Source organism: Pinus tabuliformis, chromosome 3_1, assembly GCF_031772625.1.
Source record: "Pinus tabuliformis cultivar Carrire ecotype Pingquan chromosome 3_1, CPIR1, whole genome shotgun sequence".
NCBI lineage: Eukaryota > Viridiplantae > Streptophyta > Pinopsida > Pinales > Pinaceae > Pinus > Pinus tabuliformis.
The window spans coordinates 1,994,226-2,138,404 of record NC_142301.1 but is presented as its reverse complement, the minus strand read 5'-3'; the positions used below and the strand labels follow the sequence as shown (position 1 = coordinate 2,138,404).

At 37.8% G+C, this 144,179-nt stretch overlaps 2 protein-coding genes across 2 annotated transcripts; both read right to left on the bottom strand.

Moving 5' to 3' along the window:
* Positions 1-41,814: 41,814 nt before the first annotated feature.
* On the bottom strand, positions 41,815-42,936 carry LOC149185483 (early nodulin-like protein 19). Its single transcript, XM_089410697.1, has 2 exons — positions 42,626-42,936; positions 41,815-42,470 (listed from the first exon to the last, which is right to left on the bottom strand). The coding sequence occupies exons 1-2, from the start codon at positions 42,795-42,797 to the stop codon at positions 42,127-42,129; spliced, it is 516 nt and encodes a 171-aa protein (XP_089266823.1). The 5' UTR covers positions 42,798-42,936; the 3' UTR covers positions 41,815-42,126.
* Positions 42,937-46,191: 3,255 nt separating this feature from the next.
* Positions 46,192-113,457, bottom strand: LOC149185482 (uncharacterized). Its single transcript, XM_089412412.1, has 2 exons — positions 113,381-113,457; positions 46,192-46,630 (listed from the first exon to the last, which is right to left on the bottom strand). The coding sequence occupies exons 1-2, from the start codon at positions 113,455-113,457 to the stop codon at positions 46,192-46,194; spliced, it is 516 nt and encodes a 171-aa protein (XP_089268538.1).
* Between the last annotated feature and the right edge of the window lie 30,722 nt (positions 113,458-144,179).

The window sequence follows — 144,179 nt, the reverse complement described above, 5'->3', positions numbered from 1 at the left end:
CCAAGGCTTTGAATGATTTTAACTTTTCAAAGGCTTCATCTTTGTGCTTCATAAGTCCTATCCAACACATCCTGGAAAAGTCATTAATGAATAATATGAAATATTCTTCTCCTCGAGGTGACCTTTTCCTAGATGGGCCACATACATCAGTATGGACAAGTTCAAGTGGCCTGCTAGCTGATCCTTCCTTCTCAGGGAAGTTAGTTCTGGTTTGCTTACCAAACTGACATGATTTGCATATTGTGTTGTCTGGAATTCTGATGTCTAGAAGACCACGAACTGCCTGGTACTTGCATGCTTTCCTTATCTGTGAAAAGCTTAGATGCCCCAACCTCCAGTGCCATAACCAGTGTTCATCATTTTTGCTCAAATAGCATTGTTGTTGTCCTTCTTCAAATATGTATAAATTATTTGGAGTTCTTATGCCTTTGATCATTGTTTTTCCTGTATCAAGATCACGAACACTACATCCATTTGATCGAAATATTACCTCAGTTCCTTGATCGCACATCTGACTGACACTCAGTAGATTATGCTTCAAGCCATCAACATACAACACATTTCCAGCTTTGACTTTTTCTTTCAACTGAACAGTGCCTTTTCCTTTTAAGACTGCAGGGGTATCATTTCCAAAAGAAACTTTCTTTCCCTTTTCTAAAGCACTATATGGTTGAAGTTTTTATTTATCACCTGTCATATGCTTTGAACATCCACTATCGATGTACCATTGATTTTCCTGTCCTTCTGCATATAAAGCTATCCCACATATTTCTGGTTGTGGTTCCTTCATTCTCCATGTTCTGGCATTTGAGGTTTGTTCCTCCTGAGTTGTCTTCCGAAACCTGCTCCTGCATTCAAAATCTTCATGACTGAAGTTATTACAAATAGAACATTCAATTTCACTTTCAAGGGCGGAAAAGTTGTTATAGGTCCTTTTCGTGATTCCAGTCATACTTCTTTGTTTTTGAGCTTCTCTAGTCATGATTGTCTTATAGGAAACACATTTCGCTACTTTGTGACCAAAGTTATGGCAAGAGAAACATTGGCCATTGAAGAAACTCCTGTGATTATCAAATCTATCAACCAACCGATTGTAGTTTCTACTGACATCCATTCTTGAGGCAAATTGGGAAGCTTTTACCTGTGGCTGGTTGTGGCTTCTGTTTGTCCTTAAGGTAGATTGCCCCCGATTTCCTTGATAGTCTTTGTTCATTCTTGAGGTAAACTATCCCTGATGATTTCTATTAAGCCTTTGCTCACTCCTTCTTGCTGCATCAAGATAGCTTTTGGAGGTGGATGCTTGAGATGCTTCTCCATTATATCGCAGACCTGCCTTGATTAGTGGAGAATGCTGCACATTGATAATCTCATCCAGAGTTTCAGATCCTTCAACAAATTTAAGATTAAGAGCTTTTGTTTTCTCAATCTCTTTTCTAAGACCAACAATTTCACATTCCAATTTTTCATGATGTTTTTCCCTTTCAGCCAGTTGACATTGCAGAGAATCAATAATCACATTTTTCTCTTCTAAATAAATTTTGAGTTTAGAAATCTCTTCATAAAGACCTTCTTCATCTATAGCATCCATGTAATCATCATCTTTAAAAGCCATTAAAATTTTATAATTATTACCTCGTTCATCTTCGTCACTATTTGAAAGTCCATCACTATCTTCATGAGTGTAATAGCTTTTCTTATTTGCATTCTGTTTCTTGTTCCATCTAACAGGTTCCTTCCCCTTGTCAATCTTATCCTTATGAGGACATTTGGCAGCATAGTGACCGACTCTTCCACAAGCAAAGCATTTGAAAGGTAACTTACCTCAGAATCGTCCAGCACCCCGTTGAAGGTTTTTGACAAAATTTGATTCTTCTTCTTCTTCTGACACGTATCCTGACTCATAGTAATCTTCTTTGCCTGTAGCCTTGAAGGCAGCTTCTCTCCTATCTTATGGTCCTCCTTTCCTCATTTCATAAGCAGTCAGAATTTCGTGCAGCTGTGACATGGTAAGGTTTCGTAGATTCTCTTTCTCTTCTATTGCAGAAACTTTAGATTCAAACCTAGGGGACAAAGATCTTAGAACCTTTCAAACACAACAGCCTCTTTTATTTCTTCACCCAAATTTTTCATACAATTAACAATCTCATCTACACGAACGAAATAGTTAACCACACTTTCATCATTGTCCATTCTGAGATTTTCATACTAAATTCTGAGGGTTTGAAGTTTTTCTCATTTTACCTGTTCATCTCCTTCATAGCTCAGAACAATCTTGTCCCATATTTCTTTTGCGGATTTATATTGCATAACCTTCATGAATTCTGATTGAGATAGACATCCTAATAGAGTATTGACAGCCTTTGCATTTGTTTCATATTTCTTCTTCTCAGCTGGATCTATAGGAGTTGTTGATGGAAAAGTGTACCCTGTATCTATGATGTCCCAGACTTCTATACCAAGAGATTGAAGATAGGCAGTAACTCTTACCTTCCAATATACGAAGTTTGTCCCGTCAAAAATTGGTGGCCTGGTAGATGCTTCTCTCTCGTAGTTGCTCATGATGATGGATCTTTCTTCAAGCGATCAAGCTTCTTCAGAAGGACCTGCTCTGATACCAATTGTTGGAAATAATACTGAGAGCAGGGGGGGTGAATCAATATTATCAAATTCTTTTCAATATATCTTCCAGACTTATGCTTTAATTTATTCTTCAGATATTGATCATTAATTTGTATGTCAGTATCATATAATAATGAGCAAGAACAAGAAAAACAGAGAGTCACACCAAAGAACACCAGATATAAGGTGGAAACCCAATGTGGGTGAAAACCACCTGCTGCAATATGTCTCTATCTTCTTTCAATTAGAAACTTCTTTTACAATGATTTTGTACTGGTGCAGTCCTTTACCAGTACGCAGGCTACAACCTGCTGAGAGCTACAACCCTCTCTCGTTTTCCAGTCTCTCCTGGAAGGGAGCTACAACCCCCTTAGCTCTTGTACTAGCTGATCTACTAGTACGTAGGTGCTGACCTACTTCTTTTCTTCCAAGGACCACATTTCATAAATTTTCAAACTGGATCCATGAACATCAAATAATCATCAAGTACATGTGAATCAACCAATCTCCTTTTACAATCACACAATGAGTCAACCAATAACTTATCATAATGCAGTAACCAGAAAGGCAATACCAGTGATCTAAACCCAGAACTCTGTAGCAATAGATAAAAGGCAGCCAACAAATATCTTAAGAAAAGTCCGCAACTTCACCAATAGAAACTTGCGAATATCCGCAGTTCTTTTGTGTCTGGACTGCGCAGCTCCGCACCTGCGCCTTCTACTGCACTGCGGACCCCCGCACCTGCGCCTTCTGCTGCGTTGTGTACCCTCGCACCTGTGCCTTTTGTTGCACTGCGTACTCCCGCACCTACGCTGTGGATCGCCCGTGGACCTCCGAATAGAGCCAAATTAACAGTCCTCCAATGTGCCACAGATAGTCAGATCCACAGATCTAATCATGCACCAGAGAGATCACAACCTATCAATAGATCTGCCTTACAATTTATAGATTTTACCTTGATTTAGATCTAGCTTTTCAAACCGATCACCCAACATTTCAGATCTTAAGATATTCAAATTTCACAAGTGACTAGCCAAATGATCTCCTTTCCTTTTTATAGGCAAGCCCTTACTCAAACCATGGATCAAAACCATAGAAAACCAATACAAGACCCAAAACGGGGGTTCAATAATTTAGATGCTATACCACGGACCAAAACCATATGATCATATATGTCAGACTAAATACCATGGACCACCATAAGATTTCCCACGTGCGTGCACTTTTCTCTGCATGAAAGTGCGTGTACTGGGGGTTAGCACCTTCTGTTCGGATAACCTGCAGACATGACTGCACTTTGTGAATGGCGTGCCTGCGGGCCCGCACCTTTTGAACGGTGTACCTATGAACCCCTTATCTTCTATCATTTTGAGTGCCTGAATAGAGATTTGCCACTTGAGTGAGTTGCCATCAAGTACAACACTTGTGCCATAGCGCCAAACCTGAATCATAATGCCAACAGAGGAGAAGGATCTCCATATGCATATTGAATTGGGGATGACAGGGGGTACAATGCTACTGGAATTGGTATTGTAACCTTCAAGAGGGATTTTGGCTCCCATCTTCGCCTCAAATATGTTATGTTTGTACCTGGGCTAATCAACAACTTGATCTTTGTAGTAGTATTGGAGGATAAAGGTTATGGTGTTATTTTCAGCAAGGGGAAAGCCCTTTTGAAACATGTAGCTATTGGGCAAGTGAAGCAAATTGGAGTTAGTGTGAGAAACCTCTATAAGCTAGAGGTATATTTTTCCATGCATGTAGCTATACCTCTAGGAGTGAGGTGGGGCAATTTAGATCCTTAGTCCCAAGGTTGCAGAAATTTGGGGGGGTTCCATTGAGGTGTTTGTTATGAAACTGACTCAAGAAAAAGATAGAAAAGATAGATCAACACCTTAGAATTCAGCCTCTTCGAGGGGGCAACCTCCTTTACATTACATAAATGAACAATTCTTGGATGATACAAATGAAAAGACCTCCTTTCTATATATAGGAGTCTAAGGGGTCATAACATAATCAGAGCCGACATAACATTAATAATGAAAGGGCACAATAATAACAATAGTGGGCTTATATGGGGCACAATAATAACAATAGTGGGCTTATATGGGGCACAATAATAACAATAGTGGGCTTCTATGGGGCACAATAGTAACAATATGGGCACTACATGGGTACATCAATATAATAAGTGGGTTGTACTAATAACAATAAGGGGTTACACTAGTAGTATAGGGGCCTAACATGCCCCTCTCCTTCAAAAAGCATTGTCCACAACGCTTGAGTAGTTCTTGATGCCTCTATATAAAATTCTTGTCTTCCCATGTGGAATCTTCAACGGGTAAGTTCTTTCACTTGATGAGATACTCTGAAATTGATTGATTTCGTAGCTGTCGGGTTCTTGTTTTTGTGACTTCTCCAAGTTCCAATATGATTTTTCCTTCCTCTTCAATTTCTGGCAATATTGTTTGAATTGGGATCTTTTGCAACTTTTGAAAAAGTGGCCATAGTTCTTCTTCCTTCTTCCATTCATCCCTTTCTTCGTTTATCCAATCTGGTTGGATAATAGAAATAGCACAAAACATTGCTTCCACATCCTCATCTTTGAAGAGTCTTCCCATTCGGTAAGGTCGCCATTTTTTAAGTGCATGTAGTATTGCCAACATTTCCTTCTCATAAATAGCTTGCTTGAGATGTAGCAGTAAAAATACCCAATCACCTACATCAAAACATTTTTCACTACGATGTTGATCTACCTGTTGTTTCGTTTGATTTTGCACCGAAGTGGCGTTATCCTTTAAAAGTTGGAGAACTTGTTGTTGATGCTCGATGTGATCTTTCACTGCTTGAACCTTTTTCTTCTTGATATGTCCTTCTATCTCTAGAGTTTTAGTGGTAATTTCTTATAATCCTTTACAAGATATGGTTGGATTCATTTCTTGATGCTCGATGTGATCTTTCACTTCTTGAACATTTTTCTTCTTGATATGCCCTTCTATCTTGATAGTTTGAGGAGTGGTAATTTCGACCAATGAATTACAAGATATGGTTGGATTCATTTCTTCTTTCTCGATGTGATCTTTCACTTCTTTCACCTTTTTCTTCTTGATATGTCCTTCTATATTGAGAGTTTGAGGAGTGGTAATTGTTGCCAATGCTTTACAAGATATGGTTTGATTCATTTCTTCTTTCTCTGGGGTGGGGTCCTGGCGTATATCTTCTTCTTTTGATGTTTCTTGATCCTTTTCTTCCTCCTATTCATATTCTATGTAAAATAATTTCTTCTCAGCACACTTATGACCTTTAGTGCATTTGCTATCACAATTGTAACAAAGCCCTTTTTCTATTTTTTCTTCCAATTGTTGTGGCGTAACCCTTGTAGGTTGTGGAAGGCTAGGAGAAACAACACTTCCATATTTATAGTTGTGAGGGGTATGCTTCCTGGTTTCCATAATTTTTCTTTCTACTATGTCACAAATCCCTTTTACTCTTTCCAATTGTTGTGGTGTTGCTCTAAAGAAGGTGTTTCTCTTTGTATCCTCATAATGTGCTATCATTTCCTCCGTGAAAATTGACCACGTAACAAGTTGTTTACAAGAACAAAGCCCTTCATACCATAAAAATTGATCCAGTTCTAAAAATGAAGATGCAATACATACCTTTTGTAACAGTGGTACACCATGTATATCAAAATATTGCTCGATCTGAAGTATCCAATTTACCGGATCCTTGCCATCAAACTTCCTCATCTTGTTTTTTCTTGATTTTAGGAGCTCGATCTTGAAATGGTTGTAACTCTATACTTTTGGATCTTTAAGTTCTGCAATTGTGACCTGTAGTAGCCCTCTATGTCCTCTTTCCAATGCCACTAGTCTAATCCAAATTGGATTCTCCAAGAAAGATTTATGCACAATCTCCCAAGATGACCTGATTATAGACCTTTCCAAAAGAGCGAACTTGTATGAAGTGCCACGTGTCACTTTTTCGACCTTTAGCATTGAAAAATATATACAAGAAACTACAGTCCCTCCTCTTTCTGTAACTTCTTACAAAATTTCAATCCGATGCTCAGCGAAAAAGTTATGACGATTTTCCCCAGGTCACCTGTTTGGAATGTAATTCAGGAGTCTGCAAAAAGACCAACTTCCTTAGATCATATCTCCGCAAATATAGCACGAAAAGTTCTGAAATTCGGACCTGAGATTTAGCACAATTTCTTCTCAAATGGGTTTTGTTTTTAGCTTTTGAAACGTCGCAGAAAAAACTTTATAGCGAAAATGCCACGATGACCTATTTGGAGCAGCGAAACCCTAGAATCCAAAGCTCTGATACCCAATTTTATGAAACCAGCTCAAGAAAAAGATAGAAAAGATAGATCAACGCCTTAGAATTCAGCCTCTTCGAGGGGGCAACCTCCTTTACATTACATAAATGAACAATTCTTGGATGATACAAATGAAAAGACCTCATTTCTATATATAGGAGTCTAAGGGGTCATAACATAATCAGAGTCGACATAACATTAATAATGTAAGGGCACAATAATAATAATAGTGGTCTTCTATGGGGCACAATAATAATAATAGTGGGCTTCTATGGGGCACAATAGTAACAATATGGGCACTACATGGGTACATCAATATAATAAGTGGGTTGTACTAATAACAATAAGGGGTTACACTAGTACTATAGGGGTCTAACAGTGTTCTCCTCATGGATCATTACCTTGCTACAGGGGCCCAAAATATTCAATACCAGGAGGATCAGTGTCAGTCAGATATTGAGGAGTGTAGAGTAGTCTTGACAGCAGAGTAGGAGGCTCAATACCAAGAGTCCGCAGTAACACATTTTTCCTAGTAGACAGTTGCAGACACATTTGATTCAATGTTTCTTTTTATGCTTCTAAATCATAGTTGTTGCAGTAGCAACAAAAACAGTGAGAGGTAGTGACACAGTACATTCCAGAGGTGTTGGATAGGGGTGGTGTAAAATCCCTTTCTTGCTAAGAGGGAGTGTTGAAAAATGTAGCAAGAAAGGCTCAATTTGACTTTAGCCTTAGTCAAATTGAGTAAATCAAATTTCCGCATCAACGAGACAACTTGGAGGCATTTAACTAGTGTTACATGGCTTGTGTCACTTAGTTTGCTCAGTAAATCCGAGTTAGAGGACTTAGAGTTTAGTTAAGCATGTGTGATTGCTAAATTATAGTAATCTAGTTCAATGATTTTCAGTTGTATTCAGTTAACTAACCTCTAACTATTGTTAGAGTTAGTTGAAGATCAGTTGTGTAGTGGGACAACATTCTAACTCAGAGATTTGTTAGTTAACTGATCAATCAACCTAAAATAGCTAGTGCATGTAGAGAATTCGAGTTCCTCAGCTAAAGTAGAGATGAAGATGTTGTGTAACAAGCAGTTGTAAACCAGATTGAGTGCACATGTGTTGCATGTAGTCAGATGATCAATCCTTGGGAATTGCGCAATCAATTGGAGGAAAATTCCTAAAAAATAGGGACTAATTTCCTTAGGATCTGCGCAAGGATATAGGAGGTTGATAGAGGCATAAAGTGGCTAAGTTTTGGCCAGAGGTCCTCAGTCAATAATGAGAACAATTATTCTTTTGCGGGTTGTGCTCAGAGTTGGAGCAAACAATTGTAATGATTTTTCAATTCAATTGATTAATGTAAAGAGGCTTGGGGAGGTTTTCCCAAATGAGTTTCCCTAGAAATCACTGTATATTTGTGGTTTTTCTTATTGCATATCTATGCCTGTTGTTCTAAATTATGATTTCCATTTTGCATATTAGTAGAGTAGAATTGTGTCACTTGTTTTTCAGTTTGAAATATTGAGCAGTTGTAATTTCTATCAAATTTCTACAATTAGTCTTTGTCCAGGCAAGACTCTAGCAATCGATTTTCCTATTGACCACTAATAGTTTAGCATTGACCATGGCAAGTTATAATGTTTAACTTTATAAATAATTAAAGTATTTTTTATTTTAATTTTAAAAAAAATTATCTGTTAGCATTTGATTGGTTAAAAATTTGTATGTCTTATTTCAGGGTTCTTGACATTTGTCCCATGTCACCCATGAAATTTGCTCACCTTGAGAACTAGCCAGTTTTCACGGAGATCATGCTTGGGATCTTGTAACCTAATTAAATAAATTGATAGAAATTAATACATATATGAGGTTTTTTTGATCTAAAATCATCGCCAGTATATGATTAACCTGACAATTAGAGTCTTGCAAAGTTTTGAACCAAATCTTCACACTCTTCAATGCAACAACATTCATAATTACCAAATCTAATTTTTATTTCTATGTAAGGAAAATTCTTGCAGTATTATGTTTTCTTTTTGAATGCTTCTCCAGGTAGTTGCAACAGTATTGTTAGTTGGTAGTCTCAACTATTTCCATTTACAAACCATTTCAACATTCGATTCTTCTAGCAACAATTCTGCTAATAGTGGAAAATTTTGTAGGTAGCCATAATCTAAAGGATATTATCACCCATAAGAGAACGACTGTAATTTAATGGATATTACAACAATGGACCAATTTCATGTGAACGACTGAACCAATGGATGTTCAGATTGAATAAGCATTTATAATATTTGTATACTATAAACCAGTTTTTATGTGAACAATAGAACAATGAACCTTCAGGTGAGACTCAAAGGTTTTCTAATATTTGTATATATTTTCTTATAACTATCTCTCCAAGAAATATAATCCATCCCCGAAGATATACATTTATTTGAGTTACTATTTCCAATTTTTATCTAATAGAAACATTTTAATTTTTTTGGAGTAATGGAGTTGTTGCAGATCCCACAGTTGCACCGCTCTTACAGAAATAATCTCAACCATTGTCGTCAAAGTTTTGTGATCTAGTTATCAAATCATGGAAGAGAAGCATAAGAAGATAATTGAAATCTTCATGTTTGTCCACTGTGGCTTGAAATCATTATATGATTTTTTCAAAATGTCAATTGATTATTTATTGTAAATGTTGTGGAAACAAAAGGAAATGTCGTGTCTTTGAAGGCATTTGTGCGTTGCCAATTGAAACACTATTTTAAAGAGGCAGACAATGTTATATGTATCCATGCCCTTTGTACATGGATATGGTCGTGGTCAGACATTTTCACTATATTTTATTTTACGGCTTACTCGTTGTCCATTGTACTAACTATGGTTTTTTAGCTTGAAAAAACGATATTATTATTATAATCATTTTTTTATTTAAATTAATCATTTTTTCTCAATATAAGAATTGAGAGTGATAATGTAGCATGTAAGTGAATAAAAGAAAAACATACTTATGATCAAGTAAAATATTACAAAGGGTTAATCAACCTAAATCTTGAAAATAAAAGATGTTTCTTTATCTTGAATAATGTAAAGAGGAAAATATCCCCGATGGGGGTGGATGAATTGGCGGTATAGGAAGGCAGAGGGAATTATAAATATAATTAATATGCAACATTCCTTAAGCTTTAGCGGCAGCCAAGCCAAGTGGAGCGGGTTGATGAGGAACATCGAGAAGGTCTTAGTGGGTTATATAATTGTGATCACTGGTGCTCTCAATGTTGTTTAGTGTATTGGTATGGGAGGGAGGGTAAGTGAAGGAACTTCGACTGAGTGTGAACAAACTCGTTTCCTGTGCATGCCCCCTGGTCTAAATGGTTTGTGTCTGCTCTAGTTTGATTGTGGGAGGTATGAGTTTAGTGAGCTTGTTGTTGGGGTGACCTACTTGATGGTGTGGGATCCAGGAGAAAGGAGCAGGGGTTGTTTGCCAACCAAGCTCGCAATGAAGAGTGCAGAGCCTGTATCGCTGACCTTGTTGTAGCATTTTTTGGTTTTTATAAGTTAGAATAAATTAGACAAAAAATGAAAATATATTTACAAAATGTTAAGATAGGATGTGGACAAAAAGAATATTGAATAAAAAATGTTAGGAAAATATTTTAATAAATATGTCCATATCAAAGAAAATGTTAGGGTAGATGCCCTAAAAAAATGAAGGCAAAATAAAATGTTAGGTTAGACAGAAAAGAAAAAGAAGTCAAATTTGAAAGTGTTGCAAATCTAAATGCCACTACTTTCTTCTAAATTCAGCTTGAAAAATAATAGGTTGTGTGCAATTTCTTTAGATGCCACACTAGGTTATTTTATCCAATTATACAGTTGCATCATAATTGGATTTGTTTTAAATTAATTCTCATAGGTAGAAAATAAATTGGCTCAACCATTTAATTTGAGCCAATGGAGGGAATAAGGTATAGAGATAGATTGTTCATAAAAAGAAAATTTTGGGTTGCTAGTTCAAATGCACTCTAAAAGGATAAGTAAAAATGTTAGGAATAGAAGGGTAGGTAGAAATGTGAAATTTTGAGATGTTGAAATGGTTATTTCCAAAAAATAAAAACATTAGGAAACATATTTATGACGGGAGTTCGAATAACCAAAGTTTTTTACTTTATGTTATTTCATTCATATGCTATCACTCCATTCATTAAATCATCTGGACCCACAGCCACCTCGTCCACCTATCATATTGCAACCCCACCGTTCATTCCCCACTCACACGTAAAACTCCCTCCACCTCATCTCTCATCCCGCACACTCCTCCGTAATCATATGGCCCACACTCCCTTTCGGCCCTCATTTTCCATCCGAATTTTATCGGCAGGGTGGGGGGGGGGTGGTCTCGAATTGGGCAGTCTTTAATACTGCCCATATAAACCACAAAAAGTGCCTTTTAGTCTTTCAGGACTAGAAATCCTAAAACCACAAACCCCTATGTCTTACCCCCAAACGTGATATCCTTCATAGTCGTTTACCGCTGCCCCATGTCACCTCCACGTCACATTTCACTTCATATCTCCCGTCCAATAATTTGTCACCTATACATTGCCCATTCATTTTTTATCCTACGCATTTATAACCAAATGTCCATTAATTAACCCTTTGGATAATTAATGAACTTTCAAATGTTCGGCGCCACCCTCCCACTCCATTTTTCTCTTTATAAACACTGTGTCATACATTTCAAAGGTTACACAGTTAACTTTTGCGACCAAGATTATTCTTCAAGCCCGCCTGCTCAACAGCTCAGCCACTGTTTGACATTCTAGTAGCCACTTGTCCTGTTCGCAAGCACATCTTCCAAGTCCACTTGTCAGTTACCTGTCTCCACTTTGGTAACTCTTTTTACCATTTTGTCATTTACAGTCCGTAGTCTCATTTGAAAAAATTCCTCCCAAGGGAAAAACAATCACAGAGGTTTCAAATCCTCTAATTCACCCACAGATTGATTTCCACCATACTCCATTAGTTTACAAGGATTGCAAAATCATTAAGACTTCTTCTCAATTTGATTTATTTGAAATTTATTGCTGGTGGGAAGAGAAAATAATTGACCAGAGTGATGAAATTGGGCTCTGGGAATCCCAATTACCCCACTATATTTTTCAACAAATACACAAAGCTCCAGAGTTTGTGAAAAAATTCCATGAATCCTATGATCCTATCCAGAGAGCCATTATCTCACCTACTGGAGAAATCCTCTGTCACATTAACGCTGATTCAATTGAGAAAATGTTGCAGGCCCCTGCCAAAACACCATGTCATCATTTTTCTCATGAAAACTTGATAGAAGCTTATAACAAATTGGACTTTACCAAGAGATCCCAGACCCTAGAATAGTTTTTAGCAATTGGTAGTCCTCTACCAAAGAGAAATCCCCCTTATGATTCATCTATGTTTCCTGATAGAACTAGGCGTATTACTACTATCATGTCCTATTTGCTTGGTTATCACTCTGATCAGTCTGTCATTGAAGCCCTCCTTGGTTTCTTATCCATGTTTTCCTCTGATTCTAAGCCTACTGTAATTTATGATTTCAGTCATTTCATAGCAGAGACCATACCTGAGCATTTTGTCAAATTTAACACTGAAGAAGTATTCAAGTATGCTTCAGTACTTGTGTATCTTTTTATATATTTTTAGGGAGACAAATTCCCATTTCCTTTTCAGAAACTTGATGAAGAAGGACAACAACAGTCAGTGATTTTCTGGACCTCAATAGGGATGAAGGAGAAAGAAGAATTCACATACAAGCAGTTCATAGAACTATTTATTCATCCAGACCTCAACCTTATGAGCAGCACTCAATTACCAAGGATCAATGAGGAGATTGTCAAAGAACTTCAGTTCATAGATCAAGTTGCAATAAGAGATTGGTATTGCTATCAAAACTACACAAAAATCAGGGTTTTTGGTTGTGATCTTCCACCCTACAAACTGCCAAAGTACCTCCCTATTAGAATCTTTGCACTAGAGTACTTGAGGCAAAGATTGAATGCAAATGAAATACATTTTGTAGCTGCCAAAAAGAAATCGCAATTCAAGTTCAAAGCTCAAGTTGGTCCCTTCATTTGTAATACTAGGGCAACAGGGGAGGAAGCAAATAAGTTGTTAAAAGAAATGAAATCTTCTCTCAGTTTCTCTTGGTCATATGACCCATTGGGAGTCATCTCCAAATCCAAGGTGGAAAATAAGTTCACACCATATCATCATACAGCTAGGCCTGAGATATAACAGTTCAAGAATCAGTTGGAATGGATAGAGAATACCCTCCAGGAGGCTGAGTATCAAGAAATATCTGCATCAAATATGAAAACTCCAATTGCACAGGGAAAGACAGCCAAGAGAGGGAGGGAAGAAAAATATTCACCAGCAATAGAGGCAACAAGCCAAGGCTTCATAGTCTTTCACAGGAAAAAGAAACAAAGGGTCCCTATGAATATTGATTCACAGTCTGGTGAACTGTCTATACAATCTCCAACTCAGTCTACCACTTCTCATGAACAATAGATAGTCCAAATTGTTGGAGGCATTCCAGAGAATAAAGAGGAAGACATCTTCCATGTCTTTAGTGAAATCAAAAAGAAACAATGAAGAATTGAAGTTAAATGCTTACACCCAGTTCTGGAATCATTCTTCCAACTCTCAAGCCAGGCTTCTTTCAGTCTTTAACTCTGAGAAGGGGAAGGTGCAAGTGGCTTTCTTGCAGGCCCAAGTTCCTCAGCACAGGACTGCAACACAATACCAGAAACACACTTCTTTTGAGTTCAATGTCCAGGATGTGCATCCAATTGATCAAATTGAATTGCACAAACAAAGTGGACAGATGATTGCGTCAACCTTGACAAACACTGCTACAAGTTTTTCAAAAATGCAGGTTACATTGGCTAGCATTCAGTCACAACTAAAGTTGGAGAAGGTCTCCTCGTTAGCAAAGGATACCAAGATTCAATCTTTGGAAAATCTAGTGCTAAGGATGGGATATGATCCCTCAAACATAAATGTTGCAAAGGAGCTCATTAAGAAAAAGAACACTGAAGTTGCAGCACTAAAGAAACAACTAAAACTACCAGCATCTGAGGATCCAATGGCCAAAGAAATCGAGGAGACAAAGACTCAAAAGTCAGATATGATGAAGTTGATCATAGAACAGAATTTGCAAATAAAATAAATGGAGGAGAAGATGGAGAAATTGGTTAAGGAGAATGAGGAAGCTATGAAGAACATTCAAACTTCAACGGATTTAGTCTCTCTTGCAACAGTTCCCATCACCAGAGTTTCTACTACAGCCACTACATCAGCAACATGTACAGTAGAAGGAGCTGAACAGCTTACTAAAGCTGTTCAGAACCTGTCTATCCAGACAGGAGAAATCAATAAACTAAAGGATGAACTCAAAGAATTACGACTTATGAAGTCTATATCAGATAGTTCACACAAAACTGAAACAAACAGACTTAAAGGACAAGTGGAAGTGTTGAAGAAAGAACTCACAAATTCCTTCATAGGAAACAAGTTGGGTTTAGCAAAAGAAATCCTGTGGGAAGAAATCACAGAGGCAATCAAGGAGATTTGGCCCTCCATTAAGATAATATTCAATCAGAAAGATCTCTTGGAGAAAGCTCAGGAAGTAATGGAATCCATAACTAGGCAGCTGGAGGATATGCTAGAGACTGCCTCTAATATAATCAAATTTCTGAATTCCAAGGATGACTATGAGCTTTAAGAGTTAAGGATAAGTGGCAGAACTACAACAATATTAGAGGTAAAGAAGATTATCACTAAGAAAAATCTCATCCTTCAGCTACAAGAGAAGTGCAGCAATGTTAACAGCATAGTTCAGAGATTTTTCGACAAGATTGAACCTTTGGTCAGCAAAGGTTTACCTTCTATGATGGTTATTAATGATAAATTGATGCCAATTGAGTATTATGTCAAGAAGTTAATAGAGGTAGGTGTTATACTCCTATACCAATAGGTGTCATATTTCATGATTGACTTATTGAGCTCTATAATATGTTCATTCTTTTCCTTGTTGCAAAGGTTTTCCATATTATCAAAAAATCAAAAAATGTAAAGAGGGTATGCCCTAAAAGAAAAATCAAAGGGTAAAAAAAAGAATAAAATGGTCAAAAAAAAAAGTGAAAGAAATGAACCCCAAACAAAAATAGACCAGGAAAGTGTGCAAGTCCAAAATTCCACTACTTTTTCATTTTCTGTAATAAGAATTGTGTGCAACTTGTTAATTTATGCCACAATTGATGAAGAGCCAAACAGCTTAATCTTGGCTAGTTCGTATTTGAATTTCCTGTTTTAGAGATAGAGAATAAAATCTAACCAAACTGTTTAATCTTGGCAGATAAGTAGATAGGTAGAGTAAATAAAAAGGGGCTCAATAGTTTAATCTGAGCCCTTGGATGTAATAAGTGCAGACTTAGGTAGGCTTACCATGAAAATAAAAGGAAAGTTGATAAGGGTTTGCCAATCTAAGTGCACCCAAATAAAGAAGAAAAAATGCTAGGCCAAAGTAGGCAGGGTAGGTAGATGGTGTTGCAGAATGATACTTGTGATAGATTATGTCTCTAAATGTGTTAATCTTTATCTCTATCACAAGTGCAAGGCAGATATTATACTTGATGCAGCTCAAGCGAGGCAAGGTTACATAACTAACTCCCCTTCATACTTTTCCCTAATCATTCACTAACTCCCCCTAAAGTATTAAGATCTGTGCTTAATATCACTCATAAACCACTCATTCCATTTCATAAAGATTGCCTAAGTAAAACCCTATTTTACTTAGGAAAATGGCCACCTTTCTCATATAAACCCCCTTTTTCCCCTTCAAAGCCTAAGTTTAAATATATATGCAAAAGGTTTTAACTTAGCGTTCAATTCATTTTCATATTAATTTTTAACATTTATTATATATAAATCCCTTACAATATACCCTTCCCCGTATTATGTATAAAACCCCGATATTTAATATATTCCCGCCCTCGGCCTATTACGACCATAATCATACATTTAAACGGGATTAATAGATTTTTCTGAAGTCTATTAATAATCGTCCCCCGCTGCACGATAACGTGATTAATTAACCATCTAGGTTAATTAACAAACAACCCTGACCATCAGAATTCACCCCGATACGATTAAATCAGTTATATCGTGCCGGGCACGCAGAGTTAAACCCCTACCATGTTCCCTACCCATCCACCGTTCCATCAAACTGTTCTCATCCGACGGTGGAAAACGATATCGCGACCCCCCTTTTGACCGCGCATTAACTCGCGATCGCCGACGGTTTTCCGCCCATACCAAATCCACGTGTCACGCAGCCGATGTGCTCGCTCGCCCTCCGTCCAAAACTTCTCGACTCCAAAAGCGGTGCGAGCAAAACCGCTTACTGCCCTCCGCGTCACGACAAACTATCCATCCTCCGCTAACATCATCCGCATTCCGCCGACGTCATCCACCCGATAAATGCCAAAAACTCCCTCCAACCATTGTTTTACTGAATAAAACACCATTTTTGTTGTTTTTCGTTGCGTCCAGTATTTCTAGGCAGAAACAATGACTGAGGTCAGCAGTCCAGTTTCAAACTGGTGCCCAACTAGAAGAGCTACACCACGAGCTCCGAGTTTCCATTTCAACCTGTCAGTGTATTGTTTCCTTCTTCAATGCAGAAGGCCCAAATTCCGGTTTGAAAATACAAAGAAACTAAAGAAAACCCCTTGTAACCCTGAAAGGTTGCACCCCTCAACGTTCCTCATGGAAAATATGTTGGAAATATTGTTAAAATTTCACCCCTGGGTAAAAGTTAAATGTTGAGCTATTTATCAGACAGAGTTATCTACCAGACAGAGATGAACAGGGTAAACAGTCGAAGAGTATCAGAGAAGTTAAAGAGTATCAGTAAGAACAGGGCAGCCAGCACAGAGTTACCGAAGAAGACAGCTGCCAACCGAATTATAGAGCCTGCCTCTAGCACATTCAACAAAAACAAGACCATCATAACATCATTTTATCTTTTCCCTATTTTCAAGGCTAGCTGTTTCTATTTTCTTGTGAGCTATTTTTAGTCATCCTAGATATTATCTCACTCTGTTACGAGATATTTGTTTTACAATTTTGAGCATAAATACCCCCTCCATTGGAATATTGAGGGTGGATTCCTAGACTTTGCTGTAATATTGACTTTTTGGAATAAAGAGTTGTAGGAATCAACTGTTGCATGGCTTAATGGATGGAGAATTGAAGCAGAGGACTTGTCACCGACTTCTTGAATCAACCAATAGATCAATAAGTCCTCTATATCTTGTGTTTTAAAGTTTTCTTTAGTTTATTATATCATCTGTGTTTCACAATCTAAATGATAAAGGAAAGATTTAATTTCAGAATATGCTTTATTGCACTCTGTTTTCAGTCATTATTGTTCTCTGTGTTTTCTTCAAAATTAGGATAAGTAGTGAAATCTTAATTGCTCATGTTTCCTAATTCTTTCATGTTGATTATTTGCTAAAGAATACTTAACTGCTCCTTATCAGTAATCATCCAATTTCCCTCTTTAAATAGGCTGAAGGATTCTCAACTGCCCTTCACCCCATTTGAGCCCATTCCATCTGTTTCCAGTCTTTATTTGCTCCCTGTTTGACCACCTTGCTCTGTGAAACCATCCTCTATTAAGAAACCCAATCCAGAAAGCCATCTTCTTTGACTCCATTAGCCCAATGGACTGAACTACTCTATTTTACCTCTCTGCTCTATTGAATCTCACCACCCAAACTCAAACAAAACTCCAAAACTTCATAACTAGCCTAATACCTTTAAAAACAAAGCTAAATCATAAAGAGAGAGCCCTCTCTGGATACATATTGGCTAGATTCTGTATCTAAAAGATTGGTTAGTGGTTACCTCGGCCTCCTTCCCCCTTCTTACAACTTTTGGGAAAACCTGAGTGATAACAGTAGGCACCCATGCAACTTCAGTAGCCAATATCAAAGGATCAACAACACCAGCTCTCATAGAAAAAACACTCAGGGATTCTTTCTTCATCCTGGATGAAATCAAGCATATATTTTTGGTAAAACCCACTTTTACTAAATACACTGAGATGGAGGAAATCTACAAGAGGGTAACAAAGACTTCTATCCTACATAAGAAAAGTTGGGAAGAATTAACAGATTTACTTGATTAAGGATTATTGAACAGCATTCAGTTTTTGAGGGAACAGTCAGCCAGCTTCAACCACTTTCCAACTTTTTCAGTAATAATCATCAAACAACGCAGCACCAAAGTAGTGCCAGATCATTAGACATTTTCATTTTTTATTGTGTAAATAATCTATTTTTGTAAAAGCAGTTTAGGATATTTTTCGTCCTATTGTTGTCCAAATAACTCTCTTCACAAGTTATTCAGGGTTGCGCCCTTGAAGAAGCATTTATAGACATTTGATATAATTAACCTTTCTGGATCATTAATACAAAGCAAAGGATTCTGAATTATGTTTTACACAGTTTGTGTTTCCTATAAGTTTTTCTAGTGTCATTCATTATGTTTTTTCTTCATATACTTGTGTCTTGCAGAGATAACTAGGTAGGAATAATTGTATTTCAATCTATTCCTATAAGCTTTATGAAGTGATAATCTATAAAGAGAATGAATTAATGGACTGTTTGTTTAATTAATTCCCTAAAAATTAATAAATCATCAGCATCTTTTGTAAGCTCATGTGTATTTTCTCAAACCTTTAAACATAGTTTAAAGGTTTTCATACTTATGATTATTTAGCTTTCAATTTGAAAACTGTGGCAATCATATTACTTTTTGTTTCTGCTCATCATCATAAAAGATTTTTCATTGTGTAAATATTTATAGCAGCCCTATGCTGAGATATTGATATTATTCAAGAGGTTAGGCACATCAGTTCTATATCTGTTTCATCCATTGGTCTCCCAAATTAAAACAAAACCCCAAAAACAATTATCTTAGATTCTCTGGCATAATAGCTGACCATTATTATCTCAGAGATACAACATCAAATTGGCGTTGTTGTCGGGGACTTGAATTTCATTAAGTTTTCCTGGGGCAACGATATGTACTCTATTCCTTTAAGGTGATTAAAGGTCTAGAAAGGTTAAAATCCTTCACCTGGCGACTCCACTCTCCCAAACTGGCACCTTTTAAGCACACCAGATCTCGTTCAGAGGTTGACTTAGTTGATCCTCTGTCAGATCCTGAAAAAATTCTGAGAAAATCTAGTTCTAAAAGGGGACATCAACCCTCTTCTTATTCCTCTTCAATCTTGCAGTTTGAAGATTTAGCATCATTTGATCCTTATAGTAACATTCCACCTAATCCAGATTATTCCCACCTATCACCTAGGGTTGTTGAACTCTTAGATAGGGGAGTTGATTTTAAATCAGCATTCCTCATTCATTCATTTGAATCTCATCTAGAACCCTCACTACCACCAGGATCACCTAAAACTGAGTCTGATTTGGGTGTTAATTTACCAGAATACAAACCAATAGATTTCATATCCCCTACCACTTATTCATTTCCTCCCACTTTCGAACAACCTGAAGCTTCTACTTTTGAACAACTTGAAGAGACCCTTTCTGTGTATTCAAATCCACTCTTTGAAACAAAGGAGGGTATTCATCCATAGGTCCAGAAGATAGTTCTTAAGACTCCTTTGAAATCATTCAGGAGATCCCCTCCTTCTTCACCCTCCCCAATTACCTTTTTCAACCCCTTCTTCATCTTCTTCAACTTCTTCATCCACACAAACACCTCATACACCACCTCTCACTATGGCTTTCCAACCTATTGTATAGGCTAGATATGCAGCTTTAGTCTTACCTCCTAATCTCGATGCACTCCCAGCTGGATACTTGAAATACCTTCCTAGGTATAATGGAGAAATCGGTCCCTCTACTAAAGACCATCTTCAAGCCTTTTTAGACTTTGCAGATAACATGAATATTGAATAAGAAAATGTTTACATGAGGTTGTTTATACAATCACTTGAAGGAAATGTAAGAATTTGGTTTAGGCAGTTACCTACAAATTCCATTAGAAATTGGGAAGAACTTACAAACATATTTAAAAACCAGTGGGGTGTGAAAAAAGATCCTCTTTACTTTCTCACTGAGTTTGATGAACTTAAAAGAAATTTTGGTGAACCTATATCAGAATTTATCAAAATATTCAATAAGATTTATCATAAAATGCTCCCTAATTGTAAACCCCCTGTAGCAGTAGCAAAGTCTAGATTTTCTAAAGCCTTTGATGATGATTTTGTTCTTATGATGAGAGAGAGAACTTCAGGAACTCTTAAAGATATGCAGACAAATGCTATTGAGGTAGAAGAAAATAGGGCTTCTTCAACTTCTTTTAAAGCTAAGGAGGAAAAGGCCCAAAGAAAACTCAAATCGATACCAGAGGCTTCTAGTTCCTCTAAGACTAAAACTGAAGATTCTAAAATAGATGAAATAACTTCTCTTCTTAGAAATCTATCTAATAGAATTTCCGAGATTGAGACTCAACCTAGGACAATTCAACAAATGGTTACCAGACCCCAAAATCAAAATTAAGGTCAGTATAAAAGAAATCCACAATTGCATATTCTTCAGAGACCTAGTAATGATCAGCAGATTCCCACTCCTTTGTTGATAGATTATAAACAACCTGTTGATAATACTATGACCATCACTGAAGATATAAATAATATGGATACTTCCTTTGATCAAACAATTATTATTCCTCTTGCACAACAAAATCAGGTTCAAGAAGATCAAGAATCTTCACAGATTTCTAAATGTATTGTGCCTTCTCTGAATTTTTAATTGTAGAGTTGAACAAAAGATATGACCTTAGGCCTAGGCCTGGCCCTGGAAGACCTCCTAAAGGAACTCCAGTAATTTAACCTCGTGCCAAAACTGCTCAAACTCAAACGACTTTTATTCGACCATTAGAACAATTAATTGATACTCCTCAAAATGTCAAAATTAGTTTGACTAGATTTAATGTTGAAAAAGAGTTAGAAAGATTTAAAATCCCAATTCCTCTTTCAGAACTTTCTAAAAACCGTGGGTATAAAAATCAGGTCTCCAAATGGATACAAACTACTTCAGTTGATGTTGAAGGTAATATCATCAATCTGCAAGATGAAAAACTAGCAATTGTTTTTGGCCCTAGCTCAGATATGATAGATGAAATAGTGCCTCCCTTCTATGTAACTCTTAAGCCAAATGATTCCATGTTGTATAATTGTATGCTTGATTCTGGAGCATCACATAACCTCATGCCAAAAACTATCATGGACCATTTGAAACTTGACATAGCTAGATCTTATCATGACTTGTACACCTTTTATTCTAAAAGGGTGCCTTGCTTAGGATTGATTAAGGATTTAGTAGTCACCCTTGCCCAAATCCCAGTGAAAAGTGTAGTACTTGATATAGTTGTCACAGATATCCCTCCCAAATTTTCATTGCTCCTTTCTAGGTCTTGTTGTGCCAAATTAGGGGGAACTCTTCAAATGGATATGCCTTATGCTACTATTCCAATTTATGGGGGAGAACAACTAAGATTATATAGACAGGTGAGATTTGTGCACACTGTTTTCAAAACATACCAGCCAAGGAACCGTCCCATTTATGCAATTGACCAAGATTTTGGTTGCTTTCAACTCTCTTCAAATCAGGTGCATGAAACTCAAGTTAAAATTGAATATGTAATTGAAAGTCCAGCACCAAATCAAACTGATACGTGGACACTATTCTTTGATGGCTCCTGTACAAAAGATGGAGCAGGAGCTGGAGTAGTTTTAATATCACCAGAAAAAGAAAACATTACCCAATCATGTAAGCTCGACTTCGAAGTTACAAATAATGTGGCTGAATATGAAGCTTTCCTTTTGGGATTGCAATTAGCCAAAAGCTTAAAGGTTCAAAACTTAAGTGTTTTTACTGATTCATAACTTATTGTCAAGTAAGTGAGAAATATTTTCCAGAATAAACACCCTAGACTTAGGTCTTACTGAAATGACGTATGGAATTCAGTTAAAAACTTCTTTGATGCTTTTAAATTGAATTAAATTCCAAGAGATCAGAATATTAATGTAGATGCCTTAGCTATTTCTGCTAGTTCATTTAAAATTCATGATCAGACTAATTTACTCTACCAAATACAAGTCAAGTATAGACCATCTATCCAAAACAATCTAAAACACTGGCAGATATTTGAAGATGATGAACATTTGAAATCTTTTCTGCAGCTTGTAGATCAATTTTCTATTCTACAAATTGATGAAGATAGATCCGAACTAAATCAAAATACAAGTGGGAATGATACTTCAGATTTCAGTTCAAAAATTGTTGATCATGATATTATTCAATTGTCTAACAATTTTATTCCCAAAGGATTGATACCTTTAGAAAAATTGTTTGATCAAAATGATGTCCTTCAAAATCCTCAATCCATTTCTTCAGAAGAGGACATAGAAGAAATTAACATTGGAACAAATGATGATGTCAAAAGCATCAAAATATGTGCATCTTTAGACCCTGAGATTAAAACTCAATATCTTAAGTTACTTCAAAATTATAAGGATGTTTTTGCTTGGAACTATATTGATCTAAAAACCTATGATACTTCATTAATACAATATAAGATCCCTTTGAAGCCAGAATAAATACCTTATCAACAAAACCTTAGGAGTATTAATCCAATCCTTCTACCAACTGTAGAAAAGGAAATTAAGAAAATGTTAGATGCCTAGATCATTCTCCCTCTTAGGTATTCTAATTGGGTTGTAAATTTAGTCCATGTTAGGAAGAAAAATGGAGAAATCATACTGCGTGTGAACTTTAAAAATTTGAACAAAACGTCATTAAAGGATAATTACCCTTTGCCCAAAATGGACCAGTTACTTCAAATGGTTTCAGGAGCACAAAGACTTTCTATGCTTGATGTTTTTTCAGGTTTGTTATTGGGAAAACTAGTGTCCATTCAGAGCTTCTAGTCCCACTAAGACGGGTAGCTATCTTAGAAACAAACAAACTAAAGTCACTTGTGTTTTCCTTTATGAGAGATAGATGAGAGAGAAGCAGAGAGTACCAACCTCAGTCTTTTGCTAGTCTCCTTGCTCATTTCCTCTCTCCCTTGATAGAGCTTTCACCACTTCTTTCTCACTTGCGCCGCTTCAAAGAACACCTATAGAGTCAAAGTAGTGAAATACCATCAAAGCATAGAGATCTATAACCATAAATAATGTAGGATCAGATGTACATTAACCCTATAAATGCATATACAAATACAAGATTCAAAGATATACAAGCATAAGGAGGAAAACTCAAATAGCTTTATTGATAGAAGTAGTAGAAGAGAGGATTACAACCACGCTGTCTGATCCAACATCATCCTCCCAACATGAAATCCCTCTTCACCTCATACAAAGCAAGATCACCCAACAATGTCTTCAAAGAGAAACCAACAACACTTCCTTGCAAATTACAAAATTCCAGCCTTTGGATCTCTGGCATGAGGGATCCATATATAGATGTTTACAGGAGAGTGAGTCAGCTTCTGGGATTTTGATTAGTGTCATTTCGCTGATAGTTCTTGGTTCCACTTGGATATTTCAGATCTCTTACTCATCCCTAGGCGAATTCAGAGAGGCAAGTATCATATGAGCAGTTTCTAGAAGATTCTCTGGGTTTCCACCTGGCAAATTGTTTCTACCATTTGTCTGCTCTCACTCATCACACCCTACAGAAGGGATTTCTAGTATGCATCGCACCCCCCGTTTGTAATAGGTGAGATGCATCGCACCCTATGCATGGAGCAGTTTGTATGGTCCAATTTTGACCAGTTTTGAGTAGTTTTCCATGGAGAACTTCTGGGAGATGATGTAATCAGCTGACCTTGTTCCTTTAAGGTATGAAATAACACTTTTAGGGGTTTAGAAGCCCTTGGTTTATGGACATATGTGATTGGGATTGTAGTGCCCAAATATTTCTATAACAGTTGCCCCCTAAAGCATGAGGTCGTAAATCTTTTGATGTCGGGTGAAACGCTTTATAATGAGGATCTGAGGTTTTTCAAACTAGAAGGTGACCTATAATAAGATACAATAAAATACATTATCTTCATCATATTTTCATGATCTAGCTGAGGTGGGCATTCCCATGCTCAGCTTTATAAATTCATATTCATTTACATAAGACAGACAATCGTCTGTGTGGAGACTGATGATTCTGGTAGAGCCATCATCCTTTAGTTTGGATGATTATCTGTGCAGCTGTGATGTACATTCAATGTCTTTATTTTCCTGAATATATCGTAACCCGGATGGATGAAACTAGATCTGGGGTCTTCAAACTCATTCAATCTTCGCCCGAAGTACAAGTTGATCCATGTGAAAAGATGTTGTGATGTCGAACATGGAAAGACATCGCCTGATTACCAGCCAATGATGTAAGCTATTAACAGGCGCGAGAGGAATCACCGATAATGATGATGACCCTCAAGGTACTACAGTACAATTCACGTGGTGTGAATACATGAGTTGATGTCGAAAACCACATAAAATCTTTCGGTTGAAGGCCATTGATGTAAACCTGTTGCTGGAAGTGAGAAACTTTCCATTGAGGCATGCAAGCTTCAAAGTACTGAAAGGGTTGTTCCTAAGTCAACTTCTTGGATAATCAGTTGATGTTGACAAGAAGTGACCCGTCGTAGGAGGGCCTTAATGAATCCCACATCTACGACACAGAACGAAGCAAATGATTTTGTGGAGGTGAAAACAATCTGATGATATAAGGTTCAGGGTGGCGGTCATGAAAAATGGAGAGTGAAGGTATTGCAGCGGATGAGGCGTTAGCTAGGTTGGTGAATTATGTAAGTGACTTCTCTTGAACATATCGGCAACACTGAAATGGATTGGTAGCATTAACCCCAAGGTGGATGGTATGGCGGACCAATGGTGATATGACCAGTGAACGGAATAACCCAACCCGACTCAATCATGGTGATGGAGTGAAAGTGTCATGTTCAAGAGTGACCTGCTACCAATGAAGCTATTCAAGTTTTCTTCCCTTTTTCCCTAGTCATTGCTGACTAGTACCTCTTTATTTTTGTCAAGCTTGAGGAGGATAACATATGCTTGTTCTATAATTTTCCCTTCGGGCAAACCTGTCGCTATGTTTTAACGAGCCTAGTGACAGTGAAACTCGCTCTTGTCTGCATGGACAAGTTTGTTGCTATTGTTTTAACGAGTTTAACGACAAAGATAACTCGGTCCTTTTCAATTTTAGAGAGTCTGAAAAGGGACAGAAAGGAAACTCCAGTAGTCCTTTTTTGTAATGTAATCCCTTAAGTCCGAAAAAGTATAAAATAATACGAAAGGGATGACTTTTCGATAGTTTTAACGAGCCAAACAAGACAAGCGCTCGATCTTTTTGTGTAATGATCCCTCAGGTCCAAAAAGATTAAAATCTAGAGGAGGGATGGCACTTTTGGTTGCTTTAACGAGCTAGAGAGGCCAATTGCTCAGCAATCTTTTCATATTTTACGATTCAGATGAAAAGAGCTTAAAGGAGACTCGTTTTTTGAGGAATGAGTGATGTTTTTGGATAGCAACTAGTTCCAGGTAAGGTTTGGAACTTTTCAATCACGGCAGTGTAAAGAGGGTGGCTAATAGAATCACTTGTCGCAGTTGTTCCTCAAAAGGGTAAACAATCAAATGGAGGTGTATGATCGGCTAAAAAAGAGTGGAGGTGATGGTAAGAACACGACCAAGGTTCAAAAGCTGATAATTATGCGATCGCAAAGATTATTTACTAAAGGTGGGTTCATTTTTTAATGAGCTTAAACTTTGGGGGAACATTTTCTCATTGCTAGGTTTATTTTTTAACAAGCTTGAACTTCACGTAAAACTACTCGTGGCTAGGTTTATTTTTTAACGAGCTTGAACTTTGCGTAAAACTGCTCATGCCAGTCGTATAATAAGGATGTCTCATCGATAGGTTCATTTTTTAGGGAGCTTGCCCCATTCGAAACTTTTGCTCCTGAGCCTTTCGTTATGCAAGCTAGGAATGACCAACCTACGAGTTTAAAGGGTTAAGAGCCTACAAAATAAGAAAATAAATGGTCGCTTTTCACTTGTATGCAAAAAGGTTTGCATGCCCCCAGGTATAAAGTAGAGTTTACAGGTCACCATATGGAAGTTCTCACATTAGCAAGATTGTTCCATCTGCGTCACAGACAAAACACTTCCTTGTCGATGCCCATCGAAATGGGCAAAGGTGACTGTTGTCAATGCCAATCACATAACCTTCGACGGGGGGATCCTTTTCCAGTCTGATCCATTTTCCTAAACAGATAGGATTGTCAAACTAGTCATATTCCTACGCGAAAAATTACCTTATATCCAGGAATTTCCTATCGAAGCAGACCAGGGCGCATGCCTCCTGGGTTTCAGTCACAATCACCGAATCACTTGCAATCATCAGGTGGACGGACTGGAGATTGATGAGACATACCTTGTGCAAAAAGACCAATTAGGGATGGCATTTGACTAATAGTTGTCTTTGAACCAGGGAATGAAAGCTGATCAACTAGGTGGACTACTATGCCTTCATGTGGAAAACACATCACTTGGAAGAGTGAGGAAATGATAGCTCCCATGCTATAAATATAGTCACACCCAAGGAATAGATTGTAATCTAGAGGTCCTTGGACTTTTCGTAGCTTGGTCTTTCCTTTGCCTTCGTTTTCCTTAGTTGATGGTATGCTTTCAACATGATCGTCAGAGGTTGAAGACACCGGATTGTGCAAGCGGGGAGACCAGTCCCTCAGGATCCGTGGGATACAGGGACAATCTCGATGATAGTGGTCTCCCTTGCAAATGACACATGGAGATTTAGGTTTGGATTGTGCAGTGTGTGGCTTTTCGCCAGATGATGCACAGTTGCCCCCTTTTGCCATTGGATTCTTCTTCTTCTTCTCCTTCCCTTTATTTTTCTTCTCAGTTACTTGGTTTTTAGCGTTGCTAGCTTCACCAAGCGAAGAGGAAGAAAGAGAGGGAGAAACAAACGAAGTAGAAGGTGGGGGAGAAACTTTAGTATCATCTGGTTGCTGATTTGATTGTTGAGGAATTGCAGTGTTTTGAACGACAAAGGTCGAGAAAATCCATACCGACAGGGAAATTGTGAGTCCTAGAAGGGACAATGTGGCCATGTGTGGATCACCAACATCCCCCCAAGAGGAGAAGGGACTAGGATTCCCCCAAGGGGAAATCCTTGATTGGTAGACTCCATTTTCTCAACGTAAGACCAACGAGGGAATAGTGACATTATTCTGATTAAAATAAATTTTATGACGCTTTGACACAACTTGCTTTTTCAATTTTTAAGAGTCGAGAAAAAGCTAAAGATGACTCTAGTTGCCTTCGATTTTTAATGAGCCTGAAGTGACAAGTGCTCAGATGGACCTTTTCTTTTAAGGAGTCTAAAAAGGAATGAAAGTGACTTCTCCTAAAATATAGACAGAGGGATTACCAAACCAATCGCAAAACTGCAAAATACTTTTTATGGTATAGTAGTCAATCCCCCCGAATGTTGTGTTCAGTGCATTGCGATCGATAGGGCGGCAGACACGGCTTCCTAAGGATAAAGGATGTAGCTTGTTGTGGTCTCCCAATATATACTCGACCGTATGTGGAAGCACAAGTCCACACTAACACTTGTCGTCTCAAAGAGGATGAATCACCCAACCTACGATGAAAGCGATAGTTACCAGGATTTACGACGCCGGAATACGTCTCTAGCCTAGACTTCTAAATGTTATGCGTTAGGTTCCAAAGCATTTTTATGTTCATTAAAGTTTATTTTACAGTTGATCTTTCTTAAGAATTTTTCCTTTAAGGTTCACCGCGTGATGTAAATATACAATTCCTAAATATGCAATCTAAGATGATAAACAGTTGTTTACTTTCTTTTTGAAATGAAAATCCTAGCTACTAAGGAAAGAGAAATGAAATTCTTTCAACATAGAGCAGAGAGCACACACTAGATGCACTTTTCCTAAATCAACTTCAGCATGCGATCTTAATGCAAATGCAATGCATGTATTGTTTTTCAGTTCCATTAATGTGAGAATGACAAAAAGAAAACTAAGTATAGACCTAAACTATCTTCTTTCAAAGCGACAGTACTAACAATTTTCTTTTCAAAAAAACGAAAGTAAGGTCAAGTCGACACTTTGAGATTTGAATTTAAAATTGCTTTCGACACTTTAAATACTAATGATTCAAATCAAATACAATGGCAAAAGTGTAATCAACTATCTAAAAGATGAATGCTTTGTGACACTCTTTTTCTTGACTGAAAACGACCCGTGCGACACTTTCAAATCAAAGGACGATAGTTCGATTAAGCTACTATTTGTAAAGGAGAACTATAAATGATGAAAAATATATAAAAAAACATTCACAATTCATTCTGATGGAGGCTGAATAATGCAAAGGAATATGGTTTCAACAAAGATATACTGATCATAGATAGCAAAACCACTGAATAAAGTTGAAGACAATGAAGAAAAAACCAAAATCTGGAGGCAGAAACAGTCTCATTCAATCATCGCACCTATAACACAGGGAAATAGGGATGCATATCACCTGCAACACACAGGAGGTGCGATGCATCCAGGTTGCCAAGAAGAGACAATGCGATGGTCCAGGGACGAGACTGTGCTTGGTTTTCACTCATATTTTGTAGCTAAGTTCAGAGATTTAGGCTGAGCTAATGATTGTCAGTAAACACAAAGTATAGGGGCTGATCTAATGAGGTTATTTGAGTTACCACCATGGCACTTAGGATGTTTTCAAGCTATATGTTCAGTTCATAAACCAACCCAGAGATTGACTGAAGCAGCGTTGATCTACTTTGCAGTTGCATAGCAAAAGTAGTTCGAAGGCTAGTTGGCTTGACTTCAGGCTCTGTCTGTGGTTTATAAGGCAAAAAACAGTAACAAAACAAACAAACTATTCGGTCCTTAGTGGAGTTGCCATTTTGTTATTGGGAAAAGTAGTTTCCATTTAGAGCTGCTAGTCCCACTAAGACAGGTAGCTATCTTGAAAACAAACAAACTAAAGTCACTTGTGTTTTCCTTTATGAGAGATAGATGAGAGAGAAGCAGAGAGTACCAACCTCAGTCTTTCGCTAGTCTCCTTGCTCGTTTCCTCTCTCCCTTGATAGAGCTTTCACCACTCCTTTATCACTTGCCCCACTTCAAAGAACCCCTGTAGAGTCAAAGCAGCGAAATACCATCAAAGCATAGAGATCTATAACCATAAACAATGTAGGATCAGATGTACATTAACCATATAAATGCATATACAAATACAAGATTCAGAGATCTACAAGCATATGGAGGAAAACTCAAATAGATTTATTGACAGAAGTAGTAGAGGAGAGGATTACAACCAGGCTGTCTGATCCAGCATCATCCTCCCAGCATGAAAGCCCTCTTCACCTCATACAAAGCAAGATCACCCAACAATGTCTTCAAAGAGAAACCAACAAAACTTCCTTGCAAATTACAAAATTCCACCCTTTAGATCTCTAGGATGAGGGATCCATATATAGATGTTTATAGGAGAGTGAGTCAGCTTCTGGGATTTTGATTAGTGTCATTTCAGTGATAGTTCTTGGTTCCACTTGGAGATTTCAGATCTCTTACTCATCCCTCGGCGAATTCAGAGAGGAAAGTGTCATATGAGTAGTTTCTAGAAGATTCTCTGGGTTTCCACCTAGCAAACTACTTCTGCCATTTGTCTGCTCTCGCTCATCACACCCTACAGAAGGGCTTTCCAGTATGCATTGCACCCCCTGTGTGTAATAGGTGAGATGCATCGCACCCTATGCATGGAGCAGTCTGTATGGTGCATTTTTGACCAGTTCTGAGTAGTTTTTCATGGAGAACTTCTAGGAGACGATGTAATCAGCTGACCTTGTTCCTTTAGGGTATGAAACAACACTTTTAGGGGTTTAAAAGCCCTTGGTTTATGGACATATGTGATTGGGGTTGCAGTGCCTAGATATGTCTATAAAAAGGTTATAATCAAGTAAATGTTGATCCAGAAGACAGGGAAAAGATATCCTTCACTACACCCTGGGGTACATTTATGTACGCTAGAATGCCATTTGGTTTATCAAATGTTGGAGCAACATTTTAGAGAGCTATGGATGTAGCTTTTATGGGTTAGGTAAACAAATTTGTGGTTATTTATCTTGATGACATTACTGTTTTTTCTAAATCTGATTAGAAACATCTAAAGCACTTGATCAAGGTTTTTGACAGGTGTAGGAAATTTGGGATATCATTGAACCCTAAAAAGTCTTTGTTTGCTATCAAAGAAGGAAAACTGTTGGGCCATATAATCTCAAAGGAAGGAGTGGTAATTGATCCCAAGCGTGTGTCTACCATTGAAACATTGACCTTACCTAGAAACAAGAAAGAAATTCAAGCTTTTCTGGGCAAAATTAATTTTTTAAGGAGATTCATCCAAAATTATGCAGAGATTGTAAAAGATAGAACTGACATGATCGGAAAGGATCATGAAGTTGAATGGACTGTCTCTTCCAAGCATGCATTTGATCAAATCAAGAAAGTTATGTCTGAAGCTCCCACGTTAGCCAGCCCTGATTATACTAAACCATTCAGTATCTTTTCGTTTGCCTCAAAAACAACCCTTGTTGTTGTTTTATTACAAAAGAATGAAGATTCCCATGACCAACCCATAGCCTTTTTCAGTAAGGTTATGAGAGATGTCAATCTTAAGTATGACATAATCGAGAAGCAAGCCTATGCCCTCATTCAAGCCCTGAAAACTTTCGGGATGTATGTCCTACATTCACCTATTGCTGCTTATGTTCCTAATGGTGCTGTAAAAATCGTTTTAACTCAACTTGACACTGATGGGAAAAGAGGTAGGTGGATCACTCAAATATTTGAGTTTGATCTAACTATCAAAACTACAAAGCTAGTAAAAGGCCAAGGATTAGCCAAGCTTCTAGCCGAATCCAATTGCAAAGTGCTTGGAATCAATTCTATTTTCAAAGTACAAAGGAAGAATCCACAAAAACCTTCTATCCTTGCACAAGGGAAAAATCCACAAGAACCTTTCCTAATGTTACAAGGGAAGAATCCAAAAGAACCTTATGTCCTTGTAGAAAGGGAGAATCCACAAGAACCTTCTCTTCAACCTAAAGAAAATAATCCACAAGAACCTTTACCTTCAGGTCTGATCAGCCCTTTATATATTGATGAAAAATTTCTATTGTTAGATTGGTATCAAGACATTGTAAATTTTCTGCTCCATTTTGAATGCCCAACATCATTCTCCAAAGCCCAATGTAAAACTCTTAAATCGAAAGCTGTCAAGTACTGCATCATAAATGCAAATTTGTACTAGAAAGATCCACTGAATATTTTTTTATTATGTTTAACAGAATCAGAAACTGAAGGAATCATTGATCAGTTTCATACAGGATTTTGTGGAGGACATTATGCTTGGAGAGCAACATCATACAAGATTCTAAGGGGGGGATTTTATTGGCCAACACTGTTCTTGCAAATAGGGGCAAAAGTCAGAGGTTGCGTTCCTTGTCAGATGTTTGCTAGTAAGCAGAAACTAGCAGCTCTTCCACTAGTACCATCAGTAATCTCAACACCTTTCCTTCAATGGGGATTATATTTTGTTGGAGAGATCCATCCCACTTCAAGTAATCAGCACAGATGGATCCTCACAGCAACAGACTACTTCACTAAATGGGTGGAAGCAATTCCAGTAAGAAATGCTACCGATTCAGTAGTAATTAAATTCATTAAAGAAAATATCTTATCTAGGTTTGGTTGCCCAACTCAAATTGTCACAGATAATGCAACACATTCTCTAGCATTAAAATGATTGAGTTTTGCCAGAAATATCAGATTTTGTTACATCATTCAACTCCATAGTACCCTCAAGTTAATGGCCTCGCAGAGTCCTCAAATAAAAGTCTGGTGAAGGTAATAAAAAAGAACCTAGCAGATCACAAAAAGAGTTGGGACTCTCATTTAATTTATGTAGTATGGGCAAATAGAATAAATCCAAAAAAATCTATTGGGAAATCTCCTTTTCAGTTAGTCTATGGGAAAGATGTTATTTTTCCCACCAATTTGGCTTTCCCAATTTTAAAATTCTTGCAGGACTCAACAGATGAACCTGATGATTTTTCAAGAAAGATAAATTAGATTATTGAACTAAATGAAAATAGAGGTGAAGTTCAATACAAATTGAAGAAATATCAAAATAAGATGAAAAGCCTGTTTGATAGAAGAGCCAGGGAAAGGGACTTCAGGGAAGGTGACCTAGTTCTAAGATGGGACTCCAAGAGGGAGGAAAAGGGAAAGCATGGCAAGTTTGATGACCTATGGTTTGGTCATTTAGCAATCGCTGAAGTGAAGGGCAACAACACTTTTGTGTTGCAAAATCTTGAGGGACTATATTCCACTTATCCTGTAAATGGAAGGTTTCTCAAACATTTCATTCAATACTAAGAAGTTGTAATACATTTCATTGTAAAAAAATCGATTTCTTTTACTTTTTGAGTTGTCAGTGAGATTTTTTACAGCAAATGACTCCATAGCTCGAGGAGAAGGCACATGGATCTGCAGGTTCTCTGCATTCTACAGGAGAAAGCAGTCCCCAGTTGGAGCCAGTGTTGTAGCATTTTTTGGTTTTGATAAGTTAGAATAAATTAAACAAAAAATGAAAATATATTTACAAAATGTTAAGATAGGATGTGAACAAAAAGAATATTGAATAAAAAATGTTAGGGAAATATTTTGATAAATATGTCCATATCAAAGAAAATGTTAGGGTAGATACCCTAAAAAATGAAGGCAAAATAAAATGTTAGGTTAGACAGAAAAGAAAAAGAAGCCAACTCTGAAAGTGTTGCAAATCTAAATGCCACTACTTTGTTCTAAATTCAGCTTGAAAAATAACAAGTTGTCTACAGTTTGTTTAGATGCCACACTAGGTTATTTTATCCACTTATACAGTTGCATCATAATTGGATTTGTTTTAAATTAATTCTCATAGGTAGACAATAAATTGGCTCAATAGTGTAATCTGAGCCAATGGAGGGAATAAGGTATAGAGATAGAGTGTTCATAGAAAGAAAATATTGGGTTGTTAGTTTAAATGCACTCTGAAAGGATAAGTAAAAATGTTAGGAATAGAAGGGTAGGTAGAAATGTGAAAGTTTGAGATGTCGAAATGGTTATTTCCTAAAAATCAAAACATTAGGAAACATATTTATGACGGGAGTTCGAATAACCAAAGTTTTTACTTTATGTTATTTCATTCATATGCTATCACTCCATTCATTAAATCATTCTGACACACAGCCGCCGCGTCCGCCTATCATATCGCGACCCCACCGTTCATTCCCCACTCACACGTTAAACTCCCTCCACCTCACCTCTCATCTCGCACACTCCTCTGTAATCATATGGCCCACACTCCCTTTTGACCCTCATTTGTCGTCCAAATTTTATCGGTGATGGGAAGGGGGGTGGGGTCCCGAAATGGGTAGTCTTTAATACCGCCTATATAAACCACAAAAAGTGTCTTTTAGTCTTTCGGGACTAGAAATCCTAAAACCACAAACCACTCTGTCTTACCCCCGAACACGGTATCCTTCATAGCCGTTTACCGCCGCCCCACGTCACGTTTCACTTCATATCTCCCATCCAATCATCTATCGCCTATCTGTTGCCCATTCATTTCCGCTCCTACACATTTATAACCAAATGTATGTTAATTAACCCGTTGGATAATTAATGAACTTTCAAACGTTCGGCGCCACCCTCCCACTCCATTTTTCTCTTTATAAACACCGTGTCATACATTTCAAAGGTTACACAGTTAACTTCTGCGACCAAGATTATTCTTCAAGCCTGCCTGCTCAACAGCTCAGCCACTGTCCGACATTCTAGCAGCCACTTGTCCTATTCACAAGCACATCTTCTAGGTCCACTTGTCAGTTACCTGTCTCCACTCTGGTAACTCTTTTTACCATTTTGTCATTTATAGTCCGCAGTTTCGTTTGACAAAATGCCTCCCAAGGGAAAAACAATCGCAGAGGTTTCAAATCCTCTAATTCACCCACAGATTGATTTCCACCATACTCCATTAGTTGACAAGGATTGCAAAATCATTGAGACTTCTTCTCAATTTGATTTATTTGAAATTTATTGCTAGTGGGAAGAGCAACTAATTGACCAGAGTGACAAAATTGGGCTCTGGAAATCCCAATTACCCCACTATATTTTTCAACAAATACACAAAGCTCTAGAGTTTGTGAGAAAATGCCATGAATCCTATGATCCTATCCAAAGAGCCATTATCTCACCTACTGGAGAAATCCTCTGTCCCATTAACGCTGATTCAAGTGAGAAAATATTGCAGGCCCCTACCAAAACACCAACTCATCATTTTTCTCATGAAAACCTGATAGAAGCTTATAACAAACTGGACTTTACCAAGAGATCCCAGACCCTGGAATTGTTTTTAGCAATTGGTAGTCCTCTACCAAAGATAAATCCCCCTTATGATTCATCTATGTTTCCTGATAGAACTAGGCATATTACTACTATCCTATCCTATTTGCTTGGTTATCACTATGATCAGTCTGTCAATGAAGCCATCCTTGGTTTCTTATCCATCTTTTCCTCTGATTCTAAGCCTACTGTTATTTATGATTTCAGTGATTTCATAGCAAAGACCATACATGAGCAGTTTGTCAAATTTAACACTGAAGAAGTATTCAAGTATGCTTCAGTACTTGTGTATCTTTTTATATATTTTCAGGGAGACAAATTCCCATTTCCTTTGCAGAAACTTGATGAAGAAGGACAACAACAACGGTGATTTTCTGGACTTCAATAGGGATGAAGGAGAAAGAAGAATTCACATACAAGCAGTTCATAAAACTATTTATTCACCCAATCCTCAACCTTATGAGCAGCACTCAATTACCAAGGATCAGTGAGGAGATTGTCAAAGAACTTCAGTGCATAGATCAAGCTGCAACAGGAGATTGGTATTGCTACCAAAACTACACATAAATCGGGGTTTTTGGCTGTGAGCTTCCACCCTACAAACCGCCAAAGTACCTCCTTGTTAGAATCTTTGCACTGGAGTACTTGAGGCAACGATTGAATGCATATGAAGTACATTTTGTAGCTGCCAAAAAGAAATCGCAATTCAAGCTCAAAGCTCAAGTTGGTACCTTCATTTGTAATACCAGGGTAGTAGGGGAGGAAGCAGATAAGCTGTTAAAAGAAATGAAATTTGCTCTTAGTTTCTCTTGGTCATATGACCCATTGGGAGTCATCTCCAAACTCAGGGTGGAAAATAAGTTCACACCATATCATCATACAGCTAGGCCTGAGATAGAACAGTTCAAGAACCAGTTGGAATGGACAGAGAATACCCTCCAGGAGGCTGAGGAGCAGGCAGTCTCTACATCAAATATGCAAACTCCAATTGAACAGGAAAAGACAGCCAAGAGAGGGAGGGAAGAACAATCTTTACCAGCAACAGAGGCAACAAGCCCAGGCCTCAAAATCTTTCATAGGAAAAAGAAACAAAGGGTCCCTATGAATATTGATTCACAGTCTAGTGAACCGTCTATACAATCTCCAACTCATTCTACCACTTCTCATGAACAACAAATAGTCCAAATTGTTGGAGGCATTCCAGAGAATAAAGAGGAAGACATATTCCATGTCTTTAGTGAAATCAAAAGAAAGAATGAAGAATTGAAGTTAAATACTTGCACCCAGTTCTGGAAGCATTCTTCCAGCGCTCAAGCCAGGCTTCTTTCAGTCTTCGACTCTGAGAAGGGGAAGATGCAAATGGCTTTCTTGCCGGCCCAAGTTCCTCAGCCCAAGGCTGCAGCACAATACCAAAAACACACTTTTTTTGAGTTCAATGTCCAGGATGTGCATCTAATTAATCAAATTGAGATGCACAAACAAACTGAACAGATGATTGCCTCAACCTTGACAAACACTGCTATGAGTTTGTCAAAAAATGCAGGTTACATTGGCCAACATTCAGTCACAACTAAAGTTGGAGAAGGTCTCCTCATTAGCAAAGGATACCAAGATTCATTTTTTGGAAAATCTAGTGCTAAGGATGGGATATGATCCTTCAAACATAAATGTTGCAGAGGAGCTCATTAAGAAAAACAACATTGAAGTTGCAGCACTAAAGAAACAGCTAAAACTACCAACATCTGAGGATCCAATGGCCAAAGAAATTGAGGAGACATAGACTCAAAAGTCCGATATGATGAAGCTCATCATAGAACATAATTTGCAAATAAAACAAATGGAGGAGTAGATGGAGAAATTGGTTAAGTAGAAGGAGGAAGCTATGAAGAACATTCAAACTTCAATGGATGTAGTCTCTCTTGCAACAGTTCCCATCACCAGAGTTTCTACTACAGCCACTACATCAGCAACAGGTACAGCAGAAGGAGCTATACGGCTTACTGAAGCTGTTCAAAACTTGTCTATTCAAACAGGAGAAATCAATAAACTAAAGTATGAACTCAAAGAATTACGGCTGATGAAGTCTATATCAGACAGTTCACACACAACTGAAACAAACAGACTCAAAGGCCAAGTGGAAGTGTTGAAGAAAAAACTCACAAATTCCTTCATAGGAAACAAGTTGGGTTTAACAAAAGAAATCCTATGGGAAGAAATCACAGAGGAAATCAAGGAGATTTGGCCCTTCATTAAGATACTATTCAATCAGAAAGATCTCTTGGAAAAAGCTTAAGAAGCAGTGAAATCCATAACTAGGTAGTTGGAGGATATGCCAGAGACCGCCTCTAATATAATCAAATTTCTGAATTCCAAGGATGACTATGAGCTTGAGGAGTTAAGGATAAGTGACAGAACTACAACAATATTAGAGGTAAAGAAGATTATCACTAAGAAAAATCTCATCCTTCAGCTACAAGAAAAGTGCAACAATGTTAACAACATAGTTCAGAGATTTTTCAACAAGATTGAACCTTTGGTCAGCAAAGGTTTACCTTCTAAGATGGCTATTAATGATAAATTGATGCCAACTGAGGATTATGTCAAGAAGTTAACAGAGGTGGGCACCCATGTAGCTTCAGTAGCCAATATCAAAGGATCAGCAACACCAACTCTCATAGTAAAAACACTTAGGGATTCTTTCTTCATCCTGGATGAAATCAAGCATATATTTTTGGTAAAACCCACTTTTACTAAATACACCGAGATTGATGAAATCTACAAGAGGGTAACAAAGATTTCTATCCTAGATAAGAAACATTGGGAAGAATTAACAGATTTACTTGATTAAGGATTATTGAACAGTGTTTAGTTTTTGAGGGAATAGTCAGCCAGCTTCAACCACTTTTCAACTTTTCAGTAATAATCATCAAACAACGCAACACCATAGTGCCAGATCATTAAACAGTTTCATTTTTATTGTGTAAATAATTTATTTTTGTAAAAACAGTTCAGGATATTTTTCATCCTGCTGTTGTATAAATAACTCTCTTCACGAGTTATTCAAGGTTTCACCCTTGAAGAAGCATTTCTAGACATCTAATGTAATTAATTTTTCTGGATCATTAATACAAAGCAAAGGATTCTGAATTCTGTTTTACACAGTTTGTGTTTCCTGTATGTTTTTCTAGTGTCATTCATTATGTTTTTTCTTCATATACTTGTGTCTTGCAGAGATAACTAGGTAGGAATAATTGTATTTCAATCTATGCCTATAAGCTTTCTGAAGTGATAATCTATAAAGAGAATGAATTAATGCATTGTTTGTTTAATTAATTCCCTCAAAATTAATAAATCATCAGTGTCTTTTGTAAGCTCATGTGTATTTTCTCAAACCTTTAAATATAGTTTAAAGGTTTTTATACTTATGATTATTTAGCTTTCAATTTGAAAACTGTGGCAACCATATTATTTTTGTTTCTACTCATCATCATAAAAGGTTTTTCACTGTGTAAATATTTATAGCAGCCCTATGCTGAAATATTGATATTATTCAAGAGGAAATATTGATTTTATTCAAGAGGTTAGGCACATCAATTCTATATATGTTTCATCCATTGGTCTCCCAAATTAAAACAAAACCCCAAAACAATTATCTTAGATGCTCTGGCATAATAGCTGACCATTATTATTTCAGAGATACAACAAACCCGAGAGACTTTGTTCAGCTCTGGATGCAATTCGTCGACTAATGGTGGTCCCTAGGTAAGTGGAGGTTTCTTCTTCGGTTGTAATTTCGCTCGATTCTTTGTTCTTGGGCTTTGCTTGGAGGTCTTGGTCTTGTTTTTCTTTTGGGAAAGAATCTCTTTGTTATTTGTTTATGGGCATCTACAAGAGTGGTTCAATGTGGCCCCATTTTACAAGGGATCTGGTTAGGGCCTTGTTGGTGCAAGGTGGTGGCATTTCGAATTATAGTAGAAGAACTACGAGTGCTGGCCGCTGCTATGGGGAAGGGATAGTTGGTGTTTTTTCTCGGAGTAGGGCTTCCTTGTGGCCTAGCGCCATTGAGGGGTTATGTGGTAGCCTTCTTACGAGGCTTTCTTGGTTAGTTGGGCATCAGCTGGGGGAGCGAGCTTTCAAGTGCTAGTGTGGGCGGCGGCAGGTAGCACACCCGCTCAAGTAATGGAACGAAGGTGGGCGACTGAGCTCGGGTGACTTGGGTTTCCAACCCCTCGATGTTTTGTAGTAGCGACAAACGTGAACCGCCAAAGGGGTCGTGCTCGGCGGGGTGGTGGCCTTAGGGGTATGTTAGGTAAGCAGGCCAACTTGGGGGAAAGGCATGAGGAAATGGAGGGCAAAAAAAACGAGTGTGAGGTCACTGTCAACTAGTCTCTAGGGTGGGTGGTACAACACCCTCGCTTGCCACGTTTGGTGAGCAACTGAAGAACATTCCGACTAGGTTGGATGTCCTACGTGAACAACGATACGAAGACCGCAATGAGACCATAACCTACATTAACGACATCTAGATTAGCCAAAGGGAAGTCCTAGATCGTCTTGCCTCTGTGCGTCTGAGCCAGTGTCAGACCAACGAAAGGCTTGATGAAATTGAAGCACAACTGGCTCACATCAACTTTCATGTTCATGTAGGTTTGAGCCACCCGGTGGGCCAAGGTGTTGCCAATGCATAAAATCCTCCATTATAAATGCTCTTTTGGCTAGTTGTTTTCTAGTTCTAGTTGTGTTTTGGTATGTAAGGTTTTTTGTATATGGAATTCATGTAGATTTTGTCAATATTTTTTATGTTTTTATACCACTCTCCTAGCTAACAAATCTGTTCGAAGTGAAGCAGAGAGAGCAAGGACGATCTTGGTTGCAGGATGTACTACTTTTCTAATGAATTAATAGAAGTTCTTTGAACAGAACCAAAAAAAAAATAAAGAAGAAAATAGGTATTGCTAAAATAATAAAAAATTCTTGAGTTCCATAGTGAAGCTTGGTATTAGCTAATTCCTTAAACACTATGTAACACAAGGTTGAAAAAACACTTTCTCTCAAATTGTTTTAAATTTAAATTTCAAAATATATAAAAAAAATAGTGATCAATATGCTATGCTATCCTGTAATATTTGTTATATAATTTTTTTAATTATCTTTAAAAATAGATGTATATACTTTATATCCATCCATCTATATATATATAATTGTTTTAATTTTTAATTACATTATAAAATATTATTTTTTTATATATTTAGAAATATTTTCTTTCAATAATTCAAAAAACATCATATATATATATATATACCCTTTACCTTTCCAAATTTATTATCCATCTTCATTTTAAACATTAAATAATTTTTTAATAATCTAACTAATTATTAAAAAAACCCATCTTCAAAAAAATCATAATCATATTTTTAACATATATTAAAAAAAAAAAAAAGCATATCTATAATCCATCTTTCTTTATGACCTTGAATATTTGTTAATATCCTAAATATGGATTAAAAACATCTTTCAATCTTTAAATCAATTCAAACCCATCCTTTTATAATTCTGTTTCTTCATATTTTAAATTTTTTTAATATATATTACTGATTTTATTCTCAATTAGAACCCAACGTTACATTCCATCATCAACAATAAAAGTGATTTAATATTCTATGTCGTCTGCTTTCGATGAAGATACACACCTTAGATTCCTTCAAATAAGGAAATTGGATATAACATATTATAATCATATCTTAGGAATAAAACTCATTTAATATTCTATCACGCGGTTTCTCTCAAGACCAGCACACCTTAATTTACTACAAGTAAATTAATTTCCTTAAAAGGAGGACCTTGATTCGCACAGTGCCCAAGGTAAAACTCTTTTCCCTTTTACACGCACAATAAGCAAGGGATTTGGATACCTGGACTAAAACCGAAATTCGATTCCTATCAAATTTATTAATAGAAACGAAATTAAATTTTAATTTAATAAAATATTTAGAATTAGTGTTAATTATGAAATACTATAGGTTTAGTAAAATAATTTTTTTTATCGAACATATAAAAAATAGAAATAAAAATAAAAATATCAAATTTTAAAATATGAAGAAACTAGGTCTTTTAGAGAGTTTATTTTATATTTTTAAAATTGAAAATAATTTATCCGTTTAGAAAAAAGATTATTAATTTTTCAAAATTTTACTTTTATACTTGAAAAACTCTAATATCATTCTCTAAATTAAAAATACAAAATAAAAATAACAAATCAAAAATGCAAAAATAACAAATTTTGGTTCAAAATGCATTTTCTGAGTTTAAAATGTTAAAAATGCAAAAAAAATTTGGTTCAAAATGTATTTTCTGAGTTTAAAATGTTAAAAATGCAAAAATAACAAATTTTGGTTCAAAATGTTAAAAATACATTGTGGTGAATTTGAAAAAATCTTATAAAAATGGCAGTTTATTATAGCCTTAACTTAATTAAGAGTCTTTACATTACTCTCTATTAAAGCTAGCGCAATGATTTGTTTTTTCATTTCGTTTTCAAGATCAACCACGCCATGATCTACTTTTTCATTTCGTCCCATGATTTGCTTTTTCATTTCGTCCTCAGATCAACTTAATTAAAAATCTTTACATTACTATTTATTTAAGCTAGTGCCATGATCTGCTTTTTTATTGAGCCTCAAGATTACCCAAAACTTTTTCTTGCCGAATTTCTTAATAAAAAAAATACATAAAAACATTACCGGCTTTTGAAAAAAAGAGGAAGCCGGAAAACAAAACTATCCCATGTGGTTGCTATCTTTCTCTATCAGAGACTTTTATCCCCTCTCACTAATTAATTATTCTTCTCTCTCCTTCCCTCCATTAATGCAATCTTCTCTGGCCTGACTCATGTTCCAGAAGAGTCTGGAAAAGACAATCACAACCGCCTTAATTCATCAATTGATTTTGTATCTACTCCACTTTCAAATCAAATCAATTAAAGCGGCTGTCCATGTCCTTTCCACTGTTCTGAACTTAATAGTACGAACCCTAAAATAGTTCAGCTGGAATACCATGTCGCCATGGAACCCAATCTGACGATAATTCGGCTGAACCTATATGTCGCCATGGTCAGAACAGAACAGTATTAAACTTAACAATCATTCGGCTAAACTTCTTTGTCGCCATGGTCAGCTTAGGATGAAAACAGATCGGAACTCACATAACCAGGAGACAATCTTGCAATAAATATTTCAGTAGCATAACTAATTAATGCCATACATTCATAGAATGCTCAGAAGGATTTCCACAACAAAATGAATAAATCCAATTACAGCCACTGTCTAAACCCTAGGACTTCTAAATCAGAAGACACAGTGGCCGAAGCTCCATACAAAGATGATCTTCAACCATGCACAAGAATGAGAAAGCACGCCAAGATCTTAACAATTTCTTTAAATGCATCAGCAAATCTATCATCAATACATCTTTTGCCATAGAATGCACAGGTTCGAAACCCCGGAAGTCGAATCAGAAACCAAAGAACGCTCCCGCGAGCATAAGCAACGCAGAAAATGTGAATCCAACGGGACGCAGCTCACATCCAGGATCCGAGACCCCGCTCTTGACCGCCGTAGTATTCTGATCAACGGAAGTATGCGGCGCAGGCGCGGAATTTTTTACAAAAAATGTGATCTTCATCCCGCTGTAGCACCCGCCCCTGCCGTCAATGTAATAATAGCGCTTTGACACGTTGAGGAAAAAGAAATCCTTGCCGCTGCTCCAGTTGCCGATTGCGTTGTCTGTTGTGCAGTTATCGTAGCCCGACTGATTTACCTGAACCACGTTGTGCTGATCTTTCTGGTACCTGAACGCTGCAAGAAAAGCAGAAACATAAAGAACAGCATGTCAAAAGGAGATCCAGGGTTCGAAACCCGGCAAGAACAAAACAGAAGAACATCTTGTCAAAGGGAGGTCCCAGGTTCGAAGCCCTGGAAGAACTAAACAATACAAAATAAAGAGTACTCACAGATCCAGTCGAGAAGGACGAAGTCTTGACTCTTAACCCAGTCGGTGTAGTTAATGTTGGGGTTCCATCCCCTGTTGCCACCGACAATGTGATCCGTTGCAGACACATGCTGAACCATCGCCAGGACGGCCAGGAGGAGCCATGCCCCTAATAAACGCTTATTAGCCTCCATTGACACTCTCAGATTCAGCAAATTCAGCTCCACTGTTATTATAAATGGATGCTACAGGTTGTTTACAGCCACTGCGTGAGCCGACTGTAAGTGCTAGCTGGATTACAGTCTTGGCTCCGCTAAAAAGGCAAACAAGGCGAGCACTCTGCCATCTGGACGTATTTGGCGGGCCCTGTACTGTAGCCTCCCTATCGCACAATGGTCTATCTTTTACCAACTCTACATGCTTTACCAGTACAGTAACTGACCACATGCCGCTAAAATAATAATAATAATCAAACAAGCACTAAAGGTAGCCGAGATATGGAACAAACTGTACCTCGTGATGTGGGAATACAGTTAGGTATGTAAAAATATATCCGTTTGAACCATCATAGACTGAGGAGCCAGTGATAAGGAGCTTACTCTGCTGTAAAAAGTGAAGTCCAATTTACTTAAATTTTGGATTTAAATTGTTTTAATTTTAATATTTAACATTCACGCTGCCTAATTGGGTAGTTATTAATTAGTTAAAATTTTAAAATAATTAATAGGGTCGTTATTACTTATTTAAAATTTAAAAATATTTTAAATTCTCTGGGGGAGAATTTTATCTCAATTTTTTTTTTTAATATTTTAATAATTAAATAAAATTATATATTAATTAAAAATTTGATTTGTTTTACTATTATTTATGCATTTTAAATATATTTATATAGATGTAAGTTTTTCGGATTAATCATATTGTTAGGATTTGGTCCACGTTTCAATATTATCGATTTATGTAAAGTAATTATTTAGTAATAATTTATGTTATCTTATTTGTTAGGGGTTGACTTATTGATATTAAATAAAATGTATTTGGTAGAAACCTCGCTCTTAGGAATTCAAAATATTTAATTCCAATATAATTTAATAATTATTAATTAATAATATCAATTAAGATTATTTATTAATAATATCAAGTTTATATTATTTGATAGAGGGGAGCTTAAATCCCTAAAAAAGGATAGCCATGATAAATTATATAAGCCAAGAGTCAAAGGTTAACTAGAAAAATATTACTAGTTATTTTATATTGTTAAAAAAAAATGATAATAATAATAATAAATAGGGGATCAAGGCTGAAACCAGAAGAAAATAAACCAGAAAGAAATTAAAGAGGAGAAAGGAGAAGAAAGGGATGATGAGTTATGATGAGAGAGCTGGAATCCAGCTCTTACTCAATTTCCAACCATCATCCCTATTAAGATTTCTGGCATGCCTTTCGATCTCAATCGCTTCCCTAAGCTTCCTGTGGTGGAAGTGATCTACCTTAGCGATAACTTTGGATTCTTCAATGCAGACATGGTGCTTCAATTTCTCTGCATGTTCGGCTAAGGCTGATGAGCGGGAGCGATTGTGTCTAATGTCTGTTGCGTGCTCATTGATTCTTTATTTAATAGACCTACCTGTTTCTCCAATGTAGGGGATACCACAGGAGCAGGGAACAAGGTAGACCCCTTTCGAGTCCTTAGGGTCAATAGGGTCTTTAACAAATCTAAGAGAATTTTTAATGGTATTGAGAGGTTTGAATGAAGAAGAGACATTAATCTTCTTAAGGATATGGGCAATCCTATCTGTGGTTCCTTGGATATATGGGAGATTAACCTTAGAGATAGGATCATCACAAGCAGATTTAACTCTAGGCCCTTTGTAGGCTTTGTGAAAGGCCTTGATGTTTTGAGATCTGCTATACCCATTATTTTTAAAGATGGGATTTCTCCTGTTCAAGGTGGCTATCATCATAGATTCTTAGAGCACAGATAGCAAGAGTGCTGAGAACCCTAAATTTTTGAGTCAGGAAATGATGAGAGCTGACATGGAGATATTGTTCCATGTGAGTCTTTTTCCGAAAGACTTGGTGACAAATGGAACCATCATCCATCCTCAAAAGGAGAATGTCGAGAAAGGGAGGGCGACGATTCACCTCGACTTCCATCGTGAACTTGATGGAGTCAGATTGAGAATTAAGGTGGTTAAGAAACAGATCGAGTTTCTCCCAACCATGAGGCCAGATGACACAGGTATCATCAACAAACCTCTTCCATTTTTTAGGACAAACTTGAGCAGTGGATAAGGCCTTGGTCTCAAAATATTCCATAAACAAGTTAGCGACGATAGGGGAAAGAGGAGAGCCCATCGCAACACCGCAAGTTTGCTCATAGAACTCACCTTGGAAACTGAAGAAAGTCGAGGTGAGGTAGAGGCCAACTAACTTGGCAGTGTCTTTGTTAGTGATGTGATTTATGATATCAATGGCTTCCTGGATGGGGATTTTGGTGTATAAGGAAACGACGTCAAAACTAACCAGCAAATCTCTTGGTTTCAATTTGATATCCCTCCACTCTTGAACAAAGGAGGCAGAGTTAAACACCAAAATCCCCATCTAGGAAGCCATTGATATCATAAATCGCATCACTAACAAAGACACTTCCAAGTTAGTTGGCCTCTGCCTCACCTCGACTTTCTTCAGTTTCCAAGGTGAGTTCTATGAGCAAACTTGCGATGTTGCAATGGGCTCCCCTCTTTCCCCTATCATCGCTAACTTGTTTATGGAAGATTTTGAGACCAAGGCCTTAGCTACTACTCAATTTCATCCTAAAAAATGGAAGAGGCTTGTTGATGATACCTGTGTCATTTGACCTCATGGTTGAGAGAAACTCGATCTGTTTCTTAACCAACTTAATTCTATGACAAATGGAACCATCATCCATCCTCGAAAGGAGAATGTCGAGAAAGGGAGGGCGATGATTCACCTCGACTTCCATCGTGAACTTGATGGAGTCAGATTGAGAATTAAGGTGGTTAAGAAATAGATCGAGTTTCTCCCAACCATGAGGCCAGATGACACAGGTATCATCAACAAACCCTTCCATTTTTTAGGACGAAATTAAGTAGTGGATAAGGCCTTGGTCTCAAAATATTCCATAAACAAGTTAGCGACGATAGGGGAAAGAGGAGAGCCCATCACAACACCGCAAGTTTGCCCATAGAACTCTCCTTGGAAACTGAAGAAAGTCGAGGTGAGGTAGAGGCAAACTAACTTGGCAGTGTCTTTGTCAGTGGTGTGATTTATGATATCAATGGATTCCTGGATGGGGATTTTGGTGTATAAGGAAACGACGTCAAAACTAACCAGCAAATCTCCTGGTTTCAATTTTATATCCCTCCACTCTTGAACAAAGGAGGCATAGTCTTTAACAAAAGAGTCAATGCGCCCAACAAGAGGTTTAAGATTTTGAGCTAAGAATTTAGCAAGAAGATAGGTAGGTCTGCCTATTGTGTTGACAATAGGTCTTAAGGGGGGCCCAGATTTATGAATCTTCGACAGGCCATAGATTCTAGGGGTAAGGGGATTGCTCTCAATGAGCTTTCAGGAAAGAGGATTAAGAGATGGATCCGACTTAATAACGGCTACTACCTCCTTAGAAACGAACTTAATGGGATTCTTCTTAAGCTTGATGTAACTCCCACTGTTAGATAGATGGTCTAACATTTTGTGGACATAATCAGACTTATCAAGAATGACAACTGCTCCACCTTTGTCCGCTCTAAGGACAACAATGTCAGGGTTGTCCCTTAGGGATTTAAGGGCAAGAAACTCAACCTTGCTGAGGTTTTTCTTTGGAGGTTTAGCCTTCCTAAGAACAACAACACAATCTTGCCTAATAGTTTCCTTAACATTATCTAGAAGGTCCTTAATACCATACTCAATGTTACAGATAATGTCATCAGTAGGAATCTTATTCGGGGCAAGGGCAAAATTGAGACCTTTATTAAGAAGACTAAAGACAGAAGGATCAAAATTCTTGCTGGAAAGATTAATAACATTCTTAAAACCCAAAATAGATTTATATTATTATTATTATTCTTGCTAAATTCTTAGCTCAAAAGCTTAAACCTCTTGTTGGGCGCACTGATTCTTTTGTTAAAGACTTTGCCTCTTTTGTTCAAGAGGTGAGAGATATCAAATTGAAACTGGGAGATTTGCTGGTTATTTTTGACATCGTTTCCTTAGACACCAAAATCCCCATCCAGGAAGCCATTGATATCATAAATCGCATCACTAACAAAGAAACTTCCAATTTAGTTGGCCTCTGCCTCACCTTGACTTTCTTCAGTTTATAAGGTGAGTTCTATGAGCAAACTTGCGATGTTGCAATGGGCTCCCCTCTTTCCCCTATCGTCGCTAACTTGTTTATGGAAGATTTTGAGACCAAGGCCTTAGCTATTGCTCAATTTCATCCTAAAAAATGGAAGAAGCTTGTTGATGATACATGTGTCATCTGGCCTCATGGTCGGGAGAAACTCAATCTGGTTCTTAACCACCTTAATTCTCAATTTGACTCCATCAAGTTTACGATGGAAGTCGAGGTGAATGGTCGCCTTCCCTTTCTCGACATTCTCCTTTCCAGGATGGATGATGGTTCCATTTGTCACCAAGTCTTTCGGAAAAAGACTCACATGGAACAGTATCTCCATGCCAGTTCTCATCATTTCCCGACTCAGAAATTCGGGGTTCTCAGCACTCTTGCTACCCGTTCTCTAAGAATCTCTGATGATAGCCACCTTGAATAGGAGGAATCCCATTTTCTTAAAGTTTTTAAAAATAATGGATATAGCAGATCTCAAAGCATTAAGGCCTTTCACAAAGCCTGCAAAGCGCCTAGAGTTAAACCTACTCGTGATGATCCTATCTCTAAGGCTCATCTCTCGTATATCGAAGGAACCATAGATAGGATTACCCATATCCTTAAGAAGATTAATGTCTCTTCTCTGTTCAAACCTCTCAATACCATTAAAAATTCTCTTAGATCTATTAAAGACCCTATTGACCCTACGGACTCGAAAGGGGTCTACCTTGTTCCCTGCTCCTATGGTATCCCCTACATTGTAGAAACAAGTAGGTCAATTAAACAGAGAATCAATGAGCACGCAACAAACATTTGACACAATCGCTCCTGCTCATCAGCGTCAGTCGAACATGCAGAGAAATCGAAGCACCCTGTCTGCATTGAAGAATCCAAAGTTATCGCTAAGGTAGATCACTTCCACCACAGGAAGCTGAGGGAAGTGAGTGAGATCGAAAGGCATGCCAAAAATCTTAATAGGGATGATGCTTAGAAATTGAGTAAGAGTTGGATTCCAGCTCTTTCATCATAACTCATCATCCTTTTCTTCTCCTTTCTCCTCTTTAATTTCTCATCTTGTCCTGAGGATGAACCACATTAGTTGGTTCGAAACGTTCAAATCCTAACAATGTGATTAATCCGAAAGACTTACATCTACATTATGGATCAGAAAAGTCTTAGATCTAAATGTATTTATATATTTAATTTAATTAATCAGGATAAATTGAAAGACAAAGTTATATTTTATTTAATTAATCAATATAAATAAGAATCAATTAGTTGAAAGGAAAAAATATATTTCATTTCAAAAAGTCATCATCAATCTAGCCCTTGTATGTTAATATTTAAAAAATAGATCAGGTTTATTCATTTAAAAAAATTATCGTGAATAATTTTATTTTGAAAATAATGTTATATTATATTATTCATTTAAAAAAAAATACTATTTTTTTTTTAAATTTCACAATATTTAATATTTTTTATTATAAGTGTATTTAAGTTTTAGCTTCTTTTTTTTTTAAATTAGTATAGATATATCTTAAATACGGATATAATATGAGCAAAGAGAAATCAATTTTCTTCACATATAAACTTTTTTAGAGTGTAAAATACAATGTGCTATTTTTCATTGTTTAACCATAAAAGCTTAATTTTTCATGTTATAGTGCAAAGTAAAATGGTTTTTTTAATATTAATATATATTTTACCTTGTTCCGAGGATGGACCACATTAGCTGGTTCGAAACGTCGACCAAATCCTAATAATGTGATACCAAGGAGAAGAGCAAGGAGGCCAAGTATATTGTGGCCGAACAGGTCCAAAAGGGCACTTTTGTTGCTGTTGAGTACACTAGGCAAAAGAGCAGGGATGCCTATGATGTTGCTGCAGAAAAATTGCTACAAGGGAAAGAAGCTGCTGCCAATACTAAAAATGTTAAAAATGTTAAAAATGACAAGGAAATCTTAGGTTTGGTGGAAACAAATCATTTGGGTCAAGTCAAAATTGCCTCAACAGAAACAGGAAAGTGGATTTGGGTAAATGAAAAGCAATATCAAGGCATTTTAAGGCGTAGTCTTGTGCGTCTTAAATGACAACAAATGAGAAGAAAACCGATCAAGAGAAAGAAAATAAATAAAAGAAACAAAAATAAAGAAGAATCAATCATTTACAGTCCCACATCTACACCTCTTACTTGGTTATCAAATCTATATGTCCAAGAACTGATGAAGGTTAGGACAAGGCTGGAGATTTTGGAAGTCAAAGAACAGGAAAGGGGCCGCAAAATTTCAGAGATCATAGTTTCAAACCGATGTCTAATGGAAGGTAATAGAATTTTAAAAGAACAGCTAACAATGTTACAAGAGGCTCTAGACACAGGAAAACAAGAATGGCATAGCACGAAGACAACGTGGCAAAGCATGAAAGAATTAATAACAACAAATAGGGATGTGATCATTTCTAAACAAATTCAGGTAGATACACAAGTATCTCAACAAATAGACATTTCCAAAGAGAAGGCAAAAGGGAACATTGGGAAAGATAGTCCAAAAGAAATCAAAGCTAGAGATGAAGACGCTAATGGGTACATAAGGACAAAGGAAGAAGAAGATGCAAGTGCTCGTAGAGCACAGGAAATAGAACATAAAGAAAGATAGGACAAGGAAACAAACTTTATTATCAGGGGAATAAGAAATTATGGGAAGAATGAAAGTACTCTCGATTTGACAAGAGACTTTCTGAAAGAGAAACTACATTGGAAAGGGAAAAGTTGCCAAGCAAAGAGGGTTGGGAGGATATGTGAATAGAGGCATCGACCCATAAAAGTCACCATGGCAAGTGTACAAGACAAACACTAGCTTTTGGGAAAAACGAAATTCTTGAAAGGCTCACACTTCTTCCTCGATGAAGATTTAACCAAAAAATAACAAGACGAGAGAAGGGATGAAGTGGAAAAAATTAGAACAACAAGAAATGAAGGGAAAAGGGCATGGTTGTACAATGGTAAAGTCGTTATTGCAGTGTTTGGGCCTCCAGACAAAACAGGGCAGCAAGCTGGCAGTAAAGAAAAAACAGAGAATTCGATAATAGGGATGAAAACAACAAGAGCAACATGGATGAAAAGGTGTGAAGACTCAAAGTTGAGTCTTATGTGCCAAACTGCGTAGCAGTCAAATCATACCCAGGTCTACCTAAGTTTAGTTTGTTGGAATTGTAGAGGTTACCCTTGGAGGAAGGGATCTAGGTTGGGGCCTATTGCGGAAGGTAGAGACATAATTTGTCTCATAGAAACTCATGAGTTTGATGATTATTTGAAGTTGGCAGTTTCGAACAAGATAACAAAAAATAGCAAAGGGTATGGGGGAATACTATTTTTAGTGAAAGAAAAAGAAGGCCGTCACATTCAGTTAATTAAAGAAGATGCAAATAAACAATATTTATGGTTGAAAATATCAGAGAATGAGAATCACATAAGAATTGCAGCATGCTATTTTGCCCCTCAAGTCTCAAAAACTTACAAAAATAAGGGGCTTGACAGCAAGGATCCGTATGCATCTTTAAAACAAGATATTGTCGTGTACTCTCAACATGGAGAAGTTCTTTTAGTAGGATATTTCAATGCTAGAACATCAAAAAATCAAGCTATCATTCTTTGTTGCAAAGAGGATAACTTTCCTATTTAGCTTACTGAAGAGGAGAATCCCCAATGGGTGAGGTGTTCAGAAGATGACAAAGTTAGCAATCATTTTGGAGAGGAGTTGCTTACACTGTGTGGGGCTTTCAACTTAATTATTTGCAATGGTCTAGATAGATGGAAAAGGTCTGGGAACTTCACTTGCAACACATACAATGGGGCAAGTGTCGTTGACTATGTGATGTGTTCACAAAGCTTGATAGAAAAGATAGACGAAGTTAATATTGGAGAGAATATTTGGGATTTAAAATCATACTATAACCCAATTTATATAAGGTTATCATGGTTAGAAGAAAGGCAACATAGGAGGAAAACCCAATGCTCTCGATAATCACTATCAAGGGGCAAAATTCTTCTAACACAAGAAAATTGTACTATCTTCAAGACAATGTTAGAGAGATTAATTTAGAAGGAGAAAATTGGTTTCAAAAGCTTCAACAATCACGAGTTAACAAATATAATTCAAAGTGCACTTGAGAAGTGAAAAAGAGAAAAAAATAGGAAATCATAATCAAATTGTTTTCTTGTAAATGCTTGGTTTGATGAGGAATGCAAAATGGCAAGGAGAACCTTGAAAAAGGCAGGAAAGGAGAAGATGAATGTAAAGTTATATAAGCAGATACTAAAAAGGAAAAGATATGAGTTCATCTAAACAAGGAGAGAAGAGTTAATATATTTAAGCAAGAATAATCCAAAGCTTTTCTCGCAGGAACTGCAACCAAGGAAGAAGCAAATTGAAAATAATATTACAGCCAATCAATGGTTTGAATATGCAAGGCAACTATATGAGAAAGAATATGAGGCGGAGCCCTCCCTAGGATCAACACAACTTCAAAGCTCTTCACGTTACAGGAGGTGGAGAATGGAATTAAGAAGCTGAAAATAGGAAAGGCAAAGGACTTGGTCAAACTTCAAGAAGAGTATCTAAAATGGGGAATGAACGCTCTTGCACCGCACATCATGGAAATATTCAACAACATCATTCAACAATGATTCCCAAGATACTGGACAACTAGCCTAGAAATACCCCGTTTTAAAAGTGGAGACATTAATAATCCATCCAACTATAGAACAATTATGATCAATCCTTTATTTACAAAGCTTTTCGGTGGCATGGTAGAAAACATAATTAGTAAGTGGGCAGAAGTAAAAGAAAAGAGGGCAAGAGGACAAGCGGGTTTTAGGCCGAAGCATTCTACAGTGGATCATGGTATCACGTTGAGACACATTGTTGAAAAGGTTTGGGAGGACAAAGAAGAAGTATTTTGTTGCTTTGTTGACTTCAAAAAATAATTTGACACAGTCCCTAGGGATAAGTTGTGGCGTAGAATGGAAGAACTTGAAATTCATATGCATTATAGAGTCGTTGTCCATAAAATTTATGAAGAAGTGAAAGTCAAAATTAGAACCTCAACAGGTATTTCAGAAAGCTTTAGAAGTGACATTCAAGTCAAGGAAGGTTTCCCTCTATCCCCTACTCTTTTTGGTTTATATATTTAATTGGAAGAGTGGCTAAATCTGCAAGGTGAAGATGGTGTTCGGTTGGGGGAGTTTGTGATAAAGCTTCTTTTATATGCTGATGATATTTTATTGATTTCTAAATCGGCCCATGGATTGTAAATGCACTTATATGCCCTTGAGCATTTTTGTAAAGCAGTGGGGATGCAAGTCAATACTATCAAGACCAAAATAATGATTTTCTCTAATAAAAGGAAGCAGAGCCTAACATAATTTCTTCTTTGAAGACAACATTCTTGAATAAGTAAATGAGTACGAGTACCTTGGGATTGATTTCAACAACAAAATCAATTGGGAGGACTGCAGAAAGAAGAGAATTTTAGGAGGGTGGAAAGCATTATATGCTCTTCAAAACAGATGTAGAGAGGTAGGGTTATGGGATTGGAAAATGATTAAAGTGCTTTTTGGACTCCTATTTTGTCCAGTTATGTTATATGGGTGTGAATTGTAGGCTAGCAGCACCCCCGTCTCAGAATGGAAACAAATTGAGAAAATCCAAGAATGCTTGATCATGAGCAAGTTCAAAATAAAAAGTTCAGTACCTTACAAGATAATGTTGAGTGAAATAGGAGCAACTCCCATTGAAGCAATTGCTATGGTGCAACTCATAATATATCTAAAAAGAATTGAGCAAATGAGAGTAGCTAGATGGCCTAATGTTATCTTCAATGAAGGTATGAGTGAAAGAAAGAAAACATGGATGAAACAAAACTACACATGGATGCAAAAATGGAATATCTACCTCAATGCCTGTCCCACAAATAGCAAGCAGCTAAAGGATTTTGTTATGGAGAATTTTTGTAAAAAGGAATGGGGAAAAGAGTTGGGTAGAAAGAAGAAATATTACATTGAGGAATTCAACCCTACGTGTGATCTACAACAAAAAGAGTTCATTGGAGCTAGCATTTCGTGGAGGGAAAATGTTCTTATTGCTCAATTAAGGACCAACTCGCATCAGCTTCAGTGTGAAACAGGACGGTGGAAAAGGCCTAAAGAAGCTTGGGAAGAACGAATGTGTACATTTTGCACGTTTGGGGTTGTGGAATCGGAAAAACATTTCATTTTGGAATGTGATGCATTCAAAGACATCAGAGAAAGTTATGAGAACATGTTAGCATCAGTTTCTTGGCATTGTCTTTTTAGTGAGGGGATTGTTGGAAGGTTGGGCCAGCTCATCATCAATTTGAATCGGAAAAGGATTGAATTGCAAAAAGTGAAAAACAGGGAACTAATGGTCTCATAGACTATTTTTAGTCTCGTGGACCTTAAAATATCATTTCATTTCATTTAATCTGAAAGACATTTATCTATATATGGTATTAAATATTTTATTGAAAACCCACATTGAATATTTTTTTATATACAACATTAAAATATTTCATTTTAACAAAAAATTTCTATATATAGATATATATGAAGTTGATATCGACATAAATTAGTTAACATGGATATTTAAATAGTTTATTTAATATGAGATTTAAACATTTTACTCAGACATTTTTTTACTTCTAATTACTTTATAGTATATTCATTTTTATTTTTTTTATAGTTCACATTTTTTTTCTATTTAGAGCATAAGTTTTATTTTTATTTAAAGTAGCATGCGCCAAACGAACTAACTGATGGAAAAACTTACACATCCTCTCATACTAGGTTGTAGAATGAGCCTCTCAATGCAATAAAGTATTTAAAAAATTGTGTAAAATAAATTAAAAGTGTTTTATAATGATTTGAAAAAAGACAAAACTTTATATGAATCCATTGATTTGAAAAAAGACAAACCTTTATAGGAATCCATATGAAATAATGACTTGCTTTTAAGTAAACAACTCCTATATAAATTTTAAATGGAAAAAGTGTAAAATCAAACCTAATTGAAAAGAGAATTGTCTTTAATGCGACTTTTTAGACTTTAGTCGCACTTGAAAAGAGAGTTGTCTTTAATGCGACTTTTTAGACTTTAGTGGTGCTAAAAAAGCTTATACATCATATTACTTTTCACTTTATAACTTGGTTTATGTGATCAAAATACATCTAATAATATTGACCATCACGTTTTTTTAGAAATATGTCTTAATATAAAATTTCATAATGTTTGATAGAGATTTATGTCATTTTATGAGATGCTTTAAGGTAGTCTAATTGTGTTAATTAAAAGTGGTTTAGAGAGTGAAATGAAAAAATAATAAAGTTTTGATATGCAATTTTGAGATTGATGAAGTTTTAGTTAGAATTTCTTGCCAAGTTGTGTATTTTTTGTAATATAACTATGTTTCAACTACAACATAAATGATATTTATAATTGACTAGAAACCAAGTTTCCATGGGATATATGTAGAATGAAATTCCTACTTTACCAAATTGAAGCTTCTTAAAATATTATTTCAAGAGGCTTGTAGAAGCTTCTTAAAAGATTATTTCAAGAGCCACTTTATATATATAGAGAGAGAGTCATGTTCCTACTTTACCAAACTGAAGCTTCTTAAAAGGTTATTTCAAAATCCATGTAGAATCTTCTTAAAAGATTATTTCAAGAGTCACTTTAGAGAGAGAGAGAGAGAGAGATGTAATAACATTTCATTTTTACATATGCTTCAACATTCCTTTGTTAAGATGAACTACATGAAAGTTGCATCGTCAATTTACTTCTCTCTCTCTCTCTTCCCTGTTACTCTCTCTCTCTCTCTCGCTCTCTCTCTCTCTCTCTCTCTCTCTTCCCCATTACTTTTTCTCTATCTCTCCCTCTCTTGTCGCCTTTGTCTCTCTATCTCTCTCTTCTTCCCTCTCCCACCCCCCCCCCCCTCTCTCCCTCTCTCTTTTCCACCCCCCTCTCTCTCACTCACTCTTCCTCTCTCTTCCCTTCACCCTCCTTCCTCTCTTTATCTATCTACCTCTAGTGCTCTCGCTCCTCTCTTTCCATTCCTCTTTATCTCTCTCTCTATCACTCTTTGCATATTCCTCTCTTTCTCTTTCTATTTATCTCTTGCACACACACATTTGTAATAACATTTCATTCAAGGGAAATTTGAAGGATGGAGATTTATCTTAAAGTTTAGAAACCTTAGTGAATCTTACTAGTCCTTAACATGCAAACTATAAAATGTTTAGCGATATGTTTGTAAATTTATTCAAATTTCTAATGATTTTCTATAGTATCTATAAAACTTTGGCAATTTTTAAGGTAACAAAGCATTTTTAGGAAAAATGGAAATTGGCGAATCTTTTTTTTGGGAAAAACATAGAAAATTAGCCCACCTGCGAATATTAGCCCCTAAAATTTTCCCTGATTTCATTTTTACATATGCTTGAACATACCTTTGTTAATACTTACGGCCGACTACATGAAAGTTCCACTTGCTTCCTCCAATATAAATAAATGATTCATAAATGAGGGACTTATATCCCACGTGCTTCATGAACATGGATCCTTAGTTAAATTTTCTTCTAGTCTTTATTATCTATGTTATACATATATTATTGGCTTTGGTGTACACTACACACTACCAACTAATAATATCAATAAAAATTAGGATCTTGAGTGCAAACTTTGTTATTATCACTAGGCAAGCACACGAGAATTGGTTATTCGTCTTTACTTCAAGGCTTGAAATATTTGTGTTGCAATGATCTATTCTCAAGAATCAATTGAAATATACATATGTTGTAGCCATTTGTGCAAGAATTATGTTCAAGGTTTCAAATCCAATTTCCCACATGAGCAATGTGTGGACATGGATACCCCCTTATCGCTTGGTCTTATAGTTGTAAGTGTTAACACTCCACCGAACTGCTTATGCACAAAGTTAAATATAACAATCCACATATTCTTTAGAATCCAACAAGAAAGTAGTCAATTAGTTCAACCTTAAAGCCGAACCAACATTAAGTACAATGCATCATTCAAGCAATGAGGAAGAGCAAGCTTCAACTTAAGCTTCTAATACAATGAAAAAATCACATATATATGCATTGTCTTCTCAAGTAAAAGGAGTGTCTAAAGATGAAGCATCACCAATAAAGGGCATATGGTTCACAAGGCCTTCACAATAGATGGTTATGTTTCATTCAATGTCCATCCTTCCACATTTCTTATGTTTACAATCATACACAAATTCAACTTGTACACTATTATTTCAACATGTATGAGACAAAAAACACATTATAAATAATTTTCAAAGATGAATCGAATTCATAAACATTTGTTTCCCTACACAATGCTTTTACAAGTCATAAAATATGTATTAATAAATTAGGTTCTTAATATATACATGGGATTGAGATAAATAAACTTTTCTTGAATGTAATTATTGAATAAATACCAAAATGCATTGGCCAAAGCTACCATGAGTTCATGGAACTAGCAACTACAATCAAACCTTGTCATTTGGACTTCCAGACTTAGCACATGACCAAAGGCAACCAATGATTTCACTAGCAAACAATCATATGGCCATTGGGAAATAAGAGGTGTTCCTCTTGAGCCACGTATGGCTTGTACAACCTATATGGTTGTATGTGACTTCAACTTCAAGGTAAAGACTACATGCAAGTTGAAGGGGAAATGTATGAACTCCAATAGTTTCCCAATGTTGTGTGAAAGCTAGTTTTTTATGCCAACAGTCTCAGAGGATGAATCTTTTTGTTCTTTGGAATAGACAACACACCACCACTTGCCTCACTGAAGGCCCCGACCTTCAAGTTCCTTTGTGGACCATGTTTCATAATATTTCCAACTGGATCCATGATCGCTGCAATCAAACACTTGTGAGCCTCATTTCCTACACTTTCATATTGGACTCACAACATACAATAAGCACATCAACAATTGAATCAACAACTTTAAAATAATCAACAATCTTCATACAAAACCCTGCAACACACTAAATCTGTCCACATACAATCAGAGTCAAAAACGTACTGAACATCACACTTAGTCATCACAAAAAACTATTGCAACATATATTGATCATATTATGCATAACAATACATGAAGGCTACAACAATAAGTTCTCCAAGAAAACCCTTACAACACAAACAAATCAACAATCTAAACTTTGATCCAAAGTCTTTATAGCAATAGCTACAATAATATCTCTCCTCTCCATATTAGCAGCAACTGGGAGCAACACAATCTACAACACAAGCATGTCATACATATAGATATACTACAACTCCATGATCCTCTGAAATATGCTCCAAATATGAGCTATCATCTGCACTCTAACTCTGCAAAAATATAGCTAACTCTCCCATACACTCTCACTATGTCTAACCCCTTCTACTCCACATTTCGACATTTTATAATTTATGGAAGATGCAATGAATACACATCGCTAATCCTCAATTTCTTGAATTTATCACCTTCTATAGTGATGATTAACTCAAGTCGAACCTATCCACCAAAAACCATGTGCAAATACCCTAGATAATGCCTCTGGAATTCACTGGAATGTGTATAGAATCTGGAAAACTAACTATAGAAGGGGTGACACAGGTTTTCCCTTAAGGAAGTGCATTATAATGCACCCTATTACACTGAGCACCAACTTCATAATGCATGTTGTGCACTAGAGACTTGTATTACTATGATTTCAGCCCAAAAAATCAAGCAAACCTACTCTAGCTCCTCTTGAACCTGATCATCTGCACCTGCAAACATATCCCAAGTATGTAGATCCTCTGCAAGCTCATGTCAAGGCCTCCAAACCTGTTTAATTGATCATCATGTCAACACCTCCAACTTATTGACATCAATGCCAACATAATCAACTCCTCAACTGACTCCTCAAGTAGACACCTAGGTTGACATCCTAAGTTGAATTCCATCAACAATTGACTCCATAGATGATTCCTTAGCCAAACAACCTAGGTTGAGATACTAGGTTGACAAAACACCATCATAAAGCCTAGTTTTCGAAACACCTCTGTAAATCAACAAGATCATAAGGGCCTCCACTACTAGGTTGACATCAATGCTAACACCATAAGACAACATGTTCAACAGTTGGAGGTTCACACATGCAAGATGGGTGAGATTTCACCAACACAAATCCATATTGGAGGTTTTAGAAACAAAAACCATGTGCCTAATTTCCTTCTAGAATGGTGCTAATAGCTTGATCATGGAGATGGCTACTAAAACTTAGACAGAGCTACGAAAACAGAACTAGTCAAACTGTCATTAGTAAAACCAAGCATAATTCTTTTCAATTCATTAAAAATAAAGGAAAATCAATGTTAATTTACCACTTAGACATGTAGAATTTCATTATGATATTTTGTGAATAATTACGGTAAAGTGGTGGAAAGTAAGTGAGATGGTGTATTGGATGGTTGAATTAATGGTTTAATGAATGAAAAAGACAAGTGAAAATGATGAAAAATTAGTGACCCAACAAGGGATGTGGCACATTGAAGAGTCATGGGTGAGTGAGGTTCATTCAAGAGCATGTAACAAACAACACGAGATGTCTTGCCAACATTTTCTTACCTACTGGCAAAATTTTTTATCATAAAGACCCAGGGTTCAACCATTGGTTGCCAACAAAATATTCCATCGTAGTGTAGTGCAATGATGACATTTTCATTCCTCCTCAAGGGAGAAAAGTCTCACCTGAAGCGTGTCAATACTTTTAAGTGTTATTGGGGAGGATTTAGATGGTAAAAGGATTTAGATCTTTACATACATTATTCACTAGTTATTTAGTTATACAAAGATCCTCAAACAACCTTGGGTACAATATATGAATATGTGATAGGCAGCTTAATAAAACAAACAAAATTTTAAAAAGGGCACACAATATAGTAATATTCAATCACATAATATATAAGAATCACCCCACAACCTTCCTCTTATATTATTTCAAAATATCAGGGCATTACCATGAATATCTATGAACACTGTGCAAGATCCATTCAAAGTTATCTCAAAATGGGATAGAAACTAGATAGTGTTACATCACAATACGCATGGAAAGCTTCAAATTTCATTCTGACAGCATGTCAACCTATTTTCTCTCGCTCCCTCTTCTATAACTTGATCTGCATGGCTTTACATAGATTTTTATTTTTGCTTCGATCCACACTCGCTTGATCTGTTCTAACCTGGCCCCTTTGACAAAATCCAACTATTTTGGTCGACTTCTACTTGATTCTTTCAAAACTAGTATCTTGATCCTTGTTTCGCGACCTTAGCAAGTCCTGAAGTAACTACTTTCCTTCTCCGCTTGTCACTTTCTCCTTTATGTTCCTGCTTTCTGACTTATTTTTCCTTTTACTTTTCCTTCTTTTGTTGATTGTCTTTGTGGCTCTTTTCCAACAAAATTGATTAAAACTATTAAAAAATGAAGGACCCAACAAGTCCGACCACACTTTACCGACTCTCCCTTGATTCAATGCTTTTTCAACACACTTGGCCCTTCCTATGGTCGTGTGACTGTTGTTGATGTGCTACATCACTGTACTGATACTCCATCAAATGATGGACCTAAATTAGGAACCATCTGCAAAGATTGAGATTTAAAATTGTTATAATCCTCTGTAGTAGTCTTCCGGGTAGTGAGTAGGGTAGTAAGTTTTTCAATAAATTAGCTTGTGTGTTCAACAATAGTTTTCTCAGGATGGGAAGCAAGCAACACTTGCCACTGAGTATCAACATCATGATTGAGCTTGCAAAGTTGCATAAATTGGGCTTTAGCTGTCGATTAGAGATCTCGCAGTAAAGTTTTGGCCTTATTCGATTCCTCCTCTAGGGCGTGAAGTTGCTTATCAATTTCTTCAGCATTATCAAAGAAACTTTGTTGTTGCACGAGATTTGTAGTTTCAAGGGATTGTTCCATGAGTTATTTAATTTGTTCTCACAATTGATATAGGGGATGGTTACGTTTAGAGAGTAATCCTGGGGCAATCCTGCACTTGGAGAAATATCTCTGGGAATCCCACATGAGTTGTTGGAGCATAGTTATGAGAGTGGAGCCTTGTTAAATTACCTGATCAATCTATTGTTGGAATTGTATTGTAGGATTCGGAATAGAACTCTGCAAGTCAACAATAGCTAATCTCCTCAACTTGCTTTGTTAGTTGTTCATTGTCCTGATGCCACTTGTTGTACCTCTGAGATAATAATGGTCAGCTATTATGCCAGAGCATCTAAGATAAAATTTTTGGGGGTTTTTGTTTTGATTTGGGAGACCATTGAATAAAACAAATATAGAATTGATATACCTAACCCTTTGAATAATATCAATATCTCAGTAAAGGGCTACTATAAAATTTCACACAGTGATAAAGCTTGAATAGTGGTGAGCAGAAAACAAAAAATAATATGATTATCACAATTCTCATATATATAATTACATAATCATAAGTGTGAAAACCTCTGACCAATGTTTAGAAGGTTCAAGAGAATATGCTTATGCTTACAACAAGATGCTGATGATTTATTGATTCAGAGGGAATTAATTAAATAGACAGTCCATTAATCCATTCTCTTTAATGATTATCACTTCAGAAAGCTTATAGGAATAGATTGAGACACAATTATTCCTACTTAGTTATCTCTGTAAAGGCATAAGAATATGAAGAAAAACATAATGAGTAATACAGGAAAAACTTACATGAAACACAAACTGTGAAAAACAAAATTCAGAATCCTTTGCTTCGTATTGAGGTTCCAGAAAAGTCAAGTACATCAAATGTCTAGAAATGATTCATCAAGGGTGCAACCCTTGATAACTCGTGAAGAGAGTTATTTATACAACAGTAGGACGAAAAATATCCTAAACTACTTTTACAAAAATAGATTATTTACACAATCAAAAATAAAACTATCTAATGATCTGGCACTGCTTTGGTGCTGTGCTGTTTGATGACATATTACTGAAAAAGTTGAAAGGAGGTTGAAGCTAGCCAACTGTTCCTTCAAAAGCTGAACGCTGTTCAATTATCCTTAATTAAGTAAATCTGTTAATTCTTCCCAGCATTTCTTATCTAGGATAGAAAAGCTTGTTATCCTTCATAGATTTTATCCATCTCGGTGTATTTAGTAAAAGTGGGATTTACCCAAAATATATGCTTGATTTCATCCGGGATGAAGAAAGAATCCCTGAGTTTTTTTTAATCATGAGAGTTATTGTCGTTGATCCTCTGTTTTAATAGTCAAGGCTCTGCATAGTTGTCTTCTTCTCTTTTCCTTGTGTAATGATCTTCTCTAAATATAGGCTTTTCGACAGGTTTCTTGTTGAGTCTTAGAATAAACAGACTCTGTGACTGATATTAGAGTTGTTTATCCAATGCTCAAGTCTTCGGCTGATTACCTGCAAAACACAACAATAGTTAAGAAAACATAGGTTCGGGAGGAAAAACAACTGATGGCTTTCTGGCACAGGAATGCCTGAGGAAGGAGCTGTGGCAGCGTCCTGAACGCAATTGGAGGTCAAATGGCATCGTAGAGGTTCAGGGTAGCACTGAAGGGTTTTAATGGTTTAAACTGTGAAATGGGCGAAAGGCACGAAAATAAGAGTTTTCGGGGTTTTTAAAGTGTAACGGGCAAGTTTTTAATATGGCGTGAATGTTTGAATAATCAACGGTTTATCGGGTTGGCGAGGAGGCAGTTTTAAAGGGTCGTCGCACCGCTTATGAGGCGAAGGTGGTTTTGAAGAGGGCTCACCTGATATACTTTAGAGTGTGACACGTAGCCTCAGGGGGGTCGAGGAAAATCGCTTTATCGAACGAGTATTGTTCGGGCATCGAGCGCGGTCGATATGGATGTGAAGTGTTGGGTTAGACGGGAGTTGATCTAATGAAAATCGGGCGAGGAAAGCGAGTGGGCGATAAAGCATGGGCTTAGGGAGGGGCCCAGTGCTTCAAGCATTGGTGGTAAGGGATTATTGAATGTTAATGACGGGTTTAAATTTGATGGGGTAGAGCTTAATGAATTGGCGTGGAGCGGAGGTAAACAGGTGTTTATCGTAATAATGGGGAATGAATGGTTATAAAGGATATGATAGGCGGATGTGGGTCCAGGTGATTTAGTGAATAAAGGGATAGAATATTGCAAATCACATTTTCTTACGCTTGATCGTTCATTCCCTTAACAGCGATGCGATGTGATAAGATTCTACGGTCAGGAATCCGCAGTCATCCAATGGTTGACAACATTATTGCACATCGCACATCGCCTTTTGCTTCCGTCCAATGGTTCATTCCGTTATGAATTATGCGAGGCAATATTATACTTTAGGAAATAACCATTTCAACATTTCAAAACCTTTAATTTCTACCTACCCTTCTATTCCTAACATTTTACTTATTCTTTTTAGAGTGCATTTAAACTAGCAACTCAACATTTTCTTTTTATGAACATTCTAACTCTATTTCTAACCTTATATCATCCAAGGGCTCAGATTAAGCTTATGAGCTCCATTTATTTTCTCTACCTAACTATGATCTGCCAAGATTAAACTGTTTGGTTAGATTTTATTCTCTGATCTATAAACATAAAATTCAAAGCATGGAATAACCAAGATTAAACAATTTGATTACCATGGATTGTGGCATGAATAACAAGTTGCACACAATCATTATTATGCATAAAAGTAAATAGTAGTGGCATTTAGACTTGCACACTTTCATGGTATTTTTCTTTTCTTTTCTGTCTAACCTAGCATTTTATTTTGCCTTTATTTTTTAGGGCATCTACCCTAACATTTTCTTTGATATGGACATATTTATTCAAAAAATTTCCTAACATTTTTTATTCAATATTATTTTTGTCCATATCCTATCTTAACATTTTGTATATACATTTTCATTTTTTGTCTAATTTATTCTAACTTATCAAAACCAAAAAATGCTACAACATCGGCTCCAACTGGGGACTGCTTTCTCCTATAGAATGCAAAGAACCTGCAGATCCATGTGCCTTCTCCTTGGGCTCTGGAGTCTTTGCTATAAAAAATCTCATTGACAACTTAAAAATAAAAGAAACCAGAATATTTACAATGAAATGTATCCCAACTTCTTAGTACTGAATGAAATGTTTGAGAAACCTTCCATTTACAGGATAAGTGGAATATTGTCCCTCAAGATTTTGCAGCACAAAGGTGTTGTTACCCTTTACTTCAGCAATTGCTAATGGACCAAACCATAGGTTGTCAAACTTACCATGCTTTCCCTTTTCCTCCCTCCTGGAGTCCCATCTTAGAACTAGGTCACCTTCTCTGAAGTCCCTTTCCCTGGCTCTTCTGTCAAACAGGCTTTTCATCTTATTCTGATATTTCTTCAATTTGTATTGAACTTCATCTCTATTTTCATTTAGTTCAATAATCTGATTTATCCTTCTTGAAAAATCATTAGGTTCATCTGTTGAGTCCTGCAAGAATTTTAAAACTGGGAAAGCCAAATTGGTGGGAAAAATTGCATCTTTCCCATAGACTAACTGAAAAGGAGATTTACCAGTAGATCTTTTTGGAGTTATTCTGTTTTCCCATACTACATAAACTAAATGAGAGTCCCAACTCTTTTTATGATCTGCTAGGGTCTTTTTGATTACCTTTACCAGACTTTTATTTGAGGATTCTGCGAGGCCATTACATTGAGGGTAGTATGGAGTTGAATGATGTAACAAAATCTTATATTTTTGGAAAAACTCAATCATTTTAACACTAGAGAATGTTGTTGCATTATCTGTGACAATTTGAGTTGGGCAACCAAACCTAGATAAGATGTTTTCTTCAATGAACTTAATTACTACTGAATCAGTAGCATTTCTTACTAGAATTGCTTCCACCCATTTAGTGAAGTAGTCTGTTGCTGTGAGAATCCATTTGTGCTGATTACTTGAAGTGGGATGGATTTCTCCAATAAAATCTAATCCCCATTGAAGGAAAGGTGCTGAGATTATTGATGGTACTAGTGGAAGAGCTGCTAGTTTTTGCTTACCAGCAAACATCTGACAAGGAACACAACTTCTAACCTTTGCCCCTACTTGCAAGAACAATGTTGGCCAATAAAATCCTCCCCTTAATATCTTGTATGTTGTTGCTCTCCAAGCATAATGTCCTCCACAAAATCCTGCATGAAACTAATCAATGATTCCTTCAGTTTCTGATTCTGTTAAACATAATAACAAAATATTCAGTGGATCTTTCCAATACAAATTTGCATTTATGATGCAGTACTTGACTGCTTTCAATTTAAGACTTTTACACTGGGCTTTGGAAAATGATGTTGGGCATTCAAAATGGAGGAGAAAATTTACAATGTCTTTATACCAATCTGACAATAGAAATTTGTCATCAATATGTAAAGGGCTGATCTGATCTGAAGGTAAAGGTTCTTGTGGATTCTTTTCTTCAGGTTGAAGAGAAGGTTCTTGTGGATTCTCCCCTTGTAGAATTAGGAAAGGTTCTTGTGGATTCTTTCCTTGTGCAAGGACAAAAGGTTCTTGTGGATTCTTCCCTTGTACTTCTAAAATAGAATTGATTCCAAGCACTTTGCAATTGGATTCTGCTAGAAGCTTGGCTAATCCTTGGCCTTTTACTAGCTTTGTAGTTTTGATAGTTAGATCAAACTCAAGTATTTGAGTGATCCACCTACCTCTTTTCCCATTAGTGTTAGGTTGAGTTAAAACAATTTTTACAGCACCATTAGGAACATAAGCAGTAATAGGTGAATGTAGGACATACATCCTGAAAGATTTCAGGGCTTGAATGAGGGCATAGGCTTGCTTCTCGATTATGTCATACTTAAGCTCGACATCTCTCATAACCTTACTGAAAAAGGCTATGGGCTGGTCATGGGAATCTTCATTCTTTTGTAATAGGACAACAACAAGGGTTGTTTTTGAGGCAAAAGAAAAGATACTGAATGGTTTAGTATAATCAGGGCTGGCCAAGGTGGGAGCTTCAGAGATAGCTTTCTTGATCTGATCAAATGCATTCCTGGAAGAGTCAGTCCATTTAAATTCACGATCCTTTTGGAGTATGTCAGTCATATCTTTTACAATCTCTGCATAATTCGGGATGAATCTTCTTAAAAAATTAATCTTACCCAGAAAAGCTTGAATTTCTTTCTTGTTTCTAGGTAAGGTTAATGTTTCAATGGCAGACACACGCTTAGGATCAATTACCACTCCTTCCTTTGAGATTATATGGCCTAATAGATTTCCTTCTTTAATATCAAACAAATACTTTTTAGGGTTCAATGATATCCCAAATTTCCTACACCTGTTAAAAACCTTGTTCAAGTGCTTTATATGTTTCCAATCAGATTTAGAAAAAATAGTAATGTCATCAAGATAAATAACTACAAATTTGTTTACCTGACACGTGAAAGCTACATCATAGCTCTCTGAAATGTTTCTCCAGCATTTGATAAGCCAAATGGCATTCTAGCATACATAAATGTACCCCAGGGTGTAGTGAAGGTTGTCTTTTCCCTATCTGCTGGATCAACATTCACCTGATTATAACCTGAAAAACCATCAAGCATAGAAAGTCTTTGTGCTCCTAAAACCATTTGAAGTAACTGGTCCATCTTAGGCAAAGGGTAATTATCCTTTAATGATGCTTTGTTCAAATTTCTAAAGTCCACACAAAGCCTAATTTCTCCATTCTTTTTCCTAACTGGAACTAAATTTGCAACCCAATTAGAATATCTAAGAGGGAGAATGATCTGGGCATCTAACATTTTCTTAATTTCCCTTTCAACAGTTGGTAGAAGGGCTGGATTAATCCTCCTAAGTTTTTGTTGATAAGGGACTGCTTCTGGCTTCAAAGGGATCTTATGCTGTATTAATGAAGTATCATAAGTTTTTAGATCAGCATAGGTCCAAGCAAAAACATCCTTATAATTTTGAAGTAACTTAAGATATTGAGTTTTAATCTCAGGGTCTAGAGATGCACAGATTTTGATGCTTTTGACATCATCATTTGTTCCAATGTTAATTTCTTCTATATCCTCTTTCGAAGAAATGGACTGAGGATTTCGGAGAACATCATTTTGATCAAACAATTTTTCTAAAGGTATCAAGCCTTTTGGAATAAAATTGTTAGACAATTGAATAATATTATGATTAGCAATTTTTGAACTGAAATCTGAAGTATCATTCTCACTTGTATTTTCATTTATTTCGGATATTTCTTCATCAATTTGTAGAAGAGAAAATTGATCTACAAGTTGCAAAAAAGATTTCAAGTGTTCATCATCTTCAAATATCTGCCAGTGTTTCAGATTGTCTGGGATAGATGGTCTATATTTGACTTGTATTTGGTAGAGTACATTAGTTTGATCAGGAATTTTAAATGAATTAGCAGAAACAACTAAGGCATCTGCATCAATATTATGATCTCTTGGAATATAAGTCAAATTAAAGGCATCAAAGAAGTTTTCAACTAAATCCCATACTTCATTTCGGTAATACCTAAGTCTAGGATGTATAGTCTAGAAAATACTTCTCACTTGTTTGAAAATAAGCTCTGAATCAGTAAAAACACTTAAGTTTCGAACCTTTAAGCTTTTGGCTAATTGCAATCCTAAAAGGAAAGCTTCATATTCAGCTACATTATTTGTAACTTCAAAGTTGAGCTTACATGATTGAGTAATGTTTTCTTTTTTCTGGTGATATTAAAACTACTCTAGCTCCTGATCCATCTTTTGTACAGGAGCCATCAAAGAATAGTTTCCATATATCAGTTTTATTTGGTACTGGACTTTCAATTACATCTTCAATTTTAACTTGAGTTTCATGCACTTGGTTTGAAGAGAGTTGAAAGCAACCAAAATCTTGGTCAATTGCATAAATGGGATGGTTCCTTGGCTGGTCTATTTTACAAACAGTGTGCACAAATCTCACCTCCCTATATAATCTTAGTTGTTCTCCCCCATAAACTGGAATAGTAGCATAAGACATATCCATATGAAGGTTTCCCCCTAATTTGGCACAACAAGACCTTGAAAGGAGCATTCCAAATTTGGGAGGGATATCTATGACAACTATATCAAGTACTATACTTTTCACTGGAATTTGGGCAAGGGTGACTACTAAATCCTTAATCAATCCTAAGCAAGGCACCCTTTTAGAATCAAAGGTGTACAAGTCATGATAGGATCTAGTTATGTCAAGTTTCAAATGATCCATGATAGTTTTTGGCATGAGGTTATGTGATGCTCTAGAATCAAGCATACAATTATACAACATGGAATCATTTGTCTTAAGAGTTACATAGAAAGGAGGCACTATTTCATCTATCATATCTGAGCTTGGGCCAAAAACAACTGCTAGTTTTTCATCTTGCAAACTAATGATATCACCTTCAGCATCAACCGAGGTATTTTGTATCCATTTGGAGACCTGATTTTTATACCCAGGGTTTTTAGAAAGTTCTGAAAGAGGAATTGGGATTTTAACTCTTTCTAACTCTTTTTCAACATTAAAAGTAGTCAATGCATTTTTGTCATTTTGAGGAATATCAATTGGCTGTTCTAATGGTCGAATAAAAGTTGTTTGAGTTTGAGCAGCTTTGGCACGAGGTTCAATTACTGGAGTTTCCTTAGGAGGTCTTCCAGGGCCAGGCCTAGGCCTAAGGTCATATCTTTTGTTCAACTCTGCAATTAAAAATTCAGAGAAGGCATGGTATTTAGAAACCTGTGAAGATTCTTGATCTTCTTGAACCTGATTTTGTTGTGTAAGAGGAATAATAACTGTTTGATCAGAGGAAGTATCCAAATTATTTATATCTTCAGTGATGGTCATAGTATTATCATCAGGTTGTTGATCATCTATCAACAAAGGAGTAGGAACCTGTTGATCATTACTAGGTCTCTGAAGAATTCGTAATGGTGGATTTCTTTGATACTGACCTTGATTTTGATTTTGGGGTCTGGAAACTATTTGTTGAGTTGTCCTAGGTTGAGTCTCAATCTTGGAAATTCTATTAGATAGATTTCTAAGAAGAGAAGTTATTTCATCTATTTTAGAATCTTTAGTTTTAGTCTTAGAGGAACTAGAAGCCTCTGGTGTCGATTTGAGTTTTCTTTGGGCCTTTTCCTCTTTAGCTTTCAAAGTAGTTGAAGCAACCCTGTTTGCTTCTACCTCAATAGCATTTGTTTGCATATCTTCAAGAGTTCTTGAAGTTCTCTCTCTCAGCATAACAACAAAATCATCATCAAAGGCTTTAGAAAATCTAGACTTTGCTGCTGCTATAGGGGGTTTACAATCAGGGGGCATTTTATGATAAAGCTTATTGAATCTTTTGATAAAGTCTGATACAGGTTCACCAAAATTTCTTTTAAGTTCATCAAATTCAGTAAGAAAGTAAAGAGGATCCTTTTTCACACCCCATTGTTTTTAAATATAGTTGTAAGCTCTTCCCAATTTCTAATGGTATTTGCAGGTAACTGCCTAAACCAAATTCTTACATTTCCTTCAAGCGATTGTACAAACAACCTCATGTAAACATTTTCTCATTCAATATTCATGTTATCTGCAAAGTCTAAAAAGGCTTGAAGATGGGACCGGTCTCTCAATTATACCTAGGGAGGTATTTCAAGTATCCAACTGGGAATGCATCGAGATTAGGAGATAAGACTAACGCTGCATATCTAGCCTATACAATAGGTTGGAAAGCCATAGTATGAGGTGGTGTATGAGGTGTTTGTGTGGATGTAGAAGTTGAAGAGATGAAGAAGATGTTGAAGAAGGTGATTGAGGGGTAGAAGAACTAGTTAGAGGTGAAGAAGGAGGGGATCTCCTGAATGATTTCAAAGGAGTCCTAAGAACTAAATTTTGGACCTGTGGATGAATACCTTCCTTTGTTTCAAAGAGTGGATTTGAATACACAGAGAAGGTCTCTTTGGGTTGTTCAGAAGTAGAAGCTTTAGGTTGTCCAAAAGTGGGAGGAAATGAATAAGTGGTAGGGGATATGAAATCTGTTGGTTTATATTTTGGTAAATTAACACCCAAGTCAGATTCAGTTTTAGGAGATCTTGGTGGTAGTGAGGGTTCTAGATGAGTTTCAAATGAATGAATGAGGAATGTTGATTTAAAATCAACTCCTCTCCTCAAGAGTTCAGCAACCCTAGGTGATAGGTGGGAGTAATCTGGACTGGATGGAATGTTACTATAAGGATCAAATGATGGTAAATATTCAGAATGCAAGACTGAAGAAGAAGAAGAAGAAGAAGAGGGTTGATGTCCCCTTTTAGAACTGGCTTTTCTCAGAATTTTTTTAGGCTCTGACAAATGATCAACTAGGTTACCCTTTGAACGAGATTTGGTGTGCTTAAAAGGTGCCAGTTTGAGAGAGTGGAGTCACTAGGTGAAGGATTTTAACCTTTCTAGACCTTTAATCACCTTAAAGGAATAGAATACATATCGTTGCCCCAGGAAAACTTAATGGAATTCGAGTCCCTGGCAATGACGCTAGTTTGATGTTGTACCTCTGAGATAATAATGGTCAGCTATTATGCCAGAGCATCTAAGATAAATGTTTTGGGGGTTTTTGTTTTGATTTGGGAGACCAATGAATAAAACAAATATATAACTGATATACCTAACCCTTTGAATAATATCAATATTTCGGTAAAGGGCTGCTATAAAATTTCATAGAGTGATAAAGCTTGAATAGTGGTGAGCAGAAAAAAAAAATAATAATATGATTATCACAATTCTCAGATAGATAATTACATAATCAGAAGCGTGAAAACCTCTGACCAATGTTCAGAAGGTTCAAGAGAATATGCTTGTGCTTACAACAAGATGGTGATGATTTATTGATTCAGAGGGAATTAATTAAACAGACAGTCCATTAATCTATTCTCTTTAATGATTATCACTTCAGAAAGCTTATAGGAATAGATTGAGACACAATTATTCCTACCTAGTTATCTCTGTAAAGTCATAAGAATATGAAGAAAAACATAATGAGTAATACAGGAAAAACTTACATGAAACACAAACTGTGCAAAACAGAATTCAGAATCCTTTGCTTCGTATTGAGGTTCTAGAAAAGTCAAGTACATCAAATGTCTAGAAATGCTTCATCAAGGGTGCAACCCTTGATAACTCGTGAAGAGAGTTATTTATACAACAGTAGGACGAAAAATATCCTAAACTACTTTTACAAAAATAGATTATTTACACAATCAAAAATAAAACTATCTAATGATCTGGCACTGCTTTGGTGTTGTGCTGTTTGATGACATATCACTAAAAAAGTTGAAAGGAGGTTGAAGCTAGCTGACTGTTCCTTCAAAAGCTGAATGTTGTTCAATTATCCTTAATTAAGTAAATCTGTTAATTTTTCCCAACATTTCTTATCTGGGATAGAAATGCTTGTTATCCTTTGTAGATTTCATCCATCTCGATGTATTTAGTAAAAGTGGGATTTACCCAAAATACATGCTTGATTTCATCCAGTGATGAAGAAAGAATCCTTGAGTGTTTTTTAATCATGAGAGATGTTGTCACTGATCCTCTGTTTTAACAGTCAAGGCTCTGCATAGTTGTCTTCTTCTCTTTTCCTTGTGTAATGATCTTCTTCTTTGAATATAGGCTTTTCGACAGGTTTCTTGTTGAGTCTTAGAATAAACAGACTCTGCGACTGATATCAGAGTTGTTTATCCAATGCTCAAGTCTTTGGCTAATTACCTGCAAAACACAACAATAGTTAAGAAAACATAGGTTTGGGAGGAAAAAAGCCGATGGCTTTCTGGCACAGGAATGCTTGAGGAAGGAGTTGTGGCAGCGTCCTGAACACAATTGGTGGTCAAATGGCATCGCAGAGGTTCAGGGTAGCGCTGAAGGGTTTTAATGGTTTAAACTGTGAAACGGGCGAAAGGCACGAAAACAAGAGTTTTTAGGGTTTTTAAAGTGTAACGGGCAAGTTTTTAATATGGTGCGAATGTTTGAATAATCGGCGGTATTAGGTTGGTGAGGAGGCGGTTTTAAAGGGTTGTCGCACCGCTTATGAGGCGAAGGTGGTTTTGAAGAGGGCTCACCCGATATACTTTAGAGCATGACACGTAGCCTCAGGGGGGTCGGGGAAAACCACTTTATCGGATGGGTATTGTTCGGGCATCGGGCACGGCCGATATGGATGTGGAGCATTGGATTAGACGGGAGTTGATCTAATGGCAGTCGGGCGAGGGAAGTGAGCGGGCAATAAAGCATGGGCTTAGGGAGGGGCCCAACGCTTTAAGCATTGGCGGTAAGGGATTATTGAATGTTAATGACGGGTTTAACTTTGATCGGGCAGAGCTTAATGAAGTGATGTGGAGCAGAGGTAAACGGGTGTTTATCGTAATAGCGGGGAATGAATGGTTATAAAGGATATGATAGGTGGATGTGGGTCCGGGTGATTTAGTGAATAAAGGGATAGAATATCACAAATCACATTTTCTTACGCCTGATGGTTCATTCCCTTAAGAGCGATGCGATGCGATAAGATCCTACGGTCAGGAATCCGCAGTCATCCAATGGTTGACAACGTTATCGCACATCGCACATCGCACTTTGCTTCCGCCCAATGGTTCATTCCGTTATGAATTATGCGATGCGATATTATACTTTAGGAAATAACCATTTCAACATTTCAAAACCTTTAATTTCTACCTACCCTTATATTCCTAACATTTTATTTATTCTTTTAGAGTGCATTTAAACTAGCAACTCAACATTTTCTTTTTATGAACAATCTAACTCTATTTCTAACCTTATATCATCCAAGGGCTCAGATTAAGCTTATGAGTTTCTTTTATTTTCTCTATCTAACTATGATCTGCCAAGATTAAATTGTTTGGTCAGATTTTATTCTCTGATCTATAAACATAAAATTCAAAGCATGGAATAACCAAGGTTAAACAGTTTGATTACCATGGATTGTGGCATGAATAACAAGTTGCACACAATTATTACTATGCATAAAAGTAAATAGTAGTGGTATTTAGACTTGCACACTTTCATGGTCTTTTTCTTTTCTTTTCTGTTTAACCTAGCATTTTATTTTGCCTTTATTTTTTAGGGCATCTACCCTAACATTTTCTTTGATATGGACATATTTATTCAAAAATGTTCCTAACATTTTTTATTCAATATTATTTTTGTCCATATCCTATCTTAACATTTTGTATATACATTTTCATTTTTTGTCTAATTTATTCTAACTTATCAAAACCAAAAAATGCTACAACACCAGTGACCATGTTCCTCAACGACACTAAGGAGTTGATGATGTTTTTGTTCATGCATAATGACAAGTGCATTGTACCTTGAATCAGCGATAACCAATCGATCTTTTAACTGAGTTGAGGAAGAACTGCGAAATTTAAAAAGTTGTTGCAAAGACCAATTCTGAAGATTAGAGGCAGAAAGACTATTGGTAGGAGGAAATTTAGTCTGCAATGGTTGGCCACTCGCAACAAACTTCATAGACTGTCCTTGCAGTGAGGTCTCTAGTTGCTAAGTTTTCTCCTTTTGGACATGTTCTCGCATTTCGGCAATCACATGAGATGGAAGAAGGGGAAAAATATCAAGAGATTCTCCAAATAGATGCAAAGCTTCTTTACAATATGCTAGATCCTGACTAAGCCTGGCAGAGTTACTGAGGTGGCAACAATGTTAGATTCTATTTGCAAGATAGGAAAAGTCTATACTAGTGGAATAATTACTGTTTTTGGAATTAGCTCAGGTTTTGTAGTATCCTTGAGCTCGAAGAATATCACCATATTACTGACGTTCTCAGTTGAATCCTCAAGGTTAGAGTGATGAGAAGGGTGGTAGGTGTGGTGATTTGAGGGGATAACACAAGATTATGCGTTGGAGATGTAATAGGCAAGGCATGAACATGTTATTCAACAATGGCGGTGGCGTGGACAAGGTTTTCAGGATCATCATCCAAGATATCAACAATGGTTGAAGAACTAGCAATAGGATTAGAGAATTTAGAGGCAACTTTTGTGGGCTACTTGCCTAGAAGTGAAGCATCAAAGTTAGAAGGGTTGATATCTACAATGGTAGGAGGAGTTGATGATAAAGGGCTTATGGAAATAAATGGAACTTCTAGAGGTTTGAAAGTCTTACTGAAAAACACAACAACATCAAGGATAGAAGAAGTTGTAGTAAGTGGGATTAATAGTGATTCCACAGAGGATACAGTGACATGAACAAAGGACACACATTCGTAGAGATGCTACATGATAGGTTGAAAATCATATGTCACAGTAACTGACATGAACAAAGGACACACATTCGTAGAGATGCTACATGATAGGTTGAAAATCATATGTCACAGTAACTAAGTGCTTCTTGGAGGATGATGGAGCATCATAGGTAAAATTGCCAAGTTGCAACACATCAAGGGAGTAGACAATTCCTTCAGATGTCTACATGCACTAAAGAAGAACATGTCTACATGCACTAAAGAACAACATGTCTACATCCGTTGCAGACACATGTTGAACCATTGCCAAGATGGACAGGAGGAGCCATGCCCCTCATAAATGCTTATTAGCATCCATTTATACTCTCAGATTCAGCTCCACTGTTATTATAAATGGATGCTGCAGGTAGTTTACCGCCACTGCGTGAGCCGACTGTAAATGCTAGCTAGATTACATTCTTGGCTCCGCTAAAAAAGAAAATAAGACGAGCACTCTGCCATCTGGACATATTTGGCGGGCCTTGTACTGTAGCCTCCCTATCGCACAATGGTCTATCTTTTACCAACTCGGCATGATTTACCAGTACAATAACTGACCGCGTGCTGCTAAAATAATAATAATAATCAAACAAGCACTAAAGGTAGCCGATGTCTGGAACAATCTGCAACCTCGTGATATGGGAATATAGTTAGGCATTAAAAAATATATTGGTTTGAACCACCATAGACTTAAGAGCTAGTGATTAGAAGCTTAATCTGTTGTAAAATGTGAACCAATTAAGTTAAATTTTGGATGTCAAATACCCACTATGGTAAGTAGCATTTAATGTTGTGTATATATGGTTGGATTTAAATGGTTTTAATTTTAATATTTAACATTCACGTTGTCTATTAGCAGTGAATTAAAATTTTGAATTTTTTTTACTATTCAATTTGGACCTTCTAAACGTATTTATATATTTAATTTAATTAATTAAATACAAGTAAGAATAAATTGAAAGACAGCGATATTGTAGTTATATTTAATTTTATTAATGAATACAAATAAGAATCGATTAATTGAAAGACAAAATTATATTTCATTTTCAAAAGCTATCATCAATCTAACATTTTTATTCAATGAAAATGAAATGATATTTTAATGTCCACAAAACTAAAAATAGTCTATGGGATCATTACTTCCCTACTTTTCGCCTTTTGCAATTCAATCTTTTTCTTATTTAAATTGATGATGAGTTGTCCCAACCTTCCAACAATCCCCTCGTTGAAAAGATAATGCCAAGAAACCAATGCTAACATATTCCCATAACTTTCTAGAGATGTCTTTGAACGCATCACATTCCAAAATGAAATGTTTTTCCGATTACAGTGCTCCAGATGTGCAAAATATACACACTCGTTCTTCCCAACCTTCTTTAGGCCATTTCCACCGTCCTATTTCACACCGAAGTTGATGCAAGTTGGTTCTTAATTGAGCAATAAGAACCTTTGCACTCCAATGAACTCTTTTTGGTGTAGATCACACGTAGGGTTGAATTCCTCAATGTATTACTTCTTCTTTCTACCCAACTCTTTTCCCCATATCGGTTTACAAACTTCTCCATAACAAAATTCTTTAGCTCCTTGCTATTTGTGGGACAAACATTGAAGTAGATATTCCATTTTTGCATCCATGTATGGTTTTGTCTCATCCATGTTTTCTTTATTTCACTTATGCTTTTATTGAAGATAATGTTAGGCCATCTACCTACTCCCATTTACTCATTAAAAAAAACATTAATATCTAAAAATACATTATATTTATTTATTAAAAATAATAATATCATAAACAATTTTATTTTGAAAATAATATTATATTATATTATTCTTTTGAAAAAATCACTTTAGTTTCATTTTAAATTTCACATTTAATATTTCCCATATATCATAGGTTCCTATATATCATAGGTGTATCTAAGTTTTAGATTTTTTTTTTTAAATAAAATATTTAAAAAATTATCTAAAATAAATTGAAAGTGTTTTATAATAATTTGAAAAAAGACCAACCTTTATAGTAATCAATATAAAAGAATGGCTTGCTTTTAAGTAGACAACTCCTATATGAATTTTAAATGAAAAAAAAATGTAGAGTATAACCTGATTGAAAAGAAGTTTAGTTTATAGATGATATTACTTTTCACTTTATAACCTGAATAAGTTTATGTGGTCAATTTTAAAAATTATTATGCAAATACATCTAATAATATTGATCATCATGAGTTTTAAGAAATATGTTTTAATATATTTTTTCATAAGGTTTGATAGAGATTTATGTTTTTTTATGTGATGTTTTAAAATATTCTAATTTTTGTTGGTTAAAAGTGGTCTAGAGAGTGAAATGAAAGACTAATAATTTGTGTCAGTTAAAAGTGGTTTGATATCTAATTTTGAGATTGATGAAGTTTTGGTCAGAAATGCTTAATCATGAAAAGTAGTTTTTTTTTATAAAATATAATTATGTTTTAGTTAGATTTATAATTTACTAGAAACTAAGTTTCTATGGGATATATGTAGAATGAAGATCTTATTCTACCAAATTGAAGCTTTTTAAAAAATTATTTCAAGAGCCACTTATTATATATATAGAAAGTTGTAATAACATTTCATTTTTACATATGCTTCAACATATTTTTGTTAACACTCAAGACAAACTACATGAAATTTGCATCGTCGTCCTCCAATATAAATAAATTATACATAAATGAGGGACTAATAACCCATGTGCTTCATGAACATAGATCTTTAGTGAAATGCATCCATCTCTCTCTCTCTCTCTCTATATATATATATATATATATATATTGTCTTCCTCCAATATAAATAAATGGTTCATAAATGAAGGATTTATAGCCCATGTGCTTCATGAACATGGATCCTTAGTTAAATTTACTTCTAGTCTTTGTTCTTTATGTTATACATAGATTGTTGTCCTTGGTATACCCTACACACTACCAACTAATAATTCCAATAAAAAATAGGATCATGAGTGCGAACTTCTCTGTTATTATCACTAGGCAAGCACATGAAGATTGGTTATTCTTCTTTACTTCAAGGCTTGAAATATTTGTGTTGCAATGATCTATTCTCAAGAATCAATTGAAATGTACATCTGTTGTAGCCATTTGTACAATAATTATGATCAAGGGTTCAAATCCAATTTACCACATGAGCAATGTGTGGACATGGATACCCCCTTATTGCTTGGTCTTATAGTTGTAAGTGTTAACACCCCACCAAACTGCTTATGCACAAAGTTAACTCTAACAATCCACTTATTATTTAGAATCCAACAAGAAAGTAGTCAATTAGTTCAACCTTAAAGTCAAACCAAAATTAAGTACAATGCATCATTCTAGTAATGAAGAAGAGCAAGCTTCAACTTAAACTTCTAATACAATGAAAAACTACATGCATATGCATTGTCTTATCAAGTAAAAGGAGTGTTAAGGATGAAGCGTCACAGATAAAGAGCTTATGGTCCACAAAGCCTTCACAATAAATTATTATGTTTCATTCAATGTCCATCCTTCCACATTTCCTTTGCTTACAATCATGGACCAATTCAACTTGTACACTATTATTTCAACATGTATGAGACAAAAACCACATTATAAATGGATTCCAAAGATGAATGGAATTCATAAGTGTTATATAAATATTAAGTATTCTGTAAACTATTAATTTAATTAGGAAATAGGGCATGATCAAGGATCATGCCCTTTCACCAAGAGGCACATAGGGTTGTATTTAAGCCCGGGCCTCTCATTTTGTAAAACATCAATTCATTCATTAATTAATAAAATATATAACTTGTTGATAAGTACTGAGTTTGTCAATTCCACTTAGTATCAGAGTAGGTTCAATTTCCGGCGTCCTTGTTGCATACGACTTCTTCTATTCAGTCGTCCAATGCAACATTCCAACACTTTTGTTGCAATCTGGTTACCTACCATCACCGTCTGTACCATCTGTTGTCGACCCCCCCCGTACGTTGTTATGTCTGCTATGTCATTCGACCCCCCCTGTTCGTTGTTCTGCCAATTGTTGCCACCACATTCGACTTTCCTTTTTCATTTTGTCTCATCCATATTTTCTTTATTTCACTCATGCCTTCATTGAATATAACTTTAAGCCATTTACCTACTCTCATTTTCTCACTAAAAAAAACATTAATATCTAAAAAAACATTATATTTATTTATTAAAAAAAATATCATGAATAATTTTATTTTGAAAATAATATTTTATATATATATATATATATATATATATATATTTTTGGAAGAAATCACTTTATTTTCATTTTAAATTTCACATTTAATACTTCCCTATATCTAAGTTTTAGATTTTTTTTAAAATAAAGTATTTAAAAAATTATCTAAAATAAATTGAAAGTGTTTTATAATAATTTGAAAAAGGCCCACCTTTATAGTAATCAATATAAAAGAATGGCTTGCTTTTAAGTACACAACTCCTATATGAATTTTAAATGAAAAAAAATATAAAGTATAACCTGATTGAAAAGAAGTTTAGTTTACAGATCATATTACTTTTATAACTTGAATAAGTTTATGTGATCAATTTTAAAAATTATTATGCAAATACATCTAATAATATTGATCATCATGTGTTTTACGAAATATGTTTTAATATATTTTTTCATAAGGTTTGATAGAGATTTATGTTTTTTATGTGATGTTTTAAGATATTCTAATTTGTGTGAGTTAAAAGTGGTCTAGAGAGTGAAATGAAGAAATAATAATTTGCGTCGGTTAAAAGTGGTGTAAGAGTGAAATGAAAGGATAATAAGGTTTCGGTATTTAAAGAAATGTTAATTATTAAAAATCATGAAAAGTAGTTTGTTTGTTTGTTTGTTTTTCTTAATAATATAACTATGTTTTAATTACAATATATATGAGATTTATAATTATGGGATATATGTAGAATGAAGATTTTATTTTATTAAATTGAAGCTTTTTAAAAGATTATTTCAAGAGCCACTTACTATATATAGAGAATGTTGTAATAACATTTTATTTTTACATATGCTTTAACATACCTTTGTTAACACTCAAGACGAACTACATGAAATTTGCATCGTTGTCTTCCAATATAAATAAATTATACATAAATGAGGGACTTATAACCCATGTGCTTTATGAACATAGATCCTTAGTGAAATTTACCCCTCTCTCTCTCTCTCTCTCTCTCTCTCTATATATATATATATATTATCATCTTCCTCCAATATAAATAAATGGTTCATAAATGAAAGATTTATAGCCCATGTGCTTCATGAACATGGATCCTTAGTTAAATTTACTTCTAGTCTTTGTTCTCTATGTTATACATAGATCATTGTCCTTGGTGTACCCTATAGACTTCTTTGTTATTATCGCTAGGCAAGCACACAAGGATTGGTTATTCTTCTTTAGTTCAAGGCTTGAAATATTTGTGTTGCAATTCTCTATTCTCAAGAATCAATTGAAATATACATCTATTGTATCCATTTGTGCAATAATTATGATCAAGGGTTCAAATCCAATTTACCATATGAGCAATGTGTGGACATGGATACCCCCTTATTGCTTGGTCTTATAGTTGTAAGTGTTAACACCCCACCAAACTGCTTATGCACAAAGTTAACTCTAACAATCCACTTATTCTTTAGAATCCAACAAGAAAGTAGTCAATTAGTTCAACCTTAAAGTCAAACAAACATTAAGTACAATGCATCATTCTAGTAATGAAGAAGAGCAAGCTTCAACTTAAACTTCTATACAATGAAAAACTACATGAATATGCATTGTCTTCTCAAGTAAAAGGAGTGTTAAGGATGAAGTGTCACAGATAAAGAGCATATGGTCCACAACACCTTCATAATAGATTAATATGTTTCATTCAATGTCCATCCCTCCACATTTCCTTTGCTTACAATCATGAACCAATTCAACTTGTACACTATTATTTCAACATGTATGAGACAAAAACCACATTAGAAATGGTTTCCAAAGATGAATGGAATTCATAAGTGTTATATAAATATTAATTATTCTGTAAACTATTAGTTTAATTAGGGAATAGGGCATGATCAAGGATCATGCCCATTCAACAAGAGGCATGTAGGGTTGTATTTAAGCCCGGGCCTCTCAGTTTGTAAAACATCAATTCATTCATTAATTAATAAAATATATAACTTGTTGATAAGTACTGAGTTTGTCGATTCCACTTAGTATCAGAGTAGGTTCAATTGATGGCATCCTTATTGCATATGACCATTTCTATTCAGTCGTCTAGTGCAACATTCTAACACTTTCGTTGCACTTTGGTTACCTACCATCACCGTCTGTACCATCTGTTGTTGACCCCCACCCCCCCCTGTCTGTTGTTCTGTCCGTTGTGTCATTCGACCCCCCCATCCGTTTTTTTGCCAATTGTTACCACAACATTCTAATTTCCTTTTTCGTCATCCCTGACTAATCCCTAGTCACAGCCCCATCTTCGTATAGATGCCTATCCTTCTCTCCCACTCTCCGTCGTCAACTTGCACCGTCCACCCATCCAGATCGTGACCCATCCGTCAGACTGCCTCTTGGCCACAATCATTATCTGTTGTAATGTTTAAATATTGAGTCTCGACAACCAAGTCTTCTCACCATCGAATTGCCATCTGACGAGGTCGTTGACCATTTGTTTGACCACCGATTCAACTCAAAACAGTATACGATTAGTTATATAAATTTTAATTAATGTTTATATACATATATTATATATTTAATTATATATCTAATTATATATATATTAGATGGTTAAATTTCATATATATATATATATATATATATATATATATTTATTTATTTATTTATATTTATATATATTATTTAAATAAAAAAATTAGGATCAAGTTAAGAAAAAGAGTTAAGCTGGATAGATATACTCCACCTCAGACCCACTCAATGGCTTCATCAATGTCGATGGTTGATTTCAATAAGAGACTAGTAGACCTTGAGACTAAGGTGACCAAACAAGGAGATAAAATCGAGGAGCTCCAAAACACAACAAAGGGAATAAAGAGTCAGCTCGAGGAGAACAAGAATGAATTTAAAAAGGATCAGGCAAACCTTTCAATTAATTTGGATCAAGCTATGGTGATGTTGGGTTGTATTTGTACCAGCCTAAAGATTACCCCTGATCAGATACTCCAGAATAATGAGGCTACTCAACATCTCAATTCTCTAGATTCATCAAAATCATCAGACGCACATGAGAAACCCAATTCGCCAAAGACCTCTTCCACACCTAATTAAGAAAATAGTAATACGAATTTTGAAAATAGGCAGCTCTGGAATCCATACACCAATATGTCGTTTTCAAATCAATACCCCTTCTTCCCTCCATTGATAGTGACATATCAACGAAGAGAAAAAATCGAGCTATCTAAATTTGACGATAACGAAAAATGCAGCGTTGCTTGGCTCAATAAAGCAGAAGAATATTTCGAGATTTACGATATTGACAATGATGACGAAAAGATCAGGCATGCTTCCATGAAAATGGAAGGTGAAACATATAATTGGTATATGTGGTGGAAGAAGATGACACTTGCTATTAGTTGGAGGAAATTTAAGGATGCGTTCTTTAAAAGGTTCCAAGGTGTCAAGGAAGAAGAGTTCTTCTCAACACTCACCAGATTGCGACAAAAAGGAGATGTGGATGAATACACTCAAGAATGTGAGATTTTAGCAACACGAGTACTTGGATTATCATAAACTCGTCTCATTCAATCGTACACCTCAGGACTTAAACCCCATCTACAAGCAGAACTTGACCTTCATGAAATTACGTTGATAGAAGTAGCAAGACAAAAAACAAAGGCTGCTGAAAAGAAATTTGAAAAGATGTTGTGGTTAAAGGCTGAAAGAGTATATTAGAGACGAATATTTCCCCATTCTGCGAACAAGGATAACACAAAATACGTTCCACCACATCTTCATGAAGGAGAAAAAACTAATGTGGAAATGAAAAGGATGAAAGAGGGAAAATGCAAACGTTGTGGTGAAAAATGGGACCCTAAACATAGGTATGCTAAAGGAAAAGAGACCAATAACCTGTATAAATGCGAAGCAACTAATGGTTCAGACAATGATGAATTAGACGTAGAAGAAATTGAAGATTCCCCATAATTCTCTCTAGAACTAGATGACGAGAGAATTCTACAAGCATCATTATTGGCCATGACAGGTATATCACAATCCCAGACATTAAAATTAAAAGGAAATATCAAGAAGAACAATGTAATGTTTCTCATTGATACCAGTAGCACCCATAATTTTTTGGACTCAACCATGGCAAAGAGACTCAACATTTTCACATTTCCCATGCCCAACATGAAGGTTATGGTAGCCGACAGTAATAAAATTGAAAAAGTAGGGAAATGCCATAAAGTCAAATTACATACAAGAATTTAATTTAGAATCTCCGTTCTACAAGGTACCATTAGGAGGAATGGATGTGGTCTTAGGTATCCAATGGCTACAAACCCTCCGTACTTATTCTTTCAACCATCAAAAGCAATTTATAAAATTTAAATGGGAAGGGAAGAAATAAAAATTATATGGGTTCCATCCACCTGAGAACCAAAATGTATCATCATCTCAGATGATGAAAATGATTCAGAAGGGAGCGCCAGCCTATATACTACAATGTCACCAATTAGAAATGTTAACTTCAAAATTGATCAGCAAAGAAGCATCAGAAGTACAAGAGATAATTCTGAAGCACGAAAAAGTATTCCAAGACCTGCCCATGAAAATGCCTCCTAATAGAGAAATCGAGCACACAATAAAAGTCAAAGCGGGATCAAACCCCATCAACATCAAACTGTATCGATATCCCCATCATCAAAAAATGAAAATTGAGAGATTAATCCAAGATCTTTTAAAGTGTGGCATCATCTCAAAAAGTAAAAGACTGTATGTTGCTCCAGTTGTATTGGTGGAGAAAAATATGGATCGTTCAGGTTATGCATTGATTATTGAGGACTAAACAAAATAACAATTAAAAACAAGTTCTCAATTCCCTTCATCGATGAAATGTTGGATGAACTACATGGCGCTAAATATTTCTCAAAATTGGACTTAAGGTCAGGGTATTATCAAATCAGAATAAGGTTGGAAGACATACCAAAAACTATGTTCCGAACACATGAAGGTCACTACGAATTTAAAGTAATGCCTTTTGGGTTAACCAATGCACCAACAACATTCCAAGCTACTATGAATGAGTTATTCTGTCCATATCTAAGGAAGTTTGTGTTAGTGTTCTTTGATGACATTTTAATTTACAGTAAAACTTGGAAGGAGCACCTACAACATTTGGAGAAAGTTCTTACGCTATTGGAAGAGCATCAATTCTATGCCAAGAAGTCCAAATGCACCTTTGGGAAGGAAGAAGTAGAATATCTCGGACACATAATATCCCATGAAGGAGTTAAAGTGGATCCTAACAAGATCAAGTCTATAAGGAAATGGCCCAAACCAATTAATATCTCCAAGCTAAGAGGATTCTTAGGGTTGACTGGGTATTATCGAAGATTTATTAAAACTATGCCCATATAATCGCACCCCTATCAAATGTTCTAAAGAAGAACTTATTTTGACGGAATGATGAAGCGGAAAAGTTTTTTGAAGACTTAAAGGAAGTTATGTCTAATGCTCCTGTATTGGCAACTCTAGACTTCTCAAAACCATTTGTAATTGAATGTGATGCTTCAGGTTTTGGCATAGGAGTAGTACTATTGTAGGATGGTCACCCAATCATGTTTGAAAGCAGGAAGCTCAATAAGAAAGAACATCTCAATTCTACATACAACAAGGAAATGCTTGTTATTATGCACACATTAGCCAAATGGAGGCAGTATCTCTTGGGAAGTAAGTTCTTAATACAAACAGATCATAATAGTCTTCAGTATCTCCTCCAGCAAAAAACGTTATCTACAGAACAACAAAAATGGATAGAAAAAATTGCTACCTTTGACATAGATATATTACACAAGAAAGGAAAAGATAACGTAGTAGTTGATGCCTTATCGAGGAAATACAAAGAACCATCATTACTTGCAGTGTCAGTGGTTGTTCCCGAATGGCTTAATGAGATTCGAAGTGAATACGCAAAAGATCCAGAAACAAGTGCTATAATCAATAATCTTCCTCAGAATTCAAAATTTGAATGGAAGAACGATATTCTATGGTACACGGGAAGATTTTATCTGAGTGCAGATTCCAAATTCAAAGCTAAGGTTCTAAAAGAGTTGCATGATTCATTGTCGGCCAGACATGTAGGATACTTTAAAACCTACTACAACACACACCAATCATTATTTTGGAAGGGAATGAGAAATTATATTAAAAAATATGTAGTTGAATGCAAAAAATTCCAGAGGAATGAAAATGAAAATATTATGACACCTAGACTACTTCATCCCTTAAAAAATCTGAATCAGAAATGGGAGGAAATATCAATGGAATTTATTGAAGGTTTACCTGTGTCTGATGATAAGGATAAAATTCTTATAGTAGTCAACATACTCACCAAGTATGGTCACTTTATTGCAATGAGGAAATCAGACTCAACAAAACAAATTGCTGGAACATTTTGCAAAAATGTTTACAAATTGCATGGATTTCCCAAGGTTATTGTAAGCGATAGAAATGCCAAATTTAAGGGTAATTTCTGGAAGGAATTCTTCAAACATATAGGAACCTACCTCAACATGATTTCAACTTACCATCCTCAAACAAATGGCCAAACAAAGGTTGTCAATAAGTGTTTACAAGCATACTTACGTTGTTATGCCACAAACAAACAAAATAAGTGGGTTCAGTGGTTACATCTCGCTGAATGGTGGTACAATTCCACTTACCACACATAAGCAAAAATGACTCCTTTTCAAGCTCTGTACGGTTACAAATCACCAAAATGGAAGGAACTTTCTATCATCGAGATGAAGCTGCCAACTTTTAAAAACTAGTTAGAAGAAACCCAAAAAGTCATCCAAACTCTAAAACAAAATCTAAATAATGCAAGGAATTGTATGAAGCAGCAAGCTGACCAAAATAGAACTGAGAGAGAATTTGAAGTTGGAGATTGGGTATTTGTCAAACTTCAACCATACAAGCAGTTGTCCTTAAAACAAAAAGGAAAAAATAAATTGGCACCAAAGTTTTATGGACCATATCAGATCAACAAAAAGATCAGCCAAGTCACATACAGTTTAAGCCTTCCTGATAAAAGTTGTGTTCATAACGTTTTCCATGTATCCTACCTTAAAAAGGCACTTGGTGAACATCAATCAACACAGACAACACTTTCGACCTTAGATGACAAAGGAAGGGTTATTCTAGAGCCAGAAGGTATCATATCCAATAGGGAAAGGAAGTTGTGATAACGAGTAATCAAAGAATACTTGATCAAGTGGAAGGACTTACCAGAAGAAGAAGCTTCTTGGGAGACTGAAGCGTTTCATCAACAACATCCGTCGTTACGTATGCTTTGAGGACAAAGCATCTTTTTGGGAGGAAGGCATTGTTATATAAAAATTAATTATTATGTAAACTATTAGTCTAATTAGGGCATAGGGCATGATCAAGGATCATGCCCATTCACTAAGAGGCACGTAGGGCTATATTTAAGCCTAGGCCTCTCAGTCTATAAAACCTCAATTCATTCATTAATTAATAAAATATATAACTTGTTGATAATTTCTGAGTTTGTCGATTCCAATAAGCATGTGTTTCCATACATAATTCATTTACAAATCATAAAATATGTATTAATAAGTAAGGTTCTTAATATATACATGGGATTGAGATAGACAAACTTTTCTTAAATGTAATTACTAACTAAATACCAAAAATTTCATTGGCCAAACCTACCATGATTTCATGGATGTAGCAACTACAATCAAACCCTATCATTTGGACTTCCGGACTTAGCACATGGCCAAAGGCAACCAAGGATTTCACTAGCAAATAATCATATGGCCACTGGGAAATGAGAGGTGGCCCTCTTGAGCCACATATGGCTTTTACGACCTATATGGTTGTATGTGACCTTAACTTATAATATTAATTTGTGATCTTATAATTCAACAAGAATGGATGGATTTGATTACAAAATTGTTGTTTATCACAAAGTGTCCACTCAAAAGAAATTATGAGTAAATATAATGTAATATAATGAAATTTCTTCATCATGGGCATCAATCCAATTGCTAACAACATTTTAAACATAGAGAAACACCAACAACTTAGGGACAATAATTAACATAGCTACACTGAAATTCCATCCACAAAGACATTGAATTTCACTTAGGGAAACAATTCAACAATGCAACTCCTTCTCCTTTGCATTCTCTCATCCTTGAAAAAGGCCCTTTTGAGAGTGAAAGTACAAAAAGATAGGGAGATATGGGCTAATGGGAAGGATAACATGCATGACCTTTCATTTCTTGTATTTTCTCTCCTATTATTTTTTTATTTTTATTTTTCATTCATTTCTCATTGTTCTCTCTTTTGTCTCATTTACTTTTACACGTGCATTATATTTAATAGCTTATCTAATATTAATTAATTAATTAATTACATTTGTAAATACTAATTCTTACAACCATTTTCTTGTTTGGATCCATTTTGTATCAAACTTCTCCATTAAGAGGCTTTCTGGTCTCCAAAATCTTAGTTGAAAACAACAATTGAAATCAATGTTCTTTTCATTTACTTCTCTATATTGTGGCTCTAACTTCAACTCCTAGATATACCATAAACTTTGGCTTTGGATATGGCTCATGTCTTTGGCTAATAGGTTTGGTTCTAGTTATGGAATTTTTCTTTGGTTCTTGGTTTTCTAGTTTACACAATAGAAAAGTTTACAGATCGACTCTTAGCTTTGAGAAATATTTAGATCCAAACTATTCACTCATAATTCATTCCCATCTTGACCTTGCAAGTCTCTTTTATCATCAAACATAGATATAGTCTATCTTAACAACCAATTAAGGGTGAGTTAAAGTTTGTTTTGTATTTGTTCAGTGATATTTTGACATCTATGCCATCACATAACAATTCCACAAGAGGAATTGTCAATTTCCCTCTTTTGTTATGATCAAATGATTTAGTGGATAGTCTACACTTGTCATCGGCTATTCATTGGGCCAACAGAATTTGTTGAGTTTCTTCAGTGTTATTCATTCAACCTTGAATGTTAGGAGAGATGGGTTTGATCCTCATACCTATTAGCTCTTGGATATTCTCCACTAGGGACAGATGTTGATTTACTTCATGCATTGTATCTTTTATAGGAGACTGTTTGGTTCTCTCGCTTTGTATATACATCAATGTACGCAAGAGTCCCTTTGACCTACTTTGTGGTCATTAGTTGGACATAAATATAATTATCTTATCTTATCTTATCTTATCTAGCAAGGAAATTATTCTCCACATTAAGATCTGCAATCTTCAATTTTTTCAATTTGTCAATCATAACTCCTTCGTTCCTTTGCTCAATAAGAGACATGTATAGCTTTGTTCAAGCATTGTGTGAGTGCTCAACTCTTTCTCTTTCTATGACCATAGGCAAGGGATCAGAAGCATTTAATGTAGTTTTAAATGCCCCTATATTCTAGTTATTGGATAGTTTTAACATTGGTAACTAGGTTCACTAAATGATGAGTTATTCTTCAACTAGATTGCAGTGAGAGAAACATCAACCCGTGCTTGAGATATTTCCCTACTCTCTCCCGCTTCCATTGGACAATTATTTACTTCAATGGCGAGGTTGACCTCTTGTATTGTTGGAACTCCTTGGAAAACTTTTGTTCCTTGGGTTAGTGATGGGGGGAACTCTTCATCTTCTTTTCTCTTCATTCTTCATTCTCTTTAATTAGTTGTGTGATTTTTGGGGTGAAGCTTTTATTGAAATTTCCAATAATTTGGTTTCCATTATCCACTAAACTTGTAGTGGTGGCAAAAGTTCTTAGGGTTATTGTATTGACTATTTGACATAGACCTTTTATTCTTGTGGGATGGATTACTTGTTGGTTTGGGGAAGTCTTTTTTATTATTATTATTCCTCCAAAAGAAATCTATCTTGCTTCTCATAGCAAGATACTTCCATATGGCCTTTCTTTCCATAAAATAAACATACTTTGTCATACCAATAATTGATAATTCTATGGCATTTTTCTTCTAATAATGGAAAAAAATTGATGTCCTACCTATTGCATACATATTGCTCCCTCACTCACATTCCCAATTTTTTCTACTCTACTGTATAACAAGATACAATCTATATTAATGGAACCGTGTTTTCCTCCTAGTGGCCTAGTTATGACACAACATGATAGCCAACTAGGATCAGGTTTGACTTCTTCAACTCTCAACTAGAGTTACAAATTTGAACCTTCTAGAGTCTTCCTCATAGTAATTTTGCAGCTATACCCTTTTATATGAGTAACAGAGGATGACGTGACATCCTCTTGAACTATGGTGGTCAAACGGGAAGGTCAAATTTTGGGTGGCATAAATTTTGCATATGGACTATGTTTGACATCTTTCTCACATCATTGGAAAGGTCTCTTAATGTAGAACAATGTTGGGAAGTTTCATATTACAGAGAGTTTTTGGACCCCTAAAAAACTTTGTTTAATGCATCAAACTACCTCTAGAAGGTTTCTAACCCAAATTCTCTAAATTGGGACCCACTAGTAAAAATGGCCCTATGATCTAATTCCTCATTTTTTTCCACTCTAAAAGAATTGAGATGGATGAAAAATAATATAATGATCCAATATGATCAATCAATAATTTAACTAGAATGATACCTTATGTGTGTAAATGAAATACTTATATCCAACCCACTTCATCGACAAATCCTTAGTGGAATTTACTTGTAGTCTGTGTTATCTGTGTTATGTACATATTGTTACCCTAGTGTAGTTTAAACAAAACAACTATCTAGCAATGCCAGTAATAAAACTTATCTATTTTTATCACCAAGAAAGGATACAAGATTGGTTGTGCTTCTTTTCTTCAAGGTTGGAAGCCTAGAGCATTTTTGTGTTTGCAAATATTTATTCTCAATAACTAGTTGAATGACACATCCTTTGAATCCATTTGTGTAATAATTATGTTCAAGAGTTCAAATCCAATTTCTCGCATGTGTAATGTAAGAACATGGATACTTCATCATTGCATGATCTTATAGTTGTACATGTTAATGCCCCACCAAACTACATATGCAGAAAGTTAACTCCAACATTCCACTTAATATTAAAAGTCCAACAACAAAGTAGTAAATTACTTCAACTTAAAGCCAAACCAATAATAAGTACAATGTCTCATTCCTATAATGGTGAAGAAAAGGCTCCAACACAAACTTTTAATACAATGCAAAATTCACATTCACATACATTTCCTTTTCAAGTAAAAGTAGTGCCGAGGATGAAGCTTCACTAATAAAGGGAAAATGTTTCATAGAGCATTCACAAAGGATTAGTATGTCTCATTTAATTCCCATCCTTCCACATTTCCTATATTTATAATCATACTCCACTTCAGCTTATACATTATTAATTCAACACAGATGAAACAAGAAACAACATAAAAAATGCCTTCTTAAGATGACTAGAATGTCATAGGGATTGATTTCATACACAATGATTTTATGAGTCATAACATGTAATTATAAGTGAGGTTAATTTTTATAGACATGGGAATGAGAGAAATAAACTTTTCGTGAATGTAGTGACTAAGAAAATACAAAATGAATTGACCAAATCAAGCATGGTTCATGGAAGTAGTAGCTACAACCAAACTCTGTCACTTGGACTTCCCCACCTTGCACATGCGCCAAGGTGGCCAAGGGTTTGGCTAGCAACCAATCATATGACTACAAGAAAATGAGAGGAAGCCCTATTGAGTTGTGTATGGCTCATACAACATGTGTGGATGTGTGTGGCCTTAAATTTGAGGTAAAGACTATGTGCAAGATTGAGGGCATTGGTACAACCTCCAATACTTTCCCAACATCGTGTGGAAGCTACATTTTGACACCAATGATCTCAAAGGTCGGAGCTTTGTTTTTCTTTGGAAATGAATTGCCATCCTTCAAATGTATAATTAGAAACTTGTTGAATAATTGCAATAGCTAGATTCTAATGCCCATTGATCTCAAATTAAAATAGGAATGATGGATGTAATTGTTGGAATTATTGTGTGCATGGTTCCAGCTAGGTGATGTTGGCATTGGTTCATGATGGAAGCTAGCTCACTTTGGCATTGTTTTCAACCCTATGTAGTCTAGTTGATGTTTGGATGCCTTTCTTGTAGCATGGTTGTAGCTAGTTGAGTTGGCATTGAGCTTGTTGTGTTGACATTGATGTCAACCTTGATGTAGGATGATGGTAGTGATGTGGATGATGGTTTCCAATGTGTTAGTGGTGCTTATGACCTAGTGCAGGATCTAGAGGATGATTGTAAGACATGTTATGATGGTTTGTTGATGCTGCTATAGATAAATGTTGTTGCTATAGGTGTTGGAGATGGTTTCTCAAGTGATCCATGTTGTTGAGTTGGCACACTTGATGAGTTAGCATACTAAGTCTTCATGCTTATACTCATGGAGATGAGTCGTTGCAGTATTTTGTTGGTCCCATGATGATAATGGAGATATATTATAGTGGGTTGCAAAGATGTTACAGGTTAGTTCAGATGTGTTGCTGCTTTTGCAGGTATTTGAGGAGAGTTGAGGACTTTTTGGAAATCTTGCCAACCTTTATTTGTTGGCCTCTAGGTCAACTTGGTAGTGACACTTGCGATGAATGTTTTTCCTATTTGTAGAGGTGTTAAAGTCCGTGACAAAGGTTTGGAGGCATGTACGAGAGTTGGAGAAGGTGACCAATCAAGTGGGAGAGGTTTTGAGTTAAGAGTTTATTGTATTTCCTTATGCTCTACCCCAACTGCACCCATGCAGGCTTGTGCATGCGGTTGAAAGGATCCAACTGCATGGAGACAATCTTGGTCATGTAGTTGTATCCATGATCAGGAAGTGTTGTGTGTGCAGTTGAGCTTCTTCACGAAAAATTATCTAAATTCCTTGCACACATTGGATGTAATTTGACATAGAAATTCCGAGAAGCTTCTAAATGAATTGAATAAGATCGAAATGGTTTGAAAAGGTCCTCCAATGATGTGAACACCTTAAGTGCACAAATAGTGGTGATAATGGATTGATTTCGTCAACTTTGCGCACTCTTAATCCCAGTCCAAAAGTGAATTTCGCCCTACATGTTTTATATTCTTCACTTTGGAGCTGAGTGGTGTTGATCATGTGTGTGTGTGAGTAAGAGAAGGCTGAATTGTGTGATTATGCTTTAGACCTATTTGTGAGCAGAATTTCTTTAATGTACGAGTTCTAATGGTACAAGAATGAGCATATCTAATTGTTGAAGCAATATATTAATTCAAAACTTCATATTGTAGATCAAAGATGTAGTGAGTTATAGCAAAGTGTGCTAGTAGAGATGGAGAACTTGGTATAGCTCCATGTTTGTGACTCTTGATTTTGTTTTGTCAATGGTTCTAGTGCATTTGGCACATATCCATTGTGTTTTATGTTGTTGATTGTATTATTTAGTAATTATATTTTATAGTGAGGGTTTGATGTTATAGCTGAGTGTGAGGTTTAATTTTGCTATTAATGATTATATTGCTTAGTTTTCATTGGATAGATTGTGGCCACTATTTGATTGAGTAGAGAGCATGTTGTTGTAGTAATTTTATATGATTTGCAGAGAGTTTTTTTTTTTGAGATTTGATTACAGAGATGAATCGGAGTTGAGCATAGAATCTTGGAATCTAGTGTGAAAATATATGAAATGAGGTTCGCATAGAGTAGATGAGCAGTGACTTCATGAGAGTAGAGAAATGATTTTGAAGCTTTAGGGAAAGGAACCGTTTCTCCATCCAATCAGAGTTCGATAGTCCAATCGGAGTTGGGCGAGGATCGTTGATTGTGGTGGCTTTCAGCGGATGGTAGTCCGTAGGTCCATGTGAGAACATAATCTTCCAAGCTGATTAGTAGAATCAAGTCTCATGACTGATGGGAGTAAGCTGATTGGGAATGAGGTCAAGTGTCCATGTTGATGGGAGTCAGGAAATCTATTTAAGAGACATATTTTTATTAATAGAGATTCAGAGCAGCATAATAGCAGCAAGGGTGGTTTTTTCCTAGAGAAGGGTTTTCCACCAAATATCTTTTGTCTCTTGTGTGGATGTGTTTTTATGTTTTGTTTACTATTTCTCTCATGGTTATCTTGTTTTATCTGCATATATGGTTTATTTTTATGAGACAATTTAATGTGTTGTTGGTTAATATATGCATGATTTAGTAGAGAAGCTTTAATTGGTAGAGAGCATATTGTTGTGGTAATTTTATATGATTTGCAAAGATTTTTGTTGTCGATATTTGATTGCAGAGTTGAGCATAGAATCTTGGGATCTAGTGTGAAAATATATGAAACGAGGTCCGCATATAGTAGAGGAGTAGTGACTTCATGAGATTGGAGCAATGATTTTGAAGCTTGAGTGAAAGAAACCGTTTCTCCATCCAATCATAGTTGGATAGTCCAATCGAAGTTGAGCGAGGATAGTTGATTGTGGTGGCTTTTAGCGGATGGTAGTTCGTAGATCCGTGTGAGAACATAGTCTTCTGAGTTGATTAGTAGAATCGAGTCTCCTGACTAATGGGAGTCAGTTGTTTATGCATGAGGTCAAGTGTCCATGTTGGTGGGGGTCAATTGATTATGCATGAGGTTAAGTGTCCATATTGGTGGGAGTCTGCAAATCTATTTAAAAGACATATTTTGCTTAATAGAGATTCAGAGCATCACAACAACAACAAGGGTTGTATTTTCCCAGAGAAGGGTTTTCCACCAAATATTTTGTGTCTCTTGTGTGGATGTGTTTTGATGTGTTGTTTATTGTTGCTCGCAATGTTATCTTGTTTTATCTGAATATATGGTTTATGTTTATGAGACAATTTAATGTGTTGTTTGTTAATATATGCATGATTTAATAGATAAGTTTTAATTGGTAAAAATTGTTAAGAAGTCACACTACTAATTAACCCCCCCTCCCTCTCAGTAGTGCTCAAAGGTTTCCATCAATTGGTATCAGAAGGGGGGATCTCAGTTGTAGCTTAATAGTTGAAGACTAGATCGTGGGATTATGGCCAAGAAAAGGAGGAAACAATCTCAGAAAAAGAAATGCTTTCATAAACAAGAATCTAGCCCAGAAGAGTATCATCTTCCTAGTGAAAGTGGTTCAACCAATAATGGGAAGAAATAAAAAAATCATGAATCCAAAGGTATACATATTAATGATTTTCCATTAAGTTATAATTTTGATGATCCATATTTTGATCATGATGAAGTTATTAGTGAAGATGATAATGATATTAAGGGTCTTAGAGCTAAGATTTCTAGACTAACAACTACATGCAAGGATCAAGAAAAATTATTGTAGATCTGTGATGATAAGGAGGCCAAGCTCAAGGAGGAGATTTTCAGCTTAAAGATTAAATTGGCAGAATCAGAAATTTTTTAGGAAGGTATGAGGAAGAAATACCAAGAAAAGGAAAATGAATGTGAGAGATTATAAGTTGAAGTGGTGTCCTTGAGAAAGCATCGGGATATGGAGAAGAGCCTTGTCGCCATGGACAATTTGCTTGAGATCCAGAGATCACCATTGGATAGATTTGGTCTTGGATTTGAAAAGGGTGAGTCTATTTTGAATGTAGGCAAAAACAACAAAGAAGAACCCAAGAAGCCTGTAGTAAAAAATACCAACAACAAGAGTGGGAATCAAGGGAACAAGAAGAAAAGCCAATAGCATATCAAGCAATAGAACCAATATCAGCAAAGAAGAAAACCTCAAGGAGCTCTTACTTTTAGAAAATATTTTTCTCCTAGAGAGGATCATGGAAGACCTATAAAGTTTCAAAGGAATCAAATTCCTTTTGTGCATAAGGCAGAATGTTACAACTATAACAAATTTGGGCATGTTGCAACTAACTGCAGTAGAAAAATGTATAGACCTAATCAATGGATCTTGCAGCAGTTTCAACAGACAAGGAGATTGGGCAACAGGTATAATCATGCCTTTTATGGTTATTGTTATTCATGTAACCTATTTGGCCATAAGGCATATGATTGTATATCTAACCAATGGAGGAGAAGCACATGACAAGCAAGGTATAGATATAGCATGAGCAACAAGAGATTTGATCCTCTTACTTCATATCTTGTCCATGTGGAGTGTTACACATGTCATAATCTCGGCCATATGGCAAGAGACTGCTTGTTGCCCCATTATTCAAGGAAAAATCAGCAAGAGCAAAAAAAGCAAAGAGGAGCTACCATAAAACTAGTGAAGGTAGAAAAGAAGCAACCCAAGACCGTGTGGAGGAAGAAGGAGCAGGATATCTTCAAATAGTGAATAGAAGCCCTCCTGCAGTCCATGCTTATTTCTCTTATATTTATAGAGGACTGCAAAGTTCATGAGAGGTGCATAACCTCAGGGGGATCGTGTGACATAAGTATGGAAACTTGATGAGTACGAGTTATTGAAATAGCATATGTTCAGTTCATTGAGCCCCATGCACATTCCAATGTGTAGGATCAACCTGCCCATTGGACGTATATTGGGCTCAGGGGGACCTATGCATGGTATGAGTTTTTCATGTATTTTTTTAAATTTTTGTAACACCCTCCTCCCACATCTACCCAAGTAACCAGCCAACCGGGTTAAGCATGCGATGAGAGGCTACTATGATTAGATTCAACCTCCTATGTGACCTTAAAGAAATGGAATCAACGGAAACACAACATACATACCTTCCACATTATCTACAGGACCCTTGAGAATCATCACAACACTTCAGGCAACTTGCCCTTGGGTCCCACTGAATATTGTGACTAATTGACATCTAGAAACTCTCATACTATAGGCCTACCAGAATCTAGGAGGCTCTAGACTCTCTCATGCTATAGGCATACCAACATCTGGGGACTATTTTGTCTAGTTCTGTGCCAACGCCCCTGGGATTTAAGCCACTTTTTCAGGCCCAGAGCCTAGGTCACTATCCAGAATGGAATGACACCTTCAGAACAGTAAAATAATAGGGAAACAATGATGCAAAAGAAAATAGTTGAACAAGCCCTTAACCAGATCCCTACTAGCCATGACAAGAATTTCATCAAACATATCACAAATATGTAATCTACAAGTGTAAACAACAAATTTAAGCATAGGGATATCATACTTATATGAGAATCACTAAGGACCATTGTTCCCTCATATCATTTGCTGCATTATCATCTATTAGGCCATAGATACATTGTCCATTCATTTACAAGTAAAAACATGATGAGATCCATACATATCTTATGTCATAAAACACATATACAACCAACATAATCAAAGTAGAAATACCAATGAAATCACAACCATATGATCCATATATAAATCAATGTAATACTCATAGAAATACAAGGAGAAATAACCTTTCATTAATGATGCAAAATCCAAACCTAGGATGGGATTACCATGTTCCGCCCGACCATGGAATGGCTGAGCCAAATATCTCTTCATCCATTCACCCCCGTTCCATATTCCAATCATGAATGTGGGGCTCAAACCAAAATAACCAACTAGCATCATGAGGCTAAACCACCTCACCCTCATTAATAGAAATTAGGCTTTATTGTAATCCATCTCGGATCATTAGGCCAACATAGTAAACATGTCATAACAGGCTTTACCATGATCTCCACCAGAGCACTATGCAAAAACAAGTATGGATGCCACTGGATTTCTCCACCTACACCTTGAGGAATTTTCTTATCTCCTAATCTGTCAGCCTTTATCGCAATCCAAACTCAGATCACTAGGCCCTAAACCAAGACCCACTCTTTAGGATTTTTCGCATATCCCAAACCCAAGATTACTAGGCCCAACAGAGATCAAACTACCTCTTGGCTTCACCATATATCCTACCATTCATCCACAAGGATTCCTAGGCCCACCAACATAATACAATTTTGGCTTTACCACAACCCATAGTTTGGCTCAAGGGTCACTAGGCCAGTGGCTTTATCGTGATCCACAGTTTGGTTTAGGGAACACTAGGCCATGTGCTCTATCATTCAGATTTCCACCTCACTCAACTTCGAATCCATATGGTAATCCAGCTCAACCAAAACATGAGAAACCCATCACACCATTGTTATCCAGAAATGGCAAGGCTAGGCTGGAAAAACTGTCACATCTGGAAAAACCCATGCCATAATAGCAAAAGAACCACATGCAATACTATACATTCCAAATCTAGCAAGGAAACTACACATGCAAATTGATACCTGCAAAGAATCTAGCTGTAGTTGCTTGATCCTGCCTTTCCCTGCTTGATCTTTGCTTCCTCTTACCTTCTTGATTAAATGCCAAAATTCTCCAAGAAAACTCTTTGTGTCCAAGAGTGAGGGAGAAAGAGAATAATGAGAGAGCTCCAAAAATAAACTGACAAAAGGTTACCAATTGATCCTCATAATCCTTTTTATAACGAGGCCTATATTTTCTTCATTTTCCATTATTTTCCTTCATTTTCCTCCTCACATGCAACCTGTGACCTTCACCTACCTTTTCTCCTAATTTCCATTATTTTTATAAATAAATGTGCCAAAAATTCCATTTTGCCTTTCCAAAGCCCTAGCCATTTCCTTTGCCAATTTCCTTAGCCATAATAAATCGATGAACACCCACTCTAGGATGTTTTTCCCAACATTCAACCTGGAATAAGTGTCCCATCAACCGTGGTTATTATTTTGCCTTTATTAACTTTTATTACATGAAATTTTCACCAGGGATGTTACAAAACCCTTCCCCTTAGGGGACACCATCCTCAGTGTTCAACCACTCCTATACATCAAAAGATTGTTGAAAAGAAAACATACTACCCATGGAGCTTTATAACATAGCTCGATGCAGTATTTACAATGATCACCCTGCTGAAAAGCAAACCATCACGACACCATAATGACATGACACCCATACCACTTATTGGAGCTTGATAAAATATCTCATGGTGGTATTTACATCCATATACATATGTACATATATTGAAACATCATCAAACATATACCAAGACATATACCAAAACACCATACCAAATCTTCTTTGCCTTAACCGACAAACAAAGAAGAATACATAGCCTTCATTTGATCCGTCATCTCCCATGTAGCTTCATCGGGCCCAAAGTGCTTGCACTGCTCTTTAACCTGCTCGATTGCTCAGTTCCGGAGCATGAAAACCTTTTTCTGCAATATACACTGTGGCTCCGACTGAAATTCTTGATCTGGCTCCACCTACAATATAGACCAGTCAATCACATGATCAACATCTTTAACATACTTCTTAAGCAATCGACTTTCATTGTCGGAGGCAGTGCAAGTCAATAGGCTACTGGCCCAGTCCTCTCAATAATACTGAAGGGTCCACAAAACCGTGGTGTCAACTTGGCACATGATCCAATCCACAAGGAGCTCTTCTTTAGTTTGATGCACAAAAATGCCTGTTTCCCAACGTGGAACTCCTTGAACAACCCATTCCGATCAGCATAGTTCTTCTGCCTATCCTGTGTTGCCTTTGGATTCTTTTTTATAACTTGCATTTCTTGCTCCATGTTTACCAATATGTCTGGTCCAATCAACACCCTGCTAGTTGGATCACTCCATCTGATAGGAATATTTCAACTCCGCCCATACAATGCCTCAAATAGACTCATCCTTAAATATTCCTGATACCCATTTTTGGAAGCGAACTCTACTAGTGGAAGATACTCTTCCCACTTTTGATGTTGATGCATCACATACATCCTCAACATGTCCTCCAATATCATGTTGACCCTCTCTATCTGTCCATCTGTCTGCAGATGATAAGTTGTACTGAAGGCCAACTTTGTGCCCAAACCTGCAAATAAATTCTTCCAAAACTTGGAAGTGAACTTTGCATACATGTCTAACACAATCTTCTTCAAAACACCATGCAATCTGACCACATCTATGATGAATACCTATGCAACATTTCTAGCTGAGAATGTAGACTTCACTGGAATGAAATATGCAACCTTTGTCAACTTGTCCATGACAACCATGATGGAATCATGTTGTCTCACTGTCCTCGGCAACCCTATGATGAATTCCATGGAAATGACCTCCCATTTCCATTAGGGAATCACAATCTACTGTAAAAATCCACCTGGATGGTTACACTTCGCCTTCACCCATTGAAAATTGAAACACCTAGCCACAAACTATGCTACATCCTTCTTAAGATTCAGCCAATAATAAAATATCTTCACTGTCGTCAATGTCTTCTGATAACCTAGATGACCTGAATATGGTTTCGCATGAAACTCTCTCAATATCAACTTCTTGAGCTCACTACGTCTAGCACATATATCATGTCTCTGAATCTAACTAATCCATCTATCGTAAGACAATAGTCCACATTCTATGCACCTGCACCTGCACCTGTACATGTACCTGTACCACTACCTATACCTACACATGTACATGTACCTATACTACCACCTGTACTGTCACCTGTACATGTACCTGTACTACCACCTGTACATGTACCAGTACCCTGCTGCAACCAATATATAATCTCCATATACCTGACATCCTACTAACCTACCTGCAATATCATATCCAGTAAGTTTGTCCCATAGGAGCTCATAACTACTAAGTGATTTACTTGTACCCACCTACTAAGAGAATCTGTGACCCTATTCTCCTTTCCTTTGATGTACCTGATCTCGAAGTCAAACTCACAAATTGTGGCCAACCATCTAGCTTTCCTGGCGTTCAAATTCAATTGGTCAAACAAATACCTCAACCCAATGTGATCACTCATCAATACAAACCTCCTTCCAACAAGATAGTGCCTCCACATATTCAATGCATATATGATCATTGCTAACTCCAAAACATGTGTTGAGTAGTTCTTCTCGTGCTCATTTAGTTTCTGTGACTCATAGTATACCACCTATGCTTCCTGCATAAGGACTCCACCAAGTCCTTTTTTTCAAGCATTTATACATACTACAAACTCTTTGTCTAGATATTCACTATTTAACACGGGAGCATGTGTCAACAACTGCTTAAGCTACTCAAAAATAGCCTCACACTCCTCTGTCCATTTGAATTTCTTACCTTTCCTCTACAGTGATGTGATAGGATAAGCAATCTGTGAAAAGTTCTTAATGAACCTCCTGTAATAGCCTGCCAATACCATTAAGGATCTCACCTCATCCACTATTCTAGGAGCTACCCACTCCATGATGGATCTTACCTTTTCTGGATCTACTGCAATTCCCTTATTGGAGACAACATGTCCCATGTAATGTGCCTCAATCCAAAAGAAACTGCACTTGCTAAGCTTAGCATACAATTGATTTTCTCTCAACAACATCAACACTGCTACTAAATGCTCTTCCTCATTTTTAGAATATACCAATATGTCATCAATGAACATAATAACAAACTTATCAAAATAAAAATGTAACACGCTATTCATCAAACACATAAATGTAGCTGGAGCATTAGTTAATCCAAATGGAACTACAAAAAACACATAATGCCCATACCTGGTTGGAAAGTTATCTTGTAAATGTCCTCCTCTTTGATGCGTACCTGGTGATATTTAGATCTCAAGACGATCTTAGAAAACATTGATGCTCCCTTCAGCTGATCAAACAAGTCATCAATCATCGATAATGGGTACCTGCTCTTGATATTTACTTTGTTCAACTGCCTGTAGTAAATGCATAATCTGAGAGTACCATCTTTCTTCTTCACAAACAATACCGATGTGCCCCAAGGTGATACACTTGGTGTTAGAAAATTATATATTACGGAGCAATGGAACACATAAAATATTGCAGAAACATAAACACAGAAAATGAATAAAACAAGAGAGACATAGATATATGTGGTTCACCCAATTTGGGCTACGTCCACGGAGAAACAACCATTCCTTCCTTTTATATTATCTAGCAAACTGAAGAGATACAACCTACAACAGATCCGCTGTAACACCCTCTTTGCTCTCAATCTCCTCTCTCTTCCTCACTCAGAATACAGATATTCATAGATGCAATACAATTCCCGCATATATAGTGAGGGGTTGCTTTCTAGGGCAAAAAACCCTAAATTAAACAAAACTTCTACCATCAGATCATCTGCCTAATGAACGGCCTAGATTGACTAGAAAATTACTAGACTTTTACAAGGCAATTTTACATCTATTTTTAGCTTCGGGGGTGCTGCCCTCGAACCCCCACCGGGGGACCGCTGGCCCCCGGACCCCCCAGCTGGGGGGCATTTACCCCCGTGGGGGGGACAAGTCCCCCCTGCACCCCCCCCGTGGAGGGGTGTACAGTCTTCCTGGGGTATACATCCGGCTGAAACCTTTGAATACAGAAGATAATCAGGCTCCACACCCAACACTTGGTCTAATGTATCCTTTGTCCAACATGTACTTTAACTGCAACTTCAACTCAACCAACTCATGTGTGCTCATCCTGTAAGGTGCTTTTGATGTTGGAGCTGCCCTTGGCACTAACTCAATATAAAAGTATACTTACCTGTGAGGTGGAAACTATGAAATGTCCTCAGGAAATACATCCTGAAACTGCTGTAGAACTGGGTATCTGCTCAAAACATCTGCATCCTTAACTTCCTTACCCTTGTCACTAGAAATGTGCACTGCAAATAACTTACACCCTTTTCTGCGACTACGCTTTGCCTACATAGTGGTCACCATCCTAACTGATGTGGATTTCTTCTTTCCCTGTAATACTCTTGGTTCTTTGTTGTCATCAACACACTCAATTTATTTATCATAACAATCCACTTTGGTTCTATGAAGTTACAACCAATCCATGTCCAACAACATACTATATGATCCCAACGGTAATACATTCAAATTTGTTGTGGTAGGCATGCCATTAAAATCAAATGCACATGCTCTTACCCAATGATGAACTTGCTTCTTTATACCTATAGCCAATTGCATTAACCAAGACTCTGCATGTAATTCCTTACTCAAACCACACTTATTCACCAAGTGAATACTAACATAACTATAATTAGATCCAGGGTCAATCAAAATAGAAATAACTTGATCACAAAGCTTACCATCCATCTCAATGATAGATGCCTAATGGTCTGCCTCTTTGTTATCCAATGCTGCATACATACAAAGAACGCTCTGACCAACATCCCCAATAGTCTGTGCCTCCTGCGCACTATATATCTGAGGCCTACCAGCCTAATTATTCGGACAATCTCTCTTAAGGTTCTCCTTACCGCATGTCCAACACTCCAACCGACCAGTACCATCACCTCTATGTTGTTTGTGACCCATGTCCCTATCTAGCTGCATTGAACCTCTTTTGCGGTGCCCCATTTTCTTTCACATCTACATTCTGAGGCCTTGTTCTTTTCGGCTGCCATTTACCTTTACCTTTATCTTTCCCTTTCCATCCTTGCTGAGATTCATTCTTACGCTTTGACTATTCATAGCAATGTTTCAATTTCCCAATGACTTCCTCAAGTGACTGAGGCTCATCATACTCAATCTGATCTCTAAATGCTAATGGAAATCCACTGACAAATCATTGAACTTTAGCCTTCTCATCTTTAAGATATGGTACATACCTCAATAGCTCCAGAAACTTGGTCGTGTACTCTTCATCTATCATTGATAACATCTTTAGCTCATAGAAATCTTTGGCCTTACTGTCATAGTACCTTTTAGACAAGTATTTCTTCCTAAAAAGCCTCTTGAACTTATGCCAACTCAAGTCATTTGTCCTGATGTCTCTGACCTGCTTCACATCTTCCCAACAAATGTCTTATTTACCTTTCAAGATGAAGATCACTACTCTGGCCTTCATGTTATCTGTGTAATTATGCAACTCAAAGAATTTGTACATCCCAAGTATCCAAGCCTCTACATCTTCTAGCTTCTTCACATCTCCATCAAAAGTAGGTGGCTTTGGTTTCTTAAACTCATCTGGAAAGTATCCCTTATCAATCCTCTTGTAAGGGTGATAAGGATGATGATCATGATGCATATCAGAACTAGAACTAGAATAATAATTATATCCATCACCTCTCCTATCTAGAGTATCTAACAATCTGCTATATCTAATCATGTCATCTCAATCTGACTTGTAACCACCATGAGACTTATTGCCATATGCCCCATTAGTTTTGTCCTCCTGTCCATGGTTGATCTGAAGTGGTCCTTGTCACTGCAATTCTGACAAACTTTGAAGAAGTATAGCATTAACCTTTACTTGTTTCTCTTGTGCCTGTATGATCCTGTCATTGTCTGCCTTACAACTCCTTATTTCTTCCTTCAAGCTTCTCAATGTGTCTGCCAAATCAGAAGAGTGCCCAACACCACACTACTCATTTGACTCATAGGGAGAGTTTCTATAGTCTACCATCTTACTAGCAATTTGATCTCTTTCCTGCAAGGCATATTGTGTCAGCTAAACCAAATCGCAAGAAATCAATGTACCTTAGCATAGCTCGGGGAGGATATATCATCTGCAAGATCATCAAATCAGAGTGATACGTGAATAAATTAATCATAACAACATATAGACATATACCAATAAGGGCATCAACACCTAACATCATTCTAACTAAACTCCAGTCAGAAATGCATGACCATATCAATTATACATACCATGACCTCATGCATGACAACAACCATTATGCCACTATACCCATGGACACATACAAACATCAATATGCATAAGAAATGTGTAATCAACCTGTTGTAGTGGTTGCAACATCCTCCAAAATTTTGGCCTGCATCCAATTTCAAAGCCTCCTTTGAGAGTTTTACTTGATGACTGCACGCACTTGGGTTCACTCTGTGAGCTCGTGTGAGTCTTCACACCCACCTTGCTTGATCATTCCACTAACAACTTTTTCATGTTGATGTCAATGTCATGCTTGCAACCATGTTTTGGTCATACACAAGGTCTTTGCTTCATGTGTATGTGTTGTGTTTGCTATGTAAACATCCATCGTGCTCGCACACAAAGTCATTTACACTGATCAATCGCAAGCGTCGTGCTTGTCACTCACATCGTTGGTCAGTCATGTTGATCATATGTGTCTGGATAGTTTGAGTCGTCTCATCGTCAAGTCATGTAAGTGTGTGTTTGCAAGATCAAGTTTGAATCTTTTCACTCGATCACACATAGTCATTTTTCTGAGGTTATGATGACCGGATTCCCCTCTGACATCCAGATCTTCACCCCACCATCGACTCGATCGAATGTCACGCAGAACAACACAGAAGTGCCAAGAAATCCATTTCAAGTTGTGATTCCCGCAAGCAGATCAATCAACCTTCCTGATGGTCAACTAGATAATTTGATCTGGCAGTCACCTCGGGATGATTCCCCTCAAAAATTGCGCAAAAGCTATAGACCTTGCCCATTTCGTTGACTGAGAAAATTGTACAGATAGGCCGGACAGGCACCCAGCGCCCGTCCCTGTCTCCCTTAGAAAATTGCATAGTTTTTCCAGCCACCCTCCAGTCAGTCGACTGGCTGCTCACTTAGAAAATTGCGCAGATTTCATGAGCAAGCCCTCTGCTACCCAACAGTGCAGTCAACTCAGAAATTGCACAAAGGTGATCAGCAGGCCAACCTCCCAGCATTAGCTCAGTTTTTCTCGCACTAGCATCTCCCAGCAGCTGACTACTAGTTCCCTCTAGGAATTGCGCGGTTTTTATTGCCAAGATCCTGACAGCTGACTGCCAGTTCCCTCCAGGAATTGTGCAGTTTTTGTTGCTAAGCTCCCTCCAGGAATTGTGCATTTTTTGCTGCCAAGCTCCCGAAAATTGACTGCCAGTTCCCTCTAGGAATTGCGTAGTTTTTGCTGCCAAGCTCCTGACAGCTAACTACCAGTTCCTTCTAGGAATTGCGCAGTTTTTGCTAGCAAGCTCCCAGCAGCTAACTGCCAATTCCCTTCAAGAATTGGGTAGTTTTGGCTGCCAGGCTCCCGCTGCTCTCTCCTTCCAAAAATTGTGTAGATTTTGTGTGCCCAACCTTCCTACAGCCCAAACTGCTCCTCTAAAACAATTTGCATAACTTTTTCCTCCAGTTGAGCTAGACCCCGCTAACAGTCGTTGTCGATCCGGATTGCCCGTCTCCATCACACGGTGACTTCTGTGGATTTTTCACCAGCAGTTCCCTAAGCCTCCATCTTAGCTCAAAACTAGCAACCTTGTCTCCTCTCCTGGTCACCTACATCTGAAACGATCATGCATCATGGTATACTAGGAGGTTTATGGATTTGATGTCTTCTCGTCATGAGTGACTGCAGATACATGTATACAAACAAACATGGCATGATGACAGATGGGATGAACAAAGGGAGTACATGTAGAAGGACATGTTCACCGACGGATGAACAAACGATGCATGCAAAGAGATGTGCTCACAAATGGACGAACATGAAAGGATGCATTCGCACACGGACGGACGGACGAGCGAACATGAAAGATGTGTTCACGGACGGATGAACGGATGAACATGCACTTTTCGTAAATGGGCGAACCTGTCAAGCATGCTAACATACAAGCAAGGAGAAACGTGCTAATGCAATATCAAGCGAACCCAACGACCATCAAAGACTCTGCGCACCTTGCTAAGCAGAGGTGAAGCTGTGACACACCATGAGGACGTCCATCACCCAACAACACTACAGCTTAACATGCGCACCAGCAGCAGCACGAATGTACCAGCACTGTCGTGTCGAGTCTTTGTTGGCTTGAGGGGGCCTGACCCAGGTTCAACGTTAATTAGCCAAACAAATCCCTACACTACTAGCCCTTTCTGTAGAAATTCCCACTATAGATCACCAGATAATGCAATATACTAAAGCAAAATACAAGATCTACTTCTACAACAAACTTTGCGGAAGCTTAATCGAATATGAGCAAGATCAATGAAAACACATATAACTGAGAATGAGAAATCAATCACACATAACACAAAAGAAATAACCCGGGGAAAGCCTCAGACTAAAACCCCAACTCTGTATTATCATACAAGTGGAAATATAGTCTGGCTTACAAAACGAATCAGCTCACAAGCTATCCTGCTCCCTTTGCAATCCCTCTGTTGCTCATAGACAGTCAAAGGCATCTCTCAAACCTTCTCCTCTACCCTCCAAGCCTCCTATTTCTTTGTGCAATTTTCTTTGGGGTCCAATGCAACCACTTGTGTGAATTGGCCTCTTCACACACTCACTAACCTCTAATCTAATTGTGCATTCCTGAAGGAGATAAATCCTTCTCCATGGATGAGCTTCCTTTATAGTAAAAATCCATGCAACTAATAGTACACCATCCCTCCTTTGATCTCAACTGGGTCTCTGTCTGAACTGACATGCATGAGTTATTCATGAGAGAATATTCAGTTATTTGAAGTGCAGCAGTTATATGCAAGCATGCATTAACTAACTGAACTCACATTAATTTAAACAAACTGTTTAAATCAATCTAACTGGACTTGACTCAGTTAACTGAGCCAACTAATTACAACTCAAATTAGAACTCATCCTTATCTCTTTAATTGATGGATAAATTCCTCAATTAATGGAGAAACTGTTGCATGTCCTCACATAGACTTCATGTTTGATTTTTCACAACTAATTAACTCATGGTGAATTAATTAATTTATTTTCAAACAGCTGTTAAGTTCAAATTTGAATTTTACTTCCTATTTTTAGTTCAGGGATTGACTAAAATAGGAATCCATCCCAAACTGCTAAAAATAGAAATGCTATTTTTAGCACTTCCATTTTTCATTCCCTGTTGCTCAATCCAGCACTGGTACCCAAACTGCTATTTATAGCAGTGCTATTTTTAGCATTTCTTGTTGCTATTTTCAACACTCCCTCTCAACAAGAAAGACATTCAACTCGAACCCGATCCTGTACCTTTGGAATGTTTTTCATGCAACACTTCACCAAGTATGGTTGCTCTAGCAACTCTAGAAACAAAAAAACTCTCCACTGACCTCTCTATTGGGCTAGAAACATACTCTGATGCTGAAGCTCTACCTGCTGCTGACAAGTGCTCCCTCTCTGACCTCGGAGTTTCTGCAACACTCCATGCATCTTGCACCGTTGCACACCTCTCTGTGCCATCCTGCACTAGTGCAACACTCCTGTGCCTTTCGCATTGTTGCGGCCTGCTAGCTCTACACTGTCTTGAGACTCCTGAACTGTAGCTCTCTCTGCCGCTCCATCCGCATTTGTCTCTACCCACTTAGTTAGTCCTGCTACTCCTCGTCGGGGCTCTTGTAGCAAATTCGAATCAAAGAAGCTGGGTACCTCAAGGATCCTACCCCTATTCCAGCCTTCTTGTGATGATCACTCCACATCGCCCCACCTCCTACTTGGAGGTATGGATGCATTTGATCCCTCTACCCACCTGGCTCGAAATTTCCCCCTACTGGAGGTCTCTACATGAGTAGATGTATCTACTCGATCTCCTCTCAGCTTCTCTAGTTGTGGCTGCTCCACAACCTCCTGAAGCTGCTTCACCAATCGTGGCTCCTCCACAATCATTTGAGACTTCTTCAGGTACTGCATGCTGAGAGGTAATGTACTCTTCCTCTCAACCACCAAGTCTCCATCAGTTGCCTTGCTCCTCAAGTCTTTGCATGCATCTTGAACCTCAAGAGCATACAAGTTATTGACTTGTGAACCGATCTGCTTCACCTGTCTTATGGTGATGTGTCGAAGGAAAACCTTTCCCTTACTGAAGACTACATCATAGCCTCTGTCTTCCAGCATTGCGATCGAGACCAAATTTTTCTTCAGTCTTGGTACATACTTGACATCGGTCAAGGTAATGCGAGCTCCATGCTCCCTCTGAAAAACAACTGTGCCTACACCTGAGACACTATACTTTTCATCATTATCCATCACAATCTGCATCTGGAGATCCTTCTCCTCCAAGGTACTGAACAAACTCTTGTCGCCGATCATGTGGAAAGAAGCTCCACTGTCAGGAAATCAACCACTTCCCACCATGGATGAAACGATGCATGTGAAAAGTGTGAAATCCAACTTGAACTGTGAGGCCAATGCCTCACCTTCTAATCCTTCCATGGATCCCTTCTTGGATTTCCTCAGTGGACAATTTGTAGCAAAATGGCCCAGCTCATGACAACGAAAGCATCGCACTTTTGATTTGTCAAACTTCTTCCCACCTTGGGAAGAACTTGATAGGGAAAGAGAATCCTTCTCCTTCCCCTTCTTCACCTTACTCGCTAAGGCACAATTTTCTTCATCCTCCATGTATGAAGAACCATCTCTAGTGCTTCTTCTTATCTCCTCCTGCATCAAATCCAACCAAAGTTGTTCCCAATCTGGCAGTTTCTCTCTTCCATTAACTGAGTCCTGGTAGCTATGCCAGCTCTTAGGAAGACTGAGGAGTGCAAGACTCACCATGTCATCATCAACTGTCGTGATCCCTACACTTCCAAGCTCATCCCTGCATGTGGTGAGCTTGTTCAGATACGTAGAGATTGTGTCGCCCTTTTCACACTTGATCTTCCAAAGCTTGTCCTTCAATGCCAGCTTCCTCTGATCGCTGCTATTCTGATATAGATCTTTCAATGTTATCCACATTGAAAATGGTGTCTCCTTCCCATGGAGACTCAAGACTATGTGATCTTGAACTCCCTCCAGAAGGATTCTCCTTGCTCTAGCCACACACTTTTTCCATTCCGCCAGTTGAGTAGCATTAGTCGACTTGGGGACTTCTTGATCAATGAAGTCCTTTAGACCGTTATCCTCTAATATTGCCTCCATGCGATCCTTCCAAGCTATATAATTCGAGCTACCATCAAGGGAATACTCGAGTCTTAAACCACTGAACGCCATCGATGAAATTGAGATGTGATAAGAACTCGATTTCTATATTCAGGAATCACAAACTTCGAACTTCTCCCTTCTTGTATACTATTATTCCTTGATCACCTTTGCTCCGATACCATGTAGAAATTCCCACTGTAGATCACTAGATAATGCAATATACTAAAGCAAAATACAAGATCTACTTCTACAACAAACTTTGCGGAAGCTTAATCGAATATGAGCAAGATCAATGAGAACACATATAAGTGATAATGAGAAATCAATCACACATAACACATAAGAAATAACCCGGGGAAGCCTCAGCCTAAAACCCTATTGAAAATGGCAACAAGAAATGTTAAAAATAGAAGTGCTAAAAATAGCAGTTTGGGTACCAGTGCTGGATTGGGCAATAGGGAATGAAAAATGGAAGTGATAAAAATAGCATTCTATTTTTAGCAGTTCAGTATGGATTCCTATTTTAGTCAGTCCCTAGACTAGAAATAGGAAGTAAAATTCGAATTTGATATAAATAGTAGTTTGTAAATTAATTAATTAATTCATCTTGAGTTAATTAGTTAAGGAAAAACAAACTTGAAGTCTATGTGAGGACATAAAATAGTTTATCTATTAATTGAGGAATTTATGCATCAGTTAAAGAGATAAGGATGAGTTGTAATATTGAGTTGTAATTAGTTGGCTCAGTTAACTGAGTCAAGTCTAGTTAGATTAATTTAACAGCTTGTTAAATTAATGAGAGTTCAATTAGTTAATGCTTGCATGTATGTAACTACTGTATTTCAGATAACTGAGTATTCACTCATGGATAACTCATGCATGTCAGTTCAGACAGAGACCCAGTTGAGATCAAAGAAGGGACAGTGTACTATCAGTTGGATGATTATTTTTCCTATAAAGGAAGCTCATCCATGGAGAAGGATTTATCTCCTTCAGGACTGTGTAGTTGGATCAGAGGTTAGTGAGTGTGTGAAGAGGCCAATTCACACAAGTGGCTGCACTGGACCCCAATCAAAATTGCGCAAAGAAATAGGAGGTTTGGAGGGCAGAGGAGAAGGTTTGTGAGAAGCCTTTGACTGTCTATAAGCGGCAGAGGGATTGTACTAAGAGCTGGATAGCTTCTGAGCTAAGGTTTTGTGTAATCCGGAGATATTTCCACTTGTATGATAATACAGAGATTGGGGTTTTAGGCTGAGGCTTTCCCCGGGTTATTTATTTTGTGTTATGTGTGATTGATTTCTAATTCTCAGTTATATGTGTTCTCTTGATCTAGCTCAATTCGATTAAGCTTCCACAAAGTGTTGTAGAAGTAGATCTTGTATTTTGCTTTAGTATATTGCATTATTAGGTGATTTATAGTGGGGATTTCTACATGGTATCAGAGCTAGCTGATTTGTAGAAAAGGTTCTACAAACCCCAACTCTGTATTATCATACAAGTGGAAATATAGTTTGGATTATAAAAAGAATCAGCTCACAAGCTATCCTGCTCTCTCTGCAATCCCTGTGTTGCTCATAGACAATCAAAGGCCTCTCTCAAACCTTCTCCTCTACCCTCCAAGCCTCCTATTTCTTTGTGCAATTTTCTTTGGGGTCCAGTGCAGCCACTTGTGTGAATTGGCCTCTTCACACACTCACTAACCTCTGATCTAACTACGCAATCCTGAAGGAGATAAATCCTTCTCCATGGATGAGCTTACTTTATAGGAAAAATCCATCCAACTGATAGTACACTGTCCCTCCTCTGATCTCAACTGGGTCTCTGTCTGAACTGACATGCATGAGTTATTCATGAGAGAATATTCAGTTATTTGAAGTGCAGCAGTTATATGCAAGCATGAATTAACTAAATGAACTCACATTAATTTAAACAAACTGTTTAAATCAATCTAAGTGGACTTGAATTAGTTAACTGAGCCGACTAATTACAATTCAAATTAGAACTCATTCTTATCTCTTTAACTGATGGATAAATTCCTCAATTAATGGAGAAACTGTTGCATGTCCTCACATAGACTTCATGTTTGATTTTTCACAACTAATTAACCCATGGTGAATTAATTAATTTATTTTCAAACAGCTATTAAGTTCAAATTCGAATTTTACTTCCTATTTTTAGTCCAGGGATTGACTAAAATAGGAATCCATCCCGAACTGCTAAAAATAGAAATTCTATTTTTAGCACTTCCATTTTTCATTCCCTGTTTCTCAATCCAGCACTGATACCCAAACAACTATTTATAATAGTGCTATTTTTAGCATTTCTTGTTGCTATTTTCAACACTTTCGGCATCAGCCCGCAGAGCGTGGATCGAAGTCTCACCCAAAGCAGTATGGGGGGATGATGGAACCAAGTTTCCACACCTTGAGATGGTTGTGATGTCATTTGATTCCCTTTGTCCCTGCCTTCACGCAGGTCGCTTCGCTCTAGGGCTTGCAAGACAAGCCTTTTAGTCTGTCCTTTAATACCTCCGCGAAAGGGTATTATTGACCTTCGCGCAGCCCTAGCCGGTTGCTCAGGTACTTTCGCGCTGCTATGGCAGCGTGCCATGCAGATTCCCCAGTTAGTCTAAGTGATTTGCTTATCTTATGACATAATTAAATTTAACACCATGTAAACAGATATCCTTGATCATGTTCAGTTATCTAATGTATTTGTATTCATTCGCGCATCATAGAAGCATAATAAAGGAAATTCATATATAACATATCAAGATGAAATAACAGAACAAAGACACAGAAATTGCAGAATATATTTCTTTATTAATATCTTCCAAGTGTTTACAAATTCTGTCCACCCTGTGCACATAGCTGCAGGGGTCCACGCACTCAGCTGCAGACTTCTACCCTAGGCCTTTGCACACTCAGCTGTAGAGCCTCTACCTACGCTACAACCCAAGACTTAGACTTCTTACTTCAAAGCTATGACTCTCTTACATTATTCATCATTCTATGTCTCTAAAACTACTTAGAGCTTAACTCTTTTTATACAATCCCATGGTCCGCGGACCATGGGTAGATCTCTTTCCAGCCGACTTTACTTTAAAAAACTAAGGGTAGACTACCCTTTATGACACATAACACCTTCACACTCTGCGACCATAAGATGTGGAGACTTTACCATCTTATTACAAAATTTAACTCAAACATGGGATTTTAGACCCAAAACTGCCCTTGGGGGATCCCGCTCCCAACAGGCCCCCAACACAAACATCATGACTCGCCCTCATGTCACTCGGTAGGCGTGGAGATCTTTGATCGAAGCCCATCCAACTCAACCTGTGTGACCGCTACCTCGGTCGTGCATTGAGCTGCCGCCGCTTCACATCTTCCACTGTCTTCTCAGTCACTTCTCCTACGCTGTCAGCCTAAAGCTTTTGTTGTGTTGCTTGTAGAGTCGCAAGCTTGCCTTCAATATTTCTTGTGACTACGTAAGCTTCCTCTAGCTAGGGCTTTAGTCGCACCTTCAGTACTGCTTCCTTGTGCAGCACTACATCCACCTGTTCCTTCACCTGCTTGGCCTCTTGCAGCTTGGCTAGCCTCTATGTCAGTGCGACGATTCGTGTTATGCCCTTAACTTCATCGTAGCGCTGTTGTATCTCACGCACTTCCGTCTCTAGCCTCTGTACATTTGGGTCATCCTGTAAGCTTGTCAGGACCTCAAATGATTACTCGAACAATTGTGTGTAGTCTGCTACTACACTTTCTACTTCCATGACTGCCTCTGTGACAACGGTCGCTTGTTTTTCCTTAATTTCTGGCAGTGTCGAGGGCTAGGCCCTTAGCTATAGCTTGATAATTTGTAGGTTCAGTTCCAACTGAACCCACACCATCTCAGTCTGAGTGTCGCGCAGCCCTATGGCCAACTTGTAGATACAGACCTCGACTGGCTCTTCCTCTAGAATGGCCAACTCTGGAACCATTCTGCATGCCTTCTCAACAACCTGCATGATCTTCTTACTCTCGTTGGTCACCTCGGTCTCAACGGCGATGGAAGCATTTCTTTATAGGGCCATTTGTTCGTTGTTGATCCACTGTTCACTAATCACCTAGAGGGCGCGGTGCTCTCGGGCCCTCATTTAAGCAATTACTCCATCCTACAAGAGGTGGAGTGCTTCATGCGGAAGCACTGCCAGGTTCAACCCAACTCCCTTCAAGGTGCTGACAGTGGGTCTGTCAACCTCATTGTCTGTGGTCAGTGCTCCATTTGGAAACACTATCGCAATGGAAGCCTTCGTGGACAGCATATCAACAACCTCTGAAGTGCCAATGGCCAAGGTGGTAGACATCATACCAGCCGGCGACATGCGGGTCTGCAACTCCTGCAACTCGGTCTGGATAGCCCCTAGTATGATCTGCTGCTACTGTTCAAATTTCTGAAGGGCCCCCGCGGTGACATCTCTGATTGTGTCACCAATATCATGTATGTCTCCCTTCGTCAATGTGATAGGGTCCAATGAGGTCTCGGTTTCCTTGGATTTCTTTCTGGACCCTCCCTTTTCTAGCTCTCTCGGGTGCTTAATGCGGGTGACGTCTCCTTAGGGTCCACGCCATGCTGCTCTATCTCTTCCTCTTCGGTCTCAGGTGAAGGCGACCACGCACCTTTTTCAGAGCCCCGCTTTGTGCCACCTCTCTATTTTCCTACCTCCTTTCCTGCTTGCTCTATCTGGGCCTTCTTAACAGCCTCCTTTTTCCTATTTTCGACTAGCTGTGCCATCTTCAACTTGGCCTCCTCCTTCTTCTTCTACACGGCAGACTTGCTTCCACCCACCATCAAGTCTGTGGTAGTGGGCCAGTCCGTCAGTCATTAATCGAGCATCGCATCGATGGCATCATTCGTGGCCAAATACTATAAGTCGTACCACTTCTGCGTAGGGTCCTTATGCGCCCTGGTAGATACTAGATGGAAATCGGCTTTGAACTCGGAATAGCTCTGCAGGTTAGTGTACATTGTGTACGACAATCACGGCTTGCAATTGATGGCCATCCTAATATTCATCTCCATCAAGATCTAGAATATCTTGCTGTCCCAAACTCGCTACGTGTCCTTGGTTGCCCACAGTGAAGCGTACTTCGCTACTTCAGGGAGGTTTGGCACGACCAAAGGGAATTGGCTCTCCTCTGGTAGCTCCCATGCTACCATCACAATCGACAGCGAGAGCCACATATAGTGGAATGTCTTTCTTTTCTCTTATGCTTTGACGCAGTTCACCAAGAACTCTCCGTGAAGGTTGTTCGACCAGTTAAACTGGACTCCTTCCGTGCACTGTTGTGTGAGTGCGACAACAGGCACCAGTACCTCATCAGCATAGAACTTCCGCATCACCTTCCCTACAAGGATCTGCGTTGCTACCTTCACAGTGGGGTCATAGATGCTGGAGATAGCGTACCCGCGCGACTTCTTTACCAGCTTGAATTTCTCCTTCATTGACTTTGCAAGAGCCTATTCGCCACCCTTGCTGCCAAACATCATTGCTGGATTCTCACCTATATATGACAGGCGTGTTATGTGGTGAATCAACATATCTGTGATGGGTATTGGCTCCTCCAGCCATAGACACCCATCATGCACCAAGCACAATAGCTGCTTGATGACCAAAACTATCACCGGGGTGCGGTTATAGTGCGACACCCAGAGTAGGTTGAGAACCCTACCTTCTCTACTCCTTTGAGCCACCTCCACGGCTCTAATGCAGTCATTCTTGTATTTGTGTCTATGATACGGCACATCAGCTGCTCAGTCGCCAGGTGCGGGAACTTCTCGTGGTCCGCCAAGTCCTAGTCTTTAAGCTTTAGTATCGGCACTCGAGCCAATCATGGACCATCGAAAACAATTTCATTCGGTAGCAAAGTGGTTTGTAGGGGAGTCTTACTCTCATCATTGTCCTTTGGGACCTTGGACTTAAGCTTGCGTGGAGGGACATACTTCAACAATCGTGTAATAGGGTCCATACTCTGGGTTTTAACCTCCTCTACTTCCATTGCAAAATCCTCATCGTCCATCGGGATGTCTTTGATATCCTCCTCCTCTGCTTCTAGGTTTATAGCCTTGCATTTATCTTGTGCAATGGGCTTTGGTGGGTTTCGCCTTGGCAAGGTGTGCACCGGTATGGCAGGCTACTTGCCCTTCTTGTCCTTCATAGTATCCTTAGTTGGAGTTGGCTTTGGTCTCAGTGTTCTTGGCGACTTAGGGACTTTGCCAATACTTTGGCCACTTCCGGAGCAACTACTTTCGCTTCTATGTCCATTTCCTGTGTCAGCTCCTCTACTACTTGCTCAGTATTTATAACCTCTGGGGGCGTGGACATGATCTTATGCAAGAATTCTTGTGTGTCCATCGGCAAAGTCTCAAATACCCTGGTAGCTATCAGAAGCTCGTATTGCTCACGATTCATATACGCCTCAGAGCTCAACAACTCAATTCTCAAAATACCAAGTGTTTCTTGTTGGACAACCACTTGTAATTTATAGGGAATTTTGAATTCAAATCCGACCGTTCCCCCCAAAATCAGTTCATTAATGACGGATTGATGACATATTTTCAAGGATCTGAGCCATAAATTTCATCTTAAATGTCGGTCGCCCACTCCATTTGGCCTTACTTCTGCCATCTTTTCATGAACAGTGATCGTAACGGTCTCTTTCCGGTCGACCTGCACAATTTCTCCCTAGGTAGTGCATCTCCCTCCGTGCTGCTGTGGACCTAGTGACACTCCTTTGCTTCGCACCCTCTTCCAATCGTGCAACTCCCCAACCCGGGCAATGTAGTTTATAGTCCTGCTGTTGGGTTGTGTTATATTGTTTCCACGACTAGCCCACGTAGTTAACCAGGCAGTTAGAGGGGGGGCGAAGCCCCCCTTCGTTGTGCCGATTGTATAGCGGGGGGGGGGGGGGGGGTCACAGTGGGTTTGAGGCGTACCTGTAACCCCAATTTATGGGGTCTAGGGTAGTGCCCCGGAAAATTTTGGTTTTGGACCCTATGTTAGGATGGGCGGACCCACCTATGGTTTTGTGCATGATTTTCGCACATGTTTTTGGACGCGATGGTTTTCGGTCCATGGTATTGGACGCAATGGTTTTCGGTCCATGGTATTGGATGCTTCGGCATGTATAAATATGTATTATAACATTGAAAGGAACATAATGAAAAATCAAGCTGGTAGTCCCAGTTTTGGGATCCAAGGGAAAATCTCTGTGTATATGTGTTTTATGTGTTACGCTCTCGCATTGTTTATTTTCTGTGTTTTCGACTTCGTATGCAGGTAATTTCTGTACGGGTTAAAAACTACATTTGGTATCAGAGCAGTTTTGGCTTCAAGGGGACGCCTTTGTTGCTGAGGGGTTTTTCTCGAGCCTGTGGTAGACCCTATTCAGTGGGAGATCCGTGAGATCGATTCTGGTGGTGAAAGAAGATGGCGAGTAGTGGAAAGATAGAGATCAAGAAATTTAATGGTCAGAGTTTTGAGTTGTGGAAACTCAAGATGGAGGATCTGTTGGTGGATAAAGATCAGTGGATCGTAGTAGATCTGGGTACTAAACCAACGGGAGTGTCCGATGAAGAATGGAAGAAGTTGGATTGGAAGGAAAATATCACAATACGATTGTGTGTCTCAGATTCAGTATTGTTAAATGTATCAGGGGAAGCTATGGCGAAGGCTTTGTGGGACAAGTTAGGGACTTTGTACCAATCTAAGTCTCTAGTGAATAAACCGTTCCTGCAGAAAAAGCTGTATAACCTAAGGATGAAAGATGGAGACTCGGTGATAGAGCATCTAAACGCACTTAATATTGTGGTAAGTCAGTTAGCGTCTGTTGATATTAAAATTTCAGATGAAGATAAGTGCATCAATTTGTTGTTTTCTCTACCAGATTCGTGGGATAGTATGGTTATTGCAATAGGTAGCAATGCAACTGCCTTGCAGTTTGATGAAATAGTCTCAGCCTTGCTGACAGAGGAGATGAGACGGAAAAATATGGAGAGCCAGAATGGTGATGCCTTGTCTGTACGAGGACGGTCCCAGAACAGAAACAAAAATAAGTCATCGAGTGGGAGATCTAAATCTAGAGGGAGATCTAAATCTCCAGGAAATTCTGTAAAGGTGATGTGCTGGAAATGCGGAAATGAAGGGCACTTCAAAAGGGACTGTAAATATAAAGCTCCTGATAAAGGAAAGGGATCTAATGATGCTCCTTCTGTAGAGGCGAAAACCACCTCAGATGAAGGTGGGGATGTGTACTTGGCTTCTTCAAGTACACATGCAGATCATGAGGCATGGTTGATTGACTTAGGTGCATCCTTTCACTTCACTCCCCATAGAGAGTGGTTTTGCGAGTATGAGAAATATGATGGTGGTGATGTCTTCTTGGGGGATGAAAGGAAAGCTAGAATTGTTGGTTGCGGAAAAGTAAAGTTGAATTTACAAGGTGGAAGGGTTAGAAAACTTCCGGGTGTTCTACATATTCCTGCATTAGCTAGAAATCTGATTTCTGTAAGCAAGCTGGATTATGCAGGTGTAAAAATAGTGTTTGAGAAGGATACCTGCAAAATGGTTTGGGGAGCACTGGTATTGATGTGGGGAGTTCGGATTGGAACTTTGTACAAGCTGCAAGGTAGCACTGTTATTGATGGGTGCAACAGTTTCGTGGTTCCTGACAGTGGAGCAGAAAATCTAGTGGTCTCTGGAGAAAAGACCATGCTGTGGCATCAAAGGCTTGGACATATTGGAGAGAAGGGCCTTTGAATACTTCATGGTAAAGGTATGGTAGAAGGTATGAGTAATATCTCTTTGGATTTTGATTTCTGTAAAAATTGTGTATATGGGAAGCAGAATAGAGTGAGTTTCCCCTCTGTTGGTAAGAGGGTGAAATAGATATTAGAGCTTGTGCACAGTGATGTGTTTGGACTTGTGAAGGTTCCATCACTAGGTAAGTCTGTGTACTATGTATCATTTATAGATGACTTCTCAAGGAATACATGTATATATTTCCTTAAGAAGAAATCTAAAGTCTTTAACAGGTTTAAAGAATTTAAGGCTCTCGTGGAAAATCAGACAGAGAAGAAGATAAAGGTGTTGAGGATAGATAATGGTGGAGAGTTTTGCAGCAAGGAATTTGAAGAATTCTGTAAGAAGTATGGCATATCACGGCAGAAGACTACTCCATATACACCTCAGCAAAATGGAGTTGCAGAATGAATGAACAAGACGTTGATGGAAAGGGCAAGAAGCATGCTCAGTGGTGTCAGGTTAGGACAAGAATTCTGGGTAGAGGCGGTGGATATTGCATGTTACCTGGTCAACAGGTCACCTTCATCAGCATTGGAGGATAAGACTCTACAAGAGGTATGGACTGGTAAGAAACCTTCTCTTTCACATCTAAGGGTATTTGGATGTGATGTGTATGTACATGTTCCAAAGGAGAAACGAACCAAGTTGGATAGTAAATCTGAAAAGTGCATCTTTATTGGGTATAAGGATGGTTTAAAGGGTTATAAGCTTTGGAACCCAGTAACAAGGAAGGTTGTGTACAACCGAGATGTGGTGTTCAGAAAGGTGAAAGATGTTATTAAACATGAAGTCCAACCAAAGGAACCTGAGAAGATAGAGTTTGAGGTTAAGGAGGAAGAATCAGACTCTACAGTAGAGGAGGAATCAAAAGATGAAGAGCCACAAACTTCGGGTGTGAGAAGATCAGTTCAAGAAAGAAGGTAGCCATAAAGGTATAGTCCATCTGCTTTCTGTTCAAATTTTGATTTATCTATCACTGACGATGATCCCAGAACTGTGAAGGAAGTAGTAGATTTAGAGGATGGCAAACTCTGGAAAGAGGTCATGGATGATGAAATGGCATCTTTGCACAAAAATGAGGCTTGGGATCTAGTGGACTTGCTGGCTGGAAGGAAACCCATTGGTAGCAAATGGGTGTTCAAGAAGAAGATAAATGAAGAAGGAAAGGTGGAGAAATACAAAGCTCGGTTGGTAGCAAAAGGTTATTCCCAGGTGTCGGGAATTGATTTTGGTAATATTTTTTCTCCTGTTGCCAAGGTAACTTCTATTAGATTACTTTTATCTGTTGCTGCTGCTTTTGATTTTGAGGTAGAACAGATGGCTGTGAAGACAACATTTCTTCACGGGGATCTGGAAGAGGAAACATACATGAAGCAACCTAAAGGCTTTGCGTGAAGGGTAAGAAAGAACTAGTATGAAAGTTAAAGCAGTCTCTGTATGGGTTAAAACAATCACCAAGGATGTGGTATCAGAAATTTGATACATTTATACGGGGACTTGGCTTCACCAAAAGCAAAGCAGATCACTGTGTGTATTTTAAATTAAATGGTGACCTTGTTATTTATCTGGTCTTGTATGTGGATGATATGTTGCTGGTTGGAAATGACAAAGAAATTATCCAGGATTTGAAGACCCAATTGTCCTCCAAATTCGACATGAAAGATATTGGTGCTGCAAACTATATTTTGGGCATGGAAATTAAAAGAGATCAGGCAAAGAGGAAGCTTTGGTTAAACCAGAGAAAGTATGTCAAGACAATATTGCAGAGGTTTAATATGCAGGATAGTAAACTGGTGAAGGTTCCTATTCCTATAGGTGTGAGGTTATCTGCTGAACAGTGTCTCAAGACACAAGAAGAGGAAGAGGACATGTCCCATGTTCCATATGCAAGTGCAGTCGGTAACCTGATGTATGCAATGGTCTGTACTAGACCAGACATTGCACATGCAGTGGGAGTATTGAGCAAGTTTATGTCAAAACCAGGGAAGGAGCACCGGACAACAGTGAAGTGAGTTTTCAGGTATTTGCGTGGCACTCGTGATTATGGTTTGTGCTACCAAGGAAGATTAGGATTGGACAAAATGTTGGATATTCGTGGCTTTGTTGATGCAGACTGGGCTGGAGATCTGGATCAGAGAAGATCTACAAGTGGGTATGTATTTAACCTATTTGGAGGTGTAGTCAATTGGATGAGTAAGAAACAATCTGTAGTGGCACTATCAACTACAGAGGCAAAATACATGGCAGCCACTCATGCAAGCAAGGAATCAGTTTGGTTGCAGATATTGTGTTCAAGTATGGGGTTAGTACAGGGAGCTATAAGGATAGATTATGACAGCCAAAGTGCAATTTTCTTGGCAAAGAACCCCGCATATCATTCAAAGATAAAGCACATTGATGTTCAGTATCACTTTGTGAGGGATATGATAGAAGACAAAAAGGTGTTGCTGGTAAAGGTGGACACTTTGAAGAATACTGCAGATGCATTGATAAAATCTGTGAGCTTTGAGAAGTTCTCTTGGTGTAGAGAGACAATGGGCATTTCAAGGCTGAAAAAATGACTAAGCTCTCTTGTGGTCCCCTGTGGAAAGAAAACAACAAGTGGGAGAATGTTGGGTTGTGTTATATTCTTTCCACAACAGCCCACGTAGTTAACCGGGGGGTTAGAGGGGGGGCGGAGCCCCCCTTAATTGCGCCGATTTTGTAGGGGGGGGGGGTCATAGGGGGTTTGAGGCGTACCCGTAACCCCACTTTATGGGGTTCGGGGTAGCGCCCTGGAAAATTTTGGTTTTGGACCCTATGTTAGGATGGGTGGACCCACCTATGGTTTTGTGCATGAATTTCGCACATGTTTTTGGACGTGATGGTTTTCGGTCCATGGTATTGGATGCAATGGTTTTCGGTCCATGGTATTGGATGCTTCAAAATGTATAAATATGTATTATAACATTGAAAGGAACATAATGAAAAATCAAGCTGGTAGTCTCAGTTTTGGGATCCAGGGGAAAATCCCTGTGTATATGTGTTACGCTCTTGCATTGTTTATTTTCTGTGTTTTAGAATTTGTATGCAGTTAATTTCTGTATGGGGTTAAAACCTACGCCTGCACCTCCTTTTAGCTACTTGGAGTGCTAAGACTATGCTACATTCATTTAGTCACATGGCTGGATCGCCGGTGTATGGCTTCAAGTGATTGCCATTCACCTTTCCTTGGAAGGGTTCTCCATTTAATTTGACCAGTTGTACCGCTCCTCCATCGACAATATCCTTAATAACATAAGGCCCTAACCAGTGCATCTTGAAATTTCCTGGAAATTTATCAAACTTACTATCATATAACAAAACTAGGTCATTTACCTTAAATGTGTGCAGCTTAATGTGTTGATCATGCCATGCCTTTTCGCGCTGCTTTTGGACCTGATGGTGAAATCATGCCAAAAATCTCTCTTCTTCGAGCTCATCCAGTAGTGCGAGCCTCTCCTCTAGGGCTTCGTGATCCGTCATACCTGTGAGCGCTGCTATGCGCAGACTAGGCATGATGTATTCCATAGGCATTATCGCTTCAACCCCATAGACGAGCCTAAAGGGGGTTTGTCCAGTCAACTTCTTGCATGTCATTTGGTAAGCCCATAATACTTCAGGTATGCGTAGGTCCCAATCACTTCTCTAAGCATTACAAACCTTGGTTAATGCATTTTCAAGCACTTTGTTGAACGCTTCCACCATCTCGTTAGCCTACGAGTGATAAGGCGTGCTCTTCTAGTGGTATCCCTGAAATTCCTCTGTCAGCGCGCTGATCATCTCATTTAGGAAGTGCATACCACGATCACTCATCAAGATCTCCGGACAACCAAATCGCGTCAGTATATGCTTAAATAGGAACTTCACGACAGCTGCACCTGTGCAATCCTTTACCGGCTGTGCCTTTGCCCAACACGTGAAATACTCCGTCGTGGTGATAATGTACCTTGCTCCTGTCTTTCCTTGTGGCTGAATAGGTCCCACAAAATCTATTGCCCACTTCTCAAAGGGTTGCAACGCCATCTGAGGGTTCAAAGGCATCTCATCCCTCCGTGATGGTCTACCTATCCTTTGACACACAACGCATGCCTTGCAATATGCTTTTGAGTCCTGATGAAGGGTTGGCCACCACAACCCTGCGCGTAGAATCTTCTGCGCGGTCGCTCTCTTTGCATAATGTCCTCCTGTGGTGCCCCCATGAGTGTCTGCGAGGATGTTACTTCTTTTGAACTCAGGTACATACCGTTGTAATATCTCATTAGTCCCCATCTTGTACAGATGCCCAACAATGACAAAGAAATCTACCGCGTGCACCACTAATTCCTTTTTCTGCTAGACAGTTTATCCTTCTGGTGCAGTACCTATCATTGGGAAATGTACTATATCCTCAAAATGACAATCCGCGATGCGCATAGCAAATAGCTGCACGTCAGGCAATCCTTCTTCCAAGTTAGTGGGTTCCTCCCTGTTGTGGCCACGGCAGCAAGCAGTATTATTGATTGTGTAAATGAAAATTTGCACAAGGCAAATTTGATCGCAGAGACCACTCCAGGATATTTACCTAACAGACAGCAACTACAGGCAGATTGGAAGCAGAAGCCCCAAGAAAAGGCAGAAGCAATCCAAGGGTTAACCAAGTTGAACTGGGATTATTACTGGGCATACTTGGTAAAGCTACATAGCCAGTGGATGACTGTTACGTGTATCATCAATTCGGCTGAAAAGATGGCGCCAGCTCTTGTCGATTCTGTTTTCTCAGCTCAGCTAAGATCGGAAGTCGGCCACCCGACTCTTCTCAAACAGATGCTGCATGTGTGCGATTTCAAGGACCAAATACAAAAGTAGTTTTAATTTTAGATTCAATTTTAGTTTAATTTTGTTTTATTTTCCTGAAATGAGGACGATCATTTAAACCGCATCCTACATTTTTGTAATAATTTATTTTTAGATTTAGTTAGTAGTATTTAAACCCTTCTCATGCATTTAGAGAAGGGTCCTAAAATTTATCAAAAACTTATCCCCATAACATGCACTTCTATACCCTCTGAGGAGGTTTTGATGAATGAATGGAACAAGATTTATTGATGTTTGCATTTGATATCTGCTGCTAATGTTACACTTTTGTACTCTTAGTAGATATTTGATCAAGAAGAGATAAATCGTTATCGCTTGAAGCTTATGAGTAGGACTAGTTATAAATGGTATTTCTATCTCTTAACTATTTCTGCCTGTGTGTTAGAGTGATTTTCATGTTCAATTATTTATATATTAATGTATGAATGCCTGAGTTATCATTTGGCACTTTTGTACGGTGATAGCTATTTATTTATGCTTAGTGTATGAGTAGCTTACTATGCGATATGTTTTTCACAACTATTTCGTCTAACTTTTTATACGAAGTGGTTCATCTTTATTGAATTCTTTTCTCATAACAGTTGAATGATCTTTATTACCAGTTGTTATTTGAAATCATTTTAGATCTCATAAAGGAAAGATTACACCCCGGGTTAGTGTAGATTTAGATATTTCTGCTTATTAGAATATAATTTCCTTATTATTAGATTAGAATTAGAGTAGAAGTATTTCGTTTAGAAACTGTTAGATCAGAAATATCAATCTTTCTCACACACACACAAAAATTGGGAAACTGGTCCCATATCCCTAGTCGGACCCACTATACCAAACGGAAAAGGAGCTGCCAACCAAGGTCTAGACCGGGCGGCTATCCCCATTGTTGTAGACCCAATTTTCGGGGCTTCAACATATTTGGCACTAGAAGGAGGGCCACGAACTGTGAATGGCAAGCGAATCCAAATCTAAATACCATTCTGAGAGTAAATCGCCCTCACCATCTCCCCCGACTTCTCCAGTGGATTTAGAATATTTAAATCCAGAGTCAGAAGTCGCTGGAGCAACATCCGCTGCTACGAACCCTGACATTTAAGAACAATCTACTATTGAACCTCCTGAAGTTGAATCTTTGATTCACAAACTTCAGTGATTTTCTATATCTCCTCAAAAATCTGATAAATCTCAAGGCAGCGTGACTTCGCAATATAACCCTGCTCATCCTCTTACCAGGTTAAAGAGCAAAAAGTTTGGTGTTCAGCCAACCGAATTATCTCTACCTACTAGGAAGAGAGCAAGGAAGTCTCCTAAAGGATCTGATAGCGAGAATTTTTCGTCATCATCATCCATCTCAACCTCTTCACCGCGAAGTCAACCATCCACTCCTCCACTTCAGATCATCGTCCATCAGCCTATTGCAATTTCCTCAACTCCTTCTCAACCATTCGGAGTCATAATATCCTCATCTTCTCAACCACAGGGATCATCTTCTGCACTTTCCTCTGTTAGTAGTTCAGCGATGGCCCAATCTCCATGGAATAACCCAGGGGCAGTCTTAATGCCTGCACCCTTGAGTCAGTTACCGGCCCATCTTGAAAAATGGCTGCCTAAGTTTAATCCTGAGGCAGCCATGCTAGCAGAAGAGCATATAAATAACTTTATGCTATCCATAAATCTCAATGGAGTTGTTAATGAGGATGCTGTTGTTCGACTTTTCCCTTATACTCTGCAAGGAATAGCCGGATCATGGTATTTTTCATTACCATCTGGATCTATTACTAGTTGGGACATCTTCCAAGAACAATTCCTGACCAAGTTTGGTGACGACAGGTCTACAACGACACTGATCAATGATTTATCTAACCTTAGGGCCGAGTCAAGAGAACCTATCAAAGATTTCAATTTACATTTCAATAAAATCTTAAACAAAATTCGTACTGCTTCTCAGCCTAGTGAAGAAGTGCGAAGTGAATGGTACATTACTGCTTTACCATCAAACTTAGCAATCTTTGTTGATAGGGCTAACAAAACAACCCTACTTGAAAATATGAAAGAAGCAATAGCAGTAGAGAAACGTATTATGGCCCTAGAAAAGAAAAACGCGATGGAAGAACGAAAATCTAAGAAGGTTTCTCAAAGAAGATCCCAAGAAAAAACAACAGAAAGATCCATTTGATTTAGAAGGATTACAAAAAGTTTTGAAGACCATGTCTAACGAAATGGTCGACATTAAAAAGCAAGTGGCAGAAACTTCTTCTAAAAAGCCATACAGGCCTTTTAAAAGAAATCCTTCAACTGATTCCAAACCCCCTAATGCTATATCAAATGTTGAATCAGAAGAAGAAGAAGAGGAAAATACTATTGAAGAACATACCGATGAAGAAGAAGTTGTAGAGTTACAAGATATGTGGGATTTCATCCTCCTAGACGAAGAGGATCAAGAGGCATTCTCGGTTAGTACTCGCAACAGAAATCAACTTGATCCCCCTCAACCTACACCTAAGCCAAAGAGTGCAAGCTTGATGACTAAGGATAAAGTCGCAGCCAAGAAAACATCACCTAAAGCGACTCAAACCAGCCCAGTCCAAACAGACACATCTACTCCATCTAAAACGCTAATTGTTTTGGATGAAATGGAGTATAATATCGTAGAAGATATGAAAAAGACTAGGGCCAATATTACTCTTTTTGAATTGAGCAAGTTAAAACACCAGTAGAAAGTAATTTTGAAAGAATTACATGTTGTACCAGTTGCACCTCTACCAGCTACTGTAATCTCTCAAGCTTCCCATGATATGGGAAGACCTCCAACTAGTACGATGAATAAAGTTGATCCAAATGATATCGCATTAATTGGAGGAAGATCGAGATTGCATACTCCCCCATTTCTCCTTACTTATGAAATTTTCAATAAAAATGTGCATAATTGCTTAGTGGATTCTGGAGCTTCATCGAATATTTTACCAAGATCAATTTGTGCAAAATTGAACGTTCAACCATAGAAATCCACTGTGCGCATAGTTCAGCTAGATTGATCGCAAGTCGAAGTGATTGTCGAGTTAAATTAGGTTACCATAAGGCTGTCATCCAACCCAAAGGTATGTCAAGTTATCGACATCTTAGTAGCTGATATTCCTGAATTTTATGGCTTAATTCTTAGCAGAGATTGGTCATAAAAACTTCATGGATACTTTGCAACTGACTGGTCGCACATGTGGCTCCCTTACAATGGTAAACCAAAGCAGATAAAAGTTGAATGCGAACGACATTAGAAATACATAGTAACAGAACTGGAGGGAGAAAATGAACCAGTAGCATATAATTCTAATATCATAGGCAACTATTTAGTAGATTCTTTTCTAGGAAATTTTAATGCTCATACTTCACCTTACTTAGAACATTCTGTTTTATCTCAGGTAGAAAATTTCTCGCAAACAGATAGTTCTAAATGCATTAATTTTATAGATAGTCCTGTAAATAAATCTTTGTTTTGGAAACTATTTTTTGATGGTTCTAAGTCTAACGAAGGAGCAGGAGCAGGATGCGTGTTAGTAAGCCTAGAGGGAGATAGAACCATGCTAACTTGCAGACTCGAATTTGAGTGCACCAACAATACTGCAGAGTACGAGGCTCTAGTCCAAGGGTTATACAAAGCAATCGGATTAGACGTCAAATACCTGCAAGTTTTCAGAGATTCTGAAATTGTAATAAGATAGGTATGTAATACTATACACTGTTTATCAGGTCATTTAAAGCATTACCAATCTTTAGTTCAAGATCTGACTGAACATTTTATAGCATTTAATATTTCATCAATTCCCAGACTCCAGAACGCTAGCGCATACCTCTTAGCCAACGTAGCTTCTAAGCTCATTCCTTCAGAAGATTTTAGCCCTGACCGATTTTCAATTGAGTTAATTTTTAGACCATCTATCCCTGATAACATTACCAATTGGAGGATTTTCAACGACGATCCTGATATCGTGAGTTTCCTCACATCTGAAGGATCCTACACCAATCAAATAATTGACGAAGACCAGCATGACCAACAATTGCAACAGGATAGTACTAACAGTGCTATACCTAAATCAGTAGTCAAATTAGAAGACCTTTATGATTTGAAAGATCGATTCAAGAGATCTACCAATTCAAAACTCCAAAGTTCAAATTTGAATTATGAATTAGTAAATCTAGGAACTGATGCCAAACCGCAGAATATCAACCTAGGCCTTGGCCTAGCCCCTGAAGAGAAATTAGCATATATCCGTCTCCTGAAACAATACAAAAGTGTCTTTGCTTGGAACTACGATGAACTAAAAACATACAACACCTCTATCATCCAACATACTATCCCAATGATCGATAACGAAAAGCCTGTCCAACAAAAGTTGAGAAAGATCCATCCAAATTTAGAAAATCAGATTAAAACTGAACTCAATAAGTTATTGAAAGCCAAAATAATTTTTCCCGTTAGACATTCTAAATGGGTCTCCAATATGGTACCCGTTAGAAAGAAAAACGGAGATATTAGAATCTGCATTGACTTTTGAAACCTTAACAAGGCTTGCCAGAAGGATAATTTCCCCTTACCTCCCATGGAACAAATACTACAGGCAGTTGCGGGCTCAGAATTAATGTCATTCTTGGATGGATTCTCAGGATACAACCAAGTGTTGGTACATCCCGACGATCAATTAAAAACGACATTCAGAACTAAATGGGGCACATATGCATATCAAAAGATGCCATTTGGTTTGATTAACACGGGTGCCACATTTCAGAGAGCCATGGACATCGCATTCAAAGGGTTAGTTAATAAGTCAATGGTAATCTATTTGGATGATATAACTGTTTATTCCAAGAAACGAAACAACCATCTCAGGGATTTAAAACAAATCTTCCAACGTTGTTTAAGGTATGGAATTTCGATTAACCCAAAAAAATCTTTTTTCGCATTAAGTGAAGGAAAGCTTCTAGGATTCATTGTGTCAAAATCTGGAATTCACATTGATCCTGACAGAATCAAAGAAATTTCCGCAGTTCCCATACCTCACAACAAGAAAACCATGCAATCTTTCCTTGGCCAAATTAACTTTGTAAAGAGATTTGTGCCAGATTTTTCGAGAATCGTATCTCCTTTACAAGCCATGATTAAAAAGAATGCAAACTTTAAATGGGGCCAAGATGAACATGAAGCATTCAATCTGATCAAACAAGCAATTATCAATGCTCCATCTTTAGCAACTCCAAATTTTTCCGATCCTTTTTTTTTGTACACATTTGCCTCGGATAAACCATATTCTGCGATACTCACACAAGCGAATCAAGAAAAGGCGGAAGCCCCAATTGCTTTTTTCAGTTCCAATTTACAAGGTGCTGAATTGAATTATTCAGATGTGGAAAAACAAGCTTATGCTGTTTTCAAGGCAGTTAAATATTTCAGACCTTTTTTACTCAAAACACATACCAAGATCATAGTACCGTTTCCAGTGGTAAGAAATCTTCTAGTACAGAAGGATGTGGGTGAGAAAAGGGCCAATTAGGTTACTGTCTTACAAGAATACGACGTAGAAATCAAACCAGCAAATATTGTAAAAGGTCAAGGCTTTTGCAAAATGCTGGTAGGAGCATCGCTAATGCCCGAAAATCCATCTGAAGAGGTACAAGTGTACGAGGTAAGCCTAAACGATGTTGAGTCATTATATGCTGATATTATTTATTATCTAAAGAACGGATATGCTCCTCCAAACCTCGATCATACCAAGAAAAGAGCCCTGAGATTAAAATCCAAACAATATCAACTTGTGAATGATGTTCTTTTCAGAATAAATTATGATTCTGTTCTACTTAGATGTCTTGAGAAAACTGAAGCTGAAAAAGTCTTGCAGGAACTCCATGATGGGCCAGCAGGCGGACACTACGCTGGAGATGCAACTGCTCATAAGATCTTATGCGCAGGATATTACTGGCCCACATTATTCAAAGACGCACATAATTACGTAAGGAAATGTCAAGTCTGCCAAACTGCTGCTGGGAGACAAAAGAAACCATCCTTGCCACTGTAACCAGTTACCATTGAACAGCCTTTGATCAGTAGGGATTGGATGTAATAGGTGAGATCATTCCTCACTCTTCTAAACAGCATAGATACATCCTTACAGCCACATATTACTTTACTAAATGGGTAGAAGCAGTTCCTCTCAAGACAGCTAATGCAGAAAATATCATTGAATTCATAGATCAGTTCATAATCACCAGGTTTGGATTGCCTTCCGCGTTAATGTTTGAAAATGCATCATATTTTTCTGGTAATGCAATGACTAAATTTGCACTCAAAAGCGGTTGCAAGCTTAAATACTCGGCCAATTATTATCCACAAGGGAATGGGTTAGCTGAATCTACAAACAAGAATTTAATTAGAATCATTAAGCGAACCGTTGACCAAAATCATAAAAATTGGCATAAGTCTATAATATATGCTTTATGGGTAGATCAAATAACGCAGAAAGCCTCTATCGACACTTCTCCCTTTAACTTAGTTTATGGGAAAGAAGTGGTTCTTCCAACACATCTGGCAATTCCCTCTTTAGCCTTGGTTCAATATATTGATGAAGCACCAAATTCTTCTCTACAACTTAGGCAGCTAGAATTAATTAAATTAGAAGAACAACGAGAATGGGCTAAGACAACTCATGCTCATCATCAAGCATTGGTGAAATCCTCTTTTGATTCCAATATGATATCCAGAAAAGATTTTCAGATGGGAGATCTAGTTTTAAAATGGGACAAGGCTCATGAGGAAAAGGGAAAACATACAAAATTTTAAAGAATGTGGCTTGGTCCTTTTCAAATTGTAGAAGTCATAGGTCCATCTACCTTCATGTTACAAGATTTAACAGGGAAAAGAGATTCTCTACCTGTTAATGGTCATATACTTAAGAAATATTTTCCATAGAAGATTATTCTTCTATTTTTGTAGAGTAGTTGTTTTTCTTTTCATAATAAAACCAGTTGTTAATGGTTACAATAGGCATTTACGAAAAGGACACCAATTCTCTTTCAAATTTTGATCTTTCGCTTGTATAAATAGCAAATCTTTCGGAAAATTGATCTTTATTATTGAAAGATACAGTTAAAAAACTCTAGCCTAGATATGATACTAGTTTCAACTTCATAAAATTTGATGAAAACAACCTTTAGTGAGAAATTGTTCTATATCAGTGCAATGAAAGGTATCAATAACAAAATAAAGATTCTCTGTAGAACAGCTATTTCCAAAAATTCTACTATTGTCGTCCAGAGCTATCTTAAGGAAACAATGACTTCCTCCCTACTAAGGAAATCACAACTTTCAGAGGAACAGTCCAAGGATACACTTTATCTTAAAGAGTGAGAGGTCTCATCACGAGCCAGCTTATCATAATCACAAATATTATAAACTTGCTGACTTTGCCAATACTGTATACCACAACAGGGCAATGACTCAAGATTGTTGTAATCAAAAGACAAGGGGTCTCATCACGAGCCAGCTTGTTCAGCAAAGTTATAAATCAGTGAATGACTGTGTCATGAATTGGCTACCAAACCAAGACATTGCTCTTTAAGAATAAAAGAAAATCAAAGCAATAAGTGTGGATGTGGATTCTTCTTTGGGAATTGTAGGTTTCTTTAAGTAGGATACAGGATCATTGCTGGGTAACAGGTAACCCTGTCGAGGCTATAAACGCCTACTGGCAGCAGAGGCTCTACCTACGACAAATGAGCATATTTAAAACTGGTTTACAGAGAAGACTTTGTTTTATCTTTACAAGCCAAGTAATGACTGATGTAAATACAAGGACTAGCTTGAGGCAGCAAATAATCAAAGTTGAAAATAGTTGGAACAAAATGTCATTGACAGGTTAAAGCATAATGTACTTTATCTTTCTATAATAAAGTTTAACTTTCTGTTTCTGTTTTGGAAGTTTTGGAAATTCAAAAGACAATAGAGATAACTGGTTCTTCCAAGTGAATCGCCAATTGTTGTGGCCAGCAACAACCCCCCTTCTTATTTAGTGTTATTCCTAATACTAAATAAGTGGGGACCCTTAGTTAAAAATTAAAAAAAAATCAAAGTAGTGTTTAAATTTCCTTTTTCGAATAAAATTACCATCATAAGCGTAGGAAGCCCCCTTTGAAAAATCTAAAAAAATCCAAGTTTTATGATAAGGTAAGACAAAAATCTTCCCGTAGGAAAATCGCATCGCAAAAAGATAATGGGATACCTCCTTATGAGCTGAATTTTAAACATTGCGAATTGCGACATGCGATAATAAACAAATATCGCATTGCATTCAGCATAATTTACATTGAAACACTTTAATTTGTCGATATGCGATGACGTCGATCGCAAATCGCATTTCGTAGAAAACAAAATAACAAAGATTGTCATATATAATGTTCCTGCGATCTGCGATATTGCGATCTCGCGATACAGCGACAATGCGATACCATGAGCAATCAAGTTTGCGATGTTATGATTTTGCGATGTTGCGATATTGCGAAGCAAATCGCAAAATCGCTTGATCACAGATCTTTCGGGCACGTTATTCAAGAAAAGCATTTTCCATAAGTTGACACCTGGTTATGCACTTTAATGATAATAAATGAATTAGTTGCCAGTTATTAATGGAATATGGGTTCGTGCTTATCAAAAAAATCATCTCACGTAAGGTGGTATACTTGATGTGTCTGCGGCATTTAAAACTTTCCCATCACCCTTCCTTGTCATTCATTTTCACTTCACTTGTGAATTGCAGGAACAGAGAACAGAGGACAATACAAAGAATACACAGGTTAAAATGGGAAAGAAAAGCAAAGCCCCGAGCTCTGAAGAAAAGGAAATGGCGCCCTTGTATACAGACACGGCCTGTAACAGAGACGCGGGAATTGCTACGTGGGAAGGCATGTATAATCTACTTGAAGAGGAGAATCCCAGAATAATGGAAGTTGCTGCTACCGCGGGCTCAAATAGTTCTTCCGATGCATCTATCACAGAGCTATCTTGCTCATTCTTACACCGGATAGCAGCAAGACCTAAAATTCTCCCATACACGGACATGGTGAAGTGGATACTGGACAGTGCAGATATTAGAAATAGATAGTTTAAAACTCAGGGTCAAGGACTCATCGGCTCATTCGCTACACAGGATTTAAGGTTCATGTATCATTTACCAGAGCCACAGGCAACTTATAACAAGCAGTTTATGGAGAAATTTGTAAAAGAAAATCAGGACCTGGCAGAAACCACCAAAGACTGGTCTAGGAGGGACGAACCGCTAAAGAAAGATAAACACGGTATGTACAGTACTGGTTCTCTCACATCCCCATATTGCTTTGCTGCTGCCATGCTCTGTAGATTGTTTGGAATGCTAGATATCAACAAATTTTCATCTGAATGGCTACCGTTATTGGATGCCGCCACAAATGCCACTATTGTAGATTGGGCCAAAATCTTGTTTGAAAATCTAGTCACGGCCATTGTAAGTTACCGATCTAAAAGAACTGTCTCTGAGAGAATCTATCCTCCTTTTTACCTATCTGCATATGTAATGGATGCGATATGTTATGTTTCTAAGTTTCCTGTTATGGGTTGGAAGTGGACTACCCAAGACCCCTTACCCATCCATGTCTATCATAAAGAATTGTGGGACTCTAAGTTCACTCCATACTTCTACCAGATTTGTCATGGAATTATGCTGCCCTTGTACAGAATGTTGTATGATAAAGATGCTCCGAGATGCTCTCCTGAAGCAGAGGTAGACATCCTCCCCGTCGCAAGATGGTTCGGAGAGGAATTGTTTACTTATGTTAGGGTATTTGGAAGTTCTGCTTCCCCTCATGTCCTACCTTTATATGTCCCTGATCAACTCTTAGCTCGAGAGATTGCCTATCAAACCTGTGGAGAAGGCGGTCTGACTAAAGATTTGAAAGACAAAAAGAAGGCCATCTAGCCATAGTTTCTTGTAGCCTATGGGGCCTTCTCGCTATTTGATGTAGGCCATGCATTCACAGAAGTAAAAAATATGATGTGTTTACAGTTATTCAAATTTTCAGGAAGACCATTTGACCCTCATGATGTTGCCAATAATTTCACTACTGCAGTCAAGATAAAGGTGTTTTCTGGGGAAGATGATTTATTCGATGATATATTCCAACAGAAAAGCACACTTGAAGAAATTCTACATGCAGCCCAAAGGCAATTCTCTCCAGAAGAATTTCAAAAGTTCAAAATATACAGGGAAAGAAGGTTAGCCAGTATTCCTTTGGAGAAACTACGCCTAAAACCCGCAAGGGAACCAACTCCAAGTGTTAGTCTTAGTGGAAGTTCAGGCACAAACGGATCTAAATCCAAGTCTGGAAAAGAAACATCTGAACAGTCTAAAAGATCCGTAAGTGAACAGGATAAGAGCGAAGAGTCAGTAAAAGATACTGCCCAGTCAACGGAACTTCTACAGCAACAGGTTTTTACCTCCCCGCAAAGAGATCCTCCCCCTCTCGTCGTTCAACAGCCATCAGTCACAACCGAACTAGATAAAGAATGGGAAACCTTCAATGACTTGATCAATCTTGAAGGGAAAACCATAAAAACACCTGTGAGCGATGCACAGGTAACAAAAGAAGTAGTCACAAGAACAATTAGCAATGTCTCAGATATGGAGCATATCCCTATTGCCCCATCCTCTGAGCTTATGCTCAAAATAGAAGAAATTCCTCCTCTTGATGTATTTTATAGCCCACAGCACAAAGCAGTAGTAAGAAGACAGAGGAAGAAAAGGAAATTGGAAAACGTGCTCCCTCAAGATGCAGAACAATTAGATGTCCTGTGGCAAGATCCCACTAGCAATCCCACTGAGAATCTCACCAAACTATCTCAGATTGCAGGAGCATATGCCTCTACGACTATTGATAAAGCATCTGAGGTACAACAATTGCTAAAAGAAAGGGAAGACCAGATACAAGTATTGCAACAACAGCTGCAACAAGCTAATGCCAACAATGAAGCATAGAAACAGCTTGAAAGGTTACAATAGGACTTCCAGCAAATGTAGATAGGATATCAGAAAAGTTTGGATGAGAAAGGAAAGCAGTTACAGGATCTACATGAGATGCACAAGGACAATCCTAAACTCACAAAATTTATCACAGAGTCCATTTCCTTGAATGAACAATTACTACAGCAGCAAGAAGCGTTGGGCCAAAAGATATCACAGTGGAGCTATTATTGTGAAATAAGTGATAAAACCACTAATCAAGTGGTAGATTTACGAAGTGACTATGATTTAATTGATAAACGAGTGACTAAATATTTGGCTTGGCAAGAAATAGACGAAGGAAAAAGAGCAGGTGCACCAAGGATAAATGAAAATCACAAAGAAATTATCTTTAATAAATGGGACGAGCAAATCAGGGAGGCAGAGCAAGCAGCAGAAGGAGCAGCCACGGCAGCAAGCAGTATTATTGATTGTGTAAATGAAAATTTGCACAAGGCAAATTTGATCACAGAGACCACTCCAGGATATTTACCTAATGCACAAAAACTACAGGCAGATTGGAAGCAGAAGGCCCAAGAAAAGGCAGAAGCAATCCAAGGGTTAACCAAGTTGAACTGGGATTATTACTGGGCATACTTGGTAAAGCCACATATCCAGTGGATGACTGTTAAGTGTATCATCAATTCGGCCGAAAAGATGGCGCCAGATCTTGTTGATTCTGTTTTCTCAGCTCAGCTAAAATCGGAAGTCGGCCACCCGACTCTTCTCAAACAGATGCTGCATGCGTGCGATTTCAAGGACCAAATACATAAGTAGTTTTAATTTTAGATTCAATTTTAGTTTAATTTTGTTTTATTTTCCTGAAATGAGGACAGTCATTTAAACCACATCCTACATTTTTGTAATAATTTATTTTTAGATTTAGTTAGTAGTATTTAAACCCTTCTCATGCATTTAGAGAAGGGTCCTGAAATTTATCAAAAACTTATCCCCAGAACATGCACTTCTGTACCCTCTGAGGAGGTTTTGATGAATGAATGGAACAGGATTTATTGATGTTTGCATTTGATATCTGCTACTGATGTTGCACTTTTGTACTCTTAGTAGATATTTGATCAAGAAGAGATAAATCGTTATTGCTTGAAGCTCATGAGTAGGACTAGTTATAAATGGTATTTCTATCTCTTAACTATTTCTGCCTGTGTGTTAGAGTGATTTTCATGTTCAGTTATTTATATATTAATGTATGAATGCCTGAGTTATCATTTGGCACTTTTGTATGGTGATAGCTATTTATTTATGCTTAGTGTATGAGTAGCTTACTATGCGATATGTTTTTCACAACTGTTTCGTCTAACTTTTTATAAGAAGTGGTTCATCTTTATTGAATTCTTTTCTCATAACAGTTGAATGATCTTTATTACCAGTTGTTATTTGAAATCATTTTAGATTGCATAAAGGAAAGATTACACCCCGGGTTAGTGTACATTTAGATATTTCTGCTTATTAGAATATAATTTCCTTATTATTACTTAGAATTAGAGTAGAAGTATTTCATTTAGAAACTATTAGATCAGAAATATCAATCTTTCTCACAGACACACAAAAATTGGGAAACTGGTCCCATATCCCTAGTCGGACCCGCTATACCAAACGGAAAAGGAGCTTCCAACCAAGGTCCGGACCGGGTGGGTATCCCCCTTGTTGTAGACCCGATTTTCGGGGCTTCAACACTCCCCTATTTCGATGCACGACAAATGGTCTAGTCCCGCATTCAGTCATCTAGGCTTCACGACAACTTCAAAATCATACTCCTGGAATAATAAGAGCCACCTATAGATTCTCCCCACCAACATAGGCTTATTGACCAAGTACTTCAGCGTGGAGTGAACTGTATACATCTTAAAATGGCCTCCTAGCAAGTAGTGCCTATACTTTTGGAGCGCATACACCATAGCTAGCCCCTCACACTCAGTGGCGGAATAGTTCTTCTCTGCTTTGGATAATCTTCAGCTTGCGAACATGATAGGATGGTCCAAGCCTTCTCCGCCAGCCTGTGTCAGTACAGCTCCTAGTGCTATACATGACGTGTCTACATGTGCATGAAATTATTTCTTCCAGTCCGAGAAGACTAGAATTGGTGCGGTGACCATCTTTTCTTTTAATATATCCAAACTCTTCTTACAGTCATTGATCCAACAGAATGTGACATCCTTCTTCAACAATTTCTCCATAGGCACAGTGATCTGGGCATAACCTTTGATAATCTTTCTGTAATATCTTGTATGGACCATGGTAGCGCGCATCTGTTTCACACTTCTCAGCGCTTCCAAGTTCAGTATCACCACGATCTTTGTGGGGTATACCATCAGTCCCTATCTGCAAACCACATGACCCAACAAGTTCCCAAAAGGAACACAAAACAGACACTTGTTGAGATTGAGCTCGATATGGTATCTTCAACAACCATCCAACATCAGGCACAAGCTTTCTACATGGTGTTTAACCAGCGCAAACATAGCCTAGTCATCAAAATATACCTCCAGAAACTTATGAATAAATTCCTTGAACATAGCAACAACTAAGCGTGAGAAGATCGCAGGTGCATTCTTCAATCCAAATGACATTACAGTGTACTAAAAATAACCCCACTCAACCGCGAATGTTGTCTTGCTCCTGTCCTCAAGTGTGATTTTGATCTGGTGGTACCCAGAGAACCCATGAGTGAAGGAATATGCTTCCTGGCCACCTACATTTTCCAACACTTCATCAGTGAACAGAGTCAGGAAAGGATCATGTACACAAGCGTCATTCAGCTTTCTGAGATCCACGCATATCCTTATTTCATCCTTCTGCTTCTTTTCTTGTACCACCATTAGACTTACCTAGTCAGATTCTTCGACAGGTTAAATGATGCCTTCTGCGAGCATCTTGTCTAGCTCTAAGGGGACCTTCTCCTTATATTTCGGATTGAGACGTAAGGCCTTTTCTTAACTGGCTTCGCGTCGACCTTTAAAGTGATCTTCATCATTCCTAGGTCCCCAATTATCCCTTTCAGATCCATAAACTTGGTAGGGAATAAATCCTGGCATTCGCGAAGCAATTCAATGACCTTATCCACCATCGCGTCGTCCCAGTAGTCTCCAATCTTCGTGAATTTGGATTATACCTCCGTACCAATGTTTACTTGTTTTGTTTTCAATGGTCAAGGTTCTCAATCTGCGGTCCTTGAACCTTGCGGTGACCTTCTGTTTCTAGAATATTAATCTTCCATGGATCCTCATCCTCTTCTTTAGCATTTAAATTATAACATTCTAGTGCGTGACTCAGCTGAGTAGCCCATTCAGGCTGAATCAGGTCTAAAGGATCCTGCGGTATCCTAAATATTGCTGCTTTCACTTCTTGTAGCACTTCATCAATACTGTCAAACCCGTCCTCAAAACTGAATGTCATCATGAATCCCTCGCACAGGATATCCCATTCACCTGTCCCATGGTGGAGCTCGATTTCTACATACTAGTTCATTGAGACAATATCCAGGGTGTGACAGAACAAGTGCACCCATTCAGGTTGGGGCTTTTCTCCATAAGCCTGGGTCCATTTGGCCAAATGTGCGCGTGGATCATCCTTCCCATCATACTTGTCTGTCATTCGCATCTTTGGCTTCCCAAAGTTAATTCTCATCATTCTCCTTCATTCGCGCCAATCATCAAAGCTTCCCTTGTGCGTACCCCACCATCTTGCGAGCATAGTGCGCAAGGCCCAGTCCAACGCTTGGAAGCGTTACTTTTATGGTAACTCTTTTTCAAATGCATCCAAAAATATATCTACCTCATTCAGACCATCATAAATAGGCATATTTCTTACCTCTGAGGACACAAAGCGCAGCGATCAGGTCATCATGTTGTAGTTCAGCATAGTCACTTCATGTAATCAGTTATGCCAACACTCTAACTCTTCATCGGAGTCCAAAGTGCATGAACTCTCGCGATCCCATGTCGTTCATCCATCCATGGTGGGATTCACCTAATCTTGATCCCGCACCGTTATCTTGTAGATACAATCCAAATCTTCATCGCTCTCATAATCACAGACTGGTTCTGTATAGCACGATCCCTCAGCAGGATCTAGAGGTACTATTACGCGTAGCGATTTATTCTGAAAGATCATCTTCCGCTTCTTCAGATTGATTACCCCGTTCATATCAGTGGCCCAGTCAATTCCTAGGAGCGTAGGATAGGGATTGTTGTTATCCACTATCTCTATTACTTCAAAATCAGTCAGCGCGCTCGCTCCCTCAATATCCACGGTCACCCCCTGTAGCCACCCCATGGGGATGATCTTTTGCTGACTGGCCATCCTTAGCTAGATTGGAGACCATTTTAGTGCGGGTCTCCCCATTCTTTCCCAAGTTTGTTTCGGTAGGACGTTCGTGTCTGACCCCAGGTCCAAAATAACCTGATCCATATCATACTCTCCTATCAGCATAGTCAGTCTCATCTCCTGTCTCGTCCTCATTTTATGTTTGCCAATATTTCGTACTACGCGTAGCTCACCCGGCGTGGTTCCAGCACATCTATTGATGAGCTCTTGTAACCCTTTCACAGCCTTATTATCGCACAGTAACTTCATACAGGTCTCTAGGAGAGTTGTGAGCATAGAGGGGTCCATCTCCTACTCAGGCTTATCCTTGCTTCCTAAGGTGGAGGCCTCAACGAAGCTCTTCTTAGTTTCCATGAAGATTTCACGTGCGCACTCCAAATCGAACTCAGCCTCCTTCACCAGAGCTTTACGAACCCATGTACTGTCTTCTGGCTGTTTCCCCTTGTCATCTCTTGTTGCGATTCCACTTCTCAGCACTATATTTACATTTGGATCCTCTTCGCATGGCTCAGACCTCATCATCTGTAGGTTTTGAGTCGGCGGAGGTGGTAGCGCCCCTTTGTCACGTATCCTAGCTATCAGCGTAGGATAATCTTTTGTTTCATGATCAAACAGTGTGCAATACTTGCACGACAGACGCGTTGGATTAGTGCAATCATGGGCATAGTGTCTTGGTCCTCCACAATTGTAGCAAATCAACTGTCCCTAACCTCTACCAAGTCCTCCTCTACCTCGGCCTCTTCCGCACCCCTGAAATCCTGTCCGCGTCATCCTTGCGCTCTAGTCAGGGGGCCGTGTTTCGGTCTAAACCCTATAGGTAGGAGTTCTATCCATCATCAATTCATAGCTACTACAAGTATGCTCATCATGCCCTACCAACCTACAAAATTTGTAAAACAACTGTTGCGGTGTCTGTAAAAACTTTTGTAGCAAGTGATAGTTATCCATGGCATGTTTTTTGGCTACCTGACAGATAACACACCATAATGCAGGCCCCATGCTAGGTCTTGCTTGAGCTTCTGGCCTTAAAGGCATCGGTCCCCCTCCTGAAATATAGTTCACAAAGATCGGGCAATGGTCCTTGTCATGCCCTTGACTCTTGCATTTCAAGCACCATACCTCCTCGCGCACCTTTGGTCGAACTGTCCTGTCCTGCTTCAGACTTTGCATCTCAAGCCACAGACTCTTCAACTGCACATGGATCTGCTGAACTCCTAGATTTAGATCTTGCATCAGAATTTCATGTAGTCTCATGGCAATCTCCAAGACCTACGCCTGAGTGGATATCTTCTGTTGTGACAGCGCAGCCCTTAAGTGTGGCAGGAGCGAAGCAGCAAACCACCCACGATGATGTCCATCTGTTAGGTTCATGTTGGCTTCGCGGATTGTACATTTCAACCTCTGATCTAGTTCCCAAGGCATCTCGCCTAGTTGCATTGCAATTTATTTGAATCCCACAATCGACTACGACTACGACTTAGGCCTACTGAATTATTTATTCAGTGATGTCTGGATGTCTGCCACTCCAACATTCGAGTTATCATTAGAGTACTTAATATACCAGGTTAGCGGGCAATCTTGCAGAGCACTAATTAGTGTCGCCTTCTTTATATGATCATCTGTAATTCCTTGAGCCTCCCATATAACCCTTACAACGGACTAGAATTGGTCTGGGTCCTCATTTCCCAAGCCTTTGAACATAGGCAGCTTCACTGTATTTTCCATATTGGACTGCGATGGAGGTGGAGGTGGTATAGGTGAAGTTGGAGGCAATGGTGGTGAAGTCAGAGGTGGTGTGGTGGAGGTGGTATTCATGGGAATCCTTGCCTTGTTAACTGAATAACACTTCGTGGAGAAACCTTGCTATTTCTTCCTCGTCACCTCGTGGAGGTGAAATCAATGGACTATAGTCCGGACCCTTTTTTCCTTCGTTCATGTAAGTTTTTCCGGTTCGCTTAGTCTCGAACATCAAGGTAATTGCATAACCCGTTTTTCGCACAATAGCATTTTAATCCAGGTATTCAAAGATTTTACGTACCTACATCGTAGTCCTTTGAAAAAGCGCCGCTCTGCCTCGCTATAGCTGACTAAGGTGTCGACCGCGAATTCAGTCACAAATCTTCCTATGATGTGATCAAGCCAATGATTGACATCATGGGCAATCTTATCCTCTGATGCTTCCAATTTATGTATTAGCTCCGGGGTCCACACAATAGGACTATCAAGTTTCCACCTTCCTTGGCTATCTGCTAGCTTCATGATCCACTCGTATAGCTCAATAGGGAAGGAACAAAAAAAGACCTTGTGGATCTTTGTATATAGGTATCTGTCTAGCCACTGTTCCTTTGTCAGTCGCGGGTTTCTGTTCTCTTGCGCCACGAATTTGTGGATCTTCCTATCCAACCAGTCTCCAATCTCCTTCTTAGTTGGATTCTAGTGATACGATATCACACATCTCTTATGCAGATTCCAGTCCTGGCAATGGAACCATTTTTTGGCTTGAGGGGGCCTGACCCAGGTTCAACGTTAATTAGCCAAACAAATCCCTACAATACTAGCCCTTTCGGCATCAGCCCACGGAGCGTAGATCGAAGTCTCACCCGACACAGTATGGGGGGATGCTGGAACCAAGTTTCCGCACCCTGAGATGGTTGTGATGTCATTTAATTCCCTCTATCCCTACCTTCATGCAGGTCACTTCGCTCTAGGGCTTGCAAGATGAGCCTTTTAGTCTGTCCTTTAATACCTCCGTGAAAGGGTATTATCGACCTTTGCACAGCCCTAGCCCGTTGCTTAGGTAATTTCGCGCTGCTATGGCAACATGCCGTGCAGATTCCCAAATTATTCTAAGTGATTTGCTTATCTTATCAAATAATTAAATTTAACACCGCGTAAATAGATATTGTTGATCACGTTCAGTTATCCAATGTATTTGTATTCATTTGCGCATCATATAAGCATAATAAACGAAATTCATACATAACATATCAAGATGCAATAATAGAACAAAGACACAGAAATTGCAGAATATCTTTCTTTATTAATATCTTCCAAGTGTTTACAAATTCTGTCCACCCTGCGCACACAACTGCAGGGGTTCGTGAACTCATCTATAGACTTCTACCCTAGGCCTCTGTGCACTCAGCGGCAGAGCCTCTACCTATGCTACCACCCAAGACTTAGACTTCTCGCTTCAAAGCTATGACTCTCTTTCATTATTCATCAATCTATGTCTCTAAAACTACTTAGAGCTTAGCTCTTTTTATACAATCCCATGGTCCGCGGACCATGGGTAGATCTCTTTCCAGCCGACTTTACTTTACAAAACTAAGGGCATACTACCCTTTATGACACATAACACATTCGCGCTCCAAATACCACAAAATGCAAATACTTTACCATTTTATTATAAAATTTAACTCAAACATGGGCTTTTACCCCCAAAACTGTCCTTGGGGGATCCCGCTCCCAACAATCTTCTCATGAGTCATGTCATCCACTTCTCTACTGTGGGCCATATTGTCAATAAATGTGATGTAACGTGGAAGTCCAAGAGACCCACTTGTCATATGAAGATTCATGTAAAGTCAAAAGGCCATGGAAGTCAAACAGTCATGAGGGTAGTCGAACAACCACAAGGGTTAGTTTCACCCTTGGCTATAAATACCCCACCTCAACTCCTCCCACATAGCCGTAAGAGTTTGTAATATTTTCTTTGAGGAGTAAGTAGTGGCTCCAATTCCTCGTCCACGGGGCTAGTGATGTATGGTGTAAAGACGTGTCTTGGAAATTTCGCTTAATTTAGAAGCCTGCTAATAGGCCAGCACGTTTTCACACATGTGTTGTAACTATTGTAAGGCTGATCTTGAACAATTGTAATGCATGTTGCTTTAACTTTGTTTTAACATTTGAACTCATTCAATTTTTGTAATACATATATATTAATGAAAATGTGTTGTATGAATTGTTAATGTTGTCTTGCCCATGTTTCTTACCTCCCCGAACATCAAACATATCTTTCATGTAAACTTGTTATCACGACCATTGCACTCGCACGAACTCCTCCGATGTGTGTTTTACGTGTTATCTTTACTTTTGTGTTGTGACTGCCGCATCCGTGTGGATTGCTCTTTCAGAAGCTATGCACGTCCTATTGTGTTGTGTGTTCCTAATAGAGTTAGGACTTCCTCCCATCTGAATTGGGACTCACTCCCACCCTCTCCCTCTATGGTGAAAGAAACTTTGACACAAGTAACACTAGCAATCACCAAGCACGTGAACCTCACTACTTGAAGACAAAGCAGACAACTCTCTTGGGCTGACAAGAAAGAGCTAAGGAAAATCTGTAAGATAATGGCCACCAGGCCATCATACCAGATGGGACTCCCACACCAAATGGTGTGAGGTCTAGTTGGGGCTTCAAACCGGGGTGATCCCCTGAATTTTGATGTGTCCATCACTGTCAACACAAACACACACATGCATGAATGCATATAATCAAGCATAAGCGAACAATACTTGAAACCAAGCTTACTAGAATGATACATGCAACCAAGCATACAATAATGTAACCAAACATAAAAAATGATACATGTAAGCAACATATAAAAACATGTAACCAATCATACACTCACAACGATGCACTCCACGAAAACAACATCAACTTCCACATGAAGACATCACTACAACCATGATCAACATCATGAAAATGAAACAAGCACATGGAATACAAGCATAAGAGACACACATGCAATTGACATGCATGCACGACCAACACATAGCCCATCTAGTCCGAGGGGTGAACCACACTCTGATACCACTTTGTAACACCCTCCTCTCACATCTACCCAAGTCACCGTCCAACCAGGGTAAACAAGTGATGAGATGCTACTATGATTAGATTCAACCTATTATGTGACCTTAAGGAAATAGAATCAATGGAAACACAACATAAAAACCTTCCACATCAGCCACCGAACCCCTGAAAATCATCCCAACTCTTCAAGAAGCTTGCCCTTGGATCCCACTGAATATTTTGACCACTTGACCTCTGGACGCTCTCATACTATAAGCCTTCCAGCATCCAGGAGGCTCTGGATGCTCTCATGCTATAAGCATGCCAACATCTAGGGACTATTTTGTTTAGTTTTGTGTCAGAATTCCCAAGATTTAAGCCACTTTTTCAAGGTCAGAGCCCAGGTCACTACCAAGAATGGAATGACACCTTTAGAATAGTAAAATAACAAGGGAACAATGATGCAAAAGAAAATATTTGAACAAGCCCTTAACCAAATTCCTACTAAGAATGATAGGAATTTTGTTAAACATATCACAAATATGTAATCTACAGGTGTAAACAACATATTTAAGCATAGAGATCTCATACTTATCTGAGAATTGCTAAGGACCATCGTTCCCTAATATCATTTGCTGCATTATCATCTATTAGGCCATAGATACATTGTCCATTCATTTACAAGTGAAAACATGATGAGAGCCATACATAGCTTCTATCATAAAACACATATACAATCGGCATAATTGCAGCATAAATACCAATGAAATCACAGCCATATGATCCACATATAAATCAATGTAATACTCATAGAAATACAAGGACAAATAACCTTTCATTAATTATACACAATCCAAACTCGAGATGTGACTACCATGTTCCACTCGAACATAGAATGGCAGAGCCAAATCTCTCTTCATCCATTCACCCTCGTGCCATATTCCAAGCATGAATGTGGGAATCAAACCAAAAGAACCAACCAAGGAATCCTGAGGCTAGACCACCTCACCCTCATTAATAGAAACTAGGCTTTACTGTAATCCATCCTGGATCACTAGGCCAACACAATAAACATGCCATAACAGATTTTACCATGATCTCCACCAGATCACTAGGCCAAAACAAGCATGGATGCCACTGGATTTCTCCACCTACACAGTGAGGAATTTTCTTGTCTCATAGTCTCTTAGGCTTTACCGCAATCCAAACCCAGATCACTAGGCCCTAAACCGAGACTCACTCTCTAGGCTTTAACGCATATCCCAAACTCAAGATTACTATTCCCAACAGAGAGAAAAACTACTCTTGGCTTTATTGTATATCATGCCATTCACCGGCAAGGATTCCTAGGCCCACTGAGGTAACACAATCCTGGCTTTACCACAACCCACAGTCTGGCTCAGGGGTCACTAGGCTAGTGGCTTTACCATGATCCACAATCTAGTTCAGGGACCACTAGGCCATGTGCTCTATCATTTGGAGATTCACCTCACTCAGCTTCGAATCCATTAGGCCATCCAGCTCAACTGAAACATGAGAACCCCATCACACCATCGTTACCCAGAAATGGAAAGGCTAGGCTAGAAAAACTATCACATTGGAAAAACCCATGCCATAACAACAAAAGAACCATTTGCAATACCATACATTCCAAATCTAGCAAGGAAAATACTCATGCAAATTGATACCTGCAAAGAATCCTGTTGTAGCTACTTGATCCTGCCTTTCCCTGCTTGATCTTTGCTTCCTCTTACCTTCTTTTCCTTTCTTGATCTAATGCCAAAATTCTCCAAGAAAACTCTCTGTGTCCAAGAGTGAGAGAGAGAATAATGAGAGAGCTCCAAAACTAAATCGACAAAAGGTTTCCAACTGATCCTCAGAAGCCTTTTTATTAATGAGGCCTCTATTTTCTTCATTTTCCATTATTTTCCTTCATTTTCCTCCTCACATGAAACCTATGACCTTCCACCTCCCTTTTCTCCTAATTTCCATTATTTTTGTAAATAAATGTGCCAAAAATGCCATTTTTCCTTTCCAAAGCCTTAGCCATTTTGCAGATTGCTTTCCCCATATAAAAAATACTTGTTGCATGTGTGTTATTTCTTCTTGCATGTCTAAAATTTTTGTTCTAAATTGTGAATTAATGTTCGAAAAGAAATAGAGTAGGTTTTTGTCTTGTGGTTTCGATTAAAAATTCACGAGCAGTTACAAATCTACAACCTAATTTCTGTAGAAAATATGTGATAGGTTAACCCGATAATGCAATATAAATCAAAGCATAATACTATAAACTACTTCTACTATCAATTTGTGGAAGCTTAAAGATCAAGCTAAACAATATAACTAGGAGAAGAAGAATCAATGGCACACTACACATGAAAATACTTTGGGGAAAGTCTCAGCTAAAAACCCCACACTATTGTATTATCATACATTGTGGAAATACATAGGAATTATACAAAGCCTTAGCTCTCACAGCTAGCTATCTCTCAGTACAATCCTCATAGATGCTCACAAGAAATCTTGGCATCTCTCCAACCTTCCTCTCTACCCTCCAAGCTCCTATTTCCTTGTGCTGTTCCTTGTGGATGATTTTCCTATTACCAAGTGGAAAGCCAAGCCTCCAAAACTGCGCAATCCTCAAGCATGAATCCTTGACTGCATGCATGAGTTTTCTCCATAAGAAAACACATGCAACTGATAATACACTATCCTTGAACATTTATCTCAACTAGGTCTTTCTTAGAATATACATGCATGAGTTTATGATGAGGGAATCTTCAGTTAACTGGAGTAGCACTAGTTGAGTGCATTAATGTATCAACTGGCTGTTAACTCACTATTAGTTCCTCAAACAAT

Bases quoted from the DNA above. Each gene is read 5' to 3' on its own strand.
- LOC149185483 (XM_089410697.1), bottom strand. From the start codon at position 42,797: ATGGAGGCTAATAAGCGTTTATTAGGGGCATGGCTCCTCCTGGCCGTC. The intron at 42,471-42,625 runs GTGAGTACTCTT...CTTTTCTTGCAG, and splicing joins CGTCCTTCTCGACTGGATCT to CGTTCAGGTACCAGAAAGAT.
- LOC149185482 (XM_089412412.1), bottom strand. From the start codon at position 113,457: ATGGACGATGAGGATTTTGCAATGGAAGTAGAGGAGGTTAAAACCCAG. The intron at 46,631-113,380 runs GTATGTCCCTCC...TAATCTTTCCAG, and splicing joins CCTATTACACGATTGTTGAA to CAAGAATTTTGATCCTTCTG.